Below are 144,179 nucleotides of genomic sequence, written 5' to 3' on the forward strand. Positions count from 1 at the left end.
AGGGCCCAGCAGAGCAGGGCGGGGGGCAGCAGGGGCTCGCAGAGGTGTTTCCTGGGGCAGCCGCCCAGGTCCACCATGGTGTGGCTCCGAGCCCCAAGCCTCTGGTGGTGGTGCTGCTGCGCTCGGTAGCCCATGTAACTTACCGGGCACTCTGGCGGGGGCTCCTTGCGACGGCGGCAATCTCCTGGGTACTTCTCCGGTCTCCCTCTTCGGCATGGGAGACCGGCAACGTCCTCCGCTTCTCCCGAGGCTCCCTCCAGGCCACTGGAGCCCCGCGTGGACCGCCATACTTCTTCTCCTGGGCCGCCGTCCTGGCGGGGGCTCCTTGCGACAGCGGCAATCTCCTGGGCACTTCTCCGGTCTCCCTCTTCAGCATGGGAGACCGGCAACGTCCTCCGCTTCTCCCGGGGCTCCCTCCAGGCCACGGGAGCCCCGCGTGGGCCGCCATACTTCTTCTCCTGGGCTGCCGTCTTCCTTCTTCCCCCGGGCGGGGGCGGGCACTTCCGGCCGGCCGCGCTAGGATTGGCCGGCCGGCTAGTCACTTCCGGGTCGCCGCGGGCAGCGCGGCGGCCCGTCTCTAGCTCAGGCAGGCGGGCGGCGAAGTTTCCCGATGGATGCGCCGCTCTCAGGGCGAGCCTCCGATGGTGGCGAAGCTGCGGCCAATCGCAGCACGGCTCCAGCGATGACGCGGCGGCTCGAGAACCACTCCTAGCGCGGCGGCACTGAGGGGGCTCGACCGCCTCAGCCAATGGGAGGGCAGCTCCTTCGTTCTTGCTCTCCGCGGCCCCGGCGAGGTCCTCATGTTATTCTCGGCCCCAGGCAGCGGCGGCAATCAGGGAGGCAACGTTTGAACCGTAGTAGGAGGCGGCAGAGCGCTCGGGGTGCCACTAGTGCCTTACCAGATTCGGGGGCGTTCCCGGCTTTCGGCTGACGTCGCGTGACGTCGGCAAAAGCCAAAGAAACGCGGGAACGCCCCCGAATCTGGTCCGGCATTGACGGACAGGCCCCTCGTCCAATGGCTAGGCTCCATTTATGGAGCCAGCCAATCAATGACGAGGGCCGACCCAAAGCCACACTACAGATCTCATCAGGATTTCGCCTGCGCGAAAAAGATGCGCAGAGCGCATCTTTTCGCCAGGCAAAACCTAAAAAGGATAGCATTTTAGTTGGAAAGCCACAGTGGCAGACTGCCATCATGAGGAAATACAAAGAAAAACACTCATGGAGCGCTGCGCGAAGCTGTCCATCTCTGTCTTCGAGAGAGCTCGCTCTTGCTGCCATAAATACAGCAGTCTCGATCAGGAAACCTGCACGTGGTGCAGCATTTCGGTGTGGCTCACGGGGCGTGCAAACTCTTAAAAACACATATTGCAACACTGCCAGATTAAAGTGTAAAAGGAAAAAATAATTAAATCTACCTTAGAATTAAATCGTAGTTCAAACTATTGAAAGGACTACAATTGAAGTTGAAGAAATACTTTGGAACTGGTTCAGTGATGAAAAAGGTGTTGGTTAATGGCACTAAGGAATGTCATCTGTCTCAATGGATTGGGGCAATATGACAATGGCCTGGAGATAAGACCAAGAAGGTTTAGATCCATCGCATAGCTTATCCCTAAATGGTCACATGCTAAGATCTCACAATGTCTTTATCTATTTACGCAGAACACAAAACTTGACAAATTGCGCAACTACATCCTCTCTAGCAATGAAGTCTCTAAAAGACCATGACAAATAATATTGATAAGAACGAGAGGTAGTGGTGGTTTAACAATCGCACCTCGTTCCAACACACAGTTCTTGTGGGTTCTATACAATGAAAAATAGTTGGATTTCAGATGGTGCTCTTTTGCTATCCCACACCCTACTACCAGAGGTGTGAGCTCACTTTTGACCAATGGACCAAATGTGTATACGTCTCAAAAAAAAGAAATCGTGGCACTCAGTAAGTATTAAGAGATAATAAAAGATCCAAATAGTAAGGACTTGTGTTAAAAAAAAATTCTTTATTGCAGATATGATTAATTATGCGTTCATGGTACATTCATGTTCAATGGGGTTCACTGTAGAATGAGCTGCCCCTATGTGTTATCCTAGGTATGGGACTAAATGTGTAATCCTAGGTTTAGGACTAATGTATTTTGCTAGTGTGGGGTCTAGCTTTAATATGTGACAATGTTTGTTGAGCACCTTATACAGGTTGTGGCTATGTGCACTATATCTGGTAATAAGTGTCAGTCTCTGTTCAGTCTGTTTCTTCTTCCTCTTATCTGTCAAAAGGGAATGACATTGTTTTGTCACAATCCTATTCCTAGCTTTAGTCAAGGTCTTTTCAGAGTATCCCCTATGTTTGAAACGATCCTCAAGTAACTAGCTCTTTTAGGAAAATGGGGTAGTCACTGCAATTCAGTGGCAGCTACTCAATTAGGACGGAGGAGCGTTGCCCCACTGCTTTCTCCAAGTGCGAGAAGCAGATATATAAAACGCTATTTCAAATACCATTTTATGTTTCTGCTTCTCGCACTGCGAGAAAGCAGAAGGGTATGCCAGGTTGGGGGCGGACGGGTCGGGGAGGGGTGGCTTGCCCAATGTCACGAGCCCTGACTGTTTGGTCGGCCCTCTGCGGCTGACCGAACCAGTCATGCGCACTCTGACTTTTCTCTAAGTAGGCTGCATGCAGCCAACATAGAGAAAATGGCCTCCCCATAGGTGCCCGGCTGGGCGCCGTCCTCACCAATCGCAACACTGCCATTGCAGCATTGTGATTGGCTTATGGAAGGGGAGGGAGGCTGCCTGCGGCTGCTTACTGTTGGGGAAACGCGGGACCCGGCCAGGAGCTGAGGCGGCGCGGGACCCCGTAAGGTAAGTTTAAAATTTTTTTAATTTACCCCCCCCCCCGCTTCCTCACCCCGCAAACCCGCACAACCCTCCCCAACCGCGAGTAGTGCCGACCGCGACTGCTGCAATTACCTCTAAAATGCGTCACTTCTCCTAGAGGAATCACATTAATCTGGGTGTTAGGATGTGCACTGGTAGCGAGCAAGACGAAGCAGCATTCTGTGGGATTCGTTGCTGTGAAGCTATTTCGTTTCAATCTGTATACATAGGCAACATCCAGAAAATCTATCTCCTTGTCGTTCACATGGTGTGTGAATCACAAGTTATATGTGTTGTCATTGAAACGTTGGAGAAGTGTGGCTAACTGTGTGGCATCGCCAGTCCCGATAATAAAGATGTCATCTATATATCATCCCCAGTACATAATATGTTGTGTAATGTCTGGCGGCATGCTGTCCATACAAGTTGTTTTTCAAATATGCACATGTATAGATAGATGCGCATACAAGGGGGAAAACTGCCTACTTCCTTGACTTTAAGCATCCCTGCAGCCTATATGTGAGTTATCTAGTATTGTGAGAATCAGTCATTACTAGTTAGTCACATCTACAACTTTTGATTTAATTCTGTTTAACCAACTGGCCCCCGTTTCTTTCTTTTACTAGTTGCGTCCGTTGCATTATAAGTCACATTCTGCAAAGGTTACGCTCTCAAGAATAATACAGTATAGTCAGTCCATATGGTTCTTCTTGCATTACCTGTGACTCTATTTACATTCTAATAAAAGGTCCTGCTCTTGGAGGTGATCGGCTTCTCTCTTTGGGTATCGGGTAGTCGTTAACTTTCTGATATTCCATATGGTTTGATATTACCATGTTAGTTCACGCAGGACCATTGTGTATTATATTTTTCAGCTTCCTGCTTTTCAACCATTTGGTTCTCGGTAAGCCTATATTTTGCACAATATTGTATTGGTAATTTTTACCATCGCGGGCACGATTGGAGACTCACTTTTTTACTTCCTTTTATTTTCCAATTGTTTTTAGCTTTCAAAATAGCTCTAATTAACGGATCTATGTATAATGCAAAGAGGATAGGGGAGCATGGGCAGCCCTGCCTTGTCCCCCTTGCGATCTTAACCTGTCCGGAATGCTGCCCCATCAATTGTATTTTTGCATATGACTGTACGTACATTGCTCTTAGGGCAGCGAGTATATGGGGTTCAAAGCCATTTGATCTTAAGTTCTGCCAGAGATACCCCCATTCCACTTATTCAAACGCTTTTTGAGCGTCTAGTAATATTAATGACATTTGTTGCCCAGAGGTCTCAGCGATGTTAAATAATGAAATTACCCTTTTTATATGGTCAGTTGTACTTCGACCTGGGTATGAAGCCGTGTTGCCACGGACTTACAAGAGAGTCAATGACCTTTGATAGTCTCCTCACTAAGATTTTAGAATAAAGCTTGTCATCTGTATTTATCAATGTAATAGGTCTGTAGGAGGCCGGATCATCAGCCGCCTTCCCCTTTTTAAAAAAAAATGACTATGCTGGTCTCCTGCCATGATTTGGGAGGGATACCTTTCTGCTGGCCTGCTAAGAACAAGTCCCACAACAGAGGGGCGAGTTCCTTATGCAATAACTTGTAAATCTCCATGGGTAGCCCATCTGGGCCTGCCGCCTTCCCGGAAGCCATAGACAGCAATACCTCATTCACCTCTTCCAGTAAAATATCTTCCTCTAGCTCTTGTATCAGAGGCGGGGGCCTGGTACCAGCATCCACTGCGGCTTGAAGCATGGAGTTATGGAGATCTTGATAGAAGTCTTGGAAAATACCCACTATCTCTTGAGGGTCGCAGGACACTGTGCCATCCTTTCTTTTTAACTTCATGATACTACTTACAGATGTTCTTTGTCTGATCCGAAGAGCCAGATGTTTCCCTGTCTTTTCCCCGTATTCATAGTGATCCTGTCGACCAGTTTGAAACCTTTCGGCTATAGATTGATTATACACCCTGTTTATCTTAGCTTTAGTACTAATTACTTTTAGTTCGATCTCTGATTGCAACTGAGTCTGTTTTTGGGCAATAGTGGCCATGTGTTCTATCTCATATCTACTCAGATCTTGCATCAGCAATCCAATAACCTCTTGTTGATTTTTCCTATGAAACCCTGCTAAGCTAATTACCTCCCCTCTAAGCCCAGATTTATATGCGTCCCATACCATTTCCCTTGACGTACTGTACCTATTAATGTCAAAAAAACGGTATAGTCCAGCGCTTAATGTGGTCAATAAATCCATTGGTAGCCAGTAGTTTCCTATCAAAGGTCCACTTTACTGGGGGGTTTGTATACCCTGGGATCTCAATATCCAGAACCAGGGGATTATGGTCCAAGAGAACATTAGGTAACTTCCTTATCTGAGCTTTGTTTACTAGTGAGATAGGGATATAAAAAGAATCCAGCCTAACATACTTTCTATGTGGGCACGAGTAATATGTATATCCTGGATCTCCAAGTTTATTTATAGGACAAATATCTACCAGCCCATGGCTATCGGCTAGTGCCTGTACTGCATGAAAAACTCGTGGCTTCCTACCTTGATACCCATCCCTCCCTAACCCACTTGAATCCATATGAATATTAAAATCCCCACATATTATCAGTGGAGCAGACCAAGAAGCAAGCTCTACTTCAAGTTCTGTCAATAAGTCTGCATCATCTAGATTTGACCCATATTTGGTGCAGAGTGTACCAAAGGTGGAAATTACAGCAATTGCCCACTGGCCCCATTTATCAGATAGTGTGCGATTACTTAGTGGAAGCCGGTTAGAAACATGTATTGCCACCCCTCTCGTGTTTGAGGTCTGTGAAGAGCAGATTGCTTGGGTGAAACCTGGAATATAGTTAAGACCTCTCTTCTGCCAAGGGAGGTGGGTCTCATGCTGACAAATAAAGTCCAAGCCCAGAGTTCGCAGTGCTTCACTAGTCCTGTCTCTCTGCGCTCAGTCATTCAGCCCCCCAATGTTGATCGTACAGAAAGTTAGCTTACCCATCCCAATATTTTCCTTGGTACCAGCTTCACCTATTCTGCTTCATGAGCCAAGCCATCCAGCTACCTTGAGCCCTGAATCTATTCAATATACAGTGATTTACTTTCCTGAATTTTTTTAGTTTTTTGTCCCCTCCTCCCCTGCTCCCACCACCCCCGCACCCCCCCCCTGTATCGTGAAGCAACAGACCTGTCATGGTCTGTGGGTGATGGTTAATGTTGATTCCCCACTAGAGTCACATATATAAAAAAAAAATAAGAAAAAAAACGACAATACCTCCCCCCGATTTTCCCACCAATTCATTCCCCCTCAGATCTGATCCTGCACCTTTCAACACCACGTCACCATTGTTTTACACCCAAGCTAAAGAGGATAAAAAAGGAAGAAGGACAGTGGTTTTAAGACAGTCTTATGACCAAGAAGAAATGAAATGTATACCCCACATATACCCTGTCCACCAGCCCATTCAAAGTTCATTTGCCTTCACCGACTAAAATCTCCTTCGCCTTGATTTCCTTTGGAAAGACTCTGACCCGGTCCTTCCAAATGACTTTTAGCCGGGCTGGGTTTAATAGGAAGGCTTGTGCCCCCTTCTCCTGGAACTGGGAGATAATTTGGCGCAAGCGCCCCCTTCGTTCAACAGTGATATGGCAAATATCGGGCCTAGTGAAGAAAGAGAACCCATTCGCTGCCCGTTGTGCATCAGGTCTGGCCTTATTGACGACCTGTTGCCTCAGTAAGAAATTCCCGAAGTAGACTAAGATTGCCTGGGGTTTAGCATCGGGACAAATTGGTTGGCGTATATTAAATGGAACTCGGTGCGCCCTCTGGATTTCGTGGGACCACCTCCAGCCTTCTAGATCTGGAAAGGCTTTTTGCAACATCTGGACCATGAATTCTCTCATATCTGACCCCTCCTTCTCTTCCGGAACCCCCAAGAATCGTAGATTGTTCCTTCTTTGACGATTCTCACTCTCCTTTAGCTTCCATTGAATATCTACGAGTTGTGCCTCATGTTCCTCCACCTGCGAGATCCACCTCAAGGGATGCTGTTCTTGTTTCTACTTCAGACATCCGGTCAAAAATGCTATTACAGGTTCTCCCAATTTTCCTCACAGCCCCCTGTAGTTTCCGGGCAACATTTTGTGCGCGTTTGCTCTCCATTCGTACTTCCTCCCGATGTGCCACAACGCACTGAAGGATTGATTCCAGTGTAGGAGGGACCTGGGTTACTGCAGCATTTTTAGTCAACTGTTTTTCCGCTCCTTTTTCAACCCCTAACAGTTGGTCCCCAAGGGAGTAGTCCCACCTTAGCTCCTGTGACTTGAGGTTATCAGTTCTATGGGCTCTGTTATTTGGCTTTCGGGTGACCTGAGTAGCTTGCCTACCGCTAGTGCCTTTGTCTGAGCGACTATCCTTGCTAGATTCAATGTTAGAACCTGACTCTGATTCCAGCCCGGACCAGGTAGGGTCCGATAAGGAGTAAAAGTAATTTGCCTCGGAGTCAACATCCTTCTACTCTGGCATCCTATGTATTTTTTTGGGTCCAATGGGTTCCTTCTCCACTCCCTTCTCGGGCCTATTAGTCCTTAGCTCCTGTCTCTTGGGGATACTCAGATCCGCTCCAGTTACGATAGTCTGCCCCCCCCCCGATTTCACTTGGCTCTCCTCCACGCTTGTAGGTCCTCTCTGCACAGCGGACTCTTCTCCAGCCTGTTGGGGAGACCTGCCCCCCTCACTGTCAGAGTTGGAGTGCCTATGTTGTTTATGCCATCTGGATTATGGGTGTTTATGGTGTTTGAGGAGGTTAAGACGGTTAGAGCACTGACAACGCTAATAGGGAGCCCTATGTTTTCAGTTGTAACTGGCTCAGCTGTCATGGCCTCCTAAGTTCTTCTTCTGAGCCCCCTGGCTCTCTATAAAATTCAGTATCCCCCCATCATTCCCGGGGGGGGGTACCAGCACAGTCTCGGATAATCCCCCCGCGTAGGGTCAGCAAGCCCTGCTTCCTCTGTCCCCGACGGTGGCTTACCCAAAATGTTCTTTCTCTGGTCGCCAGTCCCTGCCTGCTCCTCCATCCGCGCTGTCTGCGGTCCCCGGAGCAGGTCAAAGACGGTCCGCTGTGGCTGGGGCTGCGAGCCCCTCCCCTTCGTGTCCACGGGATTCTCCGTCCGGAGCCTTCGCTTTCTCTCCTGAGCCGCCACAGGAGTCGTTTCGGGTACGACCACGTTCCCTCTAGGAGAGCCAAGGGGGCCAGCCTGCACAGAACCCCCCTTCCTTTCGCGCTGCCCTTCGGTGGCATCAGGACGGATTCTCGTGAGGCACCAGACGCCAGGTCCTGACGTAGAGCTCCAGAGAGGCCGTTCTCGAATGCCGCACAGCCGGCGATCAGGGCCTCCGCAGCCGCCGTCAGTGCCGCCACCCACTCTCTGATGCCAGGTATGGGGGGTTTCTCTCCTTCAGATGGAGCGCTTGCATTTTCCGAGTGCAGGATACCGGGGTTTATATCGTTTTAGCTTTTGATCATGTCACCCCCTGTGGGAGCCACCTACGGCCGTCTTCACACGAGATGCCCCAGCCTCCATGTAAGGCATCAGTGTTTTTAGCTTTCAGTGACGTTTTTGTGGTCGAGGCAATCTCATACAGGGGGAAAACGTTACCTTAATTTCGGCTTTCATTGGGCAGTACTTTAGCTCACATTTTTTGCATGAACGACAGACACTGCTTAACGATTACGAAACTGATTGAGTCTAACATCCTTAATTGCACCCATGCCTAAGTCTTCTCTTCAGCACATCGTGCCAGAGGCATTTGAACCACGTAGCCCACTTGACCACATGCACTGCCTATCCGGCATAGCTCACTCAGTAGCAACAGAATACATTGGTGTGACCTACCACTCACAACGCATATTCACAACTTCTTCCATGTGCAAATCCTATCTTCTTTAGTTCTGTTACCTAGTGACATTTCTTCCTATTTCCTGTTTTTGTTGTAGATCTACGGAGGGAACATATAAACTATAATCTTCACATCCTTATCCAGAAGCACCCCTGAAGAAGGGTTAATATAACCCCAAATGCATTGGGAATGATCTCTGAACTTTTGGATACATGTGTTTTTTTAAGACACAGTGGCATGCAATGGACAGTTGCATATGTTTACTTTTAAGCTGAATTACAGAAAATCGATATTGAAAATTGTTTGAGTAGTACAATATAAGTTTTTTTTTTAACCGTCATGGTGTTACTTTGTTTCAATTTCACTTATATTGTATGAAATGTACTGATATTTTGAAACCTTCGGGACTAAGGCTGTGCATCACGCATACTTGGGTTATCCCAGGCCTTTACATATGTTATTGTTCAACAGGGGTTAGGGCTTTACCCCCGTAGCGAGATTGCATGCATATAAAAAACACCATTGTCTATTTCAGTTAAAATATTGTTGTGATAACACTGACTTAGAGGTGTGCAGAACCACCCACCCACATACAAGGCATTAATGTATTTCTTCACATTCTAGTCACTGATAGGACTCATTTCCGCCCTATGATTCCTCTAATCATATACTTTCTCAGCAATCAAGAACTTATTACGGGTGTAAGTCTATTCTTGTACTATATGTGCCTACATAGTGAGAACTCTTCTTAGGAGAAATATTCTTTTATTCTCTGAGCAAAACCTATTGGGATATGTACTTTATATGCTTCTCTGTTTTCTTTCTCATATATTTTCTTTGTATTTATTAGACATGCTTTAATTTGAACTCTCTGAATATCTCTCAGCTTTGAATAAGTAACTGCTTGATGGAACACATGTCGGCTGTTGTCAATTTTCAAAGAAAACATTTCTGAAACATGAATGTACCGAAGAACGCATAATCTGTCATATCTGTAATAAAGAAAATTATTTTGTTTAACACAAGTTCTTACTGTTTGGACCATATATTATCTCTTAATACTTACTGAGTGCAATGGTTTCCTTTTTTCTTGAGACAATGACAAATGGTGAATCATTCTGAATCGTCCCTTTAGATTCTTCTTTTGTCAGCTTTCTTTCATGTGGTGCTTCTTTGGCTCATTTCAGGTTTTCTGAATAGTGCTGCACCCCAGGATCCTGTTAACCCAGTGGCAGTAAGCAATACTGGGCAGGCCTGCTAGCGGCCATCCACTGTAGCCACAGTTCACTGTCCACATCCTGTCAGGCTTTCCTGGATGTATACTCATCCTGGCCCTGAATTTTTCAACATATCTTAGCCAGGCTAGTCAGTCGAAAGCCAATTGAGCTTTTTCTGATGGTGTCTACATATTTTAACAAGGACATCAATCTGCCATGGAACTTTCTTATTTTCTTTTTGGTATCGTTCCCTCTGTACCAATGCTTTTTTACATTTAATAATGCCTTTGTTTCCCCAGTGCACACTGACTTATACACCCTTTATGCCTTTGGTCTTAGCAAAATTGTCAATAGGCCTGCTCTTTTAACTGCCATCACCCCAATACTTGACGCCATGTTGACCACTGACTCCACCAGCCACTTTTAGCTGCAGTGTTGAAATGCTTGCCCTGCATCCTGGAAGAAACCAAGACTCTTCCCCAGATTATATCCGACCTAGTCCATTTCAGCTTCCCATTAATACTTTTCTCTCTTAATTTGTCCTAACATATCATACCCATTTCTTTCCAACTTGGAACCTCACCTTCTTCCATCTCTTCTTCATCATCATCGTAATTCAGCTCAAGATTTTCATACTCCCACTCATTCACTGCAGCCCATGTGCAACTTGTGCCTGGCCATTTTTCAACCGCGACAAGTTCTTTGTACATCCTCCTAATATATCTTCAAAGTCTGCGGCGCAGAGTCCACCAGTTCATGCTCCTGTGCTGTTGGAAGTGCCACCCCAGAGAGCTCTATTCCTTCAGGCCAGTGTCCCCACGTTGTCCTGTGCACGACCAGCAGCTGGAAACTATCCTTGGACTCATCATCCAGGATTGTCTCGCAACGCCACCCAAGTCACTCCTGCTTGGGGGTTCCTTGATCCAGTGAGGCCCTCCAGGCGCCTAAGCCTGTCGCTCACCCTGATAAGATCTACCTCTTGTTGGAATCCAACCCAATCCTTGTACCCTTGCCCCTAGCTGTCCCTGATATAGTTTCTGTCTGTAACCCTCTGTTCTGGGGTCCACATCTTCTGCCTGCAATATTTCTTCAATAATAGGGGCGCATGGACCCAACTGTGCAACACGTGCCTCATATCCCCTTACACCCTGGCTGGCAGCTTGTCCTTTGGATGCCCATTGGGGCTGCTGTAATGTGTTGCAGAAGATTCATTTTTAATCAGTAACATGCACTCGAACCCCCACCCTTCTTTGTTGCCCCCCCCTTCATCTGGACTCCCCACCACTGTGAACAGACACCATACTCTTCAGTGACTGTGCACACTAGTGCCACCCGCTGCCTCTCCACCGCAGATCCTGTGTACAGGCCAACAATGACGTCGCCCGCCCTCTGTATCGGTGGGGCCACATGAGGAGTTTGAGTCCCCAAATCCTACAACCATGCTGTGTCCTGCTGCTTTAGGCATGGGAACCGATTGGGGAAACACCCATCGCAACGCATGCGTCGCATCGCATGCGTATACGTCGCGTGCTGTCACAACGCACGCGACGTTACGACGCGTGCGTTCACTACGCACGATGTTAGATCGCGGCTGCCATTACATCGCGCCCGCTTTTACAACGCAGGCGCTGGGGCATGGACGGCGGGGAGACTACGTAGAACCACTGCGAGAGACAGGTAAGGTCGAGTTTAGTGGAGGGGAGGGTGTGAGTGCAATATGGGAGTGTTTTAGGCTTTAGGGCTAGGGCTTGGGGTTAGGAGCATACATGGTTGTTTTAGGCTTTAGGGCTAGGGCTTAGGGGTAGGAACATATATGGTTGTGTTTTAGGTTTTAGGGCTAGGGCTTAGGGTTAGGAGTCGGATATGGCACTGTTTGGGCTTTAGGGTTAGGGCTTAGGGTTAGGAGTACAATATGGGAGTTTTTTTAGGCTTTAGGGCCAGGGCTTCGGTTTAGGAGCATATATGGTGTTTTTTTAGGTTTTAGGGCTTAGGGTTAGGAGTCGGAGGTGGTACTTTTTTAGGCTGCATGACAGACATTAAATAAAGACTTACACGGATAAAATACGGTTCATGTGACCGCCCTTGTTCCAGCTGTGACCACTGACCACCCGGGGGCTTCAAACTGTGTTTAGCGGGGCAATTACGGTGTTTTTGGCGGTGCGATAGCATGCGTGGTCGTAGTGTGCGATGCAAACGTCTTTTGCATGCGTGTGAATGTGAGTCTGATGTAGTGGTTTGCGTGGTGAATGCGCGCGATGTAATAGTGTGTGCGATGTAAGGAATGCGATGCAATGGTGTGCGTTGTGTTTGTTTGCGATGGATCGTCATACATCCACTGATTGGGCCCTACCTTTGAGGCCTTTCAGTACCCCACGAGCACCATCACCCTCTAAGATATGGGCCCAGCCTAGCCTTGGAAATAGGTAATACCCCACCTACACTCATCTGCATATCAGTTACGATTCTGGGAGCACCTGCCTCAGTTACATCAGTAAGCTGGGTAAGAACACCAGTTTGGTTATTTAAATCGGTATACTCAGTATTTTTTTTTTTTAAGAAGACAGACTGAATTACCTAGTTACGGTTTCTTTAAGAAATAACTATATTTACATTACAAATTAAAAGTTATTTTTTAAACTTTCACTTGTTAATACACACATTATTTAGGAAGGTTTTAGTCACACGGTAAGGTTAATTATGCTTCATGCATGGAATTGCTTATCTATGTGTGAATGGCTCATTCCGATCATGGTCCATCCCACACACCACCTGTAAGTATTGGATGGAGTGGAGGCACTATTAGGGATAATTTAAGATTCAGTTATCTCGTGTTTGCATATACTGTAAATGATTCTCCCAAATACTGGTTTATCACGGTCTACAAGAATTCAAGTTGCCCTGTATTGAGGAAACCAAGAGAGTGAAACCCACACTCACAGAGGTATATCTTTGCTTATTCAGAGGAGAGGTGAGAAGGTCAGGGGTGGTACCTGCTAGGATTTGCATCATGCTAGTAGGGCCTTATTGTTAAACCAACGTATTCTGTGTGTGCTCATGATAAAAACTGTGCAATGCATGCTTTCATGCCTTTACACTCATAGGTCATGAAAATGTCTGTAAAAGGTCAACAAGTTCGTAGTTTGGAATCAAAACAAATTTTAATCTAAAGAGTAAAGTGTTTATTAGGGGGGTATTAGCCCTGCACGACTTCCACCCAGTAATTGTCAGGTACCCTCATGACAAACCGTTTTATAACAAATCTGTTGGGTAAACGTGAGCAAGCTTACAGTAAAATGTTTGTTTCTTACTTATTTTTGTTCGACAGAAAATACATGCATTTTTCACAGGTGAGTTCACATGGTTGAAAGTCCAAGAGATATTCCGGACTGAGATCTCACGTGATTCGTTGCATCATAACTTATAAAAGTCTCTTATCGTAATTTATGGTAACAGCCCAAAACTCCCTGCTTTGTTAAAGATACTGGGATTACTTTAGTCAGCATGGCTGGCGTTTGTCACTTTGCATTTGTGTTTTGATAAGCTAGTATAGTAGATATGGGTTCAATTGATGACAGTCAAAGATATTCTTCAATAACTATTCAGGTTAGAATCCATGTTGTGATCAATGTACTTCCGATTCTGTGACCATCAGCCATACACCAAATCCTCATTCATTTGTGAGAGCTGGCACACAAACAACTCATCATGCTAATTTGGCTTTATAGTGAGATCAATATATTTTGCAGGTGCTAATTATAGATTCTGTGCAATGCATGTTTACTCCTGTACATTCATAGGTAAAGGGAAGTCTGACAAAGATCAGCCAATGAGCGGTTTGGTATCAAAATAGTTTTTAATGCAATTTTGTAAGAAATTTCAACAACAATCCATTGTTGGGTCAGGAGCTGGCAGACGTCAAGGTCAGCAGTTTAGTGGCTTCTTGTTGAACAGATTGTATAATATTGCTAATAATTGTGTGAATTAAAAAGGATTTCTTTTTAAACCATGATATATCACAGATACGAGCACAGTAAGAATATTAGTTACTACCTCCACACAAGGAACATTCTTTTGTAATACAAGGTACTTGGTCCACAATACTGTTAAGAGGACGGGCAAACAGAAATACACCTAGCAGGGATAAACAGAAGTTAGACTGGAAGTTAAGCAACACAATAAACGGCTCTGTCACAGCTTGTATTATTTATTTTGTGTTTATTCCCTACAGGAATATGAATATGAAAGGAGAGTGTGTCAGTTGACCAATGTGGCTTCTGGTGGAGGGCATATTAGTGACAAGAGCTTGGACGTGTTACAGAAGTGGAACACACAGCCCTGGGAGGCCGAAGGGATGGCCGGTGTTAATAGAGCAACAGCCCCCACAGAAAATCGAACTAAAAACTTGCACAGACGAGATGGTTTTTGCAAATAGCGTGGGAATGCAAAGTTTGCCAATTAATTTTGCTTGTGTTCTGGTTGCAGCACGTCATTTTGTTTGCAATGTTTGTAGTCTATATTGATTGATAATGCATATATATTGGCTATATGACAAAATATGTAATGCGCTAATCATTCAAAAATCAATAAAGGCAAATTTTGAAAAAACTATAAGAAAACAGAACGCCAGCTCCAGTGGAAGGTGTTGAGCGTTACATCAACAGCTAAATGGAAATTTAGGGCAAGTCTCAACAAATGGTGGCTTTCCCATTGTGTTAAGTTATCTACCGACTGCCGTGTAAACAGGTTAAGGGACGATCTTAACACAGTACTATTACTAGGTACATGGATTTCTGGACTGGCAACCCTTTTATTACATCCTATATGTCAGGTTTAGAAAATTGTCCCAACCCAGTCATTAATCAATATTAGTTTCACCGAAGTATGACTAACCATTCGATATACTTATAGCGTCATTTTTAGATGTCAAGATGTGCAGGCATGTCTCTATACATGTACATGTTATTTTCATGTATTTCTAAAAAAAAAATTAAAGTATTAACAAAAGAAATATTCTATTCAACTTTGTCACCTCTCTCAGACTCATCCTAAACCTTTCTTACAACTAAAAACCCACAAGCATTCTTTTCAAATTTCCCCCTCGTTTTCAGTCAATTCACCCAACTAACAGGCACACATGCCTACTACTCTGAATAACAACTTACAAGTCTGTTTTCTGACACACTCCCATTATTCTATGCCTACTCAAAACAATTCAAAACAAACGAGAATTTGACAGCATAAAGTTACTAAACCTTTCGTAACTAATCCACAAGAAAAAAAGAGGAAGCATATATTACTAATCCACAGACTATTTAATTCTAATCTTGGGTTCTAGAGTAGCATGCTGATGCCGCAAAAAACTTCAAGGTATCGTCAGGGGTAGTAAACGTTATATAAATTACATTTACAATTACAATTATCAACATTTATTTTGTAAATATTGAAACCATCCATTAAGCACTTTCAACAGAACAGCAGGGCTAGAATTTGAGACATACATAGATCAAGTGAATCATAATATCTTCATGACTTCATGCCTCCTCAGAGTTATACTTAATAGACAAATACATGCACTTGATATAACATGTTTCAAATTGTATTCCGGTTATGATGGAAAAATGCAAAAAGTGTGTAATGGGCGGAGTCAATATTTACGACATAAATGTTGATATGTAGAATTGATACTAAAAGTTAGTCGAAACGTTGGTCATACTTTGTGTGAAGTAATATCGATTTATGGCTGAATGGGCACACTTTTCTTTGTGCATTTGATTATTGCCCAATCCCCACAAATGCTTTAAAGAGCAACATCCCCATCTCACATGTCAGAGGCATACTGTGTGCAAGTTCTTGTCCAACACACAGATTGCAGTTCACTGTGGAGGGTCCTCCTGATGTTAGGGTCACTGGATGCTTGCAACACAATTCTAAAAATTAGAATGCAAATGGCATTGGCCAGAAGGACGAGGCTTTTGTTTACTTGTGAGGTGACCTCCAGTGTTGGACATTTCAAGACTAGAAGGTGTGTTTACCTGAGGAGCCAATGACTCTGCAAGATATTGGATCTATCATGTGAGCTGTCAAACCTTGGATGGGCACTCCAATTATATGCCAGCTGGTGGCTGTGTGAAGCTCCTTTAAAGGCCACCTAGCTCAGGGTTTGGACGTATTCATCAATCTAGCTCATCAGTAGGACTCACTGTCACAGACTTGAGTGGAGCGGATAGGACAGTCCTAGAAAAGGTTAGAGTTTGTCAACTGACAATGTTAAGGGGAAACATGGAGAAATACACCCCACGCTTTAGGGAAAGGAGATCGGAAGTGCTCTTGTGGTGGTTTAAAGACAACTGGAAGACAATCCCATACTGAATAAACACTACCTGCTGTACCATAAAATGTCAGGGACATTAGGACCCAGTCTGTGATGGGCATCAATGATCACATCTCACTTTCACACATTTTTAAAAAGGGGGATGGTCTGTCTCTTAACGGGGATACAAGTTCATCCAGCGGCTTCATGGTCATGTCCCGGTAGCCTCCAGCAGTGGATCGTCCCAATTCTGGCACCGAAAATATACAAAATAATGATGCAGAGAAAAAAACATACCTCATAGATTTGGTATGCCAATAAGCTGAGAGAAAACAATATATTTAGGAGGTCCAAAAAATATGCAACACCCTGCAGCAGAGCAACACATCCTCACCGACAGAAGGAAACAGACACTGAGCTTTGTAGCTTGTAGAAAATACATTTTACACCTTCATCTGAGCTTCTTCACAGTGCTCTTCTTTTCAGTATGCAGTTTCTGGAGGGCCAACCAAGACTGCCACAGTAGTAGTCCTGGTACCACCACCCATATCCCATTGAAAAACACCAGGTAGACCCAGAGATGGAGCCAGTTTCCAGTGCTTAGGCTGGGGCTGCCCACAAGCCAATCTGGGCAAAATGTCATCCAACCGCCATACAGCTCACATATGCACAATGTGATCTGTATGAAATGCCTATAACCAAAACAAAATAGACAAGTTTAACAGTGACAAAATTGTTAAGTATTTCAATTTTCTCTAAGTATGAACATAATTATTTTACACAGTAATTGCAGTTCACTTTAATTAAATGTTATGCAATCAGTTATGATCACCGTATGTCAAATAAGAAAATGTACCTTAAAGGAGTAGAGATTTTAGTCCTGGTACTCCCAAGTTCCCTTACTTACCTACAGAACAAGACGACTGAGTTAACAGTGCTGGAAATCAAGCCAGGGTTTAGAGTAGTTAAGCCACGCAGCAAACCTGAAATGTATGGCAGTGTCCAGTCCCAATACAACTGACCCCAAAAGCTATCCGAGATAAGTCAGCACTCAAAGTGAAGTCCCCCAGCTCTACAACCATTACATGTTGCACTGTACAATGTGCAAGGAAAAACAAGGCACCTTAATATTGTGAGGAGAGAGCTCCTCATCAGTCTCCTACCTGGCCTCAAAACAAGGAGGAGACAAGATGGCGACTTGCACCTCTGCTCAAGATGCAAGGGGACAGGGCAACGTGATGGGTTGAGCAGACCGATAGGCGACAGTGGCAAACGAGGACTGTGGCCCTGGGTTACTGCAGATAAAGCAGCAGTTGACACAAGGGTAAAAGCAGAGCAGCTCGTCCTTTGAAGATGCTTCTATGACTAGCACTGTCTAAGTCTGTTACAACCACAAGGGGTGGGTGGAAATCCCATGCATCGCAAGGACGGCATTATCAGAGTTGGTGTATCATGCAGAGGTCCAATTGAGGGAGAAAGGAATTTGACTATTTGGCTTCTCCTAGTGAACAATGAGCATCCCAGCAAGAAAGCACAAATAGCACTTCAGCTATGGAGCCATGATGCAAGATTAAAAGGGGAAGCGTAAGCCTGGTTATGAGCTTATAGGGTTGCCGTCCTTAAAAAAGGCCACTAACTCCACACCTGGTGAAGCCATGATTGAAAAAAAAGGAGGCACTTGTCAGCACCATCATTGAGAATGGTTTCAGAATAGGAATTCCAGCCGGACACATCACTTACATGATTGGAACAAAAGAGCAGTGGTACTGCTAACAGGACTTCTTGCTAGATACTGGTATAGAATGTGTGAGAAGATGAAAGACCTGAAGCTCAAATGGACCAGGAAAATACACCAGCCACAAACCCATGACACTTGGCTGGAATAGCATTCCACTGTTTGAGCATGGACAGTAGGAAAGAAAGGAAATGGAGCCAGTATACACAATAAATGCATGTAGAGGAAACAAAGGGGGTTCTACTCAGAAAGCAATATTGTGCTCATTTGTGTGCCCCAATGCTCTTCCATTGCCCTTCCCAATAGATAGAACAAGGAAATATACTGAAGAGAAGACTCTAGACTTGATCAATGAACCCTAGAGTCCAGACACAGGGTGGTCAATTGTAGTGGGTCCTTACACGACTTAGCAGAAAATGAGACCAACTAAATGCTCTACAGACAACTATGGAGGTAGTAGCTAACACCTCCATGACTATCCTATCAAAAGCAAATCTAGAAACTTGCAGGTAGAGCCTTGAGCAGCATTCATGAAACACCTCTTCCCAACACTTGCCACAGCCTAAAGAATGCAATAATTAACTTACTTTGGAGGAAAACATCTGAAGCCCACAAAAATGTTGATCACCTACTAACAAATCTCCCACACTGACTGCCATTTCGTAGCAAAATCATGGAGCGTGGCGGCACAAGCAACCCAGAGGTAATGTAAGCCTACATCACTACTTAATAATTCATCAGTTAGGTTTTAGGTCTACGAGTAGCAACGAGACAGCCCTGGTTGTTGAACACTTGCGAGAAAACTCTAATGAGTGAGTGTATCAAGAACTGTCTTGGAACGAATGGCTTTGTTCTTCAATTGCAGCCAACATGTTTGAACTGGATCAGTGTTATGTAACATGCATATGGTATCCAACAGCATATGTCCTAGGTCATCCAAGGTTTGCCTATGGTTCAAATCTACATGCACATGGGGCAGAGCTCCTAGAACAGTGTCAGGTTACCTATCAAGAGTACACAGAGGACACCCAAATGATAACCGTGTTACAATGAGCCGCAGCAGAGAAGACAGCCACAGCAGGCGTGGAATAAAAAAAAAAAAAGAGCATTGCACTTATCTGGCTGCCTCCTCTCCTCCATTCTTCTTCCCTCGATGACGCAGGAACAGGAAGCACCCAGGCATATCAGTCTCTCCCAGCTAATCAGAACTCCGCTGATAGCAGCGTCGTGATTGGTCTGAGCGTCGTGGTTCGGCGCTCACAGAGGGACTGGGGCCTGGGCATGTTCTCCACCCAGGTGGAGAACATGCAAAGTGCGCATGACAGTTTGGCCGGCCCAAAATGGCCGGACAAATTGTCATGCACACTTAAGTGCACATACCACTCCTCCCCTTGATGGCTGACAGCCCAGCCCAGCCCCGCCCTTAAACAAAACTGGACCAGTACCATAAAAATAAAATGATAATAACGTTATGTTCTTTTATTTTTCGTGTGAGGCGATGCTGCTCCGCTGGAAGAATGCCCCATACTAATTGTCATTCCGGATGGGTTGTTAAATCAGAATTGCTTTCCTGGCTGACAAAATGGAATCCAAACATACCAAAGAGCTATTTTGCAGCCACAGACAAAAACATCAGATTACAATTTGGCTTTGTATCCTTAGTTACATATGTTTTGCCGATCACTAAATAAGGAATGCATCTAATATTTTGTTCTGTATAAGTCACATTTTCAGTATAATGACTGAGGCACCACATGTAATTTCATCCATGGCAAAATATAATTTAGGATAGGATTGACTGGATTCTTCTTCTGGAACTGTGTGTGACTTTTTGCATTAAAGAGGAGCCTGACCGATAGGCTGGAATCCAACGCACCGGACCATATGAGCAACATATACATTTACATTCACATTGGTACTGTTCATGGCAAGTGATGGTTCCACAAAGAATGCCCTGCATTTTTTACATCAGTGACTAAGGAATTGATTGATTCTTTTGCAAGGCATTACTGTTACAAATCACATAGAGGCATGCCAAGTAATTTTTGGGTCTGCTTGAACTGATGAGTTATTTTTAAGTGTGGTAAGCATACAAATGTCCAAACAGAATAGAACAGGGTAAAGAACGCCAAACTCATATCATACAGCAGGTTCAAAACCACCTTCTGTGGTCTGCGCTCGGCCGTGGGTTCCTGAGAAGCTTAGTGATGATTTATGTTGAACCACTGGTTAGTGCATTTTTAAGCAAAGAAGGAATATTTCCTGCTCACCATATCTTACTTCACTCACTTGTTTTCTTCGGCTATAAAATAAATGTGTATTCAATGGTAATGAAGAACAGCTTACCTGTAGTACGTATCCTTGATGATTGCATAAGTGAGCATTAAGGCTAAAGTACCACCCACAACAACAGTAAGAATTTCAATGGAGACAATGGTTGGATCCGAGTGAAGCCATCTTGCATCTGCATTTCCATATTCTTTCCCTAGGAAATAAATACTTTCTATCAGTTTCAGTGCTGTGCATGTATTCAAATGTGGCCAATGCTTTGAAGAGCAATGCAGTTCACGTTTACTAAGATATGAGAGGCTGCTCGGGCTTTCTTTGCTGGATGACCATCTCAAGGCAAAGGGTCCTGAGATAATTTACCTAGTAGGTTTTAACTTAAACACAAGTTCAATCCAACTTTTCACAAGAGTCTGTTAGTTAGTTATTTACTTTATTCGATTTCATTTTGAAAAACATAAAAGCACAGATAAAATTACATTTCCAGGTCAATGAATAAATAAATAAATAAGCAGTGCGAATAATTTTACAGCCTGATTGTCTTTCTTAATCTGATCGCACATTTTAAATAACTTCCTAGAAGTCCCACTGTCAAAGCATCTTCCATACATTGTAACTTTACATATGCAGCTCTACATTGTCTTAACCCGTACTGCTTCAGGATCGGTAATAAAAACGATTTCCTTGGCAACGTGTAAAACCTACAAAGAAAGGGTACATGCAGTGTTGATTGTGCCGAGTTTCCGTCGCAAGGGCATGATCATAGGGTGCGTGACCAATCATTCATCATGGGAAAAGTAATGAGCCTGTGCACAATACCTAGGCTGAAACGTGTTAATAACATCCGATCATGCGATCTTGTTACATAAGACAGATATGGCTGTATTCCTATACATGTCAACATAATCTGATTGTCCATTACCGATTGTTTTTCTTTCTCCAGAGACCATCGCTTTTCCTCAAGATAGGACAAATAATCTATTTTTAAAACTTTCTGGAGATGGTGTTCATACAGTCTGGGTTTGTAAAGTATTCCGGGTGACCAATCTCTTCTATCAACTCCTTAATGTGTCGTAAACATGGGATGCGATAAACGTTATCCAGTTTTAAACAGTCCATGATCACATCCTGGTTAAAAACTGCTTCAGGGGTGTTCCATGTCTTATACCAAAGCAACAGGGGGCAGGACTTTATAATATCAACAATATGCCTCATGCCTACCTCGGAGTGACAGATATATGTTGCCGTTGAACCAGGTACTGCTAATAAATAGCGCTGGAAGCTATTTTCACAATTTTGTATACATTGTGAACCCCCATATACCTGCGCCATATGTAGCTGTTGTGACACATTTAGATTTATAGATTTCAAGTTGCTCTGGGACCGGTCAACAGCCCAATTGTCTGGACAGACTGACAAGCGCCACAGTGGCTCTTAGAAACATATTTTTTCTAGCTAATATTGCTGCTGACCAGCTGCCCTTCTGATCGAAATTTATACCTAGGTAGGCAAATTTGTCCACACACTCAATTTTTTTGCTATTAATGAAGATGTCACATTTCTTAACATTTCTTTTCACACACTTCATACTAAATGTTTTAGTTATATTCACTTGCAGCCCCCTCACCTGCATGTCCTTGATGAAATGTGTTACTGTTTTCTAGAGGCCAGTTTGTGTCCTTGACATTAAAACCGCGTCATCCGCGTATAATAAAATTGGGACCAGGTTATTATTTATTTTTGGATTGTCATGGGGGAGCTCGGCCAACCGTTCTCCCAAGCTATTAATGTACAATGAGAAAAGGAATGGGGCAAGGACGCATCCTTTCCTCACTCCTTTTCCAATACCAAATCTGGACGAGCACTCCCCATTTAATCCATATCTCACCCTTGCTCCTGCCTCCCGATAAAGTTCTTTAATAAATAACAGTATGCCATTCTCAACACCCATCTCGGATAAAATTTCCCATAATTTGTTGTGTATGACACAATCGAACGCGGAAGATAAATCAACACAAGTTAAAAACAAATTTCCGCTATTTGCCCTAGTATATTTATCAATTATTAGGCAAAGATTCAGGCCTTGCTCAATTGTACCCAAACCACTTCTAAAACCATATTGTAACCGTGATAAAACACCCATTTCCACCGCCCACGCTTGTAACTTATTTAAAATTACTCTACCTACCACCTTCAATAAAGAATCTAACAATGATACGGGGCGATAACATTTAGGTGATGACCCTAAATGTTATCGCCCCACAAGAGTCCGTAAGACTGTAACATCTTCAACCAGCCCACACACTTTAGCCAAATACACTTTGCATTCAAAGGGCTGGTGACTAAAAAGCCAGGATGGGCTGCAAGTGCTCCGTATGACAAGGCATCACTGATTACCTCTTGTTTATCAAACCCCACACGTGCACCTCAAATGTATCACGTTGACCACCCCCCTAATTAATAATTGCAAGCTGGCCAAGGATATACATGTAGGATCAGTAGTCACTGGTTATAGAAAAGCTCTGAATCATCAAGAGTAACAGTATTACAACATGCGAGAACCATTTCTTTAATCCCACATCTTGCCCTGCTCAATTCCCACTGTTTGGAACCCTAAGGAACAGTAAGAAAGTATGTTGAAAACATCTATTGTAACAAAAAGTACAGAAATTCTCAGAGGTCTAAAACTTGATGCCACTGGCAACTTCGTCTACCATAGAAAGATTACACCAATGTCCATGCCAACAGCACAGTGATGATCCAGACCAATGAGAGAAATCTATGATACTTAAAGGATATCTCCATATTGTCATATATACCAAATACAAACTGGCAACACCACTCAAACCCATGATGTCTTCATCACACACTACACGTAAAGAACTAAATTCAACTACTAGGCTTTACACCAAGGCCTCAATTCCTCTCAACCCAATATCCAACCGAGCAACAGTTCCTTCTCTTCCATCTCCCGCAGAGCAATCTGTAGTGATCAACTGTCACTCTGCCTCCCTCAGTCCCAACATTCCGAGGCATCATCAGACTCCAACATTCTAATGAGTCAGAGCACAGGCACTGGCAGAGCAGGGCTGGTAAAACACCTTACAGTATAATATGCAGGATACTACGAAGTCATAATCTTAGTATGAGACAGGAGCCTTATCTTGAGGAATAACACCAACCAGCCAGATGACAAAGACTACACCGCTACAAGCAACTCTTTCAAGTCACATTACAACACAATCTCAGCGGATGCCGGAGCTGCTACCACAGCTGACCCAACTTCATCCATTTACCCTCTCTCTTATGTCAGGACAGTTACATATCATCAAAATAGGCCTCATCAGCACACAAAGGGCCCAAAAACACCTGCCTTGACCCAGGAAATCTCAGAACTGAGAATAATGCCTTGTATTGAGTCTCACAAAGACATAGCTTGATTGGACTCGGGAACTGGCATGCACCTCCTTCACGTTCAACGGCTCTGTTGTAAAGGAGATATGAGTGGTTCAAATGTATACATAAGGAGTATTATAAAATCTCTATATGTTAACTTTCAGAGACACCAAGCACTATACCTAACAGTAGATATGTACAAGGTGCAGAGCAGTACAGGGATGGTTAGAGTTCAAACGAAAGTGAAATAAGGCACCTCTATCCTGCATTCCTATGTGGTTCTTCAGCAGAATGCAAGCATCAGTCCTATGGGATTTTCTGAGGCAGAGCTGGCTGGGTTTCTGCTCTCACGCTGGAGTTCAGAGCATTCCATACTTCTCCATGTTTCTGCTGACTGAAAGTAGTGAAGAAGATGCAAGTTGGCACAGTTATGGATAGGATGTAGCGGGGTTCCAGTTTTGCAAGTAGCCAGGCCTTTTGATCTAGTGGACTCTGAAACAAAGCTTTTAAGTACTTTCTGAATTTGACAAAGTAATTCTCTTTCAAGTCTCAACTGAAGTGATAGAGAGTTCCACGAGGAGAAGCTCACCTTGCATATCTAGCCTAATACCATATCTAATCTTGGTCTTGCAGGTAATCGCGAGACTTGTGTTGATGGACCTGAGATTTCTGATTGATAGTTACGGGGCTTATTTATTTAGGAGTTTTATATAGCGCTGGCTCGACCCGAAGGTATCAGAGTGCTTTACCACAATTATCATGACGATAACAGACAAACATTAGTTCAGTAAACAGCATTGTCTTGTGTTGAATCAGGTTAAGGCCTGGAGGGGAGCACAGAAGGGTAGAAAAGGACAGGTGGTGTGGGAACCCTCTTGCAATGGGCGATTTATCATCTGGACAATATTCCTGTAGCAGAGACACTCTGTCACACTGGGTGGTTGCTATCCAGTTTGTTGAGGTGTTGGTTAAGGAACAGATCCTTGAACTGTCTTTTGAAGTTTATGAAGGAAGGGTTAGTCCTAGTATGGACTGGAATGGAGCTCCAGATTTTAGGGGCATTTCCAGAGAAAGAGCGTGCTTAGGTTTTTTTGTTTGCGAGTTTTCGGTGGTGTGAAAAGTAGTGTGTTTATCATCTGGCCTGCCTTTTTGAGTTTAGACGCATGGTAAGCTGGTTTGCTTGTCTGAAGGACTTAGTGGGTGAGACATGCAGTTCTAAAGTTAAAACATGCTTCAATCAGGAGCCACTTTAGTTCTCTCAGAGAGGGTGAGATGTGGTCGTATTTCTTGACTCGCATTTAGAGTTGTTCTGAGGGGGGGCGAAGTGTGATTGTGCCGTGCCTGTGAGGGCTGTATCCTCGTAATGAACAGATCTGAAAGGTGTGTGACCATTAAGTGGCTAATGTACTAGGCAGAGAGTTTAGAAGGCCATTCCTTCTTTTACCAGGAGTCAACAGAGGGCTTTCTGGGCCATTGTAATCTGATCAGGTATTCTCAAGCAAAACCGCAGACGGGCAGCTTGGTTTCGAACTTTCTATAATGTTGAAAGGGATACACTGATGAGGCCTGTGTATAGACCTTTATAGCAATCCAAGCCAATCACGACCACAGCAGAACTTGGATAGATTTTCAGGAAGCTGTGGGGACGCAGAAAAAAACCCTTTTAGCAAGCAGACTTGGTGGAAAGCAGTTGGAGACAGGGTATGATTGGGGATATATGACGGATCATTACCACTTTGTCCGTCCTCTGCATCCAAATACTGATCCTGTGAGGACAGCCCGACTTCCCGAGACAGACTTTTTTTTACAAACCTGTATGAAGGTGAAAGCACTAGTTGCTTGTCTTTCAACCATCACTGTACCCATCAGCACAAAGCCCTTCCCTCCCAATGCAGCGTTGAAGCTTCTGCTCCTCACTCGTGCTGGGCTGCGCGTGATACTAGTACGATTCAGGCCGCACCGTGTGGCAGCTCAGTGGCGCCAAGTCTTCCTGGATTAGTGTGATGTGCAGTACATGAGTTAGGGGCGTAATGTCCCCCCTCCGCGACGGTACGGGGGCACCCAGAGGTTCTTGTTTTGGAGGAGGCCCCCCTTTAAGTCTAAGCCATGCCATTGCATGCCTTGCAGAATGTGTGCAATGGCATGGAACAAGAAATAGTTAAACACTTGTGAAAACCACTCTGCTTTCCCAAGCAGCCCCCTGCAGCAAAGGGGGGCCCGACCATTCAAGAGGCCCCATTGGGCCCAAGACCAATGAATATCGGTGCAATCTAGGAGACAGCAGGGTCCCTCATCGCTTTCTGAAGGGGGACCCCATCATGTTGCGGTACGCCACTGAGGTGGGTATGTGCTAGCTGAGAGCGCACTGACTCTTAGCCTGCAAAGTCTTGTGAAACACAATTAAGGCAGCAGAGAAACCTATAAAGAGACTGCTGCAATGTGAACAGTCATTCTTAAGTTAATGCAACTGAGTCAGATAAGGCTACGCAGATCCACTACAAAGTGGAGGATAAGAGGCAAGATTCAGAACAAACATGGCAGCAATGATAAAAGGGGCAGTCACCAGTTAAACAGGCCTGCTGCAAAAAAACAAGCATTGCAGCCTGACCTGGATGAAGACAACATTTAAGGGCTGCAGATCAAAGAGCAATTAAGACATAAGAGACGTCTTGGGTTTTGAAAATAGCCCAAAAATGAGGGAAATTATTTTTTGCTTAATAGAATGCTCCTCAAGTGGACAATTCGCCTTTCCAAGAGGTTTTGAAGGTCACTGTACAAAGTAAATAGAAGGGTACTCGCAAATCAGCCTCCAGAAGATTTCTTTCTAAATGATACCCATTGCGGGTTTTTGAAGAGGACTATGCGTAAGTTCTAAGAGTGCACTCTATTCTGGTGAGTATTATCTCTACTTCATCTTTGGCATTTGAGGAGGCTTCTTTTTCAGATAATGTGGCTAGGAAGTTGGAATAGTCATTAAAACAGCATATGCAGCTTCAAATGTTTCTATAAGAACTGCTGTATATGCTTCCTAGGCACGGTTAAAAGAATGTTAACTGTGCTTTGGTTGTAGGGATCCAACCCCTATTCTGGGTAACATGGAACTGTTGGCCCAATTTCTTTCTGATATGACATTGGAAAGTTTGCGGTCAGCAGCAATGGCAGCAGGAGCCTCAGTAGCAAGGAGGAGACTCTTTCGGCTAAAGCTCTGGAGTCAAAGGGCTTTGATACATAGATTGCCATGCCCAGGTCGGAAATTATTTAGTCCTCAGTTGAACAACTTAGTTCCACATTCTGCCAAGGAAAGGAACTTTCTACAGCCTTTTAGGATTTTCAAGGAAAAACTCAGTTATTCAACGGTTTCCTCTCAAACTCTTCCGGTTTGGGGGGTGCTAGAGGGTGCCGGCAAGATGGCCGCACTTTAGTGTAGCTCTGCCCGGCCGATCTTTAATCCGCCCAAAATCTGTGGAAAATCAAGGCATCCAAGCACCTAATTTTCTCTCCTGACTGAGGAGGCACCCCTGCAGCTGAGGGGGCCATCGGAGCAGTCGGAGAGCCCTGCTTCGCGGCACATTTGCGGAGACGATCTTAACTGCCATAGGGTCAAGCTGTCGGCCGCCGAGGCGGCGGACGAGTCCAGAGCACTAACGGGGGCTCTGTGGTGACATAGACGCGAGGTGTGATAAAATCTGCCCACCCTGCCCTGAGAGGTTGACGGCGGCTGGAACCTACCTCTTCTACTTGCACCCTGTCCCTACACCGGAGGCCTCAGGATCGGCGGCGGGGCTCTGAGCCCAAGTAGACCTGCGGGACATGCCGGCCGTCTTGGCTGGTGGCAGCGGCGCTACATCTGCGCCCACCGCGGAATCTGGTAGGTGGGGGGTGGTCCGGACCTGGGCCTGCGACCCCGGAGGTGGGAGCAGGCGGGGGTCTTGGGTCACGGCCTACCTGCTGTGGGCTTTGTTGCGGTGTGTGTGCGCCGCCTGCTGCCTGGCCGCTTCGCTGGTGCCGACTGCGCAAGAAACGGAGATTTCCAACCTCTCTGCCCCCAGCGATGTGGATTAGCTCCCTGAACTGTCTTCATGAGCTTGGCCTTCCTCTCTGCCCCGCTGCAGTAGTGCTGCTGGCGAGACCTCCAGAGGCCTCGAGAGGAGTGAACTGTTCCCCTGAGGCCCGCTTTCATATTCCAGCTCCCACTGCCCGCTGCCTAATGATTCATCCTTGCCTGGCTTCGTCTGAGGGGGCTAATTGACTGCTGGATCTTGGGAGTACCTGGGCCTTATCACTGCGTGTCATATCCATTTATTTAATTACTGGTGTAGGCCTGAATCTGACAAACGCTATATCTGGTAGGCACTGCCTCTCGACCCTGCCAGGAACTTATGCTATATCTTTTTTGAGCCCCTCATTGCTAGATACTGAGCTAGCACAGTTCTTGCCACTGCTAACGTAAAGTATGGGGAAGCCGGACAAAACACAGCTCGCCTCACTTTTGAGGCGCGTAAATCAGGCAGAATTCCTCAGAAGGCAGCTTCTGACTCGGAGGCGGATGGGCAGGTAGAGGGCCCACCTAGTGTGGAGTCTACCGCTGCTGGTGATGTAAAAGAGTCTACAGGCCATTGAGGGTAGCATGTCCATTATTAACCATAGATTAGACCAAATGTCTTCACAACTAGAAAAGCAGACGGCACGAATGGAGGAGGTGGAGCAGAGGGTGTCTAATGCGGAGGACGGACTGAACAACGTCACTAGTAAGACCCTTAATATGGAAATGGTCTCTTAGCCCACATACAGGCCAAGAACGAAGATTTGGAGGCCAGGTCCAGGAAGAACAACATCCACCTTCTGGGCCTTCCAGAATCAACAAACACTGGCAAAATGGAGCACTTCATTGAATCTCTCATTCAGGAGGTATTTGGTTTTGAGCAGCTGTCCTCGATGTTCGTAGTAGCGCGGGCCCACCGTTCTCTGGCAGCACGAGCAGTCCCTGGTGCCCCTCCTAGACCAATCATAGCCCTGTTATTGAATTACCGGGACCGAGATGTCATCCTGCGGCTGGCAAAGAGAAAAGGGTACCATATGTCATCAGGGAAACATGCTATCCTTCTTCCCTGACTTTACTTCTGCGGTCCAAGCTGTGAGGCACTTCCCTGACTTTACTGCTGCGGTCCAAGCTGTGAGGCATGAGTATGGGGCCATCAAAAAACTCCTTCAGTCCGAAAACATACCGTATGCCATGCTGTACCCTGCGCGCCTCCGCGTGGGTGCGGAGAGGGACTTTAAGATTTTCTCGACTCCAAAAGCAATGTAGCATGCGAAACAATTGAAGAAGGGCCGACGGAAGACCGAAACTGCCCGGGGAGAGGAGGATTGACAACCCTTTAGTACTAAGAGCTTTGGATTTCCCTGATGTGCCCACGTACTGTTGAATTCCATAATTGTTTTATCCTTGGGCAAGAGCCTTAGCTGCATTTTTCTTACTGCTGTCGTAGGACGAATGATGTTTTGTCATATACATGATGGACAGGATGCACAGTTAAATCTTTACTTATTGATTGTAACACCGGTACACGACCTGATTGGCCACCTCCCACTCAGTGGGAGGACAGTAGCACTCTGACGCCCCCCACATGGGAGTTCCCCTCACACCCCACTGTTTACGGACTGATAGATTTGATTATTGGGGGTTGTTTGCTTTGGTTGGGATGGCTTTGGCTTGTTGGGTACGCTGAAGTGGGAGGGGGATGGGGGTTACGGGGGGAAGGGGGGCTAACTGGCACTTTACGCTTTTTCTTTCTTAAATTATCTCTTCCTGGATACACTGACACACACATGTCTTTGAGACATTCATTTATCAGGATACTTTTCACTCAACTGTCTAGATGAGGGGTAAAATACAATTTTTAACCTGGAATGTGCGTGGCCTCAATACTCCTAAAAAGATTAGGTCTGTGTTCGCCTATTTAGACAGGATGGATGTCCAGATTGCTTTTTTGCAGGAGACTCATCTCACAAAATTATCGGAAAAGAATGTGTGGAGTAAGTGGGCCAGCCTACGTGTGGCTTCCTCCTACTCCAGCTATGCACGGGGGTGCTTACACTGGTTAAGAAGGGTACTTCATTTCAGGCCATGCGTCCTGAGACAGACGACCTAGGTTGTGTAGTGCTGGTGCATGGACAACTGGGTTGGTCAAATGTTTTGTTAATGAATGTGAATGGCCCAAATGTGGATGACCCTGCATTTTCCGTTGATGTCTGGCGCCGCATCTCGGGGTTCCCAGATGCGGAGATAATATGGGGAGGTGATTTTAATTTTTGTCTGGATATGGATGTTGGCACGGCATAAACTGGCTGCGGAGGCTCTGTGGGGGGCTGATGGATGCTGGGCAATTGAAGGACGTGTGGTGTATGCAACATCTTGAGATGCGAGAGAGTACATTTGTGTCCTCTGTGCACGAGAGTTGGTCCCGTCTGGACTTCTGACTGGCCACTGATGCTGCATGCGCTTGAGGTCCGCCATTTAGCTCGGACACTCTCCAGTGCAATTGGAACTCCAGGTCCCCGCATGTGAGAGGCCACTGTTCCAGTGGCGACAACAGCCATCGTCTCTGTCTGACATAGTCTTTAAAGCCACTGTTTGGGAGGCTATTCACAACTTCTACAGGGAAAACATGGGCTCTGTCGATAGTGCGGGCACCATGTAGGAGGCATTTAAAGTCACCATTAGAGGGGTCTGCATGGGGGGCACAGGCTGGTGTTTTACGGGATCTGAGAAACAGGGTTAGCAAATTAGCTGATGATATTTCGACCTTAGAACGAGCATATGAGACCATTCCACTACCCGAAACACTATAAAAAAAATCAGGGATCTGGTGACTGAACATAATGAAACTGCCGACCAGGAGATGACACACAGGCGTAGTAAGGCTCGTTATTATGGTGAGGGTGGAAGGCCTAGCCATTCGCTTGCACAAAAATTGGCTGCTCCACGGAGTCAGGAGTATACCACTCAGATGCTTGATGAGGCAGGCGAGGCTCATTACACCACGGATGATATCAGTGAGACTATACTTGGCTATTATACTACCCTTTATAGCAAAAGAGATATGGTACAGCCAGATGAAATACACTTGTATCTAGATGACGTGGCACTTGGCTGGCTGTCTCCAGGACATAGAGAATATCTTAGCCAACCTTTTGATGAGGAAGATTTTAAACTTGCTATTATATCCCTCCCCATATGTAAAGCTGCAGGCCTGGATGGACTCCTGAGGGAGTTCTACAAGACATTTGCAGATGCTCTGGCCCCCAGACTCCTTGCGGATTATGCATAGGCGTATGACACCGGACGCCTCCCGACCTCGTTTCGGGAAGCTCTCCTAGTGATGCTATTGAAACCCCATAAAGAGCCCAACCGCTGCGATTCCTACCTCCCATTATCCATGATTAACAGACGCCAACATTTTAACTAAAATGATTGCCTTGCAACTTCAGCCACTAGTCCCCCTGCTGGTTGTGCCTGACCAGTCAGGCTTTGCGCCTGCATGTTCTACCACGCACAATCTACCCACCCTGTTTGCGACTCTCCACTATTTCAATTTCGAGTTCCAAGCTGTGGCGGTACTACTTGATGCCACAAAAGCATTTGATTCTCTCTCTTGGGAGTATATGTTTACTGTACTTATACGAATGGGTTTCCCCCCCCTTTTTTTTTTAACAATGAATCAGGGTTCTGTATTCTGAACCAGCCGCCAGAGTTCGTGTGAAAGGGTGGGTGTTGTCGCCATTTCCCATAGGCAGGGGTACCCGGCAGGGCTGCCCCTTGTCGCCGATGCTATTCGCACTCGCACTGGAGCCGCAGGCTTGTAAGCTACGCGAATTACACGACCCGGCTGCCCTAAGCTTCCGACAGCGACCACTTGTTGTCTCACTATATGTGGATAACATGCTTTTGTATGTCCGTGAGCCTGCAACCCACCTCCCTGCGTTGCTCCGTGAATATGTTAAATTTGAAGGTTTCTCCGGTTTAAGGATAAACTGGGCCAAATCGACGGTATTTCCCTTAACGGCAGGTACGTGTGAGATCGACTTAGACTTTCCTCTGTCCTGGACTCAGGACCCTGTGAAATATTTAGGGCTTTGGGTGCATAGAGACCCCGAGCAAGTAATTTCCATGAATTATGGACGCACTATCACACAACTTACCGAAAAAGCAAGAGAGGTGGGCTCGTCTGCCCCTCTCGCTTGTGGACCAAATCACAGTAACCAAAATGGCTATTTTTCCAAAATTATTATATCTATTCGTGAACATCCCCCTCCGCTTGAACATGCCTGTCTTTAAGGTCCTGCAAACGGCCATATTGTCACTTGTCAGGGGGAGGGGGGGGCAAGAAACCTGGCTGCAGTTGGGATACTCTGGTACAACCCTTTGACCAAGGTGGCTTTGAGGCACCGGATTTGCGACGATATTATTTATGCGCTCAGGCGCAATTTGCGCATTATTGTTTCCCCCCCCCAACGTTTTCTTCCTCATACTGCAATAGAAGCGGATGCGATACTCTCTCTGGCGTTGGAGGCCGCCACACTTTCGGGTGGTGGTGGAGGCCCACGGACGGAAATTAACCTAGTGCAGTGTACCGCCTGGGCTTGGCAGGCATTGGCTAGGAGGGCAAGGCTGAAATATCTCTATGTCCCTTAATTGCCGTTAGTGGCGCACACCTGTATATCGGTGGCGCAAGACCGCTCTGCGCACACTGCAAACGGTTGGGGTTACACAGTTGGGAGATCTATATAAAAACGGGCAGTTTCGCTCACCATCAGATTTCCAAGCGGGTAGAGCACATGGATACATGTTGACTTTTATGTACGCGAGGACCGACAGACAGTCAAGGACGTTTACCCCGATTACCCGGAGGAGCCTCAGACATTGCGAGCACAGCAGGCGGTGCTCACTGGAGAGGACCGCAAAGGCCGTTTTACTAAATTATATGCTGCGTCGCTCCGTGAGAGGGAAGCGGATGTACATCCCTCATACACTAGATGGAATGAGGCGCTGGGGGGAGAGTTGTCTGCAGATCATTGGCAATTCTGTTGTAAACTGACTGGACGCCTTACAGCTAAATGTAACCTACGCATTATCCATTTTAAATTTCTGCATCAGCTCTATTATACCCCCGCGCAGCTGCGAAAATTTGGATTGCGCGATGCGGCTTGTATGAGATGTGGGCAGAGGGACGCTGATTTTTTTACATCTCTCCTGGTTGTGCACAAGGATAGCTGCTTTTTGGACTAGAGTTACGGGCGTGCTGACAGAGGTGGTGTTGGAGCGAGTAAGATGTTTGCCTGAGTTAAGACTGCTGGGAAATGTGACGTCTTTGAAACCTTGCAATAGGCGACTGGTTGCTGTGGTGACGCTACTGGCCAAACGTGGCGTGATGCTCTGCTGGGGTGCTAAGGGATTGCCTACGGTCCGAAAGTGGATCAGAGATTTGGTTTATTGTTGGGAGAAATTGGAAGTGTATGCAGAAGAACTGCCTGAATCGTCACGACCCAAACACTTCTGGGCCCCACTGACATTATACCTCCTGAGTCATCCTGATTTGTAATGTACCACGCATTTGTACTCACATTCTGTAGAAGCCCGATGCCTTTGGACTCAATTAAAGTGACCCTGTACATGTGAACTTGTGGGAAGTGATGATGCTCTATTTATGTATGCCACATTTGTTGAAGTGCCAGGGGGGGAAGGGGTAAAGAGGGTTTTTTGTGTTATGGGAGAAGGTTTGTTGAATATTTGCTCCACATATTATACGGTGCATTGTGAACTTTTACACTGCTTGCATTGTTTTCCACAACGTGACGCTGATTGCTTGCTTGAGCAGTATTTGTAATGTATCTCAAATTTTCAATAAACAAATTATTTAAAAAAAAAACTCTTCAGGTTTGTTGGTGCCCCTCTCATACTGTGGTCATGCTTACGGAAATGAAAACTCAGGTACAACCAGGTCAACAGCAACAATAGCAATCACCAAAGGCCAAACTATCTGGAGTTTCAGGTATGGGGGACCTTAAAGAATTTCTATACTCAGCGGGAAAAGGTGATCAAAAACAAACAAGATGGAAAATCTATTGAGTATAAAACTACTCCTCTAGTTACACTGTACAGTATCACACATTTACCAATCTCAGAGGACAAGATGTGAGCCATGGTTCAAGAAGCAATCATGCATGGTCCTCCGTCTCAGAGAGAACAAGGGATTTATTTGATCATATTCCTAATTCCAAAATCAGAAGAAACGTTCAGACCATTACTGAACATAAAGACACTCTAAAAGTTCATGGCACACAATCCTTTCAAAATGTTAACTTTTTAGTCAATGATCTATTTGCTATCAAAAGGAGACTTTAAGATGCGTATTTTCATATAGCAATAAGCCAGGAGAGTCAATGTTTCCTGATGTTTGCATTGGAAGACCAACATTTTTAATTCCAAGCTCTGCCTTTCGGCCTCTCTTCCTCTCCCAGAGTGTTTGCAAGGTATAAGCATCAGCTGTGTTATGTTACAATTCGAAGTTATTCAAATATTCCTATACTTTCCTGATTGTTTAATTTCTGCTGATTATTTTTTAATGCGAAGATAATCAAGAAGACAGCATGCATACATATGACATCTCTGGGTCGTATCCTCCATCTCCAAAAGTCTGAACTGCAAATAAGGAGCAGCACAAGTTGTTCATGTGAGAGCTTTCTTCAACAGAGAAAGGGAGTGTCTGACTCCCGGGAGCAAGAAAACGAGTTCTAGGAAACCTACATGAGCAGTGTAATGTTACAGCAGTAAACACCCTTGGTGGTAACAACCCATGCCCGCAAGTTGAATTGGGGTGCACTCTGGAGAGAATGAAAGTGAATGGCAGTTGGCCCAATCTGGAAAATTGAAAGGAACTGATGGTGACATTTTTGCTCTGAAATCCTCGGTACATCACCTGCAAGAGAGGTTGATCTTCCTGAGGAAGGACAATCACGTGACAATAAGCTATATAAATTGCCAAAGTGGAACAAAAACAGGGAATTAGCCAGGACAACTCTGGCTATCTTTGATTGGGTTAAAGTGAATCTAACATACATCTTTGAGGGTTAGTACCATTCTAGGAAGAGAAAACCTCTATGCAGACAGATTTCAGCCACAACCTTCCAATTTTTGTAACTTTTCATCTCTCACAGGACTCGGTATTCCAACAGTGTCTCTGTTCAATGAACCATGGCTCAAATTTTTGGGCTCCATGACCAATGCGTTACTTCCACATTTTGCACGAAGACATTTCGTCACCAAGCGGGATTGGGGTGGATAACCGCTTGCTCAACGACGTGGGCAGTGGGAGTTTTCTATGTTTTTCCACCAAGTCCTCTCCCAAAGATGCTTCTGAACATCCGGAGGGAGAGTCTTGGTGATGGTGATAGTTCTGGTCTGGCCTCGTTGTCCATGGTTACCGATGTTGATTCAGTAAGCAGTAGAGAAACGCTTCTACCCTCTGATGACCCCTCCTCCTTTGCAGACTCCATTGCTGTCAAGAAGGCAAATGTTGGCTCTCAAGTTAAATGTGTGAAAATTGCGAAGAGAAATATCCAGAGCCTATATTGCTCGAGGGAGGCCTCCAGAAAACCATCCACTTCGACTTCTTATACTAAACATTGTCACAACTTTAAAAAATGGTACAGGAATAAAGGTCAGTCTGCAATGGAGTGTGACCCTTTTCAAATGTAAGACTCCGTAGGGCTGGTCTACTCTTTCGGTGCAAGAGTCGGCAATAAAAGGTTTTCAAGCGTCTTGTGATGATTTGTCAAAAATGAGTCTCTTAGCTAATAGATTAGTCAAAAGGTTAAAACTAAGAAATCCAGTGGTTACAATCCGAAGCCTTTAGTAGGATCTTCCACTGGTGTTAAAAGGGCTTCAGAAAAAAACACATCTGAACCACTCTAGGGACATATATTGTTTTTCAACAAAGGTAGTGATGGAGCAAGGTGATGAACAAGATTTTGTTCAAACTTGCAAAGTTAATTTCTCATAATTATAATAGAATTAATAAGCATGTGGTGAAAATACTAATCAACATAGTATAATGTTTTTGCATCAAATACACGTGGGTTAACAAATGTGCTTTTATGTTGCAAATGCGAAGAAGAAATAATAAACTAACCTTGTCTATTGTCTTTGTCATGTATTAAATGCGGCTGTTTAACTAATGGCATGTGCCTATTTTGCGTGCTTATGTTATGTCCTTCCTGTGACAAAAACGCATAAAAGAGTTACTGCAATCTTAAGGATTGGTAGATGTAATGCTGCTTATTTGTGCTACAGCTAGGTAACATAATTAACAGGATTAATTAGTAAAGGTGGTGGGTAACGGAATGCGTTTCAATTATTTTATTAATTGATGTCTTGTGTTTGTTTAATAATAGTTTCCGAGTGAGGCCTAGAGATGGTCATGAAAAATGGTTGCAGATGCTAAGCTTGTCCAGAGTGGAGCCCTGCACATGCGCAGCTGTGAAGATTTTTACTGCATCGACATTTATTTTGAAAAAGCAGTTCTCCGGCTGTGATGAACGTGCACTCAAAGAAAGGCTCAAGGACAGGAGTTTGTTATTGTCTTCCAAGACTAGGAAGCGAAAGTTATAACTCATGAAAGAAAGTAACTTATCTGAGGAAGTCGGAAGATGTCATAATGAAAGGTATAAAACCTGACCTTTGGAGTGGAGCAAAAACTCTTGCTGCTTGCCATTCCTGATTGAGGTGACATGCTGTCGGACTTTTGGCGCACGTAAGGACAGCAGACTTTAAATGATTTTTTCTTTCTAGGTGGAGAGAGAGTGTCAGATAGGGAAATAGATTTAGGGAATGGAAACTGTTATTCTGCTATTAATTCATGAATTTGAACTTGCTTTAAAAATGTCAGTCTATTAATTCTATTCCTCACTAAAATGCTGCTTTCTTGATTGCACATAAAATAAAGATTTTAAACGTACACAACTTTTCCTTTATGAATAATAAAAATAATAAAAATTAGTTCTGAAAATGACAAGCTGGTCTTGTTTATTCATGATCTAGTTACCATTAGTTGATTCAATCGCCTTTAGTGGCTTGATTATAAATGATAAATGTTTTAAACCATGGTGAAAACAGATAAACTGCTGTTGCATATAAATGTGTAAATAGTATAAGAATAGCTTTATTAATCAGGCCACATGATTCAGACGCTCAAAAATTGTCTCATTGGTGTTATGGGCCGTTATATATGATTCATGATTAATGGTGAGTATTGAGGTGATTGATAGCGTAATTGAGACAGTTTTTCAATAGGAGCGCTGGATCGGTAGCCTTCTAGCCAACTGACTAGGAGGTTAAGTGAATGTTGGTACTTTTTCTTTCCAGATCTTAGATTTGTTACCGGTTTGGATGGTTTTATAGTCCGACCTCAAGTTTAAGCCAAAGGGTCAAACGCACTATCTCATGTCTCAAGAAATAGGTTTACTAGGGTCTGATCCACCAACCCCGATGCTGCGCCTCTAACTATATATGTAGGGTGTGCTCTGTTAATATACCTGGAAAGAACTAAGGCAATCCTGATTTCATTGTCTCACATGGGGTAGCAAATAAAAGAAATAAAGTAACAAGTGCCACAATGAATATGTGTATTAGGCAAGAAAAGCCGATCAAATATTTCTATGCGACAGAAGGCACTAGGGACACTCCAAAGAGGTGTGCAGCGAGGGTGGTGTCGTCATCACGGGCTGAAGGTTCAGGGGCGTCCATAGATGAAATATGTGAGGATGACACTTGCCCTACGCCTAATACATTTGTTTCTCATTATAGATTAGATTCGAGCGATAATTGTGGTTCTGGTGTCATTAGGGCTGCAAAGCAGTAACTCATAAAATCTAATCTCTGTAATAAAATTTTATAATTTATATTGACGGCACTATTGGTGCCTTAATATTATAAACTGGTCTATAGCCTCGGAAGGTCAAGACTGGCATGAGGAGGATGGATAAAGAGAGATAATTCCACTACTTAGAGGTAATCTTAATTCCCGAAACAAAGTCCTCCGAGTACAAGCCCTCAAACCTTCCTTTTTGCCACTTCCAATACGGAATTGCTTGACAATGAACATTACCGGTAAGCAACGGACTCATTACCGCTACCCAGAATTATTTGAACAGGCTGCGGTTTTCTTTAGTGTCTTGTACGCATATTCTTGAACCGTGACGTTTATTGCTTGCCCATCTGAGCCTCTAAATTACCGAAGGCGCTTGCCTCTCGACTCGTTAGTGCAAAATACCTGCTGTAAACCACCACCATCTAGTGGAATTTTCTAAAATTGCAGTTGAGCTTTTTGTTTTCTAAATAAGTGTCTTATGCAGCGACGGTCATGGTAAAAGTGTACTTTTCATTGGGCGATATCAACATGTTTTCATGGTATGCGATGTTACACAGCCCATTTGAAGACAGATGATTGTTGCTGAGCATTAGACTCGAAGTCTCTGCTGGCTCCCGAGCCACGGAGGCACACAAACTCACCCTGGCATCCCCACAACAAAAAAAACAAGAATTTACAATGCAATGGTCTCGGCAGCATTAAAGGTAGAGCTATTGGCATTGCTCATGATTTTTTTATTTCTTTAAATCATAAATAAATGGCATTGTCATTTACATTGCCAATAGCTTAATCGCTTGCATATGCGAGACCTATTGCATTAGCACCCACACACAGGTAGTAGAGTAGTAGAGTGAGTAGTTGATAGTGAGTAGGATAGAGTTGTTAGTAAAGAGAGTATTAGAGAGCGAGTAGTAAAAAGTGAAAGAGTGAGTATTATATAGTGAGAGGTGTGACTGGATGTGTTCTGGTCACCTCAACACCACTCTTTTCCACACAGATGCATGCGTATGTTCAGTGTTTGCCATTTTATTTAGAGAAATGCAGGGGGGCTCAAAATGTTTTCTTTGAAGCAGGGAAATAAAGATTCTCTCTCCCCTGACTGGGGGATTCACCCATACTCTGTACAGTGCAGCCCTTGTCAAAATGGTAATTATTTATTGAAAACTGCCTACTTCTCGTGTCCTCTGAAATAAATTCTGGAACAAAGGTTAGAATGAAGCAAGGAGGAAAACGTCACTTGTACTTAAAAGCTAATTCCCAACGAACAGTCTCACTATGAAAACCTTCTCATTGGAATTACTTGAGCTGCATCATCTCCTGAACCTGGTTCCAAAGTGACCGAAACTTTAAGGAACGTAGTAGTTTCTAGATCTAATAACTGGCATAACAGCTTGGTGGGTTAAGTACATGTTCTAGACACAGCCTATTATCTCCATAAGGTGGAAAATACCTGGCTTTAAGTGGGATGAAAGAAGTGAGAGGTTTCTAAAAGGGGCAAACACCTACATAATTAAGTGCAGTGATTAAAGATAAACTACATATCTGTGATTTCCAGTGTGCCACCTGACCGGTATTTAAACATTACTGAGGCCTGTGGAAGGGGGCAATGGTTGTCAGCGTTCCAGTCACTCCTGTTATGATCACCATTAGACATGTACTCCCTTTTTCTCCCCACATCTCGCCCATCAACAGATCTTACATCTCTTTCCACTCTCTCCTTCCTGAATGTACCTCCCATCGTCTTCACTTCCCCAACCCAAACACACAACGCACCCACTCACCTGCAAGCACTGCATTTTCGTTCACTTCCGCATTGTCAATATTTCAACAACAGTGGCTCTTCACCCACATCTCCACAGAATCACAGTAACAACTAGAATACTAGACCATAGCTACGTGCGCTCTGCAGAGCGGCCAAGGATTGGATGGCCTGAAATTTCAACACTTTTATGACTCACGCACAAGCAGTGAGAAATGTGCACTGCCTTCATCCTCAACTCCAGAGCTAACAGTGTCAATGTTACAAACACCAGGAGGTGATTCAGTTCATCAGTTTAAGTGTAACCTATACTGTACAAGAGTAATCTGCTGCGTGAAACAAATACAGAATCACAGCATCGTGGAAACAGCTAACACTCTTTGGAAATGCAAGATCAAGCAGAATGAGGAACAGGGGGTGGGGGGGCAGACAAGCGAGCGGGACAGGGGGGTGGGTGGGACGAAAAACGAGCACAACGAGGAACAGGGGTTGGGGGGGCCACACAAGCGAGCGGGACGAGGGACAGGGTTGGGGGTCAGACAAGCAAGCAGAACGAAGAACAGGGGTGTGGGGGGGCAGACAAGCGAGCAGAACGAGGAACAGGGGGTTGGGGGCTGAAAAGCGAGCGGGACGAGGGACAGGGGGATGGGGGGGATGAAAAACTAGCACAACGAGGAACAGGGGGTGGGGGGGCAGACAAGCGAGCGGGACGAGGGACAGGGGGGTGGGGGGACAAAAAATGAGCACAACGAGGAACAGGGGGTGGGGGGGCAGACAAGCGAGTGGGACGAGGGACAAGGGGGTGGGGGGGACGAAAAACGAGCACAACGAGGAACAGGGGGTGGGGGGGCAGACAAGCGAGCGGGACGAGGGACGGGGGTGGGGGGTAGACAAGCGAGCGGGACAAGGGCAACAGGGGGGGTGGACGAAAAACGAGCAGAACGAGTAACAGGGGGTGGGGGGGCAGAAAAGCGAGCGGGACGAGGGACAGGGGGTGGGGTGGTGGGGTTGACAAAAAACAAGCACAACACAGCTCAGTAAATGAGATTTTACATGCTGCTCGGATTTATCTGCCCCGGATTTGATTAAAAAAAGTTGTTTATGACTGCATATAAAAACAGCATGGCGTAAACCACATATTTAGATTCGCTGACAGTGCTATACATTTTATTACTACTTTTAAAGGACGACAGAGACGACATAACTCATTTAGGACTCCATCTCTGATGTGCCACTGCTTCTCCCCTCACTCCACAACGGTAATGAATAATAAATGACATCTGGCGCCCCAGTCTGGATTTCTAGGAGTGTGTGATCACTGTAGACCAATGTGAATAATGCTTACAGTATAGTATCCGTTGTTCAAGGCAGATTCATCCAATTTCATATTACAGTTTCCCCTGCTTAAAAAACATTCCCCAGCTGCAGTAATCAACAAGTGAATGCAGTTTCTATTACGAGGGACAGGGGGGTGGGTGGGACGAAAAACAAGCACAACGAGGAACAGGGGGGTGGGGGGTCAGACAAGCGAGTGGGACGAGGGACAGGGGGGTGGGGGGCAGACAAGCGAGCGGGACGAGGGACAGTGGGTGGGAGGACGAAACACGAGCACAACGAGGAACAGGGGGGGCAGACAAGCGAGTAGAATGAGGAACAGGGGGGTGGGGGGGAATGAAAAACGAGCACAACGAGGAACAGGGGGTGGGGGCAGACAAGCGAGCGGGACGAGGGACGGGGGTGGGGGGACGAAAAACGAGCACAACGAGGAACAGGGGTGTGGGGGGGTGACAAGCGAGCAGAACGAGGAACAGGGGGGTTGGGGGCAGAAAAGCGAGCGGGACGAGGGACAGGGGGGTGGGGAGAATGAAAAACGAGCACAACGAGGAACAGGGGGTGGGGGCAGACAAGCGAGCGGGACGAGGGACAGGGGGGTGGGGGGGACGAAAAACGAGCACAATGAGGAACAGGGGGGCAGACAAGCGAGCAGAACGAGGAACAGGGGGGTGGAGGCAGACAAGCGAGCGGGACAAGGGACAGGGGTTGTGGGGGAGACAAGCAAGCGGGACAAGGGCAACAGGGGGGTGGGGGGGACGGAAAACGAGCAGAACGAGGAACAGGGGGGTGGGGGGAGACAAAAGACAAGATGGCGTACCTGCCCCAAAAGAAAGAAGAGAAAGAAAACTCAGCTGGGGCGGAGGACTCAGCGACTTCTTCTGGCGGCGGTCGGGGGGAAATGCCAGAACAAAAGCACCGCCATTTTCGCAATTCGGGGGAGTGTATTTAGCAGTTGAGTGACGGATGACGTCACGGCTTAAAAACTGCAAAAAACAGGCCCCCGAATCGCAAAAAGACGGGGCTTGAACCGAGTGACGCCCCTCTCCGCCAATGGCTGGCCAGCATTTAGGAGGCCAGCCAATGGAGAAGAGGGGCGGGTTCAAGCCCCCATACTGCCAAAACATAAAATCTCGGACTCCGCCCACTGCGTGGGACGCTAGTCCGAGACCTAAAAACCAGCAAAGCAAAGGGGGTCTATCCATGGCAAGCTGATGAGATTGTTAATCTGTATAATCTGTAATATATATATATATATATATATATATGTATATATATATATATATATATATATATATATATATATATATATATCCGAAAGAATCCTCAAACCTCCACAGCGCACGGCGTGGCGAAAGAAGGAGACAGACCCCACGGCTTCAGGCAAGATGTTGCATTTATTGGTAACCTTTCTGGCGACGCGTTTCGAGTACACTGTACTCTTGATCACACATCATATATATGTATATATATAAAAATGTAAATGTTTGTTTGTTCAAAATCGCAAATCTCCGAAAGTTCTTCACCGATTGCTTTTAAAATTTTGACACACCGTTGGATTCGAATAGGGGGGTGTTTTAATATACACAACATTGGATTCCAATACGCACGTGTCGAATACGCGTGTGTTTTTAATCGAAAGCACGAACAGACACATAAAAATGTCAATGTTCCTTTGATCAAAATCTTAAATCTCCGAAAGTTCTTCACCGATTGATTTGAAATTTTGACACAACGTTGAATTCGATTAAGCACGTGTTTATATATACACAACGTAGAATTAGAATACACGCGTGTCCAATATGCGCGTGTTTTTAATCGAAAGGCCGAACAGACCCTATCGATTTGGTTGCTGCGCAAAAACTACAAGGGACGCATAGAGACAATAGCCTACATATATTAGGATGGAGAGATGGTGTCAGGATGGCAGACCGGGAAGTGGGTGGAGGGAGGGGGGAGGAGTTGGTTCACTTTGCAACATTAAGAAAGGACGCATAGAGACAATAGTCTACATATATTAGGATGAACAGTTGGTGTCAGGATGGCAGACCGGTTAAGTGGGCGGAGGGAGGGGGGAGGAGTTGGTACACTTTGCAACATTAGCACGTGTTTATATATACACAACGTGACAATAGTCACAAAAACATATTGTGTGCCCACAAGCATTTAACCAGACTGAGCCACAGCAAAGCTAGTATAAATATATATATATATATATATATATATATATATATATATATATATATATATATATATATTATATATTAGGACGCAAATGCAAAAAGAAGAAAAAAAAGAAAATATGCCACCTAAAGAGGGAACCCAAAAATTGGAATAAAAGATTTCGATTTTTTTTAAACTGACCATCAGATATCTCTTTAATGGAACAGTGCAAGTACTTCCTAGAAGACAGGTGAACTTAGAACAGATATAGAAACATGTCTAGGTTTTATTGCAAATCATATGAAAATATGGTTATTGATGCAAAGAGAAGGTGATGGAGCAAGGTAGAAAACAAAAATGTTGTATACCCCTTGTAAAGTTTACTCTCCATAACAGTGACAAGTACTAAAGGTGTGGTTTTTAAAATTAACTAACCTAGAGGAAATTGCATACACAAATACACATGGGATACTAATTTGCATGTTTTGCAGAAGCAATAATTTACTAATTTGTCGAATATTGTGTCATAAAATGTAAGCATATACTATAATCTAAAAAGAAAATGCATGAATGTGCTTCTGTCTGTTTACTTGTAGCATAAATCATGAATACTGGTAAGTCAAATTACGCATAAATATTGCTTAAGGCTAGGTAAATACTAACTGAGTTATCATTAGAAGGGGGGAGGTAAACAGAAAGGGTTTCATTTCATAAACTTACATCTATTTGTGTTTGTTTCCGTGATAGTTCCTAAATTGAGGCCTAAGCGAGTACATGAAAAAGAAAAAATGGAGTCTGATTGAAATTCCGAGATGGCGAAAGAAGTGCGCAGGCGCCAAAATCGGAGATGCAAGCTGCCTGTGACTGAACAGTGTGGGTCAAGGCCAGCGTGGCCATTTTATGGGGCCCAAGCCAAGATGACATTGAAGCAAATATTCTACCTGTGGGAATAAAGAGACTAATATCAATATAAAGGACACTTCGAAGGAAGTCAAACTTTTAGACAATGACACCCCAGTTGCAGCAACGTGATGATCACTGTGCAGAAATTAGAATAAAGAATGATGAGATGATGCTCATCCGACTCCAAATTGACCAATCACAGACATTTCAGAGCTTAAGAGTTACGAATTTAGATAGATAAGTTAGTGAAAAAGGGTATAAAAAAGGAAATTTGGGACATTGAAAAAGCTTGCTTTCCGATTAGATTTTTGCACCCCCAGATGCTATCGGTCTGCGCAATTTTCATTGAAGCGCAGGGACTTTGAAATTTTTCTCAACTTTAACTTTTTGAATGGGTGCGAAGTCCAGAGAGGGGAAGAGAGGCAGAGAGGTTTTCGTTTGGAATTATTACATTCTGTACTGATGTCTTCGCTTCTTCATTTGGGTAATATTTCCTAGTCTTATTTCCTTTTGCTGTCATTGCTAATAAATGAATGTTATTGAAAATGTAACCTTTTCTTTCAGGATTTTATTGCAAAATTGAATTATTTTCTAGCTTCATTAAACGTAGAGATCATGCTAGGAGATTGAAAATTATTTGAGAATAAAAATTAAATAAATGGAGAATTAAGCTGGACTTGATATTTCCTTTAGTCAACTTTTACTAGCAGATCCAAATTAATTATGAATAGTGGGGTGATATTATTTCTCTTGCTTTAATGAAAACCATGGTGTTGGAACCTGAGATGACAGGTCACCTAGGGTAGCCTGGCCTAGGGTAAGACACAATCACTAAAGGCACATGTGTAAAGGTTGCAGAACCACCCAACAGTAAATCAACGCAATGTCACTCAAAAAGGACGCTACACCAATGTTTAGAAAAATACGAGCTTGTTTATAAAAATATAATTTGCTCTCTTGTCTTTTGATATCTCAGTTTAACACAATACAGTTTGTCATGAAAATATTAACACTCGAAGAATTGCCAAATCTTGACATTAAACAGTTTTCCAATTTACTACACATTACATTCAGTCATAGGTTTTGTAACTTCCTTAAAATTGTTAGAATAGTCACTCTACTTGGCTCTATAAGGTTACATCACATTACCGTAGCTCCAAAAGAAGCCGTTTCTATACTTCTCTGGAAACAGTTTACTCATTTACCCTTTTCCCACTATTCAACCAGAAGAATTGGTGAGCTTTTCTCACTTTAATTGCTCTGTATAGGCTCCTCACCAGTTCTGACAATAGTAAGGGGAGGGGGGTTTGGAAGAAGATAGTCTGATTACCGAGGGGAAACCTCCTGTATGGAAAATGGAATCTTAATAGTTCCTTAAAAGAGACTTGATAACATTCCCCAGCATTAGCCCATCTCTTATTTTGCCAATCGAAAGTCTTGTTCCCTTGTAGATGACTCACTGGCCTCCAACTTCCCACTCTCACAACCTCCTTACTTGGTCTCAGTGCGTCGGGCCCCTGAGGCCGGTATCTCTGTCTCACAGTGAAGGAGAGGGACCAATCTCCTCGGGCGCTCGATGCCGCCCTCCGCCCCTCCTCCCCTGCTCAAGGCCGCTCCTCGTTGAGGCCTGAGTAGGGAAAAGAGACCCACGAACCAGGAAGCGCCGATGCGCACTCCCCGCCACTTCCTCCAGGACCTTCTAATACCACAGAGAAGCGCTGAACTTCGACGTCTCCCCCACAGCGGTGCGACCGCGCATGTGCGGGAGACCAGCGTACCAAGTCCGGAGTCTGCCCCGGCCGCCTGCTGCTGGTAGAGGCTCACCTACGGGCCTGCTCGCTCCTAGGCCCCTCCTGTTAAGGGTTAATGACACTGTCTGGGGCATGCGCGAAGGCGCCTAACTTCGGCAATCAGCCCCCGCCTCTCCTCAAGTCAGTAACGCCGCCTCAACACTACAGTTGATGCCCCCGGGGTCCTGCTCACCGCGGAATCGGCGCTGTTCCCCAGGAATCCGGCACCCCTCTCCTTTCTCTAGATCACGGGTGAAATAGGTGATTTGCCAGCTACACGTCCGGTAGGGGCTCTCAGGGTCACAAGGGCATTAGCCTTCTTTACCACCCAAGGGGATGGGAAATAGAGCTAGATCTACTCACGCATAAGCTCCCATTTCCTTTCCCTATCAGGGAACTATTTCTCTCAATACTGGACAGAGGCTGGTGACGGGGGGGGTGAGGGACACTCTTCCAAAGTCTCTTCAACTGGGCAGAGGACTGCGCTCCACAGTGCTGCAGTCTCCTTCTCCTACACACACCCCTTACTTCTAGACTAGGGGATGGTCAGGCGCCCAGGGTCTCCAGTAATCCCATACAGCGGGGACAAGTCAAGTAACCCAAGGGAGGAAGGGTGGTGAATCAATAGGTCAACCCTTTGACTATCCTACCCCCACCTTCTGCTACAGCCTGTCCTCCAGCTGACTCTCTCTGATAAGACAAAATGGCTGACCAGCATTCCGCCTTTTATAGGCTGACCCTCAGAGGTCCAGAAGGGACCAGAAGGTTCTGGAATGCCCTACTCTATCCTATGGGACAGATTCTAGGTTTGTCAGTTGGGACAGTTGGTAGCCACCATTTTGTGACTCCAACTATATTCCTGTCAGAAAAGGCCTCTAGGCCTGAGGTGAAAAACTATGAGGGTGAAAGAGCACCTATCCCCTTGACCAACACCTTGAAAAAGCTAGTGGACACAAAAATTAATAAAGGTATGAGGGGCAAAAAGGGGACAAAATAAATAATAATTTGGAGGGACTACGCAAAAAGTCAGACAGGTCTAACACGCGTCCCCCCCAGCTGAAAGTGGGGAGAGCTACCCAACCCCTTGGGAGTCCTCATCACTAAGGCGGAAGTACCTGGAGAGACCGTCTGCATTGGCGTGGTCCACTCCAGGCCGATGTTCCACCCTGAAGTCCATTCCCTGTAGGGAGATGGACCACCTCAACAGCTTGGGATTCTCCCCCTTCATTTGCATCAGCCAACGAAGGGGTCGGTGGTCAGTCTGAACCAGGAAGTGCGAGCCAAACAGGTATGGCCGCAGCTTCTTCAGAGCCCACACCACTGCAAAAGCTTCCCTCTCAATTGCACTCCACTTCTGTTCCCGGGGAAGCAGTCTCCTGGATAAGAAGACCACAGGCTGATCCAGGCCCTCTTCATTCAGTTGCGATAACACTGCCCCAATGCCATGTTCTGATGCATCTGTCTGGACAATGAACTCCTTGGAGAAGTCTGGGGCCCTCAGGACCGGTGCTGCACACATTGCCTGCTTCAGTTTCTCAAAAGCTTGCTGACAAGCGTTCGTCCAAACTACCCGTCGAGGTTGTTTCTTAGAGGTGAGCTCTGTGAGGGGCGCTACAATAGTGCCATACCCCTTCACAAAGCGACGGTAGTAGCCTGTGAGGCCCAGGAAAGCTTGGACCTCAGTCTGTGTCTTGGGGGGTTCCCAGGCCATGATTGCCTCAATCTTTGCCTGCAGGGGCTGCACTGTCCCCCTACCCACCAAGTGTCCAAGGTACACAACCGACCCCTGCCCAATCTGGCATTTGCTGGCCTTGATTGTCAATCCAGCTTGTTTCAGAGCCTGGAGAACTGCTTGCAAATGTTGCAAATGGTCCTCCCAACTGCTACTGAAGACAGCAATGTCATCCAGGTAAGCAGCAGAGAAACTCTCCATTCCAGAGAGGACCTGATTCACCAGCCGCTGAAATGTGACAGGGGCATTTTTGAGCCCAAAGGGCATTACACAAAATTGGAAGTGTCCCTCAGGCGCGGAGAAGGCTGACCTTTCCTTTGCTCCATCTGTCAAGGAGATCTGCCAGTACCCTGAAGTGAGGTCAAAGGTACTTAGATATTGGGCAGCTCCTAGCCGGTCAATCAATTCATCCGCCCTAGGGATTTTGTCCACCATAAGCGTGGAAGGGTATACTCAGACATGAGTCCCTTGCTCACTGCTCCATCAGGATTCAAGCAAGCCGGGCCGACGACGCCTGAAATGGCAGAAACCGGTCCCCGGAAGCTTGTCTCCTTTCTGGTGAAGAATTGGCTTGGTAGTTTGGTCTGCCCTGTTCCCATGATGCACTGGGCCAGGGACAGACTAATTTGCATATAGCCAGGTTCTGAGCTGGGATGGGGCAGTGAGCTAAATAACGGTGATGGATCAAGCCCTGATCTTTGGACTGGGTAAGAGTGGTCTGCTTAATTCAGACACTCTGTTCATCACCACCCCCTTTTCTGAATCTAGGGATCGGATGAGCATCAGTCTTTGTAACAGAGTTCAGTCCCCGGTAATCCACACAGAACCTCAGTTCTGGCGTGGTGCCTGGTGGAGCGGCTTTTGGCACTAGCACCACCGGACTGGACCAAGGGCTGTTGGAAGGTTCTATAACTCCCAGCTTTAGCATCTTGGCAACCTCTCTATGGATGCTAGCCTTCACCTTGTCAGACAGCCGATAGGTCTTCGACTTCACTGGTGGGCTGTCCCCTGTGTCCACATCATGGGCACACAGGTGAGTCCTTCCCGGGACAAGGGAAAACAACGTAGAGTACTGCTCCATTATCTGGCGGCAGTCCTCCCACTGTTCAGGAGTTAGAGTGGGAGAGAGAATCACTCCCTCCACTGACCCATCCTTCTCTTGAGACGAGAACAAGTCTGGGAGAGGTTCGCTTTCCGCTTCCTCTTCCCCATCAGTCACCATCATTAAAATGACCTCGGGCCTCTCATGGTGGGGTTTGAGTCGGTTGGCATGAAGCACCCGTAGGGGCTGTCGTGGGGTCTTAAGGTCCACCAGGTAGGTGGCCTTACCCTTCTTCTCCAACACCTCAAAGGGGCCTGTCCAGCGATCCTGGAGGGCACTAAGCTCTCCAGGCTCCATCACCCACACTTTCTGGCCAGGCTCCAATTCCACCTGGTGAGCATTGTGGTCATACCACTCTTTCATGACTGCCTGGTTGGCCTCCAAGTTGTCAGAAGCTTGCTTCCACAACTTCGCCATTTGGCTCCTGAAGGCCAGCATGTAGCTCACCACATCCTGGGGGGGTTTCCTGGGAGACTTCTCCCAACCATCCTTCACCAGGCTGAGAGGACCGCGTACAGGGTGCCCATACAGAAGTTCAAAGGGGCTGAAGCCCACTCCCTTCTGTGGCAATTCCCTGTAAGAGAATAGCAAACAGGGTAGGAGGACGTCCCATTTCCTCCGCAGGCTTTCGGGCAGACTTCTAATCATGCCCTTCAAGGTTTTGTTGAACCTCTCAACCAGTCCATTTGACTGGGGGTGATAAGGAGTGGTGAACCGGTAGGTCACTCCACACTCCTTCCACATTGCCCGCATGTAAGCTGACATAAAGTTGGTCCCCCTGTCAGACACAACTTCTTTGGGGAAACCCACTCGGGTAAAGATCCCCATTAGGGCTCTAGCCACCACAGGTGCAGTGACTGTCCTCAGAGGAATTGCCTCTGGGTACCGTGTGGCATGATCCACCAGAACCAGGATGAACCTGTGACCAGCTGTTGTTGGTGGATCTAAAGGCCCTACAATGTCGATGCCCACCCTTTCAAAGGGGGTGCTAACGACTGGAAGTGGTTCCAGGGGAGCCTTCAGCTTCACCCCTGTTTTCCCACTGGCCTGGCAGGATACACACGTCCGACAGTAAGTGTTGGACGCCACTTTCATCTGAGGCCAGTAAAAGTGGAGGACAAGCCGAGCAAAGGTCTTGTCCTGACCTAAGTGTCCTGCCAAGGGTATAGCATGAGCCAATTCCAGCAGAAAGGCTCGGTATTGCTGCGGGACTACCAAGGCCCTTGATGAACCAGGTAAGGGTACCTTGGGTTCACTGTAGAGGAGTCCATCCTCCCAGTAAATATGGTAGTGTCCCGTAACATCACCTGCTGCCTGGGCTTCAGCCTGTCGCCTCAGTCCCTCAAGGGTAGGGCACTCCCTCTGCCCCTTACAGAATTCCTCTCTGGTAGGTCCTCCCTCCACATGCCACTCAGCAGGGATGGGTAAATCCTCCAGAGAGTCTACTTCCCCCTCCACGGACTCCTAGTCCACCACCGCAGGTGGCCGATCTGTCACATGGGGTGTGGAAGCCGAAGCAGGCTCTTCCTGTCTTCGGGTCTGTCCCTTTTTTGCAGCGGGTTGGGCCATTGTTCCAGGCTCCAACCCAGGCGAACTCCCTCTCCGGGCAGTCGCAGACCTTGTGCTCACACAGGCCCAGTCAGGTGTACCCAGCATCGCAGAGTGCGTCCGGTATTCCACCTCTCTCCAAGTGTTGTGCTCCATGTCATTCCCCAGCAGACAATCAACTGGCACGGCAGGGCTTACGGCAACTCGAAGTGAACCTGCAACCCCTTCCCACTCAAAGGGAACCTCAGCCACTGGATAGTGGCCCATTCTGCCGTCAGCCATCGCGGAGGGGTGGAGTACATTGGGAATCACCTGCTCTGGAGACACCAGTTGACTTCTCACCATAGTCATACTGGCTCCTGTATCTCTCAGAGCCTCCCCTCTCTGGCCATTGATAGTGACCCATTGCCCATACTTAACAGTATTTGGGGGCACCTGGATCTTTGGAACCATCTCCCGTTCTCCCAGGGACACTAAGGTGACACCCGCCCACTCACCCCCCTTATCTAAGGGCAACTCCTCCCCGAGCGCTACACTAGCTACTCCCGGTGGTTTTCCTCCGGTGGGAGGGGGTGGTCTCTTTGGGCATCTGACATCTCCCTTATAATGTCCAACACCACCACACTCAAAACAGTGGAGAACCCTTGGCTGCTGGCTTTGGCCAGGATTAGGGTTTCTGGGCGGGTTTGCCTTAGGGGTGGAACCTGTTCCCTTTCCTTGGAAATTGTTTTGGGGACCTTTAGAGAACTCCCTCTTTTTATCTCCCCCCTCCTTCTTCTGGGGGACGCCCTGTCCGGCCTTTTGGGAATCCCCTCCAGTCCCCTTTGAGGACACCCGGGTACTTGCCCAGATGTCCGCCTCCTCTGCAAGCTTCCGGGGATTGGTCAGCTTGCTGTCCACCAGGTGTTGGCGCAGCTCGGGAAAACATTTCTCGAGAAGGTGCTCTTTCAAAAATAGATCATACAACCCCTCATAATCCTTCACCTCACTGCCCTTGACCCAGCCCTCTAACGCCTTTCTTGCGTAATCAAGGAAGTCCACCCAGTTCTGGGTGCTCAACTTGTGGCTCCCCCTGAACTTCTGACGGTACCTTTCTGGGGTAAGCCCAAACTTCCTTACCAATGCTAGCTTCATGATGGGGTAGTTGGTTTGCTCCTCTGGTTCCAGGGCCAGCAAGGTGTCCCGACCAGCGGGAGGCATGTACCTATACAAACCACCCCCCCCCAGTGCTTCTCCTGCACCCCATGGGCTCTTAAGGAGACCTCGTAGGCAGCCAACCACTTGGCTATGTCATCTCCCTGACTAAAGCTAGCAATGAGATCTTTTGGTAAATAGGGTCTGGACTCCCTGGCTGTCTCTTTAGATTCGCTGCCACCATTCATTACAGGAGAGGGCCCCCGTTGCAGGGCCTGGAGTTCCAACTCTTTCAACCTGAACTCGTGAGCCATCCTCCTCTCTTCCTTCTCCTTCTCCTGCTCCAGCTTAGCCAACTCCCATTTTAATTGCCTCTTTTCCCTCCTGTCAGCGAGCTCTGCTTCAGTTAAGCTTCCCCCAGAGGCGCTACTGCCCTTCCTGGAGTAGGACACTGGTCCTGGGATTAGGTTTTGCCCCTCAGAGTGGAATAATCCTTCTATCTCCACAACCGTGTCCCGGTCTGTCTCTTCATCCTCCTCCTTCCCTTCTTTGTGTGCCTCCACCCAAGCCCTTAGACTGGTCTGGAGTTCCCCCTTCTTGGCACCATGCTTAAAAAATACCCCCATTTTCTGGCAGAAATCTTTCAGCTGAGCCACAGAATAGGTGTCTAGGTTTTCTAGTGCAAACTCCATTTTACAATAGACAATACCAAGTTATACACACAAGGAAATTTGAGTTGCAAGGGCAACCTGAAGCTACCTCCACCCCACCACCAGGAACAAATTTGGAAAAACAAAAGCACAAATTAGGAGGGCCGCTAGGAGAAAACTCCTGGTGTAGTCTAGTGAATTACGCTCAATTACTACTGAGTAGTTGCAACCACAGTCAGGATCCCACCGCTAGACACCAACTTGTTGGAACCTGAGATGACAGGTCACCTAGGGTAGCCTGGCCTAGGGTAAGACACAATCACTAAAGGCACATGTGTAAAGGTTGCAGAACCACCCAACAGTAAATCAACGCAATTTCACTCAAAAAGGACGCTACACCAATGTTTAGAAAAATACGAGCTTGTTTATAAAAATATACTTTGCTCTCTTGTCTTTTGATATCTCAGTTTAACACAATACAGTTTGTCATGAAAATATTAACACTCTAAGAATTGCCAAATCTTGACATTAAACAGTTTTCCAATTTACTACACATTACATTCAGTCATAGGTTTTGTAACTTCCTTAAAATTGTTAGAATAGTCACTCTACTTGGCTCTATAAGGTTACATCACATTACCGTAGCTCCAAAAGAAGCAGTTTCTATACTTCTCTGGAAACAGTTTACTCATTTACCCTTTTCCCACTATTCAACCAGAAGAATTGGTGAGCTTTTCTCACTTTAATTGCTCTGTATAGGCTCCTCACCAGTTCTGACAATAGTAAGGGGAGGGGGGGTTTGGAAGAAGATAGTCTGATTACCGAGGGGAAACCTCCTGTATGGAAAATGGAATCTTAATAGTTCCTTAAAAGAGACTTGATAACATTCCCCAGCATTAGCCCATCTCTTATTTTGCCAATCGGAAGTCTTGTTCCCTTGTAGATGACTCACTGGCCTCCAACTTCCCACTCTCACAACCTCCTTACTTGGTCTCAGTGCGTGGGGCCCCTGAGGCCGGTATCTCTGTCTCACAGTGAGGGAGAGGGACCAATCTCCTCGGGCGCTCGATGCCGCCCTCCGCCCCTCCTCCCCTGCTCAAGGCCGCTCCTCGTTGAGGCCTGAGTAGGGAAAAGAGACCCACGAACCAGGAAGCGCCGATGCGCACTCCCCGCCACTTCCTCCAGGACCTTCTAATACCACAGAGAAGAGCTGAACTTCGACGTCTCCCCCACAGCGGTGCGACCGCGCATGTGCGGGAGACCAGCGTACCAAGTCCGGAGTCTGCCCCGGCCGCCTGCTGCTGGTAGAGGCTCACCTACGGGCCTGCTCGCTCCTAGGCCCCTCCTGTTAAGGGTTAATGACACTGTCTGGGGCATGCGCGAAGGCGCCTAACTTCGGCAATCAGCCTCCGCCTCTCCTCAAGTCAGTAACGCCGCCTCAACCCTACAGTTGATGCCCCCGGGGTCCTGCTCACGGCGGAATCGGCGCTGTTCACCAGGAATCCGGCACCCCTCTCCTTTCTCTAGATCACGGGTGAAATAGGTGATTTGCCAGCTACACCTCCGGTAGGGGCCCTCAGGGTCACAAGGGCATTAGCCTTCTTTACCACCCAAGGGGATGGGAAATAGAGCTAGATCTACTCACGCATAACCTCCCATTTCCTTTCCCTATCAGGGACCTATTTCTCTCAATACTGGACAGAGGCTGGTGACGGGGGGGTGAGGGACACTCTTCCAAAGTCTCTTCAACTGGGCAGAGGACTGCGCTCCACAGCGCTGCAGTCTCCTTCTCCTACACACACCCCTTACTTCTAGACTAGGGGATGGTCAGGCGCCCAGGGTCTCCAGTAATCCCATACAGCGGGGACAAGTCAAGTAACCCAAGGGAGGAAGGGTGGTGAATCAATAGGTCAACCCTTTGACTATCCTACCCCCACCTTCTGCTACAGCCTGTCCTCCAGCTGACTCTCTCTGATAAGACAAAATGGCTGACCAGCATTCCGCCTTTTATAGGCTGACCCTCAGAGGTCCAGAAGGGACCAGAAGGTTCTGGAATGCCCTACTCTATCCTATGGGACAGATTCTAGGTTTGTCAGTTGGGACAGTTGGTAGCCACCATTTTGTGACTCCAACTATATTCCTGTCAGAAAAGGCCTCTAGGCCTGAGGTGAAAAACTATGAGGGTGAAAGAGCACCTATCCCCTTGACCAACACCTTGAAAAAGCTAGAGGACACAAAAATTAATAAAGGTATGAGGGGCAAAAAGGGGACAAAATAAATAATAATTTGGAGGGACTACGCAAAAAGTCAGACAGGTCTAACACATGGTATTTAGAAATAAAACTGCAGTTGTAAATAATGTATAAAGTTTAGTTCAGGTACTCCACTATAGCACCGCGACTCCCTTTCAGACCAATACTGAATCCTCGGAACAGAATAAATGTGTGAATGAATAATAGATTGAAAGGATGGGCCCAGTTGAAAGAATTTGTAAGTAGTTCTGTGGGTTTATAAGTGGTGGTTTATGAAGAATTTTTGGAGCCGCGCTGCGCCACAGGCACTGCTAGGTTTGAATTATTATAGCCTGAAGATCTATTTTAAACACACAAGAGTGACAAAAAGGGGAAACACGTATAGACAATGAAAATTAAAGGCATTCCCAAGTAAAGCATATATTTTTTGGGTGCCTGAAAATATGTGATCAAATACAATGCCATCGCTCGCAGTGGAAGAGTCAGGTGCTAATGTGAGCTGACCCACTATCCCCTTGCTGTATCTGTAGTGCCCCTTACAAAACTGGGTACTGCCTTAACTGACTGTTTGAGATGGGAACAAAGAAAAAAAACATATGAATATATACATACAAGGAGAGGCTTCAGGCTTGATCGTATCTGAGCTATCCTGATACAAGGCCTGGTCCACCCCGATTTCATAATCAATCCTCAAGGTAAATCCCTGAGAGATACTCAGAATTTACCCCCAATAAAGGGTCTCTGTGTAGTAAGAAGTCAGACAATAAAGGGGTCTGAATTAGTGTAGGGGAAAGAAAACTGCTGCAGGAAACTTTCACAAATTGCAACACGTGAAACGTAATACATGCTATTAAACACCCTCTGCAACCTAGCATAGTTAGATAAAGAAGTGAAGAACAACATCATACAGCAAATCAAGCATTAGCTGTAAGAACCTGACAGCACTATTGGTGACTCATCTCCATGAAAAGGGACACTCAGAAATGGATTTAAAGTGAACCGAACTGGAGGTAAGTCAAAGAAACCCATAGGGCAGTTAGGACTGGATGGTTCTAGGGCATTGGTGTCCTGGTGGTATGCGGGTTGGGGGTAGCTGCTTGGTAAGTCAGCAGTATTACTGAAGGAAGGACATGTCCAGACCTCTTAGTGATACATTTGGGAGAGAACGATCTAGTTCCCTTTTCTAGAATCGGCTTACCAACAGGTAAGCCGATTCTAGAAAAGTTTAGATTTACTGCCAAGTAAGGACATTTGGTCAGGCGCGCACATTCTGTGGACAGAGTTGGTACAAATGCGTGTATGGAAAGCTGTTTGGAAATCGAGCGCTATAGAAAAGCAGAGGGATGAGGTAAACTGAGAGATGCATGTTTTGTGGCATAGTGGGATTTCAATTTAGAAGGATATGGAGATAGTACAGGAAAACCAGTCCCTTTATTGACGGTGTTCCATCTGTCGTTTATGGGAAATTACTATTATTTGTTGGAGTTTCGGTTGAGGATTGCACAGTTGCTGGGAGAGAAGTTATGGGTATCTTAAAGGGGCTTTCTTGGTGATGCTGTTTTGTGATTTTGAAGGGGGGGTTGAGTAATAGGAAAACGCCTCTGGATTTTCCTGATTGGCGGTGTGTTGGACCTGTCAGCCTTAGGGTGGTCTTCCCCCAAGCTTTTTGCTTTCACCCCTCCTATTTTTGCTGGTCTTGTTTTTCTTTGGACATAGGACTCCGTCCACTTTACCAATGCTAACCAATGGTAAAGTGCTTGTGCTCTCACCCCTAAACATGGTAGAATTGGCTTATACCCAATTGATTTACTTGTAAGTCCCTAGTAAAGTGGTACCCCATGTATCCAGGACCAGTAAATTAAATGCTACGAGTGGGCATGGAACACTGATTGTGCCACCCACTTCAGTAGCCCTATAAAACATGTCCCAGGCTTGCCACTGCAGCCAGTGTATGCAGCTTTAAACTGCCATTTCGATCTGGCAAAACAAACCTTTTGCCAGGCCCAGCCCCTCCTTTTTAATACATATATGTCACCCCTAGGGCAGGCCCTGAACAGTCCAGAGTGTAGAGTTCTCTCTATTAGTATGTGCATGGGTTGCTAGGCAAGCTAGAATGTTATGTTTGAAGCACTAGAGAGAGAGCTGAGAACTGGTAGGAGATGAAGCTGGAGGTACCTGCTCTTAACTTTGAATAAAGGACTTTTCTTGGACACTTTGCCTGGACTTCATCTTTACACAGAGGACAGGGTGCAGTGTATTTAAAAAGTTGGACGTGTACTTTTAAGTTTTACATGTCCTGGCAGCGAAAAAAATCTAAAACAATGTATTGTACTACTGCAAGGCCTACCTCTCCCATAGGATAACATTGGGTTTCCTTACTATATTTAATAAAGTATAACTTTTAATTTAGAGCAGGTACAGGTCGCGTTTTGCATCTAAGGATTTGTAGTTTAAAGCCATCTTTAATGGCAAAGTTGGATTTTAAGTAACAATTCTGGAAATGCCACTTTTTAGAAAGTTGCCATTTTCTTGTCGTACCCCTTTGGTGCTTGCAGCCTGTACCCTGGGTCACATGACTTGGTGTAGTTGGCAGCTAGTCCTTGTGGATTGCTGCCAGTTAGTGAGACAAAGGGAAGATAGGTGTTGGCAGGATGGGCCACTCTGTCTTAACAAGGGGACGGAGCAGTCGCCTACCTCATCACAAAGGCCCTGTCTGAACACACTCAAAATGGGTTAGTCACTAGTCTTTTGTGCCCCCCAGACAAGCTGCAGCCAGGTCAGGGAGGAAGGGGATGCATAACACCTCAAGCAGTGGAATCATCCAGAACTTTCTTCTACTTCAAAATGGACACCAGGTATAAATAATTGACCCTCAGACACAACTCTTCAGTACACACCTGGACCTGTGGAAGACCCAGAAGAAGGACTGCTGTGCTGCTTTGCTCCAAGGACTCTCACTCTGCTTCCCTTCTGTGCTGTCCTGCTGCCCTCCTGTTTGAGTGAGAAGAACTGGACCTGCAATTTGGACCCAAGACCACCAGAGTGACTTCAAGGGCTAGTTGAGTGGCATCCTGATCAGAGCCTCAGGCACAGAACAGTGTCCAGAAACCTTGGATCCAACACCTGGAATCTGCCAGCTGTGAGTCATGCCCTCCCAATTGGTGCCACCCCAGTACTGGACCTTTGGAAGTGAGCCTGAGGGTGCTGTCCCAGCCCACCTGTGATCCCAGCACAACCAATGCAGTGCAATGCATCATCTCGCAAAACTCTGCACTGGAACCGCTGCATGATGCATTCCAAACCGGTCCTCGGAAGCTTGTTTCCGGTCCAGGGAAGGCATGGCTTGGCAGTTCGGGCTGGACTGTTCCCATGTGGCACAGGGTCAGACTGATTTGCATATGGCCATGTCTGAACTGGGGTGGCAGAGTGGGCTAAAGAACGGTGATGGATTAAACCCAGATCTTTTGACTGGGTGTGAGTGTTTGATTGGTTCAGATGCTCCGTCCATCACCACCCCCTTTTGTACCGCTTTGGCTGCCATAAGTGTGGCAGGGTATGCTCAGACGTGAGTCCCTTGCTCACTTTGCCACTGGATTCAAGCAAGCCGGGCTGAAGACGGCTGTAATGCCAGAAAACGGTCCTCGGAAGCTTGTTTCCGGTCCAGGGAAGACATGGCTTGGCAGTTCGGGCTGGACTGTTCCCATGAGGCACAAGGTCAGACTGATTTGCATATGGCCATGTCTGAACTGGGGTGGCGGAGTGAGCTAAAGAACGGTGATGGATTAAACCCAGATCTTTTGACTGGGTGTGAGTGTTTGATTGGTTCAGATGCTCCGTCCATCACCACCCCTTTTGTACCGCATGATGCATTCCAGGCACAGGACTTCACATTGCAGCCCACAACTCATCAGAAAGGGAGTAACTTTGTTATCAAATTGGAGTGCTATCGTACTGGTATGCCAGAAACACCAATGGTATTGGACACTAGATACTGCCCAGTTACCACTAAGTGTCCCATGACATCAAATGCCTACAGAATATGTATACCTGAGTACATTGTTAAATTACAAACTCCCTCTAGCATAGCCTTTTTGGCATAAAACTGTATAAATGGTCAACAAGAATAAATAGAATACAGGCACCTGTATTTCGAAATTCCCATTCTGTGGCAGTAGGGCCAGAGGACACTCATTGTCAATGTCGAAGAACCCTAAACAGTTCTTAATCTACTAACCTAAGATATTGATGGATCCATCATCTCTCCTCTTTTCCGTAGACTTCTTCCACCACTTCCTACTTCCTCCATTTGTACAGTGCTTAATGGACGATTAATTTCATGAGTCAGCCCTATTTAAAATTACTAATTATTTTGCAGGCCATGACACCTCAGCTTGGACCCAGCTATATGCCAATCAGTCTTGATCCTGCTCCAATGGAAACGGTCCAGCACGAACTACCAAGCCAAGTTCTCCATGAACTGGAACACAAGCAACCCAGGACCGGTTGTGCCCTTATTAAGGGATCATCCGCCGGGGACCGCATGGTTTCAGTGACTCAGTATGCGCAGGACCCACGTCTGGGCATACCGTCCCACTTAGGGTGACGCGTGTGCAGCAGGTTTTCAAGTGGGAAGTCAGTACCATACCAGCACTGATATCTCTGGTGCAGGAAGTGGTGCTCTATTGTTGTTTCTTTTTCAAAACCTGACCAGCAACCTTCGCCACAGACCTGGGAAGGCTGCAGTTCTTGGTGGTCGAGTTTGGTCAACCCATTGTGTTCTCTACATACTGCATAAGCAACTGCAGTTTGGTCTTAGTATGGCATTAGCTACCACCTTTCGTCGCAACCTGTATGAATTATGTTGGCTCTAGGATGATCCCAATGGAGGAGGCTGACCGACAGCTCTAAAATATGCTGTGCATAAAAAAAGCATGCACTAATAACTGCACTTTTCTCTCTTCGAAGGGTGGAGCAAAGGGTGGAGCTTCATAGATCACACATCTCTACCATAGTACTTCAGATGTCAACATTGCAAAACTTTGCTCCTTGCAAGGCCAAAGTTGTGCTGCAGGGAGCGGCTTTACGCAGTCCTGGATGCCAGCAAATGTATCAAGGGTCTGAAGCGCAAATGTCCTGTCAAAAGAAGAGAGGCATGAGATGTGAGGAACAGATAAGAGGAAGAATTGAAGGAGGAAAGAAGAGAGCGGTGAGAAAAAGAATCCAGGAATAAATGTGAGGTAGTATGGAAGGCAAAGACAGGATAGAAGAAGACACAAGTAAAATAGACAGGAGGGCAGAAAAGAACAAGCATTTGCAATGCAATAGGTCTCGCAATGACGAGCTTTTGGCATTGTAAATGACAATGTCTTTTATTTACGTTTTGGTTTGTAAAACAAATAAAAGGCATTGTCATCTGCAATGCTAATAGCTTAAACTCTCGGACGCTGCAGCACCGATGCCCAAAGACTGCACGCTGCACCACTGATGCACAAAGACTACACGCTGCACCACTGATGCACAGAGACTACACGCTGCACCACTGATGCACAAAGACTACATGCTGCACCACTGATGCAGACTGCACGTTGCACCAATGATGCACAAAGACTACACGCTGCACCACTGATGCACAAAGACTACACGCTGCACCACTTATGCACAAGGATTGCACGCTGCTCCACTGATGCACAAAGACTGCACCACTGATGCCAAAGACTGCACGCTGCTCCACTGATGCCCAAAGACTGCACGCTGCACCCCGGATGCCTTACACTGCACGCCGCACCCCTGATGCACAAAGAACAAGCTGCACCCCTGATGCTCAAAGACTACACGCTGCACCACTGATGCCCAAAGACAATACACTGCACTACTGATTCCAAAGACTGCACGCTGCACCACTAATGCCCGAAGACTACATGCAGCACAACTGATGCCCTAAGACTGCACGCTGCATCCCTGATGCCCTTACACTGCACGCCGCACCCCTGATGCACAAAGAACAAGCTGCACCCCTGATGCTCAATTACTACATGCTGCACCACTGATGCCCTAATACTACACGCTGCACCACTGATTCCCAAAGACTGCACGCTGCACCACTAATGCCCGAAGACTACATGCAGCACAACTGATGCCCTAAGACTGCACGCTGCACCCCTGATGCTCAATTACTACATGCTGCACCACTGATGCCCTAATACTACACGCTGCACCACTGATTCCCAAAGACAGCACACTGCACCACTGATTCCAAAGACTGCACGCTGCACCACTAATGCCCGAAGACCACATGCAGCACAACTTATGCCCTAAGACTGTACGCTGCACCCCTGATGCCCTTACACTGCACGCCGCACCCCTGATGCACAAAGAACAAGCTGCACCCCTGATGCTCAAAGACTACACGCTGCACCACTGATGCCCAAAGACAGCACACTGCACCACTGATGCACGAAGACCACATGCAGCACCCCTGATGCCCGAAGACCACATGCAGCACCCCTGATGCCCAAAGACCACGCTGCACCCCTGATGGCCTAAGACTGCAAGAAGCACGACTGATGCACAAAGACCGCACGCAGCACCACTGATGCACAAAGACCCCACGCAGCATAACTGATGCCCTAAGACTGCGCGCAGCACCCCTGATGCTCAAAGACCACGCTGCACCAGAGCACTCCTACTGCCCAATGTCTAGTGAACATGTCTTATTACACACTGCATCACTGGTGCCCAGAGATGAGATGCTGCAGGGCAGCTCAACTGTGCAAACTCACTACGCACTGCAGCACTGCTGCCGATGGACGACACATTGTACCCCTTCAGCCAACAAAGTGCAAGCAGCAACTCAAGTGCCCTAAACCTACACGCAGCACCCGGACTGTGAAAGACTCTGCTGCCCGCACACTGCGCCATGTGCTATAGACCAGCAGCAGCTGCTTGCCTATCTAGCGCCCTGAGGCGGGGGGTGGGGAGGGGAGTCTACGGACGCAGACAGAGAGACTGCCTGCAATGGAGACGCAAGGCAGAGACACCCTCACAGGCACTCGTGCTGTGTGACTGGGGGAAGGGCGGGGAGGCCTCCAATGGCCTCTCATGGGCCCGGCACAGGGACTCTCGTTGCCTCTCCATGCTGACCGGACGCTACATGGAAGGGACTGCTACTTTGAAACACTAGAACTTGACAGTGACGGGGGCAGAAAAGCAACACTTGAGGAACAAACAGCATCTGTGGCTCTCATTTCTTCATGGCTATCCCTCCATTAATGGTATATAGTTTCCCTATACCACAAAAAGCCACGTCAGAATAAAGACGAATTTGTCAGACTGGCATCCAGCCACAGACATCTCTTAAAAGTATTCAACAATCACAGACAGAGAATGAAGACCAGGCCCCTGGGGGATGAAGACAGAAGGACAGGGCCGCGGAACTAGTGCTTCGGACACCAGAGAGGGGACACCTCTGGCCCTCCGTGTGAATCACTTTAAAATCTGATGGCGGTCACTGCCCCTGGGATCAATCCATCACACTGAATTAGAGCTTAGCATCTTCGCACGCCCCCCAGGAGCGCGGAGAAATTAAGTAATCCGCCTAATGTGGTCATCTTGGTTGAAAAGGTGCCAGTCTGGGGCCATTCAATCTGTACCGAGGGTGGCAGGAATAGCCGGGAGGGGTGTCAGAGACTGCGCGGTACTACCCACCCCTCCCACCCTGAGGCACCCTCGTGCATCTGAACGTGTAATGCAATCATTATAATTCCATTATCCTAGGCGTGTCGTGCCCTACATTTACGGTCTGTCAATAAATGTTCACATGCTTTGAGGTGATGCAACTGCACTCCTTTAGCTCATGTGCTAATATCACCGCTTCAAAGCACTGGACCCGATCTGACAGACACGGACAGCGAGTCAGACGCTCTACATAGAGATGCCAGCAGCCAAGGTCGGGTGTAGGCAGTCCGGGTCCTCTTTTCCACGGCTGGTGCTTGCACTTCTGTTTGTATACAGCAAAATGAAATACTGCAAAGGCAGGAATGCCAAGGGAAAATAACCCCTTATGAAATTGAGCACACTACGGTGTGGGACAAGTGAGATATTGGCACTGCAGGAGAATGAATGCCAGTTGGACAGTAGTGTCATTGCTTTCTTGCAGAGGTCAGCTTGGATTCAGAGGGCACACAGAGGGCATGCAAGAAGTGCCCAAGACCTGGGGCCCTGGTAAGTCCTACATTCTGGTCCTGGTGGGACCAGCATGCCAAAATAATAACCTATTCATGACGAGTCTCTTCCCCGATATCCCAATAGTAATGGAGCGGCCCCAGCCCTACCGGCCTGCAGGTATTTAATCTGTACAGATCAGTGAATTCCTCTCTGCCCTTCTTTCCTCCACGTGTCATTCACGGTGTAGCTGTGTTTTTAAGGGAAGAGTAAGGGGGGCTCTCAGTGGACTGCTGAGGGCAGGGGGATCCACTCTCACATCAAAGGCAGCCCCTTGCTAATTCCTTTTAATAAATCGCCATTTGCAGGAGGTGACAACATGCGCTGGGACAGACATGGGTCATCGTAAGCAAACAATTTTGGTAGCCTACAACCCCCTCTGCACCCTTGTTTCCTAAAAAACAAGAACCAACAAGCATTGCAGCACCGACGCTTTACTTTTAATGTTAAAGTAAAGCACGGGTGCCGCGATTATACCAAAAGTAAAGAAAACAAAACACGGTCTGCCGATTTCTTGTTTTTATGGGGCCATGTGTTTGAAACACATGGCCCCACAAAGATAAGAAATTGCTTACGACAGCCGTAATGCAGGCGAGGCCGTCCAAGTGGGACGGCTCAAAAAGACAAAAGTCTACGCCATCAAAAGCTCTTTCCCAATGGCTGGCCACCATTTAGCATAAACGGTGACGCAGGCCAATGGGAAAGAGGGGCGGGGCTTAAAGCCAGATACTGAAGCTTCCTCAAAAACATAAAATCTCGCCAGCGAGACTGCGCATGTGCGCAGCCCACACAGCCCACACCTAAAAACAATTCAGAGAGAAGTGGAAGGATGGGAGCTAATCACTGCAGTTGAAGGGCGTGGCCTCTGGCCCCTGACAGAATAGCCTCAGCATCAAATATATCTCTACATTTCTAAACCTTCTCATCAGTTCTCTGGTCTGTGCCAAGTGCTTTCGGGGGCTTAACAGCAGATAGGCTTAGCTTCCCCTTAGTCCCAAAGAAGATTACCTCATTTCAGACTATTGAGATAGAGGATGCCAGCCAAACATTTGACAAATTCATGCAGCGGTATGGGTCCATAAAAAATCTGGTGTAGACCTCCGTCTCATTACTTTATGATTAAACAGATCCTTTTTTCCCCTCAGAAGTCAAAAAGAGGACAGTGTTAGAGGTAAAAAAAAAATAACATTACAAAAAAGTCCCTGGAAAGGTATTCCTTAGGGTACCCAATCACAAAACACTGTGCTTTCAGATGAAAAGGAACCCAACGTAACCCGTATCCCAAGAAGGAAGAAAAACCAACTGGTCGACAAACTTTGTAACATGGTGCATTGGTCTACTAAATCAACAAGCATTGGAAATGCAATAGGTCTCGCAGCATTAGAGTTAGTGCATTTAGAATTGTTTATGGGTTTTTTGTTGTAAAAAATGCTAAAGAATTACAAATCAAAAAAGCAATAAACAATTGTAAAAGCTGTAACTAAAAATCCTACGAGACCTATTGCACTGTGTGAGGGTGAGGTGTTGAGGGTGAGTGAGGGTGGGGGTGAGTGAGGAGTTGAGTGTGAGTGAGGTGTTGAGGGTGAGTGAGGTGTTGAGGGTGAGTGAGAGTGAGAGTGAGTGAGGGTGAGGGTGAGGGTGAGGGAGGGTTATTGCGAGTTAGGATGAGGGGTTGAGGGTGGGTGATGGTGAGGGTGAGGTGTTGAGGGTGAGTGAGGATGAGTGAGGGTGAGTGAGGAGTTGAGGGTGAGTGAGGGTGAGTGAGGGTGAGTGAGGGTGAGTGAGGGTGACTGAGTGTGAGTGAGTGTGAGTGAGGGTGAGTGAGGGTGAGTGAGAGTGAGTGAGGGTGAGGTGTTGAGGGTGAGTTGTTGAGGTTGAGGTTTTGAAGGTGAGGTGTTGAGGGTGAGGTGTTGAGGGTGAGGTGTTGAGGGTGAGGTGTTGAGGGTGATTGAGTGTGAGTTAGTGAGGGTGAGGTGTTGAGTGTTAGTGATGGTGAGGTGTTGAGGGTGAGTGAGGGTGAGGGTGAGTGAGGGTGAGGGTGAGTGAGGGGGAGGGGGAGGCGTTGAGGATGAGTGAGGTGTTTAGGGTGAAGTGTTGAGGGTGTGGGTGAGGAATTGAGGGTGAGGGAGGGTGAGTGTGGGTGAATTGTTGAGGGTGAGTGATTGAGGGTGAGGTGTTGAGGCTGATGTTTTGTGGGTGAGTGAGGGTGAGATGTTGATGGTGAGTGAAGGTGAGGTGTTGGGTGAGGCGTTGAGGGTCAGTGAAGTTGAGGGTGGTTGAGTGAGGATGAGTGAGAATGAGGGTGAGTGAGGAGTTGAGGGTGAGTGAGGGTGAGGTGTTGAGGGTGAGTGAGGGTGAGTGAGTGTGTGATGTTGAGGGTGATTGAGGATGAGTGAGAGTGAGGGTGAGTGAGGATTTGAGGGTGAGGCGTTGAGGGTGAGGCGTTGCTGGTGAGTGAGGGTGAGAGTGATTGAGTGTGAGTGAGTGTCAGTGAGGGTGAGGTAGCGTCTTACTGATTGCCCGTGAAAAGCCCAATTATCTTCTTATATGTGAAAAAGAATGAAATGCGATAGGTACATTTTACAAAAAATATTTTGAGCTTATGTGTTGTATTTATTGTTATTAAATAGCACTCGCTCGGTAGGGAGGCTACTTCAGAGCTGATAAAAACAGAATTATACATTTAATAAACTGTCATTGTTCGTCCTGTGTGTTTAAGCGTAGTTGAGACATTGACAGCACGAGTCTGAAATATAAATGAAAACAACGCAGCAGGACCCGGCGCCTTTTCATCCCTAAAAGTATTTACCATTTGAGGAAGGACAAGGCGCGAACCCGAAATGCATCGAGGGGTGTGATGTACAAGTTGTCTATCTAGAATGTGAACGATTGTCCGATAAAGTATTTCAATCAATCATGCAATAGAAATATAGAAAATTATTTTCAGCTAAGAAAAGACAAATGCACCAGTTTACGTTGGGATGACTGAATGCCAGCCACGGATACAAGAAAAGTTATCAGGGATTCCAGGCTGCAATCGCGTAGAGTGTTAGGGGGTGTGAGGGGGGGAGGATGAGTGAAGTTATTTGCGTAAGAGAGTGTGTGAGTGTGTTAGTGTGAGGGTGAGTAAGTGTGTGTGAGGCTGAAGGTGTGTGATGGTGTATGAGGGAGATGTTGTTTTAGCGTTACTGAGCGGGTGTGAAAGAGTGTGATAGTTTTGTTGTGTGAGGGTGATGTTAAGAGTGTGTGTATATGTTAATAATAATTAAGTAATGTGTTGTTTGTAACAAAAGGTGTCACATGTCCCCTTTGTATTACTTCTGTCTTATGTGTATATTAGTATGTAATTTTAAATGTGGCTGGAGGTGGCATTGGAAATGCAATAGGTCTCGCAGCATTAGAGTTTGTGCTTTTAGAATTGTTTATGGGTTTTTTTTTTTTATCTTTAGCATTTTTGTTTCCTGTAGGCAATGCTAAAGAATTACAAAGAAAAAAAGCCATAAACAAATCTAAAAGCTCTAACTCAAATGCTCCGAGACCTATTGCATGCACCCATTCAGTTGTTGGCCTCTCAGCTGAGTCTGCCAACTAGACAACAAAGTGGAGGTGGGGCGGTTAACTAATGAGGCAGTAAAAAAAAAATGCGTTCTGAATTAGTGAGACCGTGGCAGAAGTGCAGGCTACCTGACTCTGAACTATCCCACAAAGTGGGTCATCACACTGCCCTCCAAAAACTAACAAAGGGAGCTAAGCGGCCCTCCTGTCCTTTACAAGTGACCCCTGGGTAACAGCAGCATTGGGCTGATGTGTCTCAACTCAACACCAAGAGATATGTTAAATAAGGGGGCATATAAATAAACTGTACTTGCATGTGTTCTGTCAGGCCCCTAGCCAGAAGTAAGTGTTTTGGGGGGATCATCAACAAACAACAGTGGTTGCGTGTGTGTGTGTGGGAGGGGGTCTCACATCAGAATAGTTTTTTGAAAAACCTTTCAAAATGGTGTGGCTTTGAAGAATGAAGTGCGGATGTGCTGCTGCAACCGCAGATTGGAATCCGGCCCAACTTGCCATCCAGCGGTGGCCCACGAAGCACCAACGTGCTTTAATGTTAACTTCCGCTCTCGGCGCCTTAAGATACCATTCTGTAGGTACTCTATAAATTGTTTTAACGTAGGTGGTCGCCTGCTACAAGATTCAATTCTAACCTGGAAGTTGTGGAAAGTGCCGCAGGGCAGTGGTTTCTCTGCTCTTTCTAGCTAAGATGATGGATGGTGCCGGTGGGGGAGGGTGGCACTGAAGATCTCTCCGGCCCCTGGAGTCATCAGGTAGCTTGCTGCAGGAGAGATAAGAAAAGGGGCGGCGTCCGCCCAGCGCACAAAGGCGGTGGATGAAGGCTCTCCACCAATAACCCCGGCAGGAGGCGGGTGAGGAGAGGGAGGGTTAGTCGATGGTGAGGGGGTGCAGTGGCTGCTCTGGGAGGTCCGGGCACAGCAGCACCCCTCCCGGCCAAGCTCCGGAGACAGTAGCTTCTCTTGGACCGGCTGCTGGTAATGGATTAATGGGCAGAGGGGAGGCGGTGTGGGAGGGGAAGATGAAAGAGGCTGGGCATGGGCGGGGAAGGCAGTCGAGACACAGAGCACACAGTGAAATAGAGGAGAGGCAGGGGCGAGAGAGCTGAGAAGAGGAGGAGGAATGCAGGAAGAAGTGTGTGTGTGGGGGGTTGTTAAAATAGAGGTGGCGTTGAGAGAGGAGGAAAACCCAAAGAAATCTCAAATTAAAAAAGAGAAATAGGCTTCTTCCGGCTGGATATGAAATTACAAGTCTGATGTTGAGGGTTTCTGCTGGTAGAAATCTGTTTTCAGATAGTCGGACAAATCTGACGGATGCTAAAAGTGACTAACTCGAACCAGGAGGCAGAGCCTATTTAGCTGCATCTCCGCGTATGTCCGCCCCGCTTAAGCAGCACTACAAAGAAAGACTGAATATTTATTTTAATATATTTAAAAAGTAAGGGTTGTTGGAGAAATGGCTGTACATCCACCCACCCAATAAGAGTGGGCAGACAAATAGTCACCTGGAAAGAATACTTTCTAAACTTTAAAAAGTTGACAATAAGCAACTGGAAGGAAGAGATGGGGCTGCGCGAAGGGTCAAAACAATGGCAAGTCCCAATTGTGTGCAGATGGGTTTGGTGAGGCTAATTAATAAAAACATCGTTAAACATTGAAGATTACAGGTTTCGTACTTACGACGTGCAAAAGTCACGAAGTAGGGCTGACACTTGTTTTGCTCAAAACACAGACAAGGCAAGGCTAAACTGCTTGGAGGCGATTTTCTAAGCAGGAGTGACGGTCTTTTCTATTTGTGAAAGAGACATTCCTTTTAGCCAAACATGGTGTCGATTTCTCTGTTGATTCGACCCCTTCTATTCCTGACTCTGCTTGCCGGTCCATGCAAATGAAAAATCCCTTGTTTTACGCCCCTACCAGGTGTTTCTAAATGTTAATGTGCGTGTATATGTTTTATAAGACACAGCCAGTGAGATAACAGGAGGTTATCGCCCCGCCCCCACAAACACATGCTGGCCGGAGACAAAAGGCAGCTGGAGTATGTGTGACCCCGGATCCCTGAGTCCTGTTTGTTAAAGCATGTAGACTTTGTTTATGTTGGGCGCATGTTATCATGTTTTGTTTTAGAGAGCTCAAAGAGAACCCTGACACGCGCCTTACCAATAGCAGAGAGGTCTGGGTGGGCGAGATATGCATTTTACGATAACTAGGGTTAAGGGGCTTTCCTTTACGTACTGAAAGATCTGCGGCAGGAAGTTGTCAACGTAAATAAACACCTGGATACAAACCAAATTGTCCTATGCCTACTTTGTACAAACGTGCAGGTAAGAGCAGAAAAAGAAACACCTGGATGCATTAGCGACTTCGCAGAATTCTGTAAGAAGTGCTGCGACTGCTAGAGGTGGAAGGTGAATATGCCACAAACCGACCCGCACTTCCGACACAGTTCTGGGCAGTGAAGCGGAGGGCGGTCTGAAGTTGAATTGGGAAAAGCTTGTGCTGAGTGTTTGGTTACAGTTCTGGGCGGAGGCAGGAGAAGCTTGTGCTGGAGTTCCTAGGATGGGCGGTGCTGGCAGACTACCATTTACGTAGTAACAACAAGAAAGGGTGGAGGGGGCAGGGGAGGAGGGGGCAGGGGAGGAGGGGTCCGGGGAGGAGGGAAGGGCCAGAGGGACTTGATGGGAGTGGTGGGGGGGAGGGGGAGGGTATAGAGAGGGAGAGGAGGAGAGACAGGACAGGGGGAAGCAGCAGAGACACGGCGGGTAAAATAAACAAACAAGCCTTTCACCGTAACACGGCTGGCAGGGGAGGGGGCGGAGAGGGGAGAGGTGCGACACGGCAGTAGGAGGAGGAGGGGGGAGGAGAGTAGGGGAGGCACGGCCTAGCGGCAGGCAGGCAGGGGAGGAGAGGAGGAGGGGGGAGGAGAGTAGGGGAGGCACGGCCTAGCGGCCGTGCAATCAAGTAGTGAGGGGGCGGAGCTGGGGGAGGCTGTGAGAGAGAGTAGGCAAGGCAGGCGGCTGGGGGCATGTGCACGCGCTTTTAAGCTCAATGCACATGCGCATTGAGCTTAAAAGTCACGGGCACTGCAAGGAATCGCCACGATTCCTTGCAAGTTAGATAAAGTCTGGATGAGCCCCTATAGTCTCGCTTGCTCGATGCGCATGCGCATCGACAGGCGAGACCTAAAAACTGAGGAGTACTCTTGAAGGATAAATATAGAAGCTATGCCCTTGTCAATGAGCTTTACAGGATCCTCCCAAAAACCCAGCAGTGCTGCTGATGTCCCACGGCATCATCTAAAATCTCCGACAAACATTCTTGGTAGCGTAAAAAAATAGGGCTGCAAATGGCGGATTACATTCCTTTCCAATTTTTCCCCTGTGACTTTAATCAGTATGAATAACATTGTCACTCCAGTATTTACTCAATGAACAGTCTTGTCCATGACCAGTTTTTAACAGTTAAACAGAAAGAAATGGCATACTTACAGAGAGACGCAAAGATGCTGTCCGATGTCGCTACTGTTCCCGTCAAAGAGAAATAAACGAAGGGACATTCCTAAAAAATAAAAAAAAACATAAATTTTCATAAACACAATTTTTCATAACTTTCGTTTAAGATTATGATGCAATATTTACTGTACCATGTTTAAAAGATTTAATAAAGTAAAATCAAACTACAAATAGTACAAATTACTGTGCTATAAAAGAAACATAAATATGGAGGAAAACAGAGTGAGTATGCACAAAACAATGAATGCAGCAAAGTATTAAGACTGGCTCTAGAGACTGCACTGTGTGATGTGCATTCACCAATAAAAGTAATGCCACAAAATAGCGATAATAACTAGTTTAATAGACCTGCAACCACAACTTCCTTCTGATAGATTTCTGGTGGCAAGGTGAAGGCAACTGACTCTTTTGTGTAAAGTTTTCAATCATTTAGTTCTTCCTCAGACAAGTGAAACGTTAAAACTGTTATGCTTCATATAGCAGGCAGAATGTGTATTTCATCCTATGCTTGCAACTGTATCAAACCACATCACATGGACTTAAGAAAGCCAATCCGTGAAAAAAGGAAAAGGCAACAAAGCGCACTGTATACATGCAGCAACAAAGAGACTGGGCAAACAATCTGGGCTTGCTTTCATCTTTTGATTTCACTTTTTAAAACAAGCATTGGCAAAGTCAATAGGACACGGCAAACTGAGTGCTATAGGTGCTGGCAATGTTAATGTATTTGTGTATGGCGCTGGGGATGGTTTTTTTGACATACGGGTTCTCGTCAGAAAGGTCTTGTAGGTGGAGTAGGCCGTTATGTCAGCAATGAGTGCTTGTAAAGCTTGGTTTTGCGCATTAAAATTGAGCTCCCATGCCTCCTTCCTCAACCGGGTAAGTTATTGACAATTGGCAATTCGCATGTGGCTCCTTGGCTGGCATGGCTCATGTTGTAAATACTGCAATTAAGGTATTACAATGCCAAATGGAATGGCCAGATACATCTCTGTGAACAAAACTATCAATCTTGTGTCTCTGTATTGAGGGGAAGTAAAATGGAGTAGCGCAAGACAGATTGGAACATTTTCTGCAAAAGGTCCAGCAATGTATTTGCTATTTAACACATCTTTAACAGATCTGATTACAGAATAATTTGTATGAATGAAATAAACAAAGTTTGCGAAGCAGCCGTCTTTTTCTTTTGTGTAAGTGTGAGTGGGGGGAGAGTGAAGCAAAATTAGGGCACGGAGAAGCAAAGGAACAGGAGTACTGAACCATACGGGCAAAAGAGTGGCACAGAGTGAAGGGGGGGGGGGGCATTATTCTTGGGAGACAGCTAGAAATTGGGCCAATGCTCTTGCATTACGAATCGAGTCACGTTATTAAAACAACAGAGAATAGTTATTTTGCTATTTACATTATTGCACTGTTGTAGTTATTCTGGATTAATATATGCACCAGCAGACAGCTTTGTAAATCACGTTGACAGCAATGGTCATCTTTAATGTTTTTATACACAAAACTGGTGATGCGGTTTCCGGACACATATATTCTCTGGTACCTTCAGCCAGTCCTGGCTTTTTAAAGTGCCACACTTTTGTTAAGTTATTTCAAATATTTGTATAGGGCGCTTGTGCCATTTGTATAGTATTGCAGCGCTTCCGGAGTCTAGCCGCTTTGTATCAATTTGGGGGTTTTCATGTTACTGAGTTGTGGTCACCTGGTGTCATTTTGTTTGGTCAGTGAAGATCCATCTGTGCAGAGTAATGTTTGTTGCTTTTCCATAGCAGACATTGAGGTCCACACATATAGCGGGAAGGAATAAACTACAAGTCTCAGCATGCAGCCGGCGTTCACTAAAAAGCTAGGAAGGGACAAAATGTCACAAATAGCATGGATTCACTTGTCTGCCTTTAGCGCGGAAAACCACGGAATATAACGTGTCGCTACATTTACTCGCCAGTTTGTTCCTATTTACAGCAACCACCTCACACATTTACTGCAAGTTTAATCAGAATCCATGATACAGCAATAACTAAGGCCCACAAGTGGTCAGGAGGCAGTTTATTTGTCCGACAAGAAGACTGGCTGAAGCATATCTTTTGGTATGTTAGGACATCCCTCGGCGTAATACAACCATCAGGGCAACATGATTGCTATTTGGCAGCAATTGTTAAATAGCATCTGTGTGTTTCTGCAGCATCCACAGATCACACAACAGACGAGATGAATGCACTGAACTGTGTTTACCAATATGATAAGGGGGGTGGCATAACGGCAAGAGCTGCCTACTTTGGGACTGGCAAATCAGACTCCAGTCCCAGCTTCTTTTTAACATCCTGGGATTCTAGGCATATCACGGTCTCTCTCATGCTTAAAAAAAAAAACAGAATGCAGCTTGAGTAAAGCACTCGCTCCATACTCTGCAGAAATTAATACACTACAGATAGCAGAGTAAAGGTCTGAAAACAAAGTAAAAAATGCACGTTGGAGCGCGAGGCTGAAAGCACAAGCACGTGTGTTAAGTGGTGAAAACAAAAACAAGTGCTCATGTAAAATGGTGTAAACAAACAAAAACATGTGAATCGGAGCGGTGTGGCTCAAAACATAAATGCTTGTGTTAAGTGCTGAAAGCAAACTAAAAAAGTAGTCCCTAAATACTTTTCTGAAATCGGAGGAGTGGATGTATGGTAGTAATTGGTCCCTGCTCTTGGGGTTGGGGCAAAGACAGTAAGAGGCATGATGGATGCATGCCATTACATATGAGGAGAAAGATTAGGGAAGCGATGATAGAGCCAGCAAATAACAAGCTTATGGGCAGGCTGAAGCCCCTAAAGTATATACATGTCTCTCTTCGGGACAGCGCATGCGCGCTGGCTGAAGTAGAGACCTAAACAGACCTTCTTCCCCCTCACAACCTCAAGCAGCCGGAATTAGAAACACCACTGGCATAGAAGGCACAGAAAGAAACAGACTGCCCAGCGATTTTGGGCAAATAGTGCATTATCACATTAAAGTTAGACCTGTTCGCTTTCCTTGCTTGCTGTCACTGTGTTTGAAGATTGTAGATTTTGCCACTTCCATCTCTTCTTTAGCATGGGGATGGGATGTGGAGGTCAGGATTTCGAAAGGAATGAAGAAGTAGTCAACCAATCCATTTTGAGACAGTTAGAGATTTGTTTGTGGTGTTTTTGAATGGAAACAGTCCGGGTTGGAGCTCTTATTATGTTTTTTTTCTCCAGTTTTATAGAGAGCAAACTCGGCCAGATGACAAGGGAGCACTTTACTTGAGCACTAGTTACATTACACCAGGTCAGATACATATTTTGTAAGACATAGGGAGATTAAGTGATTTGCTCAGAATCACAGGATGTTGAGACAACGCCAAGAGTCAAACCTGGTTCCCCAGTTTCAAAGTCAGCAGCTCTGCCTGTAAGGCCACATCAGAAAGGTATAAGGATTTAGCAGGTTAATGAAAGATAACAAGGAATTTAAGAGGGATGCCCGTGTGCTTCTGTCTTTTCCTCAGCGCAGGAAGAAAACATGCAAGAAATCTGATTGCAAGAAAGATGTGTTGGTCACTGCTGTAATCAAGGAAACCAATAAATAAAACTCTATTTACAGCCAGCTTGGTAGGATAAGGGTTTCAGCCTCAATGATTTAGTGCATGTGTTTGTAATTTCCATGGGGAGGCGCTGAAACAAAAAATGTATTGAATTAATCAATTTGCACTAAATGGCCACATTATGGACAAAGGTAACCTTTCCCCTTCAGCAGTTTTGATGTGATGTGTAGGTGATAGGTCACTTGGGTGGGGGGATATGATCCTTCTAAAGTTGCTTGGGTTGTTAAATGTTTGATTGTGATCAGGACATCTAGCTCTGGAGATTAAAGTTACAGCGTTGTATGATTCTAGGACAACGTACTGAACCGTTAGGATTGATGTGTGTGTTGGGCTCGTCAGCAGTAGGTGTATCGAGGGAGGCGTAACAGGGATGTATGATAGCAATTTTCAACCAGATTATGGTACAGACTACCTTGCTTAATGCTGACATTATGCTGTGTGATTTCATTCCTCAGGGGTTTTGTGTGTGTGTGTGACAATGAAATGAGTGTTATACTCGGTAGGCACTACATCAGTGTTAATGTCCTACCCATGATAGAATATTTTAGGGCCGACAGGGTAAGTGGTGAAGCTATTGTTGTTGCTATATGGAGACTGCATCATGCCCTTCCCACTTGCATACAGGATGATGTTTAAAATCATACTTCTGGTTATGGTAACCCAAGACTACAATTTTCCAAACTGATTTTTGTGTTCTTTGAACAAAGAAAAAAAAGCACAGTTTATCAATCTAGGAGATTTATTATATCTTGCTCTGAAACTATAATGTTTGCCACTAATTACAGTTTCTGTGTTTGTTGTCAGGGCTTGTTGTTCGTAGCATTGGAGAGTAGTTCTGGATAGGCTATAGAGGAACATACTCTCTGAAGCATTTGTTTTTGAATCCTGATCATACATAAAGGCATATTTTAAATTAGTGGCCATGATAAGATCACGTGGAAAATGTGTAAGCTATTGATCTTGAAAATCAGTTTCAGGATGGGACTGTCACAATATGCATCCATAGCGTATTACTTAGAAGAGGGAGAAAATACAATAGTAAGACGTGAGAGGTGCAAATTTCTACATGAGAGTGGAAAACTTGTAGGAGCACATTTAAGTATAAAAGTCACAATTTTTGCAGCAAAATCACATTTAGGTGTAAAATCTTATTTATTAACAAAATCAACCCTGGGTCAAATTAAGAAGCATTATGATAGCACATTAGGAAGAAACATCAAATTTAGATTCAAAATTACTTTTAGGTACCCAGTTCCCCATGGTGCAAATTAAATAGCATTGTGGTATAACATTTAAGAGAAAATTCACTATAAGTTGCAAATCACCCATGATTCAACATCAGTAGGAGTACTGAAACGCGTTTAGGAGCACGCAACATTTAGGAACAAAAATCACCATTGGTGCAACATTAGCAGGAGTGTTAAACACTTTTATGGGCATAAATGCAACAGATTTTCAGGGGCTCTACAATTTGATTGCATGGGAGCACTTGTCTTGTCTTTGTTTTGCAGAGCTGCGCCAGCACTTGGTTGATAGTAAGCTAACTGACCCCAGGAAGCTTGCTATAGAGGCTGAGCGTTGGCGAGTACCAGGGTCTAAATGAAGGTGTTTGGGGGAGACTCCGCCAAAGGTGGGCAGGGTTCCCATCAGAAGAGTGGGGGGGGGGGAGTTTGAGGGGGGACAAGGGTAAAGCACAGGAGTTTTCTAAAGGGCCTCAAACTAATACCCAGGGTAAAGGTTCCCGTCCCCCAGGAGATAAGAAACAAGGGGTCTCTTCAGGAAAGCCTGCAGAGACCTGCCTCTTAAGTGCTTTGCCTGTGAGCAGGTGGGTCACTTGAATTTAGAACCCCATGTGTCCCTAGAGGGCACAGCCACCCACCGGTGGGCTTTCCAAGGTGTTGGCTACTGTAGCACTTGGGTAGTACGGGTACCCACAGGTGGGTGGGGATCACACAGAAAAGACCCTCATCTCACATGGGGACAGTGAGATGGTCCCAGGAAACCAGGTGCCTGCTAACACTAAAAAATACAGCACCTGGGTGACAATCAATGGGAAAAGGATACAGGCTCTCAGAGATACAGGAGCCAGTGTGACCTCAGACCGGTAGTGCCCAGGGAATTTCACCAAGAAGTTGTTGAGGACAACTGAGAGCACCAATGTAAGGTGGCGCAGGTTCCCCTTTGAATAGGGGGGTGTCTCAGGTCCCTTGAGGGTGGTTGTGAGCCCTACAATGTCTGTAGATTGTCTGTTAAGAAACGACCTGGAGCAGTCCTTTTGAAGGATGTTGAGCTCAGGTCTCCCTTGGAGATGCTTGGATTGCCAGAGTGGGCATGCGTGACCACTCTGTCAATGGCGGCCGGAAAAGGTGATCAGAAGGACCCGGAGCCTGAAACAGTGGCCCAGGTTCCTGTCAAGAAGAAGGGCAAGGGGCGCGGGAAACCAGCCCCTTAGGGTCCCAAGGTCTGGAAAGAGGCAGACCTTGAGAGGGATGCCCCAGTACCTACAGGGGAGCAGGTAGCTGAACTGGGGGACTTACCTGAGCTGATCCATTGTCAGCAAGAAGGAGGTCCCACCAGGGAAAAATTCTGCAAGGAGCAAAAAGAACGCCTTCTTTAAAAGGTTTGTGAAGCAGGCCGCAAGCCAGGCAGCCGGTGCTCAGTCTGGATCACACTGGAAGAACAGTCTCCTGTACAGCGAGCCTAGGTCAGCACGTGTGCTGGTGGTACCCCAGCACTTCAGGACCTTCCTATTGGGTCTGGCTCACAAAGTGCCTTTGGCAGGACATTTGGAGTGGGACAAGACCTTCGAAAGGCTAGTCACCCACTTCTTTTGGCTCCAGAATGCAAAGGCAGTCAGATGGACATTGCAGGTCTTGCCAAACTTGCCAGGCAAGTAGTAACAGTGGTAGGAAGTGTAAGGCTCCTCTCCAACCTTTTCCAGTTGTTGGAACCCCATTTGAAAGGGTTAGGGTGGACATTGTGTGCCACTGGTTACCAAGACAGCCATGGGCAACTGGTACATCCTGGTCTTGGTGAAAATGCCACCCAGTACCAGGAGGCAATCTCTCTAAGGACAACATCGGCGCCAGTGGTGGGCCGGGCATAAATGGGTATCTTTTCCAGCGTGGGTTTCCCCAAAGAGATGGTTTCTGATCCTCAGACCAATTTCATCTCCAAGTATATGACATCCCTGTGGCAGAAGTGCGGTGTAACCTACAAGTTCACCACTCCTTACCACCCACAAGGTAACGGTTTGGTGGAGTGATTCAACCAAACCTTGACGGTCAGGATCAAGGGTCTTACAGAACCCATGAGGCGTAAGTGGGACGTTCACTTACCATGCATTCTCTTTGCATACAGGGAGGTACCACAAAAGTCTCTAGGGTTCAGTCCCTTTGAACTTCTGAGTGGGCATCCTGTGAGAGGACCTCTTAGTTTGGTCAAGGAAGACTGGGAGACAGCTTTCAGGAAACCTCCCCAGGATGTATACACCTACATGCTGGCATTCAGGAACCAAACTGACTGCTTCAGAAAACTCGCTCAGGCGAACCCGGAAGCAAGCCAGGAGGTATGACCAGAATGCCATTCTGGCAGAGTTTCAGTCTGGCCAGAAAGTGTGTGTCATGGCCCCAGTGAAACCTTGTGCCTTGCAGGACAAGTGGACTAGGCCTTTTGTGGTGGTGGAGCGCAAAAGAGCTGTCACCTACCTGATGAATTTGCAGACTCCAAGGGAACCTTTGAGAGTCCTCCATGTGAACAGCCTTGAGCCTCACATTGAGAGGTCTGAAATGAGTATGCTCTTGGCAACAGATGCTGGGGTGGAAGAGGAGAGTGAACGTCTCCCTGACCTCGTCTAACAAAGGAGCACGATGGGTCCATGGAAGGTGTGATCCTCTCCCCTACACTGGCCCTAAAGCAGCAGTGACTGTTGCCAGTTGTTGGAACAGTTTGCCATGCTGTTCTTCCTGAACCCCGGTGTTACTCACTGGCTTATCCATGATGTGGACACTGGTGACAGCCCTCCTGTAAAACACAAACTTTACAGGTTGACTGACCGGATCAGAGCCTGCATCAAAGAGGAGGTCTCTAAGATGATGGTGTTAGGGTTGATAGAGCCCTCCAACAGTCCTTGGGCCAGCCCAGTGGTCTTGGTCCCAAAGGCTGCTACACCAGGTGCCACTCCTGAGCTGGGGTTCCACGTGGACTACTGTGGGCTCAACGCCGTCACAAGGACTGAAGCCCACCACATCCCCGGAGCTGATGAGCTCATTGATCAGTTGGGAGCTGCCAAGTTCCTCAGCACGTTTGATTTGGGTACTGGCAGATTGCCTTAAACAAGGGGGCCAAGGAGAGGTCACAATTTTCAACCCCAGAGGGGATCTACCAGTTATGGGGGATGCCCTTTGGGTCGAAGAATGCCCCTGCTACCTTTCAGAGGTTGGTCAACCAGGTCTTGGCAGGGTTGGAGGATTTCAGTGCCACCTACCAGGACGACATTGCAGTGTTTAGTTCCAGCTGGGAAGAACACTTGCTGCACCTCTGGGTAGTGTTGAAGGCTCTGCAGATGGCAGGCCTCACGGTCAAGGCCAGCAAGTGTCAGACCAGGCAGGACTCTGTGGTGTACTTTGGGCACCAGGTAGGAAGTGACCAGGTGCCGCCCCTACAGCCTATGATTGACACCATTCTGGCTTGGGAGCCCCCTCAAGACCCAGAAAGAGGTGAGTGCCTTCTTGGGTCTCACCAGATATTAGAGGAGGTTTGTCAAGGAATATGGCACCATTGCACCACTGCAGAAGCAAAAAATTCTCTCACTGGCCTGAAATGCAGAAAAATCACAGTTTGCCTAGGTCAGCGCAAACCTTGCACCGACCCTGAAACACAGATAGTAAAGCAGCAAATAGTTCCAAAGAGCAGAGATAACAAATGAGTTTGTACAGCGCTTGGCTAATCTTTCTTTTTGGAATTCGGTTTGGATTTTCGTGCGGCAGCATGATAATGCACTACTACAAGCCACCAGGCTATTCACAGAGTAGAGAGAGAAAACAAAGGAATATAAATATTTATAAAAGGAACAAATACAAATAGCAAGAAAAGATGCACAGTGACTTTGAACCACACTGCCGTTAATATAAGTTCATCAACTCTCCCTAAAAAAGGTGCAACTACCACATTTGTTAATAAATCAGAAAACAAATTGTAATGAATTGGGTTGTTGGTTGACTGGGGTGCAAGCCCTGGTCAAGCAGCAACCACAATCCTTGTAAGGGTAAGGCACAAACAAAACCCCAAATGAACCTGTGCTCACCCCCAGCAGCTTCGCACAGAGCAGTCAGGCTTAATTTCGAGGCAATGTATAAAGTATTTGTGCAACACTTCAGACTGTACAACACTGAAAAAACACCACAAAAAAGGAGCCCACAACAGCTTTAGAAGGACAGAGTAGTTTGTAATACATAAAACAAGATTAAAACAACAAGAATCCAATTAACAGAACCGTAAATATTGAATTTGAAAGTTTTTAAAGATAGCAGCGCCAAAAGGCATAAAAGGCCAACTGTGGACATCTGGTTGAGCAGCACTGGGGCAAAGTCACAAGTTCAGGCCGACCATGTTGGTGCGCGGGTCAGCTACAGGGACTCAGGCTTGCTGAACAAAAGTACCAAATTAAAAATTATACATTTTGCATTTATATTTTTATACACGTTATTCATCTGTTAATATTATTTAATTTCCTAAGCAGTCGCGGACTCCCAGGAATTTCTGGACCACAGGTTAAGTAATGCTGTTTTAGAGGATACACATTTTCCCTTTTCCGATTCGCTGAGTGTCCAACTGAGGTTTTGCCTTATCTCTTATGAACTGCAATGGCAGCATCACCACACTATCTTTTCACAAATAACTCCACCGTGCTGCGGATCCCCGTGTTATCTATTTCACTGGTCCTTCGGTAGAATTGGCGCATCTTAAAAATTAGCCCTGCCTTGTCTCCCCAATAAGACTTCACATGTTTGTGCCCTAGTTCTCATGGTCACGCACTTTTGCGTAATGGCCATTTATGATGGTTCGCACCCTTTGTATTTTCATTTTTCTTGTCGGTATGTCCTCCACACTACGGACACCTGCAGGGGTGGACCTCTGTTACCCAATTTCATTAAGTAAGTTAAGTTTCCTTTTAGAAAACATAATTAATACATCTCCTTTATAGGAATGCCTGACTGACCATAACCCCTTTTTGTCTCCTACTTTATAGTTTCAGGGCAGTTGACTCACCAATTGTATACACTGCACATTATTTAAATTTTTATGGTCTAATTTATTCACATTACAAGATTTTCAGTGGATCACCTGACCACAAGCTCTGACAGCCTCATGACTTGGTATAGAGACAGTCAGAAGCCCAATTTAACTCTATTGTTTCTCTTTCTGTGAGGAGATAGGCTGATGAGCTCAAACCTATCTGACCTGATGAGACTCGCGGAACTATGGTGTCAAGGATCGAAACGTCAACACGCCATTCCATTTTGGCTGTATCCTGATGAACTTCGCATTAATGGATTGGATAACTAACTGATCCAGAGTTGGTTAGTCCACCAGAAGTGGATTCCGCTTGGGCACATCTGACACATTCACCATCTTACTCACTGACTGTATTCACTGTTAGATTTGGGGGTCTCTAATGGTACAGGTAGGTTCTTGTGACAAATGGGGACCCTTGTCTCTTGTCAGGGTATGGGGGTACACTCCTAAAATAACCCCTGCTCACCCCCTTGGTAGCTTGGCACGAGCAGACAGGCTTATCTCAGAGGCAGTGTGTAAAGCATTTGTGACCACATACAGTAACCCAGTGACAACACTACAGATAGACACCACACAATTGTATATTAAAAATAAGTATTCTTTACATAGACTTAACACAAGACCACAAACAACAAAAATCCACAATACTATACTTAAAATGGTAGTTCTTAAGATGCGGCACTTAAATAAAGACGTGAAGATCTTCCAGATGCAGCACGCTTCTCCGATGATGCGAGAAGTCTCGGTTCGATGCGTCAACTGCAGCGGTGATACCCTTGTTCAGCGATGCGACGGCAATAGCCTCAGGTGCGGCACTCTTCTCCGACGTTTGCGAGACGCTTCTGCGCTATGCGACAACTACAGCGGCGACATCCAAGATGCGACGGCAGCAGCTCCGACGACACGCGCTTCTCCGTGGATGCGAGGCACTTTTCTCTATGCGGTGCAGTGCGACAGCTACAGCGGCGACATCCACAGTGCGACGGCAGCAGCAGCGACGGCGACACGCTTCTTCCTCGTTGCGAGACGCTTCTCTTGATGCGGTGCAAAGCGACAGCTACAGCGGCTACATCCAAGATGCCACTGCAGCAGCAGCAACGGCGACACGCTTCCTCTTCATTGCGAGACGCTTCTCTCAATGCGGTGCAATGCATCAGCTACAGCGGCGACACCCTCCTTCGGAGTTGCGACAGCAGCGGCTGCAACACGATTCTTCCTCTTGAGTCGCGCTTCCAGCTCCTTGTAACACGCAGTCCCTCAGAAGGCCCCAAAACAGCAGCAGGCACTTCCAAAGAACTCTGGGGAGCTGGGGTTTGAAGACTGTTGTCCCAGAGACTTCAGCAGAAGGCAAGCTCTGTTCCAAGCCCTTGGAGATCCTTCACAAGTTGAAAATAAAGGACACAAAGTTCTTTCTCCTTTCTTTGGCAGTCAGACAACCACTGGAGGCCAATCCCCCAAGCAGCACTTCAGCTTAGGGATAGTCTCTCCTAAGTTTCTTCAGGTTCCTTTCCTCAGCAAAGGTTTCTTCTTGTAGTCCAAAAGTGATCTAATTTCTTGGGATCAGGGTCCTAATATTTATACCCCAAAATACTTTGTCTTCTGAGCGCAGAGGGGCCTGTGCCCAGTCCAAACCAGTTCTGGAGCACTCTGTTTACAAGACTCCGTCTTTCCTTTCACAGTGCAGGGCAGAAACATCAGACGCCCCACAGGAGGTGGAGCAAGCTTTATGGAGGGAAAGCACAGCCATGGAGCACTTTGTTGACATGATTCCTTTTCTTCTTTCACTGAGCAGGGCAGACACACCAGCCGCACCCCGGGAGGTGGAGCCAGCATTGTGGAAGGCAGACACAGCCCTATTCAGGTCCCAGGTGCTACTCCTCCCACCCATCTAGATGTAGATCTCTCTATTCACCACTTGGCTGACTCATTCTGTCTCCTGGAATCCCCCAGCCCTGTCATTCAAACTCCAGACAAGGAATACACAACCTAGCAGAGACAGGCTGTTGATAGTTAGACAAGAAAATACCTACTTTCTAAAAGTGGTATTTTCACACACAAAATGTTAAAACCAACTTCACTAAAAGATGTATTTTATCATTCTGAGTTCAGACATACTAAACTCGAATTTCTACCATGTTCCCTGAGTCAGTTAGGATTATAAGATGTAATAATCTAACTGCCCATTCTGGCCTATGGAGAACAGGTAGCCTTGCAATAGTGAAAAACGAAAATGGCTGTAATTCACTATTAGGACATGCCACATACATCAGGGATTGTCCTACCTTATACTTACAATGCACCCTGCCCTTGGGCCTACCATAGGGGTGTCTGATATGAAGAAAAGGGAAGGTTTAGGAACTGGCAAGTGGGTGCACTTGCCTAGTCAGCATGACAGTATCAGACTGCACACAGGCTCTGCAATGGTAGGCCTTAGACACATTTTACAAGGTTGCTTCTGTGGATGGCACAACCAGTGCTGCAAGCCCACCAGCAGCATTTGGATTTACAAGCCCTGGGCACACTCAGTGCATTGTACTAGGGTCTGACAAGTAAATCAAACAATCCAATCATGGAATCACTAATCCATACATTAACTTATAGAAGCGAGCATTTGCACTGTGGCACTGGACAGCAGTGGCACAGTGCCCAAAGCATCTAACACCAGCAAAAACACGAGGCAACAGCAAAAATGGAAGTGATACCCACGCCAATGGTGCAGGGTCTAACATTCACCATTTTGAGCGTTGCGCCCTGAGCACTTTTATCCACTATTCAAATAATTCTTTGAAGCCTTTGTATTGTGAAAGGAGAATGTGTTCACATTAATATAATAAATATGGATAACCAGAAATGAGCCAACAGATGAACTGGGCAACCAATCGAGTTTTTGAACACATTTCTTTTGTGTATTTCGAAATCTCATAAGCTGAGAGAAAAGTAATATGCATCACTGAAATGAATTTACTTCCTTGTTGCCTTAGATGTATTGTGTACATGATACCATATACACCTGGCTTCTCCAACGAGTAGCTTAGGAGCAACTGGGAGATCTTGGACTACCTGTGAGTATCTCACCTGTAAGCAGCCCATCCTACTAAAGAAGAAGCTTTTGCTTGGTTGAATAAAATAATGTATCCCAAAACTGAAACATGTTTGAGAAATGTGTGTATTTTTAGAACCCATACGCTTAGCTAATGTTTTGAGATAAATGGCTGGATATTCAAAATATATTTATAGTTGATACTTAAGTGATGAATCATGAGGTGTTGGGAAGACATTACTAAAATTATTACCTTCATGTCGGGGGCACTGCAGGTATGGCTGTCATGTATCATATCCTGGTGTATTCCAAATTGATAAAGCCATTTTCACATTACTGATTGCGACCTTGCCTAATCCGCCGAGGTAATCACTGCAGGTAATCTCGCATGGTGTGGCCACTCATGTAATCTTGTCTGACATGGTCACTATTATCACACTAATAATACTCAGGGGTCTGGAATTCCTATACCCCAATGCCCAGGAAATATTGTTTGGGGTCAAGGACAACAAGTTTTCATCTTTATTTTGTCCTTGGGACAAGTACACCCAACCCACTGCAGCACAAACCCTTTGGCTGCCAGATAACAGTACTCACATCAGAGTGCCTGTTGCTTGTGGCTGGAGATTGAAGACGAAGGATGCAGAGAGACGCAGAGAGCAGCAGCAGGATGAGCCAAGGAGGGAGGAGCAAGCAGCAGCGGTGGAGTGGAAGGGAGTGTACGTGATCGACTTAAGCAGTAGTCGAGGAAGCAGACGGAGACCTCCAACACCTGCGGCGAGTCCTGAGCCCCCTCACAGCTAGCTGCTTGCACCGGACTGTACTTGTCACCGACTTGCACTGTGAGACGGTGTCGCCCCGTGTCCCTCCCGCTCGCGGCCATTAGGGACCTGCTCTCCCCAGACTCTCATCAGACCCTCCAATGAAGAGCCAGTAGAAGCAAGCAGAGCGATCAAGGTGAGGAGGAGAGGTGGAGAAGTGCACGAGCTGCAGCAGTAGTAGTTACCGGCTGCCGAGCGCGAAGCTGGGCACAGGCGGAAGCAGCCTAGCTAGGTTTGGGTACGGCTTGTGGGTGGCCTGGTGTGTTCCTGCTTGGGCCTCCCACAGCGGACCCTGCCACACAGCACGTATACAGCACAGACAGATTGAATTGAGTCAAGCTGAGACTTGTTCCAACTAGAGCGAGGGCTGTGGCACTGGAGTGCAATGCGGTGTGGTGCTGTGTGCAGTCTCCCACACAGACCCCTGTAGACTCCGAGCCAGGATCCTCAGGACCCCTGGGACTATCCGCACAAGCTGCGGGAGGTGAGGGTAGAAGGGGCCCATAACCTTCAAACTTTCTACCGGGCCTGACCCCTGGTCCGGCGCTCAGACTGCAGTGCCAAAAGCTGCTAATATAGAAAAGGCACACTAAAGATATGAAAAGGGCACAGGAAACCAACAAAATAGGGAAAAGGAGGAAAAGCCTAGGAAACCTGTTTTAGCTACCAGAGCTACCAAAGATAACATCACCCCTACTGAGTAGTGCCTACTGAGTGCCTTGGCCACTTGGGCAATATCCACAAGCCACAACAAAGACAATGCAGCAGACAGCCGCAGGTTTCAAAGCAAACACAAGGAGATGATGGACGGAGCGCTGAAACTTTTCAGACACTCACCCCCAGTCACAGATCTGTTTTGAATCCATCTTCATTCTTTAGCTCACTTCGCCACCTCAGTTCAGACCCTGCTATATGCAAACCAGTCTTGACCCTGTGCCTCACGGGAACAGTCCAGCCCGAACTGCCAAGCCAGGTCTGCCCTGAACAGGAAACAAGCATCCTGCGACTGGTTTCGGGGTAACACCCCCCATCAGCCAGGTTAGCTTGAATCCAGTGGCAAAGTGAGCTAGTGACCCACATCTGGGCACACCCTGCCAACTTAGGGGTCAACCAGATCGAACCTTAATCAGCAACCGCCAATAGCAACAACAATAGTAATCAACCAGCCAACCAACCTAACTTACAATTCTTCCAACAACAAAAAAAAAACATGATACACTCAAATACTAAAGAACGAGAGCAGAACGAAACGGGCTCAAAAGTAGCAAGTGGCAATAATAGAGTGGAATAGAGTGCAATAGAGAGCTGACAATGCAGCGAACAACGTCAAGCAAATTTCCACAGTGCACCGAGGAGTGAAGAATTCACCTTAAACTGCAAACACGAAAGGAACACCGGGAAACTGCTACTTTCTGTGCTAGCTGGAAATTTTCACACTGGCTACTTGAGAGCTGTAAGTGCTCACTCAAACTAAGGAAAGCACAAAAGCCGTCGAGGAGAGGAGCACAGAGAAAAACAACAAAAAGCCTCATACTAAACCCAGCCACAATGGCACTAACAGCCAAAAGAGGCGAAATAAAGGAAAAAAGGAGGCACAGCAAAATGTCTGACCATTGTAAAAGGCGGATACATAGCATACAGCAGGGGAGGGCCAAGTGCCCGAAAGAAAAACACTAGATAACAGACCAGAGTCTGGGATCAGTGACACACAAAAACCGGTATTTCACAAGGAAAAGAGCCGGCGTTGGCAAAGTCACATGCTCCCCACTCCTGCAGGCAGATGGGCCAGAAGCAAAGCCCTTGCACCCTCAACTCTTAAACAGTACAACCAGTAGAGGCGACAACCACCGCAGAGATGGTAGAGATGGTGGCGCTGGCAGAATTAGCAGAAACTGAAGCAGGAAAAATGAGCACCCAAATAACTCCTAAGGACTAGGTAGAGACCATTGAAATCTCATCTACAATGAGGAAGCCAACACAAAGGCGGACACTGAGGATTCAGAGGATACGGAGGCACAAGGCCCAAATAACATCAGTGTGCATATGAAAAAGGAAGGACTTCATTTTGCAAGGATGGAGACTAGGCAATAACTTACACTGGAAGCAATGATTTCCCACCAAGAGAATTACCAGTTTGATACGCCACAGAATGTGGCAGCCAGGAGGCCTAAACTGCCTAGTGGGGTTGAGCAAGTCTATCGTTGGTCGGAGCATGGGCACCAATCAGCAGAATCGAGCCTACCTGACATGGCCAGCGAAGACGAACATAGAAATACAGAAGCAAAGGCAGGCGAGCAAACATAAAACACCATTTGCCTAATCAGACCTTGATAAGTGAGGATGCCCCTGGACAGATCAAAATTACTATAAATGCCTCCCTGATAGCGGCTATTAAGGCACTTACCTGGCAATCACATAAATTAGAAATACAAGTAGATCTGGCACACATGCTCGCTCAGAGTGTGCTCTCAATTGACAAGAAGATTGAAGCACTCAAAGCAAAAATAAATTGCCTGCTACCCAAGTGCAAGAGCGCCACGGCAACTGCAGACAATACAAAGGAGGCTATAATCGAGAAAATAACTTCTCTTCCGGATCTTCTAACAACACTGACAAATCAATGCAAACCCATCCACGAAAGTAAGCCACAGACTGAGAGGATCACTATGCAATTAGCTACAGAAACCAGGAAGGAGAATGAATCACCAGAAAACTGGTGTGCACCACTAGACCACAAAATACAAGAAACAAGCGGCGAAAAGTCCTGCTACATAAGCAAGAGGAGCCTAGACTCTAAGATTCCAATGCAACTGCAACCCAATGATCCAGAAATCTAACGCAACCAGCCCTTAGCACAAGCCAAAGACAATAGCAGTATTACAGAGAGGCACTCAATTTAATACGATTGAACTAGAGGCGATGACGACAATTATTACGGAGACACAAAAAGTAACTGTGCAAGGCACATGAGGCCAACAAAAGAAAAAACAAAGCTTTTAGCAATGCTCAAAAAGAGTTACAATCTCCACCATCAAGCAAGCTAGAAAAGTAGGAGGATAACACAGATGCAATAAAACCAGAAGCCTTGCAGATTTACTCCATTTTTCTCCCAAGGACATGAACCACCAGCACACTTGGAGAATATTTACAACATGAACATGAGTAAAAACATCTAAAACACCAACAACCACTGGATCACAAATGCAGCCAGATCACTGGTGAAAAAAGAAAGCTATACCCAGACAGGTCCTCAAACCATTCCACAGACTAGCCCATCATCACACACAGTGATTAAGAAGACTAATGGCAAGGCCATTATACAAACAAGTTCTTGCACACAGAAACAATTAACCATGCAACACGTGTTAGAGCTTGAAAAATGCACCATTTGATCGTGTTGTTTTTAAGAGTATCCTGGGGAAGGGGCAACCCCCAGTGCTAGACATATTCACCTCATTTGCTCGCTCAGTGCCAATTAGGATGTGGTTCGAAGAGTGAGTAGGGTGGGGTATTTTATTTTTCTGGTTACTTCCTTGCGACATTCTTCTAGGTCTACCTCAGATGTTATCCTTCACCGGATTGCAAGTAATCACCTGAATCTCAACACCAGCAAGACTTAAATTCTGCCTGTATTTTCTTTTAATACACTGCCTTCCTCTTAGTGACCTCAGTAAAAAGGTTTTGAGTCACCTTCACTGCCAATATTACCCTCTGACCATAATCCTCCTTCTAATGTCTAAGACTACTGAGTCTTCCTTTCCACTCACTTGCTTTTCCTCACCATATTCAATTTACCATTGCTCCATTGAATGGGGGTCCATAGACAATGTCTCGTCCTCCTGCTTCAACACCCTCTGCATGCTCCGCAGGATCTACAGGTGAATCCCCACCGAAACAAGAAGGGCGGTCACCCAGGCCCTCGTCAGCAGCAGCAGGGTAGACTGCGGAAACGTCCTCTACGCAGGAGCCTCAGCCAAACTCCTGAAACGACTGCAACGCATACAGAACGCCTTTGCATGCTTGATCCTCGACATCCCTCGCCGCAGCCACATCACACCCCACCTGAGAGACCTGCACTGGCTTCCCGTCAACAAGCGGGACCTTCAAGCCTTCTTCGCCTGCATACACCAGTCCATATGTTTATGCCATTAGCTATGTCATCAGTGATGTCATTTGAGATGTCATCAGTGATGTCACTGACCATGTCATGAATGATCTAATACGTGACATCATCAGCAGTGGATTGCGGGTGCGCGAAATATAGTTAGTACAACTAACTATATAGGAGCAATTTCAATGGTTTTGTAAGAGTGAAATGTCCAGCTAACTATAACACCCCTAAAACTTATAGTTTTTTGAGTGAATTTCAAAGGTTTTTTAAAAGCTAATTCCTAACTATATAAGGCCTGAAACCTATGGTTTTTTCAGTGAATTTCAAAGGTTTTTAAATGCTAATTCCTAACTATATAAGGCCTGAAACCTATGGTTTTTTCAGTGAATTTGCAAGGTTTTTTAAATGCTAATTCCTAACTATATAAGGCCTGAAACCTATGGTTGTTCAGTGAATTTGCAAGGTTTTTTAAATGTTAATTCCTAAATATAGAAGGCCTGAAACCTATGTTTTTTTCAGTGAATTTGCAAGGTTTTTTAAATGCTAATTCCTATCTATATAAGGCCTGAAACCTATGGTTTTGTAAGTGAATTTGCAAGGTTTTTTAAATGCTAATTCCTAACTATATAAGGCCTGAAACCTATGGTTTTATTCATTGAATTTCGAAGGTTTTTTAAATGACAATTTTTAAATGTATTAATTGTTATTTTTTTTACACTGATTTACTACATTTTTGCAGGCAGGTGTTCAGAGGGCACGCCCCCTTTTTACAACGTTCTGCAGCGCAACCCCTGACGCGTTTGCAGAGGAGGAACTAATTCCCCTTGCATACTGGGGGTCCCTGGGGGGCAACTAGCCCACCAGGAGCCTCCAGTATAAGCCAGGGAGCTGCATTACAGAGAGGTGTAATGAGGCCACACCCTTTTTTACACCTCTCTGCAACGCAGCCCCTGGGCATGTTTGCAGAGGGGGAACTAATTCCCCTTGCATACTGCGGGTCCCTGGGGGACAACTAGCCCACCTGGAACCTGCAGTATGCGCCAGAGGGCTGCATTGCAGAGAGGTGTAATGAGGCCACACCCTTTTTTACACCTCTCTGCAGCGCAACCCCTGGCGTGATTGCAGAATAGGAACTAAATCCCCTTGCATACTGGGGGTCCCTGGGGGCCAAGTAGCCCACCAGGAGCCTCCAGTATGCGCCAAGGGGCTGCGTTGCTTTGCCCCGGGGGCAGCGGTCCCCGGGGCAGTGTGGGGGGGGGGGATTGTGGACTCCCACACTTCTTTATCACTATGCCGCCGCAATTTGGTCCCCCGGGGGGTAAATTTTAAAAAAACAGAGCAGGTTTTTTTTTTTTTAAATGTGGGCCCTTTTTGTCCTTGTGGGACCACGTGGGCAGGCCTAGGGGTTCAGGGTGTATCTACCCTGCCCCCTTTTTGTGTTCTTCACGTTTGTTTTTCTGCTTTCTTGTGCCTAGGTCTATCTACACGCACACATATATATATATATGCATATATATGCATTTATATATGTATGTGTGTATATATATATATATATATATATATATATATATGAAAAAACAGGCAGCTTCTTCTGGAGTGCTGGAACCCGAGGAAGTTGGCGCAGATGCCGGCGAAGCAGTCCGGTTTAATTAATGTATCCAAATTTTTCACAAAGTGAGTTACTTGCGCTCTCAGGCAGGAAGGCAAAGGGGGTCCAAATAGTCAATAAAGCAGTTTATTACACAACGCGTTTCAGCAAAGAAAGCCTTGTTCACGTGTCATACATATATAATCTGCATATCTATATAAATACAAATATAAATGCATGCATACATATACATATATGTATACATATGCATGTTATTTACATGAAAGTTTGAAAAACACTATTAAAGCAAAGCTAAAAAGCCACCTCATTACAAACAGAATGGCTTTAACTTAAACGAGGGCGAGATCTATTGCATTTTCAATGCTTGTTTACATAAGTTCCATCAAGAAGGCATTCTGATGTGTCACACATTTGCCATAAATTCTGAATGTTACGATTCACACCGAGCAAAATCTTGTGTGACTCATTGTCGCTCGGTGTGAATAGTTTTTAATTTGGAGAACTCACAGCCCAGAATAAATCAAGAGTGGCCAGTGAGCTCTTTAATTTTAATTGTGTGAGATTCACGGTTTCTTTTCTCACTGGGGGTGCCGGTGTATGTGTACACTAAAATAGCAAGTGCTTACGTTGACTTGTTATTGTATGAACAATCAGTATACTGCCTGGCTGATGTTAAGAAAAAGTACTATTATATGTTGTTGGTCTTTTTCTCTTGTTTGTCTCTTCTTTCCACTACTACAAGAGTGAGTCACCTATGATGATAAATGGGTATACTGGCAATTGCTAGCCAGAAAACCCCATTGGCGGTACTACCGTGAGGGGCTCACTCTTTTTCTCCACATTTTTTCCACAAAATTTGTGGTTGGTGATGGTATTGTGACAATTTTTACAGTATCTTTGGTGTACCTTTATAGCCTTTGACACTTGCACAGTTATGAATAGCCTAAAAACAATGGGCATGTGGTAGTAAAAGTTTTTATACACCGCTACATTTCTTGTGTGTGAAATAGAAAGAGTAAGAGTGTCTGGAGGGACAGGCCATATTTTGTTTATTACAGATCGAGTGGGGGGCGGCCTGAACCCTTTGTTCCCCCTGAGGCTCCAGTTAATTGGATTGGAGTGTTGACAGACAGTTGACAGCCAATTAGCATTCAGCTCGTACTCGGAAAGGTAAGCTTACAGTAAGCTGCTATAGATATATATATTTTTTTCTTTTGATTTTCTCAGGAACTACTGGGGGGATCTTCACCAAATATAGAAAAGGCACTTCTGCATACCAGTCCCTACAATTTTGCAAAGTTTGGTGTAATTCCATTCAGCGGTTCGGGCTGTAGCCTTGTCTATTCGTCCTAAGGAAATTAACATGGGGAAAACACGTTTTGGGACCCCCCTTTTTTCTCGGACCCCCGCATGACGAATCCCCCCGAAACTTCCAGGGAAGAAGCAGAGCAGAGCTGGCCTAAATTTTGGAAAATTACACGCAAATTCCTCAACCGGCGCCAAAGTTATTCCCAATAGAATGTTGCGGATTTCCTATGGTAGCTAGGTCCTAACTATATATACCTACTGGCTATCGCCAGTAGGAGATAGTTATATATATATATATATATATATATATATCAAAAAATGCCCAGCATTTGAGGCCGCACAACACTGCGATGAAGGAAACATCCTTATTTAAAAGAAACAGGCAGCTTCCGATTCCGTGATACATCCTGTGGCCTGACGCGTTTCGATGGACTTTCACCATCTCTTCAGAGGCCTCGTGAGCAGGAAACAAAAATTACGTGCATGACTCGCCGCCCATTATATTAATTGGCTTCCCGTATGCCGAGTTTGTTGCATTGTGGGCAGCGTAGTCCATTTAAGCACTATTTATCCCCTCCAGTGGGTAACATGCCCACGATTAATAGCAGGATACATTTTTTCAAGCCCTCCATTAGGCTTCCCGAATCGGACTTTGCCTGTTAAATTACGAATCACAGTACCATTTACAGGGGGGAGGTTCCCCCTGTCCGCATCCATGAAGTTCTTCGGATGGTGCGATCCCTCTACGGCCTGGAGCAGCCGTATAAACATGTACCAAAAAATGCCCAGCATTTGAGGCCGCACAACACTGCGATGAAGGAAACATCCTTATTTAAAAGAAACAGGCAGCTTCCGATTCCGTGATACATCCTGTGGCCTGACGCGTTTCGATGGACTTTCACCATCTCTTCAGAGGCCTCGTGAGCAGGAAACAAAAATGACGTGCATGACTCGCCGCCCATTATATTAATTGGCTTCCCGTATGCCGAGTTTGTTGCATTGTGGGCAGCGTAGTCCATTTAAGCACTATTTATCCCCTCCAGTGGGTAACATGCCCACGATTAATAGCAGGATACATTTTTTCAAGCCCTCCATTAGGCTTCCCGAATCGGACTTTGCCTGTTAAATTACGAATCACAGCTTGCTTGATTTCAGCTCTCACAATAAGAGATCGTAAATTTGGAGTTCTGCGGTAAGCAATGACTGGCGGTTTTGGAAAAACCTTTTGCAATTTTTCACAAGTGGACAGTAAGGGAAATCAAGAAATCAAGCAAGCTGTAACAAATGCAGGGGTTCATTGCTGTGACTCTAAAAGATGCATCACGTGTGAATACCTTTTACAAACATCATCAGTTACTAGTTATGTTACCAGAAGAACCTATGCAATAAGGCAGCATCTAACATGTCGCTCAACATGCATTATTTATGTGATTCAGTGCCAACGGCAAAGCTGTAAAAAACAATATGTAGGCCAAACAGTGAATGACCTCCGCACACGATTCAGGAACCACAAATCAGCAATAATTAATAAGAAAATTGACCAGCCTGTCGCCAATCATTTTAACCTTGTGGATCATTCACTATCAGATTTGAAGATTTTCCCCGTAGTACATGTCTCAAAGGAAGAACTACTGGACTCCAAGGAAAACTTCTGGATGTACCGTTTAAAATCATTGCATTCAGATGGACTGAACATTACTGACAATACAACCTGATTAATGCATTTCTCAAGAACTCTCAGGGCTGCATTGATTCCACATTCCAAATGGAATCTTCACTCATGATGCTTTTTGAAAATTCAGCTGTGTCATCTGTACAGCCACTGAGCTTACCATCTTGAAACTACCTGAGGAAGGCGGAAGCTGAAACGTGGTAGTGGAAATATATTTTTGTTCTTTGGTGAATCTATCTGTTTGAGTCACTTCTTTCTTATATATATATATATATATATATATATATATATATACACACACACACACACAGTGCGGGCTTATCAGTGGTTGATATCTGAAGTTTAGGGTGATTACTGTAATTTTCTCAAATTATGGGTAAAATTTGTATGACACATCTATTGAACCAAATTCCTTCCTGTTGCAACCCAGTAGACACAGTATGTTGGCTACTCAGTCTTTTTCTCACACTGTGATTAGTTTGATTTAGCCAAAGTTTTTTCATTGGTTCTGGTTTTGCCCATGTGTCCTGTTAAACATACATCTGACATATTTGCCATTCTTTGTGGAATTACTTTGTTATACTACTAGTGAGCACCCCACCCCTCCCTCCCTCCGGACGTCTTGAATCAGGATTCCTTTGCCTCCCTCAAGAACTCTACTTCAAATGCGAAAATTCCAGTATTTAAGTTGTACCAGTGAATCTTCATGCACAGTTGCCAAATACTGTAACAAAGGTTACTATTTAAAATTCTGCGGCTACTAGCATTCAGGAGTATGGTGCAAGTTTAGATTTTGGCCTGCGCTGTACTTTAGTAATATGCAAACAGGAGCGGGTGTGACACCTTACCATTTGACCACCGATTTTATCATACGAGTGACCGGCTGATCCATACTTTACCATTGAGGAACTTCATATTTACTGCTGATAGGCTAGCTGGAAAAAACTGTATCAATAAATAAAGAAATCTGGCTTTTAGAGCTGCGTTTACTTTCCTATCCTGCCATTGCATATGTGAACTTTGAGACTAGCAGTAGCAATGGCAGTGCCAGGGCTATCAAATGGCAAGCCAGTTTCAGCAGCTTCTACTACTAGTTGCCTCTGATCAAGGTCAATGTGTGCTTTCAGGGCACCGTGGATATTTACATGCTTATTTGATTCTTGTGTGATCAGTACCAAAAGATTTCCAAATGTGGGTTGCATTTCAGGCTGGGGTAGTGGACAAGAAAATCAAAACCATGAATATCTGACAGGAGTTTGACATAAGGGTTTTCATGAAGCATAGTGTAGTGTGACAGATGACATGAGAATAATGATTGTCATCAAATAAGATTTATTGATTACAAGGGCCCACAGGGAGCGGGTGTAGCTGGCAGTTACCGCGGCGTCAGCTGTCTGTCATCTGTCATACAGATCACAGTGACGTCACTTAAATACACTCTGAACATTCCATGGTGACACTGAGTGACGCTACCTAATGGAAAGGGAAAACATACTGGAAATAACCTTTTGCCCCACAACAAGTACAACATGTACAACATCTCCCTTTCTCCATCAAAAAACATAACCTGAGTTTATTCCATAACATAGTCCTTGAACCTTGTAGGTAAGTTGATAACTCTACCCCCTCTGGAAGACAAACCCCCAGTGAGATTTATTTCAGTGCCCCTCATGCCTGTTACTTTAGATCCAGTTCCCTCTATATTGTTTTCTAACATAGAGTCTTCCTGAGTCGACACAATGTTCCCATTAACCACTGAACAACTTCTGGAACTGTCTCCCAAAGTCATTGAACATCCTGGGCTGACACTGAGGTGCAACTGTTCTGTGCTATTAGACACATCGTCCCATTCCAGGACACTTTCATTCAGACTTTCATCTCCTTTTTCCATATTTTTCATTATTATTTTCTCTTGCCCATGTTTGAGTCTTACCACATCGTCTTTGCTGCGCCATCCTTCCCCTTCTATGAACACTGCACCACCTGACGCCCTACCAATTTTCATAGGTTTACTGAGTTTAGACTCTCCTTTGCTTATCAAGCCAGGCTTCTTTACTAACACCCAGTCTCCAGGTGCTATGCTTTTGTCTTTAGCCCTGTTTATCTTATCAGAATATACCTTGTTTTTCAATTGTTTATTTTCTATGCTCTCCTTCACCTTGAGTTCTTTTTCACACACCTCTCTTGCTTCAACTGTTGCTCCTTTCCATCCGCCTAATTTTGGTGTCATAATATTGTTACATTCTCTTCCCCTCATCAAAAAAACGGTGTATACCCAGTTGCATCTTTTGGCGTATTGTTATATGCATTAATCTTTTCCTTAATGAATACTTTTACATCCATATCATTTGCAATGGCCATTTGGATTCCTTCTTTAAAGAATCTGTTTATCCTCTCAACTTGGCCATTGCTCTTAGGACTGTATAAAGGTGTTTTTTCCTGTTCAATTCCATGTCTTTCCAAGAACTCGATCATCATTCTTGATATCAGCTGTGAACCATTGTCCGACACCATGACTTTTGGTTGTCCTTCACTTTCAAACACTTTTTCAAGAAATTTTATGACCACTTCAGTTGTAACTGCATTTACAAACTTGTAGCACACCCACTTAGTATAATAGTCTGTCAAAACTATCAAGTACTTGCATGCGTCTGGGAGAATGTTGAAAGGCCCTGCAAAGTCTATTGCTACTTTGGCCCAGGGCCCGTCGGGAATTTCTACTTTCTGCAGTTCATTCTTTTCAATTCTCCAATGTTTATCGGATTTTAAACATTCCTCGCAATTGTCTACGTGACTCCTTAGTTCACTGTCCACACCTGGCCACCAATAGTACATCCTTAGAACGTTTTTTGTAGCTGTGGTGCCTGGATGCCCTCTGTGAGCCATTTTTATGATCTTTTGTCTGAGCTCGAATGGCGGCACAAAAACTTCTCCTCTTTTTAAATAGTTATTCTCCAATGTCAGTTCATCGCTCACCTGCTGGTAAGACCTAAGTTCACTTGGGAGATTTCTTATATGTGGCCAACTGGTCTGTATATACTTTTTCACTTTGGACAAGATGGCATCTTTTTTCATACATTCCTCCCATTCATTGTCCGATATCGATCCTTCACACATGACCGTTGCATCAATGTGCGCTACTACACATTCAGTGTCGTCTTGTTCCTCCTCCTTTTGTTCCTTTATTGGCAACCTCGATAGGCAGTCCGCTCTACTGTTTTTTCCTCCTTTTATGTGCTCAATCTTGAAATTAAATTCCTGGAGTTTAGACATCAGTCTAATCAACCTAGAGCTTGCGTTTCCATTGCCTCTACCCTTTCCATCCATCATATATATTAAGGGTTTGTGGTCGGTTACAAGTGTGAAGCTCTTCCCCCACAAATAGTCTTTCAGTTTATGCACTGCCCACACGCAAGCTAAAGTCTCACGTTCGATGGTGCTGTAGTGGACCTCTGTGACATTAAGCTTCCTGGAAATAAAAGCAATTGTGTTCTCTTCACTTCCTTTTCTCTGGCAGAACACAGCACCTATTCCCTCGTTGCTTGCATCTACGGTCACTACATTGTCCAGTTGTGGGTCATATGGTTTCAGTGCGGGTGCATTCGCTATTTCCTCCTTGACTAACTTAAATGCTTTATTCTGTTCATCCTCCCATTCGTATGCTACGTTCTTTTTCAGCAATTTTCTGAGAGGTTCCACTTTTTCTGCATATTTCTGTATGAATTTTGCATAATATTCACTGAGGCCAAGGAACGACTTGAGTCTCCTTGTTTGTTGGTTCCGGGGCCTCCCTTATTGCACGTACTAAATCATCTTTAGGCAAGATACCATCAGCTGTTAGGACATGCCCTAGGTACTCAATCTCCTTTGTCATGAATTTACACTTATCTTTTGAGACTGTCATGCCTTTCTTCTCCAATACATCTAGAACCAGTCCAATCAACTTTATATGTTCTTGTTCAGTTTTTGAATGTAACAGAATGTCATCTTGAAAGGCTTCCACCCCTTTCATTTTCCCAAACAAGACATCCATGAGTTTCTGGAAAACCCCTGACGATGATGCCAGGCCAAAAGGAAGCCTCACATACCTGAACGCTCCAAACGGAGTGATGAAAGTTGTCAATTTCTTAGACCTTTCTGACAGACACACCTGATGATATGCGGCTCTTAAATCGATCAGTGAAAAATATTTTGAACCTGATGTTGACTGAAGAATGTCTGTGATTTTGGGTAGAGGATGGCAGTTTACAATAATGTTTTTATTAAGCGACCTCAGGTCTACACATAACCTAATATCCCCTGTCTTTTTCTTCTTTGATACTACAATTGCAGAAACCCATTCAGATTCTTCTGCTTCTTCAATCACACCTTCTTCCTTTAATTTTTCGAGCACTTCCCTCACCTCTTTCCTTATGGATAATGGTATCGATCTAACTTTGTGTTTACTTGGTATAGCGCCCTCCTTTAGTTTGATGTCATGGTTGAACCCCTTCACACAACCAATTTCATCTTTGAACACTTCTTTGTGTTTTTCAAAAACTGTTTCTAAATCTTCATCTCTTTCCTCTATACAAATGCTGTTCATCCATTCCTCTCTCAAAATCACTGGATCCTTAGCTCCCGGTACCAGTATCACCCCTAGTTGGGCTAGATCTCTCCATCCTACTAGTATCCTTCCTTTCTCTGCCACATAAATATTGGTTTCAATTACTCTTCCCTTGAAAGTTACAGTGTCAACAAAATATCCCAGCATATTTATGTCCTTTTCTCCAAACGCTTTCGGGTTTATATCAGATTCTATCAGTTGTATACCTTTCCATTTTTCTTCAAAAAGAGTGTCAGATATAGTCGTAATGGGCGCACCAGAATCTGCAGTAAATTTTAGTTCAACCTCACCAATTTTCACATCACTGACAGGACCTTTTATCCTTCCTTCCTCTATTTCAACATACAAAACTATATTCGCGCACATATCCTCATCAAAATTGCCTACTGTACTTATACTCATACTGTTATTCATTCTTTTGGTTTTACATAAGGTGGAATAGTGACCATATCTCTTACATTTAATGCATTTTTTACCTATTGCAGGACAGTTTTTATAATCTGCTAAGTGCTCATTTGATCCACATCGGAAACAGCACAACTGCTTACCTCCCACCTTCCTTTCATTCATACCTTTGTCATACGCCTTACCATCAACCTTCTTCTTTTCCTGTAAATAAAAAACATTAGTGTTATTCCCCGTAGAAGATAACTCTTTAGTGGAAATTAGAGACCTCTCTATACCCCTTGCAATTTCTATGACTTCCTGCAAGGTCGGTCTTTTGCATGCTAAGAGCCTTTCCTGCACCTTCTTTGTGTAGCAATAAAAAACGATTTGGTCTCTTATGTACACATCAGTCATTTCCTCATATTCACATTCTACTGCCAAAACCCTTAGACATGCAACGTAGTCTTCAATAGCCTCCCCTTCCTGTTGTTTTCTTTGGGCAAATTTATGTCTAGCAACCATAATGTTGTTCTCCTCGTCGAACTGTTCTTTCCAACCTTTTCAGTGCTTCTTGATACTCATTTAATGGCACAAATGTTCCAGGTGGACTCTCATATTCGGGCAAGCTGTCAAATATGTCCTGACCCGCTTTTCCCAACAGTCCAAACAACAAAGAACATTTTCTTTCTGCATCAAAGGCTTTCCCATCTATTGAAACGATATAATTTTCAAAAGCCCTCACCCACTTTTTCCACTTCATTGTGGGCTTACCAGGCTCATCCAGGAACCGAGGAGGTGCACATATGTTATTGCTTTCGGCCATGTTACTCACAATATGTTGTGTTAACTTTTCACCTCACTGCAAAGTTAATATTATGACTGCCTCGCGTTTATTGCATACACGCTTCACTTATACCTTACTTACTTGAGTATTGTCTCTTTTATTTTACTTGTAGGCCCCTTGCCTAAATAAACGCGATGACTCTCTTACTTGCAGATCCTATAATATTTCAAACGCGATGTATTTGATGCGTGTTTCAAGCTCTTATCATTCGACTATGTTTACTTAGTCAATTTCCAAAATGGCCGCACGCTGTACACGCACGATGACGTGCGCTGTCCTGGACCAATCAGCTTACGTTCCCAGCATGCTTCACGCGGCACAGCTGAGGTAAATGAAAGACGCCTCAACAGTTACCTTGACACCGAAGCGCGCCGATGACTGAAATTTCACCAGAGATCTCACAGGTACAGCAGAGGATTTAAAAGCTGTCTCACATTAATACACTTTCTCCGTCGACATGCTCATTCCTCTATACAGCTTGTTTGACGAAAATAAGTCTTACTATTTATTTTACGCGCTGCCGATATTCTCCGCGTTAAGGAGTTTCCTCGTCAAAATTCTTCATTCGACCAGCGCTCATCATACTCCGCAGTGTACTCACTCAGCTTAATTTAATAGCCCCTCGGTCCGATCACAAGTTTAGTAATTCAATTCTCCTGATCCACCGATTCATTTCTGCAGGCCCTTGTTCCAACAGCCCTCGTCGCCAATTGTAGTGTGACAGATGACATGAGAATAATGATTGTCATCAAATAAGATTTATTGATTACAAGGGCCCACAGGGAGCGGGTGTAGCTGGCAGTTACCGCGGCGTCAGCTGTCATCTGTCATACAGATCACAGTGACGTCACTTAAATACACTCTGAACATTCCATGGTGACACTGAGTGACGCTACCTAATGGAAAGGGAAAACATACTGGAAATAACCTTTTGCCCCACAACAAGTACAACATGTACAACACATAGCTTCAACAGTCTGTGTGGTAATAAAGAGCATAGACACGGAGGATCCTTCCTCAAGAAAGCAAGACAGTTTTCTCCTACACTAATATCCTGCCCTGCAAACAATGGAAATGTATTCTCTGCTGCGAAATGCAGTATAAACAAAACAATACTTAATGAAATGGGCTTATAGGCTATATAAGTTCTTTTGGGGGGATGCCCAAATATCTTAGTTATTTTTGAAGTTTGAGACCAGTGCAACTTTCTCAGTGTATTTAAGAATGCGCAATTGATTCTCTCTTAACACAAGAACCTCAGATATAAAGTCCTGCTCGGTCTGCTGGACCAACGTGTTTAGATGCAGCATTTTCCATCAATTATTTTACAACTCCTTCAGGAAAACCCTTAACCTCTATAAAGAATGTGTAACACACCATATTTAGTGGCCCTTGGTGCATCACTGACCAAATAGTGCCCAGAAAAGGGCCGCCCTTTTTATGTAGTGTGCCATTAAAAGTGAAAGGAGCGCCTGCAAGTCATTTACACTATTGTATTGTATTGCGATTGCATTTATATAGCGCTTACTACCCCTGACGAGGCGTCGATAGTTCAGAAGATGGCTTTGCCCCCATAGTTCGAAGAGTGATAATTATTCCCCCAACCCAGATTCCCATCCCCCCCCCGCCCGAAGTTTGGGTGTAGCTGCGTCCAGAGGTCGAAGTGGGCGCGATCTGTGGGGCACGAGATGCCTACACTTTTTTATTTTAGCAAAAACAGTTCCCTTTTTGCTAAAAGAAAATCTTCCCGGGCGGTTAAAAATCGAATTAGTGGGTTCACGCGCTCTCCGGTGAGCGGCACATTCCACACCAAGATACCGGAGTGATCTCTGCTGGCCAACCTACCCAGGCTGCCCCTTACACTGTGCCTCTAACCGTAGTACGTACAAACCAGCATCAACAAAGAATATACAGGCTGCCCAATGTTATTGTTATTTAAAAACATTCTATTATATTTTTAATTTTTTCTGGAACTCACTTTTACAAATAAATGAATGGAGAACTGATGTGGAAAAAACGGTTTATTCCATATTTACTTACAAGAGTAAAGTGCACAATGGCATCATAAAAAAGCCAGACCAGCACCCATGTGTCTGTCGGAGAGCAGTTCTTGCCCAGGCGTCGTGCCAGCACGTAGCCCAGGGCCAGCTGTGCCATGCAGGCCAGAAGCGCCCACAGCGTCACGGAGGTAAGAGCCACCATGGCACGGCAAGGGCTCACACACCTCAGCCACTGTTCACCAGGCTTCCTCCTCTGTCAATGGAGGGCACGGGGCAAGAGGGCGGGGTCTATCTGCCGCCTCTGCCTGCCATAGGCAGCTCGGGGCCGCGCCCCCATGCGATTGGCACCAATGAAGGAGAGTCCGCCCACTGGGCTCACTGAGAGGCGGTGTTAGGACGTTCTCTTTTCTTCTCCTCCGTGTGTGTCGTTGACTGTAGTGTTACCTTAGTAGGGTTCCGCTGGCAGACCCGATCGAATAATTATTATTATTTACTTGTTGTTGTATAGATAGATTGTAGTTGAGTATTTGGAGGGGAGATGTGTTTTGAGCTGTAAATTGGAAAACAGGTTAGAATCACGGTCTCGGCTCAACATTCTTTCCGGGCAAATCACTTTTATCTCATGTACTTTAAACGGGGTAAATGGGCTACATTTGTTTCTGTGCAAAGCAATCTTATTCTTAGGGTGAAAGGGGGAGCACTGACTCTGTAGTATTAGTGTAAAAGGCTGCTTTATTGAAACAGGTGAGGATCACACAAATTTCCCTACTATACAATTTTGTCACCTACAATTCCTACGCCCTACCCCCTACGGACACCCCCCCCCACATAATGTACCTAGCAAGTATCTAGGTAATGACCTAATACACTCCAGCAAATGTAACATTTTCAAAGTGACAACCACACATAGCTCCTAGCCCTTGCACCCTGTCCCGGGAGGCCATGGGGATAATCTGGCAGGCCAGTGAAAACGTTAGCAGTGCGTGCCTGCAGCCTCTCCCCCTCCCGCTCCAGGGCCTGCTCCAGACCTAAATTAATATTTGTGTCTCCTTCATTTCTGGGCCCTCGCATGTTGCGATGTGGGCCTTGTTTCCCCTCCTGACCTTTAGCACCATGAGGGTCTCTCCGGGTCATGGTAATAGTAATACTTTATTGTACAGTTAATAAAAACCATTACAAAAACCATCATCAGTAAAAAAAAAAGAAAGGATTATAAATATTTATAGCAGCATAGATGATGGTGTTATTCGGTTTAAACTATGTTACAAAGTACAGTTAAAAAATGTTAAAAAGAAGGGAGTGTCCGTCCGCCATTAGGTGCTCGTGTCTTTCTTCGGAGAGGGTTTCTTTTGTCTATCCTGGCCCTCATTCCCATTCAAATGTAGGTATTGCAGTACCTATTCCTTTTTGGGAGGCTGGCTGACCTTTTCCCTGAGTGTTCATAGCTTTTGGTGATAGTATGTCAATGTTTTGATTCAATTTGAGTCTCTGAGCAGTCTTGGTGTTTTGGCACTCGCAGTGTTGAGGGTGTGCTGTCCATGTCAGTTTGTTCTTTCTTTATATTGGTTCTGATTTCTACAGTTCCGAGGTATTTTACCAGTCGGCAATCCATTTGAACTTCGTCGCCTCTAAAGCAAGTCAGAGTTGCTTGTCTGCACGTCCTGATTCCTTTTTTTATGAATAGGGGTCTCAGTAGATTCCTGCGGTCTTGCTGCAGCTCTTTACAGATGGTAATGAGATGTACAATGTTTTCCTCATGGGTTCCACACAGGCGGCAATTTGCTGGTTTTGGGGGCCCCAGCCAAGGGGCCATATGGTCCGCTGAGGGTAATACTCCTAATCGTAATTTTAGGAATGATTCTTTGTTTTTTTGGTGAAGCTGGTCAAAAGGTATGCCTGTGGTGTGAGTTTATTGTAAGTTTGTACTGTCAGCCAGCCATGTGCTCGCTCCGTTAGTGAGGCTTTGTCTTGTAGGAGGGATTCTTTCCTAACAGTATTGTTTACAGCTCTTTTGAAACCTGCCAGGCTCCCTTGCAGATCCCATAGTTGACTCGCCCCCAGTTGTTTTATTGCATCCTCCAGAAAGAGTCTTGCTGGGCAGTTGTCTTTGCTTTGTAGATCTTTCCAGAGGAGTGCGTTAAGGGTGTTTGCTTCCCCTCTGCTTATTTTGTACCGGGTCTTAAGGTATGCTCCCTTGCGAGCAAGCTCTTCCTTAACCTGCCCCGGGTCATGGGCACCCAAGGAGTCACCCACTTTTCCCCTCCCCAACCGCCCATGCCCTCATGCTCTGCAGCCCCTCCCCTGCCCCGCTGCAACTCTCTTGCTCTTGGGCCAGCTCTGTGCACTCATGAGCAGCCCAAACACATATCTGGGCCTTGTTAGCAGTATTTCTGCGCACAAGGGGTGGAGAGCACGCAAACACAGCAGCGGCTACCCCACCCAACTTGTGCCTCACTGGCCGGCCCAGTGCAACTGGAGTGCCTCCTCGACCATCAAATCCAGGTGCCCGCTTCCTCCAGCAGTTGGAGCACCTGGTGGACCTTCACATCAACCAAAAATAAACCAAGTCTCAGACAAAGACTACGGAACAGCTACCAAACACTAAAAGCTTCTTCAACCAGTGGCGGTTGACATGTACCGAGGGTGGTGAGGCAGGTGGACACAGAAAAAAAATGAAAATACACTTACCTTCCTGCATGATGTCCTCCTCCTTCCGTTTTCTCTAAAGGCAGGCTCCAACAGGAGACCCAGCCACCTCCCCTAACCAATCCTGGTGCAGCTCTCACCAGCATAAGAGCAGCGCCAAGACTGGAGGGAGCGACCTCACTCAGTGCTCGCTAGAGCACTGTAGGCCTGCGCTGTCTCTAACCCTAGGTTACAGAAGTTTAAAATGTGCATGTCTGTCAGGCCGTTGTGAAATGGCCGACCAAAGAGATATGCACATAAGCACAGCTCCCTGCTGCCACTCTGCAGCACTGGCCCTGCCCCATTCGGTCACTCAGTTTGGGACGGGTCGGTTGCTGAAAGATAAAATGGTAATAAATAAACTTTATCATCATTTTATTTTTCAACTCCGGCCTGGGGCTTTTCACTGTGGGGTGCCGCTCCTCCAATCAAATGGAGGAGTCACCCATGTCCTCAGCACCTGACACCAAGGTCTGCCACTGGGTAAACTTACCATAAAATGGTGGGTGTTAGCCCAAAATGTCTGCATAAATACCCTTGGCTACATTCTTTAACAGATGTAGCCCTGAGCAGCAGAGTTGTATAGACTGCACCGCAATCCCCCCAATGCCACCAGGGGACAGACCTCCCTCCCGTCAGCTGTCCCCCAAACCCCTATTGGCACTACAAAAAACTGCCAAAAACCTTTATTAAGCTTACTTTTGAGTTTAAAAGCCGTTTTAACATGGATTAGGTAGTGGTTAATTTGAGCCGGTGGAGCCCACTGCCACTTATTTTTAGGGGCTGGCATTTAATTTTACTTCAGATATTGGAATGCAGGATGGGGCTCTCAGGCAATGTCCTAAGTGGTTTGCCTCTTTTCTCAACAACAGAACGCAAAAAGTCAAATCCAATCAACATCTATCCAACTCCAGTCCCTGTATGCTGGGTGTCCCCAAAGGATCCTCTCTCTCCCACCTTTTCATTGAACCTCTGACTATAATGCTCAAAGCTTCCAACATCCAATATCACATGTATGCGGATTATACCCAACTTTACATGAACATTTCTTTGCCCAAAGATATCAAGTCACTTAAGGGAACCCTACTCAAAACCTTATATTGGCTAACCTCCAACCATCTCAAACTAAACGCCCTGAAAACGGAATTCCTCCTCATCTCTCCCACTAGGCAAACCCCCACTGTTGTGAAATATCTAAGTAACCTCACCACTCTCAACTGTACACAACACATCATTGAGTCCACTAAATCACTGGGAGTTGTGCTAGATAAGAATCTAAACATGCAAGATCATATCAGAGCATCCACCAAAGGAGCGAACTTCCAACTAAGCATCCTAAGAAAACTCAAACCCTTCCTTCCACCTGAGGACTTCAAATAGGCGGTGCAAGCACTAGTCATCTCAAGCATTGAATACGGCAGTGCTACTCTAAGCGGACTTCCGAAACTCAGTTTGGCCCCCTCAAAGCATTCCTGAATGCTGCAACAAACTCGTCACTGGTTCTAAGAAATCCAACCACATCTTGCCGTACCTGTAACTGCTCAACCGGCTTCCATTTGAAGCCAGTTGAGCAAGGATCCAGTTAAAAGTTGCTTGTGTGACACATAGAGATCTACATTTAAATACCAGACAAATAAGCTAGAACTATTGGGTAGCTTTTGACCCTCAAGGAGCATCAGCACACTACTCCTTAATCCGAAGAAATAAAAAAAACTGAAAACCTACAAGCATACATTCTCTGGCATTGCTCAGAGAATCTGGAACTCCCTACCCATGGAAACAAGATTGATTCCCTCAACAGTGGCCTTCAAAAAAAGGGAAGTGAAAGCTATATTGATGAACACTGCACTGAACTAGAAGCTTTTCTCCTTTTATTGCTTATCCTGTATTGCTGATTCAGCTACTACCTGGCTTCTGTTACGGTCCATTGTCGCCCGTTGATATGTCATTTTTGTTCTCGATGTATATTGCTTTACTTTTCTCCCGCAACTATTTACCTATGTCTTTCGCAAACATTTGTGTTCTTGAAGTAGATTGCTTTGCTTTTCTCCCACAACTATCTACCTTTGTCTTCCACAACAAGTATGTAAAGCCCTCGGATACCCGCTAGGGTCATGTTCGCGCTATACCAAACTTTAAATATATAAATATATGCAGAGAGAGGAAAAAACTCACATATCGGAAAGACGAAGAAAGCAAAGAAAAGAAAACCTTCATAAAGGAAAAAAAAACAAAAGTGCAAGAGTGAGGGCGTGGCTTGGTAAGCCAACATGGCAGACGTGTGCTAGGACGGCTCTGTCCAGCCCGCCAAACATCCAACAATTATCCTTGTGAGAAGTTGGCCTGATATGTGATGTCCACTATTCTAGTGGGCACCCTGTATCAGTCCAAACAACCCTTATGGTGATGGTCGTAAAGTCAACCTTATAGACCAGCTATCCTAGTGGTAGCATGGACAAAGCAGTCTTAGGCTAAACTCAAGAGGGCATGTAAAGCCAGCTGTTTTACCATATGCAATCCCTTTAATACCAAATGAAAGGACACCAGAACAGGTTATATATATAAAATACATATGTATTTATTACTAAATTAATCCTCTGAACTCTTTATGAGGTCAGAGGCACAAGCACATAACACGATACTCAATTATCATACAATAAGTTGCACAAAATACAGTAATGCCCTAGGGGCACTTCAAACTATATACTAAAATAGTGGTATAAGAACCACGTCACGAACAAAGGATAGGCCTAGGGCCTGGAGAATCGCTGGGGCTACGCTGTACTACCAAAGGATAGGGAGCAGGAGGCCCACGGGATGCGTGTGCAGTGTCTTTACACACACGCGAGTTACCATAGAGTTAGAATGGGAACAAAAGAATTGGAAACTAGTTCTTTTAGGATACTTCCAGATGGACTAGGAGAAAGCTACTTAAAACTTAGACACTAGGATAGTCAATACCCACAGGAGCACCAAAGTACTCGCGTTACCTCACCCACAGGAAGCGGGTGCAAAGGTGTCAAAGTGTGTTGGGTTTCGTCGCTGTTTCCTATGGAGCCTTGGAGAAAGATGCTGCAGGTGACCAGGAGATAAGTGTCCAAGTGGATCCAAGGGCGGATCGAGGATGAAGAGTACCTGAAAGCAGAGGCGACAGAGTCTGGGTCACTAGCCAGTGACCAGGAAGGAACCAGGAAGGAACCAGGCGATGTCGCGAAGCAATCAGGTGATGTCATGAAGCTTGTCCCTGCAGCCACGTGGACGTGTCGACGACAACCAGGAGCTGGGTACGGACTGTCCCACGAAGGCTCTTGCTGTCGGCGGTGTCGGCTTCCAGATTGGAGTCAACAAACCTTGGCAAAGGCAACCCACACAGGAATCGAAGATGACTTCTGGATCAGACCAGCAAGGTCTGATGGGCTTCTCCTTTGCAGGGAAGCAGGGGCCAGTCTGGAGCAACCAGACCAGCATTGTAAATTCAAAGGTTCGTTGTCACAGAGGCCACTAGCCAACGGGCAAGTGACCGGACAGATGCATCGAGCAGGAAAATGCAGAAGGGCCCTACGCAGAACTCGTGGAGTGTGGAGAGCTGATCTTCGGTGCAGTTTGTGCTCGGGGCTGGGGCTTCTCAATCCCCAATGCACAACTTCGAGGGTGCCTCAGAAGTTGCACGGAAAGCAATTTGCTGGCTTTTCAAGATGGCTGGACCCACATCTCTCGTCGCATCCACGGGTCTCAGCTCTGCTGTGACTGTGAATCGGGCTGTTGGAAGTCTGGAAGTCCGGGTCTTGTCAGGCTCCGTGCTCGGGCTCCGGCAGGAGCATCGACAAAGCAAACTGTGGATCGCTTGATGGTGCCTGCTTGCACAGGGTGGTCACTCCTTGACCACAAGGGAGATTCTTCAGTCTTCTATCTTCAGGTAGAACGTCGAAGATCCAGAGTTTCGTTTCAAGTTTCAGTCAGGATAAATCTAAAGTCTTGGGACTCAGCTCCTACCTATATACCACATTTAGGGGCTGGATTACCTGCTAGGTCCCTCCTATGGGTGGGACCAGGGAAGGGGGTGGTTACACCCCTTTCCCTTTGTCCAGTTTTGAGCCAGAGCTGGGGCTGGAGTGCCCCAGCACCGGTTTGAACCGGACTATGCATGGGGCACCTTGTGTGCCCCAGGCAGTGTCTCATTTCATTCAGCCCTCCCTGCCCCAATACACTATGGCCTGTCTGGGGTGGTGCTAGCACCTCCCAAGACAGGAAACCTATTGTCCAAGCCTCCCTCGCTGGAAGGACTCCCAGCAGCAGGAGGTCAGACTTGTGTCTGTGGCAGCAGCATCCATTTTGTGGTGCTGAGGCGCTGGTTAACTTCAACCGGGATTAACAGGAACAACATGTCTTCTCCCTCTAGAAGGGTGGAATGCTACCCCCATCGCCAGAACTGTTGAGGGGGTAGTATTCCAAAGCGTATGACACCTTACACGACATGTTTTGATAAAGCCAAACCAAAGTTAGCATTCAACCGCGAGGATTATAATTAGGGCTCCCGGTTTTCCGTTTAAATGGATTTTTATATATAAATACAGACGGAAAACTATTTTTCATTTGTCTGTATTTATGTGTAAAAATGGTAAAATACTAGTAAAACTGCATGGATGAGGTCACCTTCTGGCATGTGCTAATCAGTGAGGAAGCACACCTCAGCGCACGTTAAGGATATTTCCTTCTTCATTACATTTTAGTCTCGATTTGCAAACTGATCTAAAAATAGAGCTCCTCCTGCAGGGGAATCGCATTACTGAGTTGGCCTGAAAGCATTTCGAAAACCGAAATAAATATCAGACTTTGGAGGGCATCTGAGCTGCGGATCTGCAGAGCAGAAGCTGCCGTCCCGGCTCGCAGTCTGAGTTAAATTGTTTAAGTGAGTAGGTGGGGGAGGCTTGTTAATGCATACTAATGCACCTCCAATGACTTGTTTCCCCAGTTTTCAGCAGCATCATTCTTTTTACGGTTGTCTTTTGTCCTTAGTTCTGGGCTTCTGGGCATTTCAGCATACTGCTGTTCCCCTGTGATAAGCCCCAGGAGTTAAAAAGTTCTTGGGGCCAGCTCGCACTTCACATCTCTCTTAGGAACTCCATGGGATGCATCAGCCTCCCCCCACCCTCGCACAGGCTGTGGACAGCCCATTGTCATTCTGACATCAGGTGATTATCACATTTAGAATGACAATGGGCCGTCTGCCTTGAACATGACATGTGCACCACAAGGGAATGTCTGAGGCAAGTGACTCACTTAGCGCCTACAAACGCATCTTTAAACTGCCCAAACACACATGCAATAGCTTAATTCGTCTAGAATTTGGTCTGAAACAACAAAGTAAAGAATGCCTGGGAACGCATGCAAAATACTATTACCAAGTCCTAATAGCTCCAGCTGGAACCCTAAAGAGCATGCTGAAGCCAATTTTTGGGGAGTTAAGTAACCCGTGGCATCGTTACACAGAAGAAGCAGTGGAAACACTGGGATTAGCAACGGAAAATTGGGATTAGGGAATGGTAAACTATCTGGTCATCAAAAATTCAATAAATAAACAATGTTATCAACTGTCGCACCAAAGTGATCTAACAGAACACTCAACAGGAAGAGGCTCACCTTGGCTGAAAAAAATCATTTGCCGGGAGTAAAATCCAGCCATATCTGAAGCAATCTCTGGGAAGAAAAGCACTAAAAAACATTATATGGGCCAGACTGGTGCCCCTCCCCATTAAGGAATTAAATCCCGGGTGGAGATCCGTAGAACAAAGAATCAGATGCAGAATCTGTGACTATCAATCTGAATCTTTGCTACACTTGATTTGTTGCTGCCCTGGTATGTCGCAGCCCCGTAGGATCCTTTTAAAACAAATATGGCTCCACAACGGGGTACGGACAGTGAAAGAAGCAACTTCGGTTCTCTTTTCCTGTACTACACCACAGGACTTGGCTAGATTTGGGAGATACATGGCCGAGCTGCGTCTGAGGCTTATGGAATAAGAGGGGCCAGGCATTACAAAAGGCAACTTGGCCCGTTAAACTAGTATTTTCCAACATGGCCGAACCGACAACGAACTGACAATCACTCGCAGACTTTTAAAATTGTATATAATACACTTTCTTACTTAGTATTTACACGGTTGTAAGCAAACCCAATGTCCTTTTATAAGAATGTATTTTTCTTTGTTTTTAAAACAATTGTTTCAATTTTTTTTTTTTTTTTAAATCGCATGTAAGTTATATTGCAGATGGTTTTAAGTAACTGTGCAATACAAAATAAAATAAATACAAATACACTTAGCACCTGTAGATTGTAGCAGAGGAGCTTTCCCCAGTCAGCCAGTTTCGGCGTCCAGCAATTAAAAATCAGTGGGGGTTCAACATTGCTGGCACATCCAGCTCTGTAGATTTTAGTACTTGCTTGGTGTGCTCAAGGATGTTTGATTTTATTTGTAATCCAATGACAAGCAGTTTAAAAGAGAACAGGGGCCCTGAAAGAACCAGTAAGGAAACATAAAAAAAATATTACTATGAAAAATGCAGACGTTTTTTCTGTGGGAATTGCAGCTAATGTATGTAGCATGGCACTCGAAAGTTGGATCAATTAATACTGTGATACTAACAAATGCAATGCATTTCTTGTATGTTATAGAAGTAGTGCAGCACTAAGTTTACTCAATACCTTCAACTTAAAGTGTAGAAAGGCATTTTATTTTCGCTTTGTTTTCAGTTTAAATAAATTTGGAAAAATACTAGCTGAAGCATCATCTTTTGCTTGTGGCAAAAATAAATGTGGATAAATACAGAAAAAATTGTAAAAAAAGAAATATGGATAAATACAGACGGAAATGGCAAAAAAATAAATACCATAAAACCGGGAGCCCTAATTATAATGCACTTAAGAGTATATGGTATGGCTATATCATAGAACAGCTATAAGGACATGGTTCCGAAAGCTACAGACAGGCTCAGCTCATGCTAGAGCACCATCTCACATAAAACCAAGCACTCTGCCATCAGGATTGTTGAGGCCTGCCATAGGAGTGACTTATAGGTGCATATGTGTCTATATATAATGGTAGGTATAGGAATACTATACCTAAGCAAGGGGTGGTTACACGACCGTGCCCCAGCTGAGTGATCAGCCAGTTGTGTCAGTTTGGATGGCCAGCCAGGGGTGGCATAAGATATGCTGCAGCCCCTGGTAGGCCTTAGATGCACCTATGCCCTGGGTACCTCTGGTACATTATACAGGGGCTCACAAGGTGACCTAATCCAATTGGTGATGTACCTAAGGTACATGGAGTCCATTTTACGGTGAGAGCGGATAGCCTGGGGCCCTGATTAGCAGGAACCCAGGCCAACTAAGTCAAAAACCAGCTAAACACAAGGCAAACAAATCTGGGGTAAACAGTCAGGTATCCACCTTCCTACAATCCTGACATCCTGGGGTGATCCTCAGGGGAAAACACGCTTTAGCGATGCCTCTCCGGCTACTCTGTTCTCCACTGTAATCTGGACGCTGGGAGCTGCCGTGGTGCTGAGGGGCGGCCGATGCGGGAGTGAGGCCTGGCCGAGTAGAAAGGCCCGGTGCGCCGCGTACGGCGTGGCAGTTCTCGATTGGGGCCGAGAGTGGAGACAGCCCTGACTGGTGTGCGGCCCTGAAGGAGGAGCCCGGCGGACGATCCGCTCCGTGGGGGGCCGAGCCGAGGCTTGGTGGAGAGGATAGCGGGACTCCTGGTGCGGATTGCAGCGATCCGGCGTCCAGATCGGGCAGTGGAGGTAGGGCAGTGCCGTTGCGGCATGAGCGGAGGGTTGGGGCAGGGCCCCTTGGCAGCGGCAGTAAGGCTTGAGAGTGGGGGCAGCCTGCGATAGGGGCGGCTGGTCTGATCCACGTGGTGCCTCCCTCCTGTGTTGGCGGTGCAGTGGCGGCGCTCTGAGGCCCCACCCCTAGTGCTGCGGTGGGGATCGGCGGCACTGTCGGGCTCGGTGGGGGGCTGCGGTGGGACTACTAGGCCGGCCCTTCCCCAGTCACTGGCGCATATCGGGCCCCCGGGGCTCCCATGCACTAGGGTGCCGGTCTCCTCCTCTCCCCCCCCCCCCGCGTGAGGTGCCATCTCGGGGGTTCGGTGGTGCAGTCGGACCGCTTAGGGGCTACTGCTGGTGCCGTCAGCAGCCTCCCCCTCAATTGTGATCTGCTAGGCCCCTGCGGAACATTCAACACGGTGGGTGAATTGGTGTGGCCTGCTGGTGGGTGAATTGGTGTGGCGGTGCTGGTCTGGGGCTCCTATCGTGGGCCACAGGATCAGGCTGCAGGGGCGTGCGCTGGGCCGCGGGTGGGGGGGGGGCGGTGGCGGCCGACATGCGGAACATTGAACGCGGTGGGTGAATTGGTGTGGCCTGCTTATCTGTGATGCAGCCGCCCCGGAGACTGGTGGGGCCGGGCCTGTGAATCGGGACAGGATCCTCGGGGTAACCGGAGGGCCCGGGTGTTGGGAAATCTTTCTGGCTGGTGTATATTCGGTGGCTGGGCCGGGGCGCAGGATCTGTCGATATCCGTGTGGGGGCACTGCTGGAGCGGATCTGGGGCGGCCCGGGAGGCTTGGGACGCAGCTATGACCAGAGATAAGGGAGGAGGAGGATCAACCAAGCAGGGGCCCATCAACAAATTTATCGGCCCGGGGGCGGTGGCTGGAGCCTCTGGGAGCGGTACCGGACAATGCGGCCCTCTTGGCCGCGATTACCTAATCTAGGGACATGTTGGATGCAAAGATAGGGGCGGTTGGGTCGGACGTGATGCTGCTGCGGCAGGACCTGCAGAATGCGGTGTCCCGCATTACAGAAACTGAGACTCGCATATCAGGGGTAGAGATACTCGAGATACAAAACACTGCTAGGAGGGGGCGGCCAGTCGTGGGCAGATGAGACCGTCCCGGCCCCTTGCCTCGTGGCGCAATCATGCTGCCGATCTCCCCCACGCACCCCAGTCTCCGCCACGGCCCCGGCTGCTGTTTCAATGACTCTAGGGGCCTAGCAGCACGATTGCGCCACGAGTTAAGGGGCCGGGACGGTCTCATCTGCCCACGACTGGCCGCCCCCTCCCAGCAGTGTTTTGTATCTTGAGCAGCGTGGGCGCGGCTGTGGTGATTGGAGGCCCCCCCACATGTGGAGCTGTGGTGGGATCGGCGGCACGGCAGGGCCACGTGGGGGGATATGGCAGACTCTTCCCTCATTGCTCTTTGGGGTGTCATTCTCCCCTCCCCCCGCTGAGGGCCATTGCGGGGGGTCGGCGGCACAGTCGGGCCGCGTTGGGGGTCATTAACGGTTCCACGGGCTGTCTCCGCCCTGGTGGCACCCGCTGGGCCCACAGAGATCTTGGTGTGGTGGCAGGGAGAGGAATTGGTGCCACATGAGGCCACAGCGCTGTTGGGTGTGATTGGGGGAGATCGGCGGCATTCTCGAGCCGCGAGGCTGGGCGCAGTGACTATTCCTCCGGCCTGCGCCGGGTAGTTTGCTCCTGGGGCGATGCTGGTCAGGGGCTCCTATCGTCGGCCACAAGATCGGGCTGCAGGGGCGTGCACTGGGCCGCGGGGGAGGGGGGCGGTGGCCGACATGCGGAACATTGAACGCAGTGGGTGAATTGGTGTGGCCTGCTTATCTGTGACGCAGCCGCCCCGGAGACTGGTGGGGCCGGTCCTGTGAATCAGCGCACCCCAGACGGGACAGCATCCTCGGGGTAACCGGAGGGCACGGGTGTTGGGACATCTTTCTGGCTGGTGTATATTCGGCGGCTGGGCCAGGGCGCAGGATCTGTCGATATCCGTGTGGGGGCACTGCTGGAGCGGATCTGGGGCGGCCTGATGCTGCTGCGGCAGGACCTGCAGAACACGGTGTCCCGCATTACAGAAACTGAGATTCGCATATCTGGGGTAGAGGACTACGTGATGGAGCTGAAACGGAAGGTGGCGGCGATGGAAACAGGCCAAAAGGGCCTTACGCTCAGAGCGGAGGATGCGGAAGGACGGGCCCGGCGCAATATTCTCTGATTTGTTGGGGAATATGGAACACTTCCTTACGACCTGGTTCGAGGGCTGGCTCACCCCCGAGGCTATGTCCAAATGTTTTGTGGTAGAGCGGGCTCATAGGGCGCTCATGTAAAAGCCCCATGTGGGGGCCCGCCTACGGCCGGTTATCGACAAACTTCTGAACTATCTGGACAGGGACGCCATATTGAAACAGGCCTGAGCCAAGGAACCCTTGCTATTTAACAATGCTCGTATCCTGGTATTTCCTGATTACACGCGGCAGGTCCAGCAGCAGCGTCAATCTTTTATTGCAGCTAAGGCCCGCCTGCGTGAGCACAAGCTTCCCTATGCCCTGCTGTTTCCGGCCCGCCTTCGGATGGTCTTTTGCTCCCGCACCCATTTCTTCGATACCCCGGAAGAAGTCTTTAAGTGTACTGACAAAACTGTTCAGGTGAGACCCCACATGCCGCCTGGCGGAGTGTCGGACTCATCCTTGAGTGATGCGGCTCGGGGGGGACCTCGTGGTCAGTGACTGAGGGGCAACAGAAGGTCACGATGGACTCGCTGTCCGGGGGAGCCTCCTCTTGGGGGGATTGGCCGCCGGGAGCCAAACACTGGAACCGTAGAGGGGAATGCTGGAGAGGTGTTGCAGATCTACATTTACTTACTCCCAGGATGTCCTGAACTGGGCTTATCTTATCGTCAGGTTTGAGCTGACGGGAGTTGGGGATCCATTGGTTGGGGCAGTGCCCATCCCCCCGTTGGGGATCGGGGACCAGTCCTGCCGCGACAGAGACTTAAGTGTTTTTAAGGTATGGGGAGGGGGTTTGTTGGGAGGGAGTTGTTTTTGGTTTCAGGTCACACTTACACTGCAGGTCCGCCACAGATTACACTCATGCCACCGAGACTCAGTATTTGTGTTGTATTATGGCGCCACCCGTTATGGCTAGCATTCCCGATGATGGACCACACACTGGCCTTCGTGTTCTGAGCTGGAATGTCCGTGGGGCCCTAGGCAAGATCAAGCGGGGGGCCATACTCCACCATGCAAAGAGGGTGAAGGCTGATATTCTCATGTTACAGGAGACTCATCTTATGGGCACAAAGGCCCTTTGCTTACAGCGCTATGGGTTCCAACTGTTTTTTCACTCTGGTTTTACAAGGGGGTCCCGAGGGGTGGCCATTCTGATACATCGTAGAGTCCACTTTACACTTGAGCAGCAGTGGACCGATTTGCAGGGGCGCTACTTGTTTTTCCAGGGTAGGGTTGGTGAGGATCCTTTGATATTGGGTTGTGTATATGCCCCTCCCCCATTGCAGTGGAATCTGATTGAGAGGTTGCAATCACTGTGGGCCGAGATGCCGGACGCATTGTCCGTGGTAGGCGGGGACTGGAGTAATGTCATGGACACAGCTGCGGATAGTTCCGGGTTTGGGGGTGGTCATGGGAGCGTTCTACCTACAAAGCTATACTCTTTGGTGAGGGGGCTGGACTGGGTCGACACCTGGCGGCACGCTCACGGGGCGGCACCGGGGTTCACATACTTCTCGGCAGTTCATAAATCCTTTTACAGGCTTGATTATATTTTTATTCCCCGGGTGATAGCTAACAGAGTGGTGGCTGCGGGTATTTTGCCCCGGGGACTCTCGGACCACTCCCCGGTGTACATAGACCTATACATGGGCAGGGGTAGACAACCGTTTCGGTGGAGCCTGGCGTTGTGGCATCTTCAGAATGAGGAATACACTGCGCATATGGGGGTAACCATTGGCCAGTACTTGTCAGCAAATGTGGATTCCATCTCTTGTGCAGCCACCTTGTGGGAGGCATTGAAGCCCACTCTGCGAGGGGTGGATATCTCCTGGTGTGCGGCGGCCCGCAGGAAGTGTAGGGAAGAACTGACTCACGCTGAGGCGAAAATGGAGATGCTTGAGCCATAGAACCGTGAGACAGGGAGTGACCCAGGGTTGAGGCAATTATTGTTGGCCCAACAGGAGTGTGCGGCGCTGCTAATGGATGAGGCTCGTCAAGTTTGGTTGGCGACGCGCAGTAGAGTGTATCAATAGTGGGACAAATCTAGCAAGATGCTTCATCGCCTCTGTCAAGGCACGTTTCACTCGCAGGCCCTGCCGGGAATCTTGGACCAGACGGGGACCCCGATCACAGACCCCCCGGCCATTGCGGAGAGCTTCGCTACCTATTATGCGGATCTGTATGCCCCCAAGAGTGTTTGTCAGCTGCTAGGATAGATAAATTAATCACTGATTTGCCTCCCAAGGCACTGCCAGATGAGGTGAGGGACCAACTTGAGGCCCCCTTGACGGACGAAGCGCTGGGGTTGGCCTTGGGAGAACTTAACCCTGGGAAAGCTCCCAGGCCAGTGGCGCTGGTGAAGTTTAAGATCAGTGGGGCGTTAAATGAAACCATGAATTTGCATGAGCGAGTTAGTATGAGTGAATATCCGTCCTGAGAGTTAAAGAACACTAGGGTAATATTGGGCATTTTCCGACTTGTTTTCTTTAAAAATTGTCAAAAAACAATAGTTTTCACTGGGATTTCTAAAGGAACACTCATAATATACTCCAGAAAATGTGTGGTTTGCAAAGGAAACCTGAACCTTCCAAAGGTGTGGGTAGCTAGGTAAGAGGTCTTGGGATTGGAATGAATGAAAAAAAAACAGTTCTCTTACCTCCATGTGCATGTTCGTCAGGCTGATACATCCTTTTGCTTAGGCTAACAATCATTCGATAAGAAAACCGGATACAAGGCTCTTCTTTAGCTAGGATAGGATGTTGAAACCGACCTGACAATGCAACAAATAAAACAGTCAATAAAACATTTCTTTAATAGAATCCCCTAATGTAGTAATGCCTACTCTTCGGAGCTTACACCCAGTTTTAGGTATAAGGCTGTTATCAGTGCAGCCGGTGCAGTGATAGTAACTGTCATGTCCCCGGTGGTGGGCCCCTGATCCCTAAGAAAACAGGGAAGCAGGCAGTCACGGCCGGCATTACGGGCGGGTGGGGTGGTGGAAATGGGGTCGCGGAGGGGATAGGTGGGAGGCGGGAGGGGTTTAAGGGAACAATTTAACAAATATATAAAAGTAAAACTTACCGTCCCGCCGAGACTACCGCCGTCCTCAGGAAGGCAGCCTCCCTCCCATCCACCAATCACAACGCTACAATGGCAGCGTTGTGATTGTTGAGGCCGCTGCCCCACACGCGTCATTTTCTCTATGTATGCTGCAGCATACATGGAGAACAGGGAGAGTGGGCGGTGTAACTCGAGGGCAGGGGGGAGTGGCTTGTCCACAGTTCTTCATACTAACTGTTTGGGCAGCCTGAGGCCGCCCAAACAGTCATTATGAACAACAGTGGGCAAGCCACTCCACCCTGCCCTCGAGCAACACCTCCCACCCCCAACCAGGAACTTCTGCTTTCTCGCCGTGCGAGAAGGCATAAACATAAATGGTAGTTATTACCATTTATGTTTCTGCCTTCTCGCATGGCGAGAAAGCAGGGGAGCGGTGCCCAAACGCCCCTAAAGATGAGCCGCCACTGGCCCAGACCCAATGAGTTTCCCAGTGAGTTATTTTGCCGGTACCAGGGGCAGCTGACTCAGCATTATCGGGCAGTGGTGGAGGAGGCCCGGGAGGAGGGCGTGCTTCCCCCGGACTGGAGACATGCGGTGGTGGTGGTGTTTCACAAGCCCGGGTGTCCCCCGGACAACATGCCTCCTACCGTCCTATCTCCCTCCTAAATGTGGTGGCCAAAATTTTTAATTTCACCCAAAATAATCCTTTTCTTCTCTTGATTTGTCTCCTCATTTCTTTTCTTTTCCTTTTGAGGCTTTGACATCTATGAGTAGATCACAACAGCTATCAGTTGCAGGTATTGAGCAAGTTGGTGGTTTTACACTATTTAGACCAGTTTCACAATTTCACCCACAGATGGCATAGATGGCATTGGATGCCATAGACATTTTTGCGGACTCTGTCGTCAAGGATTTGACTCAGTTTAGACGCAAACAGAAATTCAGAAAGTCAACTAATGGGAATTTCTCTATAAAACAACAACTGGCTCTTAAAACTCTGAGCAAGGATGTAGGAATTGTGTGCAAGCCCTCAGACAAGGGCGGGAATATCGTTCTCCAGATACATATACAGCGAAGGAGTACCAGCAAAGCCTTCGCAATCCGGTCCTAAAGAAATCCCTGCGACCCGACTTGGCAACCATAGGGCTGAAACATGTTGAATACTCGACCACCTATTTCCTGACACAGGTGCTATAGATCAGTAGCCCTTTTATTCACGCACCGCAATTCTTTCTTAATCTTGCCCCACCCCTGACTAAATAATTTTAAACCAGGGGCAAGGAGGTAATTTTAAGCTCACTCCACTCTCACCCTCACTACTCCTGATCACCATCCCTGATCACTACGGCGAATACCCAGTTGGTCTCCCTCCTGGTGGAAGAAAGCACATATAAGACCCAATGATGATGCTTTTCACGTAAGAAACAAAAGCGAACAACCAAGATATACCGCTACCACGAGTAATACGTGAATGAGGGTTTTATTAGACAGGAAAACCCCCAGACCCTGGTAAAAACAGGACAAGTGATTCAGTCTCTTAACCAACAGGGCTACTTCCCCATAACGGATGGAAGAGATGTGGCGCAGCGGCCAGGGTGCCTGACTCTAGACCACAGGGTTCACGGTTCAATCCCCGGCGCCGGCGGCAGGTTAGCCCAGCACCATGTGGCTCTGGGCAATAGCTTGCTTAATCTTCCCGATGGCCCCCAGCGCCAGGACACTTCTCTGGAGGTAGCTGTGCGCTTAACAAATGCTGGTATTTATTAATTAATTACACCAACCTTACAAGTTCAAGTATCTGAAAGCAAAACTATCCCTCAGGTTACCTAAAATGTACAGGCACAGGCCTCTAACGGTAAATCTGTCCCCCATTTTAGAGAAATCTTATTGACTCAGACATCAGGCATGTAACCTGTAACTTAGGCTGCATGCAACTTACTAGCCAAGGCATCCAATAGAAGTACATCATGCTACACAGATCTCACAGGTCAGGTGGAGGCCACAAGGCCAATCGCTTACTGCACAATATCAAAATGCTCGTGCATCTGGATCAGGCAGGGTTTTTTCCCCAGTGGGCAACCCGGCACACATTATGAGGGCTCAGGTGGCGGTGGCGGCGATCCAACGAATTGGGGAATCCGGTGGTGCTACTATTGGCAGACATGGACAGGACGTTTGACTCCCTGAGCTGGGTCTATCTGTTCGCCCTGCTCCATAGGCTCAACCTGGGCCCGCGCTTCCTCTCATATGTGAAACTCTTTTATACGGGGCTTACGGCGTCAGTGCGGGTCGCCGGCGCTGTCTCCTCCACCTTTCCTATTCGGAGGGGCACGCGGCAGGGGTGTCCTTTGTCTCCCTACCTCTTTGCCTTGGCTATGGAGCCCTTGGCGGCCTGGGTGCGCATGGACGCCCAGGTACGGGGATTTGAGTGGGCCACGAGCCTGTCCGATAGAATTGCGTTGTATGCAGACGACGTTCTTTTCTTCCTGACGGCGATTGACAGGACAGGTCCGTGGCTCCTCCGAATTATGCAAATCTTCGGGGAGACATCGGGTCTGTACATGAATCCCCGCAAGTCTACGCATGGGGTTTTGGGAGGTCAGACAAGAGTGGACGTGTGGGCATCCGCGGTCCAATTGGCCGCGGGCGGATTGAAATATCTGGGTGTGGTGCTCTCAGATGTACCGACCATAGCCTGGGAGCGTAATCTCACACCGGTATAGGAGCGGGTTCGCGCTGACATTAAGGCCTGGTCACGTATGCCCCTGACACTGTACGGTAGATCGGCCATCTTCAAAATGGTGGCACTTCTCTACCAGCTGCAGAATCACCCGTACCCGATCCAGCCTAAATGGTTCCGACTAGTGAACTCTGTGCTGGGGCAGTTTCTGTGGGAAGGGGGAAAGGTGCACGTGGCCTTAAGCATGTGCTTCTTATCCACCTATTGTGGAGGTCTGGCCTCTCCGGACCTTCTCTCATATTACCAGGCCTCGCACCTGCTGGTCCTCAACGAGTGGTGGTATGGTGACAGGGGAGACCCGGCGTACACACTGGAACGCTGTCTAATGGGAAACCACTCACTGCACACACTGCTGTGCTCAGCGCGGCTCTGTAGTATGCTGCCATCGGCCACACGGGTAGTGTTTATGGTTTGGAGTGCAGGCGATTCGGCGCATTGGCTGGTGGAATGTCTTGACCAGGGAGACCTCACTATGGAACAATTGGCGATTACCCCAATTGGTGACCCTGCCGGGGTTTCAGGGATGGGACGCCATAGGCATCTCCACTCTGGGGGATGTAATGAGGGACACGACACTTAAGTCATTCCGGGATCTACAGGACGAGTTTCATATGCCCCGGACACAATTTTATCACTATTTACAGCTACGACATGGACTGTTCCCTAGTCTGCGGGGCCTGGATTCGATACCTGAATTTAGCCCCATTGAAGCAAAAGTCTTTATGGGGGATCTGCTGGACAAGAAGATCTCTCGTATTTATCGGTCCTTGGTCACGCACTGCTCCCCCACACTTCAGAAGCTCTGGGGGGACTGGGAGGCGGATGTGGGCGGGCTAGAGGAGGAGGATTGGACGGAGGCCCTGGCAGCTCCGCGGGGGCCGCCATAGCAGCACAGCTCTGCCTAGTCCAGTTTAAATACCTCCACAGGGTCTACTATGCTAGGGCTCGTCTGTGGCGGGCGGGGTTGATTGCGTCCCCGGAGTGTCTCCGTTGTGGTCAGGCAGAGGGTACGTTTCTACACACGGTATGGCACTGCACATCACTGGATCGGTTCTGGAGGGGGGTGTTCACAGGTCTGTCTGAGGTCCTGGGCTGGGAGCTTATGCGCACTCCACGGTTTGCACTGCTTCATGTCATGGAGGGTGTGGGTGGCAATATTTAAAAACGACATGTACTGTATCTGGGCCTCACGTTGGCTAAACGGGATATTGCTAAGGCATGGAAGGCGACGAGGGCGCCCTCAGTGGCTGCCTGGAAAAATGGCCTAGACATTTGCATGGGTCTGGAGCAACCCATATTTGTGGCCATGGGATGCCCGTGCAAACACTACAAAATATGGCAGCGATGGGCAGAGTATCGGGGCCTCTGGCTGGAGCCCCCGATGACGGAGGAATCTCTTTTACCAGAATGAGGCGCTTAGGCCGATGCGGGGGGGGAGAGAGGGAAGGAGCAGGGTGGGCGTGGGTGTTTGGATTTGGTCATTTGGATCTTTTCTACAAGGTGTGGATGAGACAGTGTGGGTTTAGTGCGATCTTTGGGGGGGGGAGTGGGAGGGTGGAAGTTGGGGAACAGGCACAATGTTGTTCAATGATCACATGTATTTTATGTTTGCTTCTGCAAAAGTTAATTACTGTCAAGATTTTACTTGGTTTGATTTGGCAGATGACTCTGGTTTGCAGAGCTCTGCGTGACATATGTGAATTGACAAATAAAATTTGTTTTAAAAAAAAGTGCAAGAGTGAGATAAAGGTGCAGGGAGAGTCTGGTAGTGAATTAAATAGTCATAAGGTGGATTCAAGATGCGCTTGGGCAGCAGCGTTTAATAGCACCGGCTTCGGACTTCTTAGCAGGAGTTTCTGGCACCTGCACTTTTACAAATAAAGCACTGGGAATAAGTACAACATACAGAAGATAAGTAGTCGGGTGCAATTATGGGGCAAGCGGATGGAAATGAGGTGGTATAATGTGCACATTCTGTGGCAGTGCTATTTTTTCATTTTAACACACATTAGTACTGTCTTGGATACATTTTAACCAGTTAATCATTGCATATGGGTTGCCACTGCCCTGCACTACATAGGAACTTTTTTTGTAGCTTTTGATCCATATGAATTAGAATTTATTTTTTATAGGAATCCGCAAATTATGCAGCATGTGGTAGAACATGTGTCATCTGCAATGAATCAATAACAATGCTGCGGAATAGCATAAGCCATCAGAGATATTTTAAGGCATGGGCAAAGTGGGCACTGGCCCATGGCCCCAACCTTTCGGGGTGGGGGGGGGGGGGTGGCTGATAATCTTCTCAACTGTCTGCTGACCCAGCTGTGTTCTGCAACCAGCCCTGCTTGATGATTTTGAGTGATTTTTAGATGTAGATTGTAATACCATTGTCTTTTAATTTATTTTAGTCAGGATGATGGGTGGGAGGGAGCCTGTTACAGAAATTGTGCAGAGACATGTTGTGCTTATGTTTCTTTAATTCCATGCCATTCATAAAAAAAGTCTCAGAGATACTATAGTCCCTTCTGGTGCATGCATTAGGAATAGTAGAGATAAACACATTTAGAGCACGGACTATTGTGTGGCTAAATATTTGTTTTTGCATTCCAGTCCTCACCTACTTTATGTTTTAGCATATTTTAACATTAAGCCTTCCTAAACAAGAGTCATTGCTGAGAGCACCTTTCTCTATTCGTTCACAGTTTAAATAATAAATTCCCACAAGGAAAGACGAAAACGTTCAGTCCCGTGCAGAGCCCTAATTCCACTTTTAAGCACAGTGCACAGCTGCACTGCACTATTTGCTGACAGTATTTCACTTGTGTGAGGAAAGCTCAATTTTCTGTACCAGCTGTGTATCTGTGTGAACACAACTTGCAGTGCTGCTGCCCTTGCTGTACCTTTTCTTTGTGAAAGTGAGATCTGCACATGCTTCTGGTTGTTCTATGTGAAGGATGGTTGAACTTTTCGTTCACACTCCTGTTTTTAGGGACACTTGCAGTGCTGCTGTTGACATCAGTCTGTTCTGTTTGTGAAGGAGCCTTACAACCCTGATTCTTCCTATTCCTGGCAAATTCTGTCTCTGGGAGAATCTCACTCTATCCCTGCCTATTCTTGTTTGTGGGCTGCACACAGGCTGTTAGCGTTGATGTTGTCTCCACGATGCCTGTTCTGTTACTCAGGGAGGTTTGCACTTCTGCTGCCCTATCATATCCCTTTGGGAGAGGTGTGGCGCCGCGGCCAGCGCGACTGACGCTGGAATCTGGGGATCACGGTTCGATCCCCGGCACCGGCGGCAGATTAGCCCAGCACCATGTGACTCTGGGCAATAGCTCGCTTAATCTTCCCGACGGCCCCCAGCGCCTAGAGACCCTTACGGGTGATTGTGCGCTTTACAAATGTGGATTATTATTATTATTATCATAAAAGTGAAGTGTTCAGCATTCCATCAAAGCTAAAACATCTCAATGCCAGCTGCATATACCTTTAAACGAGCCACTTGAAACATAAGTCATTATAGTTTTTCTTTCATTTATTTTTGGGTGTTATGGAAATGGATCAGGTGCAGTGGGAAACATTTTTGTTGGCTGTAAAAGTTTGATACCCCCAATCGTTTGCTATAATTCGTTCTTCAGAGTACTGCATACGAACGAGAGCATTGATTTCCATGCTGGCTAGATATATTCCCATATTACAATTTAGAGGATAACTTTATAGATATTGAGAACATCTGTCTGATAGCTGAGCATGTGGTATCAGTGCAGGATAGTTCTTATGTCTCACTTTGAGACTGTAGCCTGTAAGATAGTTGTACCCTGATGTACACCTTTGCTATAGGAAGCCTGACCTGTGAGATCTGTGTAGTATGATGTACTTCTATTGGATGCCTTGGCTAGTAAGTTGCATGCAGCCTAAGTTACAGGTTACATGCCTGATGTCTGAGTCAATAAGATTTCTCTAAAATGGGGGACAGATTTATCGTTAGAGGCCTGTGCCTGTATATTTTAGGTAACCTGAGGGATAGTTTTGATTTCAGATACTTGAGCTTGTAAGGTTGGTGTCATTAATAAATAAATACCAGCATTTGTTAAGAGCACAGCTACATCCAGAGAAGTGTCCCGGCGCTGGGGGCCATCAAGAAGATTAAGCAAGCTATTGCCCAGAGCCGCATGGTGCTGGGTTAACCTGCCGCTGGCGCCGGGGATTGAACCGTGAACCCTGCGGTCCAGAGTCAGGCACCCAGGCCGCTGCGCCACATCTCTTCCATCCATTATGGGGAAGTAGCCCTGTTGGTTAAGAGACTGAATCACTTGTCCTGTTTTTACCAGGGTCTGGGGTTCTTCCCGTCAAAAAAACCCTCATTCACGTATTACTCGTGGTAGCGGTATATCTTGGTTGTCCGCTTTTGTTTCTTACGTGAAAAGCATCATCATTGGGTCTTATATGTGCTTTCCTCCACCAGGAGGGAGACCAACTGGGTATTCGCAGTAGTGATCAGGGATGATCACTATCAGGAGTAGTGAGGGTGAGAGTGGAGTGAGCTTAAAATTACCTCCTTGCCCCTGGTTTAAAATTATTTAGTCAGGGGTGGGGCAAGATTAAAAAAGAATTGTGGTGCGTGAATAGAAGGGCTACTGATCTATAGCACCTGTGTCAGGAAATAGGTGGTCGAGCGTTAAACATGTTTCAGCCATATTGTTGTCGGGTCGGAGGGCTTTCTTTAGGACTGGATTTCAGGTCACTATTGAGTGTCCTGCGAAGGCTTTGCTGGTACTCCTTAGCTGTATATGTATCTGGAGAACGATATTCCCGCTCTTGTCTGAGGGCTTGCACACAATTCCTACGTCCTCGCTCAGAGTTTTAAGAGCCAGTTGTTGTTTTATAGAGAAATTCCCATTAGTTGAGTTTCTGAATTTCTGTTTGCGTCTAAACTGAGTCAAATCCTTGACAACACAGTCCGCAAAAATGTCTATGGCATCCAATGCCATCTGTGGGTGAAATTGTGAAACTGGTTTAAATAGTGTAAAGCCACCAACTTGCTCAATACCTGCAACTGATAGCTGTTGTGATCTACTCATAGATGCCAAAGCCTCAAAAGGAAAAGAAAAGAAATGAGGAGACAAATCAAGAGAAGAAAAGGATTATTTTGGGTGAAATTAACAATTTTTGTTTCAAGCTCCAATTATGTATTGGTTTTGCCCATTCGTTGGCGTCACGAAAGGATTCATTTTGTTATGTTATTGAATTCTGTTGGTTTTGCTATATTGAGCTGCACTGACAGTTTGTTTGTCTGTATTTACTGGTATTCAAAGATGGCGCTTGATTATGATGTGTTAAACTGTGACGCAGCGCTTTTGCTTTTGTCCTTTGTTCATTTTGTTATCCAGGAAATGGGTGTTTAAAAGCATGTCTATACGGCGCTTCGGTAAACATGGAAGAAGTTTTTACTGAAACGCGTCTGTTGCTGTGTAAAGGTTGCTGTAAATAAGTTAACAGAAATGGCCCCCGCGAGTGCTTTTCCTTTTGGATGAAAGTCCGGGTGAGAGGAGAGCTGAACGCCAAAATATATAAATAAATATATATATATGATCGCTCCGTTTGCACCTTTCCAAACAACGGGGCACTCCCAGGTGGGTGCCGAGAACACGGTGGTGCTCTGTGTAAATAATGCCGCTCAAGAATCCCCTCTCCCAGCCGGGAAAGAAGCACGGCACTCTCGGAGTGATCGTCAATAATATTTTATTCACAACGCTCTCACAGACGCGTTTCGGGAAACTCCCTTCCTCAGTGTGTTCACGAGATGTGAACCGAGGAAGCATGTATTTACACAGTTCTGACAATCAGGAAGTAACAAAATCGAGGTAGGGCTAATCACCACTTTCGTTTGGTGAGCGCCATCTTGAGATGTGCGAATGTCACTATTTAAGCCATAAAAACAGTATCAGTATATCATCATTTCACATTCATTTCAGTGATGTATGTCGAGTATATAAAACATATGATATGTTAAAACGTACATAAGAGCTGTACCATTACAACAGAGTTTTTTTTTTAAATGCACATTGGTGAAAAACGATCTCGCCGTGGATCGGCGTTTGGCGGTTCCATGTCATGGAGCCGCCATATGACCTCTAAGAATAGAGAAACTACCTCCTATATATATATATATACATATATATATTCACTGAAAAAACCATAGGTTTCAGACATGTTATAGTTAGAAATTAGCATTTAAAAAACCTTAAAAATTCACTGAAAAAAACCTGGATTTTATAGTTAGCTGGACATTTCACTCGTACAAAACCATTCAAATTCCTCCGTTCTAGTTAGTTCTGCTAACTATAACTCGCGCACCAGCAATCCACTGCTAATGATGTCACAAATTACATCATTCATGACATGGTCAGTGACATCACTGAGGACATCTCAAATGACATCACTGATGACATCATCCAGTGAATGTGGTTTGGTTTGTTATTTAAATATGTATTATATATATAGCAATCTGAATTGAAGAATAAGTGGATATATAAATATCTGGATGGAGGATTTAGTAGTAGCAGTGTGATTGACTGTTTACTTGACTAATTTATAGTGTCTCACTAAATATATTGGATAGTGAGTAAACTATGTGAATATCTGTATCACTTTATCAGTTGTTGTGTAAACTGCTGCACCAGTTGGTTACTAGCTATGTGAAAGTCTATATTAGTTATTGATTAGTTAACTGAGTATTTGTATGGGAGAGTGAATTCTGTGTGTGGTTCGGTGGGGTGTGTGTGTGACTGCCCAAAGATGTGTGAATAGTTGATTCAGTAGGTATATGAGGTTAAGACTACATGTTATAACAGTTGTTTGGGTGAGTGAATATCTTTATGGGTGTGGTGATGAGCAAATATCTCTCTCAATGGTACATGTCCAACAAACTAGAAAAATAAAAGGCAGTGTATTTGACAATTGTTGAATATAAATAAGGATACATAAAACTCAGTGATTGTATGAGTGACTGTATAGATAAATGTATACTTGTAATAGTGATTTTATAACACACTACGTATGAGTTACTATCTATATGAATACATGAAGTGGTGTTCGTCAGACAACTAAAGAGGGACGAGGCTGACTACAAAGAGGGTCGCGTCTTTACATTTGCAAAGAAATACGACCAACTTGTGAAGAAAACCAAAAACACTAATAAACCAGAGGCAGGAGACATCCTCCATCTCCTCAAGCTCCTCTTCACTCAACACCATACCCAGCAACATCGAATCCGAACCACAAAGGGACGCCCCTGGTTCAAGTTTTTTACAAGAGGTCCAAACCATAAGACGGGAAAACAGGACGCAGTGGAGACAAGGTATGGTGGGAAGAAGACCCACAGAGGGAAAAGAGCAGGCAAAGGAAGAATAAAAAAAGAAATTGAGATCGGGGTACACGAAGAAATAGCTAACAACCAAAAAGAAGTGGACGTAGTAAACCTTTCCTCCAAACCCCTAACCCAAGATATAGTCTCACTCCTCAGCAAAGGTCTCAATTGCAATCCACACAAGATAGGAGATGTATGCAAAATCAAAATAGACCTTTTTAAATTCATAAGAAGTCTCAAGCTGAGGAAACACTTTGCCGGCTTACCAGATAAACACTACAACACCAGAGAGAAAGTGAAAAAATCCCCCACACTCTGCATAGCATCAAAGACATCAAGGCAACCCACCTACTAATGACACTGAGTGACATGGATGAACATACATACACTATGGAGCAGCTCATGCAGGAGCTTGAAATTGAGAATGATATATCAATCCCGAGCGGCCTTAAAAACAAGTCAAAATGGACCCCCACGCTCCCGGGTGGCAACCCTATCGATACCTTCTACAATCTGGTTCTGGCTGATCTAGACAAACAAGAGATGAAACTTAACAAACACAAACATCAAAACAGGGACAATCCCACAAGAAATTAACGACTGGCATTAAAACTCTGACGTCCGACCGAGAAATCATCATAAGAGAGGCCGATAAAGGCGGCAATGTAGTCAATTTGAATCTTACCGACTACCATGAAGAAATAATCTCACAACTCAATGATTCCAACTGTTACATATCACTAGACCACAACCCCACCAACAAACTCACCAATCTCATCAATACACACCTTGGTAATTGGCATAGATCAGGGCTGTTAGATGACAATGAAGTTCTATACTTGAAAGTCAACAAACCTTTCGCATCATGGATATACACACTCCCAAAAATACACAAACCAGCCACTTTTCCACCGGGCAGGGCCATCGTGTCAGGGATAGGGGGACCCACCGAAAGACTGGCAGAATATGTGGAACTTTTCCTTAACCCTATGGTCAGGAACCTCCCCTCATACATCTAGGATACAAAACATATACTGAGTATCCTCAACGATCTACAGTGGCAGCCTGACATGATCCTAGCCATACTGGATGTGTGTCTCTGTACACCTCAATCAAACCGGACGTAGGCCTAGAGGCAGTAACAAAATACTTAGAAACAAGATCCGCCTCCCAATGGCAACACAACAACATGCTCATAACAAGGATGAACGTCATTCTACAGAACCCCTTTTTTATGTACAACAATAAATGGTATAAACAAACAAAGGGAGAAGCCATGGGCTCTAAGTTCTCGCCCTCCTTCGCTAACCTTTACATGGGTAACCTGGAGGAAACCTGGATATGGGGCGAGAAAGGTGCATGTTGGACCGATTCCATCATATACTGGGGTCGCTACATCGACGATTGTTTACTACTATGGTCAGGATCACTACATGCTCTCGATGATTTCTGTAAACACCTCAATTCAAATGATATGGACCGTAGGTTCACCTGTTCCCAGAGCAAGACCAATATTACATTTCTTGATTTAGAACTCTATGTGACAAACAACACCCTTAATAGCAAACTATTTCGCAAAGAAACAGCATGCAACGCGATCCTCCACGCGGACAGCTCTCACCCAGCACACCAGTTAGACTCCATTCCCTACGGTGAACTAGTAAGAGCACGCAGAAACTGCAGCAACGACACAGATTTCCTTGAATGCATATCAGACATGGAAAAGAGATTCTTCAGACGGGGATACAAACCCAAAGTCGTGAACAAAGCTATCTCCAGAATAAAACTACATGAGAGGGCCAAGACGCTAATACCCAAGAAGGAGAAAACACCGAGTACCCAACAACCGAGGTTGATTCTTGATTAATATGAAATGAGTGCGGTCATTAGGAAGAGCCTCACCAAGCACTGGCACATCCTACAAGCAGACAAATCAATCAGTGACAACATCACCACGAGACCACTCATCGCATACAGGCAGGGAAGGACCCTCAAAAACAGACTTAGCCCCACTGTGCCTCACACTAACAGAACCTCAACTTGGCTTAACAAGCACACCAAAGGTTTCCACATATGCGGAAATTGTGGGGTATGCATATGGGCAAAAAATGGGGTCAGAAACTTTGAAGGCCATAACAAGAAACTATATGAGATCAATATGAACATACATTGCAACACCAAGTTTGTGGTGTACGTTCTACAATGCACATGTGACAGCCAATATGTAGGCAGCACCATCAGAACAGTAAAAGAACGTGTCAGTGAACATGCTAGAGCCATCCACCAAACAGGACGCCCGATACCCAATGGCTCTACATATAGCCTCCTGCTACTCACAAGGTTCACAGAAAAGTTTCTCCTTTTTTGGGATTGACATTGCTGAACCAACCATAAGGGGAGGCAACCGTGAACTAAGACTGAGACAATTAGAGGCGATATGGATTATGCGCCTTCACACCGTGGAACACGGACAGAACTCTGACCACGAGCTACGTTACTTTCTAGGTAGCTAGTCACAGCACTCCCTTTTCCCCTACGTGCTTTACTATCAAATCCCCATGATGCAATTTCTCGCACCACCCTCAATATCTCTCTTCATTACCAAATGATCTGTACTAAATGTTAAGAATCCGTTGTGTATACCTTCCTTTGACCATCTAGTTTAACACATACCCAATAATGATGTCTGTCACATCTGTCAAAGTATCACTGAGTATGTTTACCTTTCTCCTAATATCATGTTTGTGCTTATATCTTGTCATTTTACTTCTTGCTGCAGCTACCATTGCAGCAATCCACTTTATTTTCGTCATGGAGCTGCTCAATATGTATGTCAGACTTAAACAGAGTTTGTAGTTAGTGCTTTAATATGTACTACCACCATGTCAAAATATTCTCAACTGATGTATTAGTCTCACCGCTTATGGTTTGCAACACTCGAATTACCATTTCAGACTCAATCATGTGATTTTAGAACATATTAACCTTTGACCACGTATCCATAATAGGTCTATGATATATTTCTAGCTCATTTCCTTTTATACGGCATTTCACAGTCCACACATAGTGTACCATACCGCCCCCGTTACTACACTTCTGGAGGGACACTCCTTTTTGCAGTTAGCGGTCTAGCTGTTCCACGTGACTTACGCTTAAAACACACTTCCGGCCCTCATACTCGCTCTCCGACACACACCTGCGAGAGACGAGCAACGACGTGGACCCTGAACCGCCAGGTATTTCTTCAACCACCATTAGACTGACGAGGCGTTACTTTACAGGCTTGTCTTCCCCAAACCGATACCTGACTTCCTTTTACTTCCAGGCTCCATTCTACTACGGATGAACCCGGCCGTAAATTTTCCCTTCAACTCACTACCAGATGGCCACACCGGCTTGCGAGAACCTGCGTACCGGGTTGGAATTATCACCGGTCTTTAAGTGAGTAACCCAACCATGGGATTTACTTCTGGTGAGACACATATGCCACACCCTCGTATTAATTATAGTTTTGTCGTTACTCTTTACCCATAGACTCCTACTACAAGCGCTTCAAGATAGGCTGCTTATTTGTCATTTGGCACCTGTTTGCATAATATTTTACTCACACACAGCACTCGTACCTGTTATCCCGTCTTCCCTAAACCACACGATGTAGTCTGTGAACATAACATCTATACTAATTTGACCACATTGGTTTCGCCCTCGGGCTTTTAGTAAACTCAGCGCCTGACTCTATGCATACGCAACATTTATATCGCCTGGGCTTAATGTTGGTTCCTAACTTTGATTAAATGTTTTTCGAAATGTCATTTTCTTATTTGTTTGTCACCCTCACCGCGCACGTGCACGCACTATTACTAGGACTGTTGATCCTTGCCACAGAGGCATTTGAGTACTTATCTCGAGACAACATACAGCTAATCTAACTTTCTTTTCTGTAATATTGGTCCTTGACCTTTGTCTTGAAACTGTCTCATGACCCTTTGTTTTAATCGCCACAAATTTTCGCACGCTTGCGCCCACTTTTTGCACCTTAGCACGGGCTTAGATAATTCTGAGACCTCAAGTGTTTACCGTCGCTACAGTGTTTTGTTTGTTTTACCGAACACCTCAGCTTGTAACACCAACTCCTTCCCTGAGAAGCACTACGTCAGTATGCTGGCCAGGTGAATCACTCATTATTCCCCACCCAGTTTCCAAATTCCTTGCGAAAAACTACTTTGTATGCCTTCCAAGTGAATTAAAAACTCCAGATACCTTGTGCCTTTCCACCTGTACAAAATAATACATGCTCTCTTTATTTTCAGTTATTTCTTCCCCCTGATTTTACCGGTCTCCATAGGGTTTCCACTTTAAATAGGGTGTTATTTGTAGCCACCTCACAATAGGTACTTTCACCATGCTTTTCATGATTTGACTGTTATTTACTCTATCTCTCATGTATTCTTTCACGCCATATTGTTTCCCAGCCCTGAATAGTCACAGGCATTGACCTGTTGACGAAACACGTGTCGGCTGGCGTTGTTGTTTTTTACATGAAAATCTTCATAAAAACCATCTCTATAGAAAACCACTGGTGTCGACCACTTCATTATCTACAAATGTATTAACTTATGATCATACATGTGTGCCCAGGATTGTGTTAATATTGATTGAGTAAAGGGCTTTCAGCTCTTTCTCCTGTTTCAGGGGTTTTGGGTCTACCTCTGACCTGGCAGCACCACATACTCTTATTCCCCATACGTCCACATCGGACAAGGTTACCTGTATGAGCGCCACTTTCCTACTACCCCAAGACCCTATGCAGAAGTAAAATGAAGTGGTGTTTGTATAAGTGTGTAGCTGAGTAAATGTAAGTATGATCCATTGTTTGCATAAGTGAGTAGGATCACTGCATAAGTGAATAGGATGTGTGCTGGTGTGTAATGTCGACATAGGTGTATAAGTATATTTGGTAGTGTTCTATTGATTATTGACAGCGTGTATAAGTGAATCTATAGGTAAGTGATTAGATGTGTGTGTAGATCTAGGAATCACGGAGTGTGTTTTTAGAAACTTGTATTGGTGTGTCAATGGATTCAAATATGGTACTCTTTATTTTACAGTGAGTGATGAAAGGTTATACTAGTGTATGATGAGGTGTTTCTGATTGTCATGGATGATGTCATCAGTGATGTCATTTGAGATGTCATCAGTGATGTCATCAGTGATGTCACTAACCATGTCATGAATGATGTAATATGTGACATCATCAGCAGTGGATTGCGGCTTACGAGTTATAGTTAGCAGAACTAACTATAACGGAGGAATTACAATGGTTTTGTACGAGTGAAATGTCCAGCTAACTATAACACCCCTAAAACCTATGTATTTTTCAATGAATTTCTAAGGTTTTTTAAATGTTAATTCCTAACTAAAACATGTCTGAAACCTATGGTTTTTTCAGTGAATTTCAAAGTTTTTTTAAATGCTAATTCCTAACTATAACATGTCTGAAACCTATGGTTTTTTCAGTGAATTTCAAAGGTTTTGTAAATGACAATTTTTAAATGTATTAATTGTTAAATAAATTTTTTATACTGATTTACTACACTTTTTTAAACTATTTATTTTTAGGTATTTTATTTTTTAAATTACATTATAATTACATTTTGCATTACGTTACAAAATATACTTTTTCAGAATGAATTACTTTAGTTTAAATACTTTGCAAATAGGCAATAGACTTAAGTACAGTAGTTACAGTTGTTGCAATGGGCAACACAATTTGAAACACAATGCAACATTGAGCTCAATGGGAACTTCTAGTTAAATGCAATTAGTTACTTAATGGATTACTATTCTAACCACAGGACTGGATCCTAGATTCAGTCCTGGCATATCTCCTGTAAACAGTTGAGTAAAAGCGTTTTGGTTACAGTAGTAATTTTTAAGGAATATTATTGTATTTTAAAAGTTAACACTTAGAAACTTTTTCACATCGAATCACCAATGTTATCGTATGGGAGGAAATTCACGTAGCAGGTAAGTAGTGTTATCGTTACTTTTTCTTACTCAGTGGTGGATCCTCGATCTAGCGCTGGTGCATCTCCTGTAAACAGTTAAAGAATGCATTTAAGTTATACAGGTGATTTTTAAGGAATATTCATAGTTTGTGAAAATCGATGCTTAGAAACTTTTCTTGTGAAAACCAGACAATGGATTCCAATGGAAAGAAATACAAGTTACTGGTAAGTACGCTTAGAATTACTTTTCAGGGTCAGTGCTGGGCTAAAAGATGCAACACTGGGTTCTCTCCTGATAACAGGTGAGTAAATCAGAATTCGTTGTTCAAATGATTTTTGGTGAATATTTTAAAGTTTGAAAACTCCACACTTAGAAGAATTTCCGAGTGAAACCAGTCAATGTTAGCCTATGGAAGGAAATTCAAGTTACTGGTAAGTACGGTTAGAATGACTTTTCAGGATCAGTACTGGGCTCAAAGATGCAGCACTGAGGTATCTCCTGATAACAGGTGAGTAAATTGGAATTCGTAGTTAGGCTGAATTTAGAGGGTCCCTAGGGTCAAACTAGCCCACTAGGTACCTCCAATAAGCGCCACAGAGCTGTGTTGCAGAGAGGTTTTAAATAGGGGCGTGGCCTCTGAACACCTGTCTGCAACGCAGCTCCTTGGCGCATACTGGAGATACCTGTTGGGTTATTTGGCCCTCAGTATTGAAAGAGAATTAATTCCCCAACTTACAACCCGGGGCACAGTCGTGAAGGAAGAGGACGTGGCCTGAGGTGACATGTCTGCAAACACGCCCTGTGGTGCGTTTTAAGTTAGAGAATTAATTCCTCCTAAATCCTGTGTGTCCCTGGGGGCCAACTAGCCCACCGGGTACCTCCAGATGTTCAGAGATGTGGCAATCAACTCACACATCAACAATAATGTATTTATTTTAATACTCGAATAAATAAAAAAAAATCGAATTGCACTTTTAAAAAAAAAATAAGGACAATAGGGGTTTTGGGTGGGGAAGTGTATTAAAATTGTGGACAGAAACTGTACACAGTAACCAATAAATATACTTGCTTTAAAAAAATAAATACAAAGGTATTTATTTCATTAGTCCTCTTACACTAAAAGAGAGAAAGAATTAAAAGAAAAAGAAAGAGCAAATACGTTTGAGGATATAAAACGAAACTAAAACTGTTTAACAAGTTTCACGTTTACAAAAACACGTGTGCAAGTTAAACAGTGGAAATGTGAGCACGTGTCAACTGAAAAACGTGAAAAAAAATGGGAGGAGCACTAAATTGGTTCCATAGTGACTTGAATAACCAAAACGTATATAAACCACACGCGTAGGATGATTAGTTTTGTTTCTGTGATTTAATTACGGGTGACCAAACTATGAGCAAGATAAAGTTTACGATCGTCGGATTCAGCTTCAGTTTACTGTCCATTTCCTCAGAGGGAACATAAAGTTAATGTATATATTGTAATATATAAAACATTATGCTCCCTCCAGAGGAGTTGGATGTATGTCAACGGAAGGAGAAAAGTATTTTAAAGAGAGGGAAATTTATGGTATAAGTTTATGCTTTATATACTTTTCTAATGCAAGTATATTATTATAATTTCTAAACGTAGCGTGTAATAGTATAATTGTACTTTAGAAACAAAATGAGGTAAGAACAGTTCATGTATTATTGTCACGAATAGAAAATACTATGAAGACGCAGAAAAAAGAAGGTTTGAAATATGTACAAATAAAAAAAAAATGTTCAAGTAATTCCCTTTTTTTTCTGGAGTGAAAATGGGTTTCTCAGTATGTATATTGTGTAGCACTGTGACATATTTTCACCCATGAAGAACTGGAGGTTTATCGTTGCAAGCAGTAAACATGAAAAAAAATATTAATGTCAATTAACAAATAATAAATTAATCCTTTTGAACTGTCACAATGTTTTCATATAGAGTAGTTGAAAAGAAATGTACAAAAAAGAAAAAAGAAAGATGAAGTAGAGAGGGAGTGATTGTAGTAGCACTTCTATTCTACTTTAGCTGAAAGTAAATCATGCCCTCTTATATTAATAAGAATTTGGGGCAAAACTTTAAAAAAGATTTCAATAGAAAATAGTCTGCGGAGAAATAAGGGAGCGTGTGCATATTTATATAGAGCGTAGTCGACCCAAAACTATATCAGCAATTTACATGAGCACTGTATTTACAGAACATTTTCAGGCAGGCGTAGATTACGTCCTTTCTCTTCAATAACAGGATGTGGATGTGACTCAGAGGCTCGAACACTGATTTCCAGCACCAAGTTCGACAGTGTACCTGAATGAGCACATATGTGTATGTGTGTATATATATATATATATATATATATATATATATATATATATATATATATATATATATATATATATATATATATATATATATATATATTTATTAGCTGCCCTTCATGTGCCAAAAACTGCATCCTAAAGCTTTCATAGCCCTGTATTACTACAGCTACAACACTCCACTGAATGTACAACAAACATTCATATTCGCAGAAATACGTCATGTCCACCATCTTTTATGTGTGCAACTATGGATGAATATAGGGTCAGTGATACCCTGTACCTTCCATGTTGGCCATGCTGTTGTACTTTACAGATATAATGACATTTGTGTTTAGGACCCGGGTGACGTCAGCACTACAACACGGACACCCGAATCAGTTGATTTCTCATATAGCTCACGACAGAACCACGCCCATAGGTCCGGAATCATGGTTCACAGCCTCGCGCAGCACTGGCATACGTCAGTCCAGCCCACTCCACTTACGCTTCCAGGAAACCACAACAAACTTAACAAAACTTTCCTAACGCTAAAGCGACAATCATTTTAAAGCTGTCCTTGTAAATATGCCCCCAATATCGCGAGCATTACAGCGAAAATTCGTGTTCGCAAGTGAAAACCTTGTTAATATAAGACTGTGCACTTAACATATCAATCCCCCTTGCATATTAAACATGTTTAAGTCTACTTCAGAACAGATGTTAGGATCCGACATAAACCGCAATTAGCAAGAGTTTTGCTATCGGTCCACAAATCCAGGGACCCCTTGTAAATACAACGCTGTTGTCCTACCTACCTCTTCCATGTTATATTGTCATAGGAACACCTACCTTGCCTCTGGAAACGCCTACATTGCAACTAATTGGAGATACGAGGTGAGCCCTCAACAAACCGGCTGCTAACATGCATTAATGCATTTTAGCGTTACCTAATAAATAGGGTGATATAATTTTCACCACAGTTTTGGCTTTTTTTTTAAAATTGCGGCGAAATAGCACCTGTTAATATGCCCTCAAGTTTGCTATGACACAGCAGGAACCTTGACTCTCACCCTGCCATAGCAAACAGCAGTGTCCCAAGAGTAAGCACCCCGAGACACAGCAGGAGCTAATCCTGCGAGTTGGTGTTCCCCAAGGCGTTCGACTGCTCCACAATGGAGACCACGCGGCCCCCCTCCCAAAATATAAAAAGCCCCGGAGGGTGGTAATCCCTGGGGTTTAGTCGGACCTTTGAGCTCCCTCACCCAGTTATTTTGTTGCACCGAGGAATGATGGTCCCTGGGCTATAGGGCCCCTTTGGACCACCATCAAATGTAATATCCCCGGGATCCGACCATCCCTGGTAGCTAATTTTTAAACAAGCACAGGAGCCTGTGCTTCGTTTTAATTTTTTTTACAGCGGTTCCATGCACCCAGCGCCTATTTCTCAGCTTAAATTTTTTTTTTTAAATATTGGTGGGCCCTCGGGATCCCTGTGGGACCCCCTGAGCAGGTCTAGAGGGTCAAAATATTTCTTACCTGCCCCCTTTATACATTTTGAACACTTGTCCCACTAAATTCTAGATCCTCGCTTCTACCGAGGCACAAAATGGCTGCCAACACTTCCTGGTTTCGAATGTTGACAACCACTTGACAGCCAATCAGCATTCAGTGTGTGATCGGGACGATGCGCTTATAGTCCGCGCAAGATGCGCGCATCCCCCGAGGCCATAGATATTTATATACTGTTGGAACTGGGGTCACCAGTCCCCTAGGGTAGCATGGCACGAGCGGGTAGGCATCCGAAAGCACATGTGTTAAGCGATCATGCAGCACACACTCACACTGAGACAGAAACCTGGGCACGCAATAAATGACTCCACTCCAGAGCTTGTATAAAACAAGTGATTTGTATTAAGATAAATAATCAGATAGATAGAGCAGGATCAGGGAAATCATAAATTCATTTAAAATACATGTGTCTCAAGACTTGCAATCAATATTGGATAAATAAATATCCGTTCTGCAATAAATATTAAATATTGGATCAATAAATAGTTAAATATATTTTTAGTGGGACACAGGCCCAACCTACGCCTTGCTTCTTGGTCAGTACCTGAAAGGAATACATCTCAAAGTCATAAGAACAACACTGCATTAAGCATCAATATCCATTTCCTCAGGTAAACAAAGGGACAGTTCCATAACAGAAACATCTCCCCGCTGTAGGAATAAACAATTCGTTAAGTGTAGTTCAAATATTTCCTTAAATATGAAACATTTCATTTGCCACAAAAGTATGTGGACGTAACTCTCCTCCTGTAATACGAATTAAACATTTCATTAAGAATAATTATTCCATATAACAAGGTTGGGCATCCCTTTGGGAGAACTTCTCATTGGGCCCAGCTAACCATTGCATTAGCCAGCACTAACTAGGAGAAAACATTGCAATCTAGGTAACCATCCCCTTGTGCAGGTTTAACTGTATCAGGGCTACACCAACATTCCATCAGGGAAGTAGAAATCCCTACATTGAGCAGGTGTAAGTAGATCTCTGTTATAGCAGGGGTATGAGACCCTTCCCTGGGCAGGAGTAAACATTGCCTCAAATGAGGTCAACACCTTTCATTAGGCATAAAGTATTTCTTTAGGCATCACACACCATCCTATTACCTGATGCCTGAACAGGCAGGGCCTTCCCCCTATTAATCAGGAGCTTACAGGTAAAACATTTCCTTAACGATTTCCTTAGGCAGGAATGAAACTCCTATGGCAGGAATAAAAACACGCCACTGCGGATAAAACATCTCATTAGGCAGTGTAACTATATCCTTATAGCATTAACGTTTCCCTACTCAGCAATCAACAGTTAACAACTCTTCAAGGCAGAGATAACCATTTTTAACATGCAAGCCTGAGCTTAGAAGACTTGGTTTATGCATGTAAGGAGCACCTCACTCCATAACTGTGGGCATGTGCTCCACCTTTCAACCAACATGAATAAATGTTTCATTAGTCAGCAGACACAGTTCATTATGCAGCTGTTGGCGTTTCCACCCCCAGACCAGGATCAACATTCTAATTCCTACATTAAGCAGGCATAAACCTTTCAGCACCCAAGAGTAATCCTGTAAATAAGTAGAGGTTATAATACTGGGGCAGGGGTGTAATAAAACTTCTATAGTTCAGAATAATCCTGGTTCCAAGCAGGAATAACCACTTCAAAACTCTTCCCCAATCATAGGTAACATCCCCCTAATAAGGAGTAAACATTACAGGGAAGGAATCAGGCATAGGCATTTCATTAAGTAACTTATAAATAGAACATTACTCATTGCTAGAGAGCAACATCTCATTAAGCAAGCACAGGCCTTGCTTTAGACTAGTAAAAGATTTCTGTTAATTAAGGTGAACATTTCAATAAGCAATTCAGTAAAGCATTCTCAATGAGCATTTTACTATGCCTTGGACTCCCCTATGCAGGGCTAAGCCATCGCAGGTGAACTCAGTATGTCTTTAGGCCTACGCCGGAACCAGGGCCCAAACAGTTAATGAATGGCAAGCCTGTCCTCAGGCATAAACAGTAACTTAATGGCCTCCACGTCACTAGAGGCACATAGGGGCCAACAGGTGGGCACTTAAGGTCAAAAATACAGCGTTTCTCTGGGGCCTACAAGAGAGCGCTTGGAGGCACAATTACAGCGCTTCCATGGGACATTCAAGAAAGCGCTTGGAGTGAAATTACAGCGCTTCCCTGGGCACTATCTCAGTTCCTCACATGACAGCGCTTGGCCCCAGGCAATGCTGGGGACAGCGCTTCAGCAGGCAATCAGGTTTAGATAATAGCACCCTGCAGGTACAGCACTTCACAAGGCAGCAACCCCCTTCAGTACCTCAGCACTCTTCACAGGGACAGCAAAGGAGCGTTGGGGGAGCAGGGAGTCAGCGCTTCAGAAGGCAGCAACTTCTAGAGCCACAGAAGTTCTTGGTGACACAGCGCTTCAGGGGGATAGCGCTTTTCAGGATTCACAGCACTACGATATAGCAGGCAATTCACAGCAGAGGTAGCGCTCGGCAGACAGTTCATTCCAGGTAGCGCTGCTGAAGGGCACCACAGAATATAGCGCTTCAGGCAGGAATCACGCCCAGGATTCTAGCGCTTCACAGACAGCAGGGTGCAGGGCTATAGCGCTTTGGCCCACACGAGGTGGGGGCAAGACCAGCAGGTCTAATAACATTCAGTTCAGGGTGCTGCAGTTCAGGCAAATATAGCGCTTCAGAAGGAAGCAACGCCCTCCATTACTTCAGCGCTCTTCACAGGGTCAGCAAGGGCAGCGTAGATATACAGGACAGGTGACACCCCAGTAGCAGGTTAGCAAGGGAGACCCCAGGTGACATCAGGAAACGCAGGGTCAGTACCGCGCCAATACCTGTTTGCTTCTTCAAAAGTCCTGTGATGATTTAATTTCTTCTTAGCGCTTTAGGTTTCTTGCGCCCTTGTAAATAGAGGCTCAGTTTCTTGTTGGCGTGATGTTTCTTGCGCCCATGTAAATAGAAGCTTAGTTTCTTGTTGGCGTGATGTTTCTTGCGCCCTTTGGTTTCTTGTTTCCTTGAAGGGGGTTAAGTTGGTGGCTGGTGTTAGATCTCCTCAGCCAATCCCCTCAAGTGGTCCCTGGGGGTTCCCTGCCGCGGGGTTAGGTCAGTGGGGGGGGGGGGGGTACAGGATGCCTCAATACTTGTAAAGCAGCACTCTAGGCCCTGTCATTTCCAGCATCATAAGACCCTGCCCTGACCCCCACTGCCTATCCTCCTGCGTAGGTTCTTCCCCAGGTCTTCCCCTCAGTCACTCTGACAGGAAAGTTTACCTTCCTTTCCTTATACAGTGCCAGTTGACAGTTGGCAGTGGCAGTTGGTGTCACCTCACCTGTTCCAGAAGGTTCCAGGGGGTTCTAGGAGGTTCCACTATTCTACCTGTGGGCAGGCTGGCAGGCTAAGTTGATACATTGTTTGGAGGGTTCCAGCCAGGCCCTAGCCACTAGAATGCGCCCACTAAACCCCGCTGCAGCAGCAGTGGTCAGTGGCAGCCATGTTAGGGGTATAAGACACCTGCATCTTAACATCAGTTTCACAATACACAGGGCTTTCCTCACTACACAAGGCCTATACATTGTTGTTACCATGAGGGCATTCTGATTTAAAAGGGAAATAAAAAGGCGAAAAATTTTGGGGAAAGGGCCAAGTCTCACATATACTTTTAATTGTTCTTTGCTCAGGAACTACTGAACAAATTTACACCATATAAGCAAAAGTCAAGAGTCTGAACCAAGGACTACAACTTTGCCAAATTTGGTGTAATTCTGTTCAGCCGTTCGGGCTGTTGACGCGATGAACGGTACCTATGGAAAATTGCATGGGAAAAACACTTTTTGGGACCCCCCTTTTTTCTCAGCCCCCGCTTCATGAATCACCCCGAGACTGTCAGGATAGGAGCGGACCAGAGCGCCCCACAAGTTTTGAAAATTTCGCAAAGATTCGTCAACCGGCTCCAAAGTTATTCCAAATAGAATGTTGCGGATTTCCTATGGAAAATAGATTATAACTATAACTACCTACTGGCGACTGCCAGTAGGTAATATTATATTATATTATATTATATATATATATATATCTATACTACTATTATAAAGGAAGAAATTTGAACCTTTGAGGCGGGTAAACTCGGGAACCACAGCGCCAATCCACACACCCGATACATCGTTGTAATTTTCAGGGTGTGCAGATGGACATAGGCTATATAAATGAAAAAAATATAAGTTATTCAAAAAAATTTACGAGAAAAAAAAAGTAGTCCCATCGAAGTAGCGCCGGCCGTGACGTGCGTGCTGACATCAGGAGCGCAGGGAGGAGCGGCGTCCAGGAGAGCGAGGAGCAGCGGCAGACATGAGCGCGGGGAGGAGCGGTGAGGAGCTGCGGACAGGCTGGGAGGAGCAGCGGACCGGTGGGGATGTGCGGCGGACCGGTGAACTCAGGAGCGCGGGGAGGTGCGGCAGATGAGGTAAGGCTCCGGGGGACCCACGGGCAATGTCGGGGCGGGAGGGGGCCCTGAAGCCAAGGTCGGGAGGGGCTGCTACTCCGGGAGACCCACGGACAATGTCGGGGCCGGGGGCCCTGAAGCCTGATTGCTCCCGGACAAGGTCGGGACGGGTTGCTAATAAATATATATATATAATATATATATATATATAAAATATATATATATATATATATATATATATAGAGTCTCATTTTGACCCAGCCCAATTTACATATAAGAACAAAATGAGAACAAGTCTCCTATTTCATTAGCTACTGTTCCTATGTCCACTTTCTCACGGTTTATTAGGTGCTCTACCTTGGACCCACAAGGTGTTTGAACCCTTTCCGTGCTGCGCGAATTTTCACGCAGTGCAGGTATTTTATTGAGTGGGTGGAGTTTGGACAGCCCACGGCTGTCCTCCGTACACGCCCACTGTGACGTCGGATGGCCCGGGGTTAAAAGAACCCTCCCTCACCTATCTGGTAGGGGACATGCTTGGTCACTGAGTTCCCACCCTGATCACCGAGTGCTTACATGGTGTGCTGCGAAGTCTGATTACAGAGCAGCTGTTTTTTTATTTAGTGGAAAACGGTGATTGTGAGTTAGTTAGTGAAAGGTGCAGTTTTAAAATTGGCTCAAGAATTCCTGTCAATGGACTTAACATTTTTAATGAGGGAAGTCTTGGTCAATGTTAAAAACCATGGGGGATAGATGTGGAATGTTAAGTTGTTCTCACTTATCCTCAATGTGGTCTACATGTTTCAGTAATTGCAACATTCTTCTTTGCTTCTTTTCTCACAATCATAGTACTCGGACGGGTCCTCATGTGAGTAAACCCTCTTCCTCTATTTTTCACGTGTGGCACATCATTTTCACAAGGCATCGCAATTATAAATTCAGGTACTTTTTATCCAACGGCCTTTATTTTCCTTTTATCACATTTGTGCCGGTATATGGGCCTTATGCTTTTATTTCATTCCCATTTAGATGTCCCTTCATAAATAGTCCTGAAGAGACCCCACATTGATTTGAGGGTTGAATCGCAGTCAACAAACAGAAGAAGCAAACAATTTTCACAGCACATATCATTGTATATAGCTGCTGTTCACATGGAATTATTTTGATAATGGTTGACTTGTACAAACTGTGGCAACCTTGTTTTTAATATTCACATTGCGACTTAGGTTTAGGTTCCCTTTGTCACTTGGGACACTATGCACAAATCTTGTTTTGATGTATAATGTTTAGTCCTAACTTTATTGTTTAAAACAATCCATAAAATATACTACACTGGAATCGGTGTGTTAGTAGTTCCTTCGCGCTCTGCCATTATCTAACCCTCTATATTACGATTGTGCTTATGTATCATAACCTCATAGTATTTCATTCTACAGGAACCACTGTTTTTCCTATATAACACCGGAATTTCAGGTCCCACTGCAGAACCCGCATATGCCACCTGGCATGATCAACCAGCAGTATACAGGACGCCATGAGGCCCAGCAGCCTCGGGGTCATTCTGACAAACCTGGGATAGAGGCCGAAAGATCATAATCATAGCATGAATATCGCGGACTCACTGTTTGGGAAGATAGACCCAAATCGTCATTGTGTCCAGAACTGCTCCGATGAAGAGGAGCTCCTGAGCGGGAATCAGGTGTCACTTCGGCACATTGATCGAGAACTCCAGCAAATGCAGGTGGTCAGCCGTAGTCTGGAGCTGGGAGACGACTGCCTGGGGTGAGCCGGTCTTCAAAAGCCAGTCGTCGAGATAGGGGGGTTGGTGGACTGCCCTGCCCGCTGGCCCCCAGAACCACAATGGTTCTTCCCACGTCCCTGGCCGCGTGAAGGCTGGGTCAACTTGCTGCGGCCTGTGGCTCTGGGCGGGATGTAGCTGAGTACCCCTTCCGTAGCCACGAAAGAGGTGAAAAGCAGACTGAGCAGGGCGTGAGTAGAGGCCAGAGGACTTGGCCATAGCCTGTGAGTACTTGAAACGCTCAAGCGTTGTCTGTTTTGACGCTAAAGAGGCGACGGCCATCAAAGGGCATATCCATCAAAGTGTTCTGGACATCCCCTGATAAGCCAGTGGAGCTCATCCAAGCGACAATGCGCTACTGACGTCGAAATGGTTCTGCCCAGAGAGTAGGCGGTGTCCAGCCCACAACGTATTGTAAACTTTGCTGCATCCCTCCCGGCAGCAACAGCCTGGGAGAGCACTGCCCGGGCCTCCTCCAGACACTGAGTTACAAAAACGGGTAAACCCAAAAAGGCCACTGGGACCTGGGTACAAGACAGTACAGTAGAGAATTGGTCCCAGTAGAACAATTCTTAGAACACAAAAATAAAAGAATCAACTAAGCATAAATTCACTAGTACACTGTGGATATAGTAGTCAATGTTATTTAATCACATTGATAGTCTTGAATGCTTATGAATCAGCAATGTCTCCCAAATTTTGTGTCAAATAAGTTCTCCGCTTACGGGGGAGAGGAAAGAAAAAGGGATGGGTAGTGTGCATCTGGTGAGGATTGGTAGAGTGTAAAAGAAAAGGTAGTGACATGAGGCAGCACCTGCGCCACCGTATCCCACACCGAGTGGGAATAACGGCCCAAGAGGCATGCGGTGTTCATGGACCACAGCCCTAAGCTGTCGGAAGAGAACATTTTCTTACCAAGATGGTCCAGCTTCTTTGATTCCCTTTCCGGTGGAGTGGTAGGAAATGCGCTCTTGGAAGTGGAGGCTTGGACTACCAAGCTCTCCGGGGTGAAATGTCGGGAGAGGAAACTGGGGTCGCCCAGAGCCGGGCGGTGGCGTTGGGCAATCATACTGTCCACAGGAGCCCCCGTGTTGGGCCTGGACCGTGTGCCCAAAAGGACGTCGGCTAGGGCCTCATTAAACGTCAGCAGGGGCTCCGAAGATCTCGCAACCGGTTAAAGCACCTCTGTCAGGAGGTTAGTCCTGACTGCCACCGTAGGAAGCTTGAGGTTGAGAGCCACGGCCACACTACGCAATACCACTGCGTATGAAGCTCCCTCCTCCGTAGCCACACTAGGAGGAGATAATATGCAGTGTCCAAACCACTGGAATCCCCCAGTTCCATTCTCCAGTCCTGTTCACTATCCAACTTGTCAGTCAAAGGGTCACCTGACCCCTCCCAGTCCTCCTCCTCATCCCCTGGGTGCCATTGTGGTTGAAGAGTGACCCCAGGAGTGAACAGGGGCAGAAAAATCCCATTTGGTGCCGGATCCGGCATCGGACGATGCTGGTCCGGCTCCGTGTCCAGGTTGGGATAGTGGCCGGGGTAAGTGCCGGCTGGGATCCAACCGGTGTCGAGCGCGGTGGTGGTGCCGTCGGAGCGGCGCCGGTGGAGGCATAACGAGGTTAACAGGCACCGATTCAGATCCAGGCTAGGATCCAAGGGGGGTGCTTGTAGCGCCGGGGCCAGAGCCGCAGGCAGCGAAGACCTAAGCCGCCCAACTGAGTCAGCGGGGCCCAAAGGCGCGCAGGCGGGAACGGTCTGCCCAAAGATGGCATGCATCATCTCGTAAAATGTACGAAGCTATGCGGGAGTCGCTCCGGGTCCCGGAAAGGGAAGGAAACTTGGAGTCGACTCTTTGGGCTCAGCACATGGAGTCGTGGGAGGAGCACCACCTGCTTGCCTCGTCAGATCGGCCGACCGACAAGGAGAAGTCAAAGAGCGACGATGCTTCTTCCACTTCTTCTTATGCTTCAACTTACCCGACACAGAGTGCGAAGACTTCGAAGAATTGGAACCGGACTGGTGGTGGCTCCGCGACCTGTCCCTCAACTGGGACCTCGAACGGTGCCAAGCCAACTGCCAGTGCTCAAGCAGCTTTCAGAACTGCTCCCGCAAAGCCTTCGGTGCCATCAACCTGCAGTCGGAGCACGACTTGGGATCGTTGTCGCACTACAGGCAAAAAAGACACACATGGTGCGGATCCGTCACCGACATAATGCGATGACAGGAACCACAGGCCTTGAAACCGGGCATCCCCCGTGCACCTTTCAGAGTCGAAGACTCAAAAAAGAAGTCAAAAAATGACTGCGGTAACGCTCTTCCCGGATCTGCCGGGAAAAAGAAAAAACTGACGTCAGCGTGCGAGGACAGCATCTAAGCAGCTGCCGTGACGTTATACCGGCAACCACGATGCTGTCGACGGACACGGAGCCTACCGACGCCACCTTCCGGC

The 144,179-nt window shown here is 46.0% G+C and overlaps 1 protein-coding gene across 1 annotated transcript; it reads right to left on the minus strand.

Annotated features, from left to right (window-relative positions):
- Window positions 1-13,844: 13,844 nt before the first annotated feature.
- On the minus strand, window positions 13,845-99,917 carry EBPL (EBP like). Its single transcript, XM_078657367.1, has 4 exons — window positions 99,677-99,917; window positions 69,308-69,377; window positions 20,402-20,540; window positions 13,845-17,012 (listed from the first exon to the last, which is right to left on the minus strand). The coding sequence occupies exons 1-4, from the start codon at window positions 99,836-99,838 to the stop codon at window positions 16,772-16,774; spliced, it is 612 nt and encodes a 203-aa protein (XP_078513493.1). The 5' UTR covers window positions 99,839-99,917; the 3' UTR covers window positions 13,845-16,771.
- Window positions 99,918-144,179: the final 44,262 nt, after the last annotated feature.

This window comes from Lissotriton helveticus, chromosome 8 (genome assembly GCF_964261635.1).
Source record: "Lissotriton helveticus chromosome 8, aLisHel1.1, whole genome shotgun sequence".
Taxonomy (NCBI): domain Eukaryota; kingdom Metazoa; phylum Chordata; class Amphibia; order Caudata; family Salamandridae; genus Lissotriton; species Lissotriton helveticus.

Excerpts from the sequence above, each read along its gene's own strand:
- EBPL (XM_078657367.1), bottom strand. The coding sequence starts at position 99,838 with ATGGTGGCTCTTACCTCCGTGACGCTGTGGGCGCTTCTGGCCTGCATG. Across the intron at positions 69,378-99,676 it reads CCATTGTGCACTTTACTCTT|GAATGTCCCTTCGTTTATTT; the intron begins GTAAGTAAATAT and ends TTTATTTTTTAG. Across the intron at positions 20,541-69,307 it reads CAGCATCTTTGCGTCTCTCT|GGAAAGAATATGGAAATGCA; the intron begins GTAAGTATGCCA and ends TTTATTTCCTAG.